The 126,638-nt window shown below is 31.6% G+C and overlaps 6 protein-coding genes across 8 annotated transcripts; 5 read left to right on the forward strand and 1 right to left on the reverse strand.

Annotated features, from left to right (window-relative positions):
• Positions 1–202: 202 nt before the first annotated feature.
• Positions 203–24,848, forward strand: LOC144842324 (myosin light chain kinase, smooth muscle-like). Its single transcript, XM_078698764.1, has 24 exons — positions 203–400; positions 987–1,328; positions 1,826–1,978; positions 2,787–2,910; positions 4,230–4,830; positions 7,722–7,803; positions 9,789–11,401; positions 12,765–12,822; positions 13,459–14,540; positions 14,756–15,070; positions 15,472–15,699; positions 16,339–16,536; positions 17,203–17,545; positions 17,990–18,351; positions 18,739–18,855; positions 19,114–19,614; positions 19,899–20,177; positions 20,339–20,668; positions 20,909–20,999; positions 21,120–21,320; positions 21,813–22,154; positions 22,343–22,495; positions 22,794–22,917; positions 23,084–24,848. Exons 1-24 carry the CDS (start codon positions 318–320, stop codon positions 23,861–23,863), a joined length of 8,502 nt encoding a protein of 2,833 aa, XP_078554890.1. The 5' UTR covers positions 203–317; the 3' UTR covers positions 23,864–24,848.
• Positions 24,849–26,152: 1,304 nt separating this feature from the next.
• Positions 26,153–67,849, forward strand: LOC144842335 (uncharacterized). The gene is made up of 27 exons (XM_078698773.1): positions 26,153–26,205; positions 39,868–39,928; positions 41,179–41,342; positions 42,547–42,747; positions 43,541–43,849; positions 44,261–44,300; positions 45,089–45,201; positions 46,176–46,385; positions 47,649–51,866; positions 52,311–52,462; positions 52,890–53,027; positions 53,515–53,623; positions 53,999–54,105; positions 55,499–55,815; positions 56,074–56,244; positions 57,813–57,882; positions 58,113–58,202; positions 58,403–58,552; positions 59,143–59,220; positions 60,068–60,250; positions 62,776–62,871; positions 63,335–63,443; positions 63,819–63,887; positions 64,531–64,691; positions 65,512–65,734; positions 66,840–66,883; positions 67,646–67,849. Exons 3-27 carry the CDS (start codon positions 41,222–41,224, stop codon positions 67,721–67,723), a joined length of 7,557 nt encoding a protein of 2,518 aa, XP_078554899.1. The 5' UTR covers positions 26,153–26,205; positions 39,868–39,928; positions 41,179–41,221; the 3' UTR covers positions 67,724–67,849.
• A 6,555-nt stretch (positions 67,850–74,404) lies between these two features.
• LOC144842549 (muscle M-line assembly protein unc-89-like) lies at positions 74,405–76,711 on the forward strand. The gene is made up of 2 exons (XM_078699006.1): positions 74,405–74,540; positions 75,588–76,711. Exons 1-2 carry the CDS (start codon positions 74,534–74,536, stop codon positions 75,911–75,913), a joined length of 333 nt encoding a protein of 110 aa, XP_078555132.1. The 5' UTR covers positions 74,405–74,533; the 3' UTR covers positions 75,914–76,711.
• A 4,513-nt stretch (positions 76,712–81,224) lies between these two features.
• LOC144842468 (myosin light chain kinase, smooth muscle-like) lies at positions 81,225–89,348 on the forward strand. Of its 2 annotated transcripts, none has more exons than XM_078698917.1 (12): positions 81,225–81,358; positions 83,134–83,165; positions 83,609–83,911; positions 84,425–84,451; positions 84,782–84,866; positions 85,027–85,126; positions 85,466–85,569; positions 86,007–86,148; positions 86,502–86,695; positions 86,987–87,139; positions 87,598–87,718; positions 88,024–89,348. In XM_078698917.1, the coding sequence occupies exons 2-12, from the start codon at positions 83,156–83,158 to the stop codon at positions 88,072–88,074; spliced, it is 1,290 nt and encodes a 429-aa protein (XP_078555043.1). In that variant the 5' UTR covers positions 81,225–81,358; positions 83,134–83,155; the 3' UTR covers positions 88,075–89,348. The 2 variants fall into 2 exon arrangements, with proteins under 2 accessions (XP_078555043.1, XP_078555051.1); XM_078698925.1 differs by having other exon boundaries at positions 81,250–81,362.
• A 2,160-nt stretch (positions 89,349–91,508) lies between these two features.
• Positions 91,509–110,740, forward strand: LOC144842365 (uncharacterized). 2 transcript variants are annotated; one of them, XM_078698820.1, is made up of 14 exons: positions 91,509–91,664; positions 95,884–96,047; positions 96,364–97,608; positions 98,428–98,487; positions 98,799–99,083; positions 100,218–100,499; positions 100,674–100,746; positions 101,023–101,223; positions 103,964–104,102; positions 105,943–106,142; positions 106,801–106,953; positions 107,238–107,283; positions 107,471–107,561; positions 107,861–110,736. In XM_078698820.1, the coding sequence occupies exons 3-14, from the start codon at positions 96,492–96,494 to the stop codon at positions 110,125–110,127; spliced, it is 4,914 nt and encodes a 1,637-aa protein (XP_078554946.1). In that variant the 5' UTR covers positions 91,509–91,664; positions 95,884–96,047; positions 96,364–96,491; the 3' UTR covers positions 110,128–110,736. The 2 variants fall into 2 exon arrangements, with proteins under 2 accessions (XP_078554946.1, XP_078554952.1); XM_078698826.1 differs by lacking the exon at positions 91,509–91,664 and having other exon boundaries at positions 95,894–96,047; positions 107,861–110,740.
• Positions 110,741–112,891: 2,151 nt separating this feature from the next.
• Positions 112,892–125,943, reverse strand: LOC144842401 (vacuolar protein sorting-associated protein 8 homolog). Its single transcript, XM_078698855.1, has 38 exons — positions 125,845–125,943; positions 125,486–125,579; positions 125,124–125,211; positions 124,816–124,940; positions 124,315–124,469; positions 124,108–124,158; positions 123,420–123,522; positions 123,226–123,282; positions 122,999–123,121; positions 122,823–122,903; positions 122,481–122,651; positions 122,307–122,381; positions 122,161–122,196; positions 121,893–121,983; positions 121,732–121,775; positions 121,555–121,647; positions 121,221–121,267; positions 120,814–121,036; positions 120,138–120,279; positions 119,896–119,938; positions 119,705–119,777; positions 119,404–119,555; positions 119,216–119,294; positions 118,870–118,962; positions 118,544–118,683; positions 118,350–118,434; positions 118,030–118,128; positions 117,711–117,800; positions 117,233–117,439; positions 116,438–116,588; positions 116,247–116,341; positions 115,645–115,726; positions 115,455–115,537; positions 115,250–115,330; positions 114,908–115,071; positions 114,462–114,666; positions 114,257–114,328; positions 112,892–113,965 (listed from the first exon to the last, which is right to left on the reverse strand). The coding sequence occupies exons 2-38, from the start codon at positions 125,522–125,524 to the stop codon at positions 113,825–113,827; spliced, it is 3,879 nt and encodes a 1,292-aa protein (XP_078554981.1). The 5' UTR covers positions 125,525–125,579; positions 125,845–125,943; the 3' UTR covers positions 112,892–113,824.
• Positions 125,944–126,638: the final 695 nt, after the last annotated feature.

A 126,638-nucleotide genomic window follows, 5' to 3' on the forward strand; every position in this document is an offset into this window, starting at 1 on the left:
AAAATTATAGTATACCTAATGATACGATCAATGATGCAGTGATTTTAATTAAGAGTACAATTGTGTTTATGGCAATGATGATGATATCACAAGTATGATGGTATACTGATGATGTGGGCGATGATGCTGATTCGAAGACCAATGCTGGTACCACGTACAAAAAATTAACGCACAAGGATAATTCTGTTACTTTAAGGGGTAGGTTTGGAGTTGTCCATCGATGTGTTGAGAAAGCTACCGGCAAGACATGGGCAGCAAAATGCGTTCGTGCCCTTCGTCGAAAAGATCGGGATGAAATCAAGAGAGAGGTTGAGCTGATGTCAATACTAGAGCACCCAATGCTACTACAATGTGGGGGCGCTTTTGAAGGGCGTTCTTCAATGACCATCATACTTGAACAGTACGTATTCTAATGCAGTTACTCCATGGTATTCTGTATTTAATTAAGTTTTATTTTATTTCTTTCTTATATTGCACAATCAACACCGGTACCACAATTGGGTACACAATGAACAATATAAACAAAGACTGCTGCATATTTGAAAAAGTTGCTATTAATAAAATCTCACAGTTTATACTGAATTTATAATTAGATAATCTGGGATCCACTTTACATAGAATTCAAACAAATTAATCAGATTTGAAAGGCAGAATCACCGTGTGAATTTTTAAAACAATATGGAAGAGAGTTGTTTACCGTTCCACTTGCTTCTAGTTATAAGTTTTAAAAACTATGTATAAATTAGACAATATTGAATTCATGATCTTTTAGAATATAAGATTAATTATGCTTCTAATTCATTTCAAAGGTGGCTACAAATTTGTAATCCTATCACCGTTTTTTATGAATCGATATAATATGAACCAAAAAATCACAAATGTAACTTAATTTTGATGCGAGCAAGTAAAATACGTTTATTCAATTATGTTGATTCAGAATATTCCCTGAATCTTCACGTCCATCTTGATTTATTTGACGTTTTCAGCGTATCTGGTGGGGAGTTATTTGAACGCATCATCTCCGACGACTTCGAGTTCTGTGAGAGCGACGCGGTCATCTTCATGCGGCAGATATGTCTCGGGGTACAACACATGCATAAACTGAACATCGTACACCTTGATCTGAAACCTGAGAATATAATGTGTATGGACAAACGTAGTAATCGAATCAAGATAATAGACTTTGGATTGGCTAGGAAGTTGAAGCCTGGAGAGGCAATGAAAGTGATGTTTGGAACACCAGAGTTCATTGCACCAGAAGTAATCAACTACGACCCTATTGAAACATTAACCGATATGTGGAGTGTCGGGGTTATCTGCTATATTTTGTAAGATTTACCATTCACATGCATATAATTAAATATAATAATATAATATATTACGTAATGCATACTTATGAAGAATTGATTATGTGCCATACAAATATAATGATAAGAATTATTATAAACATTGTTAATGATGGCGCTATTTGTAATGGTCTTTCACACCTGTTCCGGCACGGTTCCGGTCCGGCGAATCGAACATCAATGTTTCGTTTTCACGACGCTCCACGCGGCTATGCGCCAATCGATATGCGTGTAGCCGCGTGAAAACGAAACACTGATGTTCGATTGGAGTTTCCGGCGCCGGACCGGAACCGAGCCGGAACAGGTGTGAAAGACCCTTTTTATATTGTGATATATTTAACATATCGCAACACATATAGCAATTTATGTACATATATATTTAATAACTATTATTAAATACTAATAGTGAAAAGAGACGTAACATATCTAGCAGCACCGTTACTAATCTTATGTAATTTTTATATAAAATGTGTATGTAGGTTGAGCGGCTTTTCGCCATTTCTTGGTGACTCGGATACAGACACTCTGAACAATGTAACTCGAGCGGAATGGGACTTTGACGATCCAGCATTCGACACTATTTCCGAAGATGCTAAAGCATTCATTGAAGCATTGTTGATTAGACTTCCAAGGTAATGTATATGACACAGTACCTCAATGAAAATGAAGTGGTTTTTATCCACCATTTTTAAAACGGTTCGGCTGTTTACTTTGTAAATATTGTGTCTTCAAACAACTACAATATAGAGATGTCGTCATCGTTTTTTTAATTCTCCACTAATACTGATTATTATTACTTTGCAACCCAGTATGTGTGTCCATTGTATGTATTAATGGTAAACAGGTGACGCAAAGGGTTAAATGTTATAGTATATTAATTCATGGTACAGCACATTTCTGCCTTCATGATGAAAGCGACCTTGAAATATGTCGTCGATTTACTCTGGGGACAACCCTTAGGGAGGTAGCTATATAGTTGCTGCTATGTGTACTTATCAAAGGCCCAACTTGACATGCATAAAATAGATAATAGGCCTAATAATAAATGATAATAAACTAACACATCAAGACTCTGTGACGCATTAATACAGAATTATAGATTATGGACGTTTATTAAAACTAGTATTTCTAAAATAAGGGGTTTTATACACACTTTCTTGATGCCAATAACCAAAAACATTTAATTAATTGATTTATTTAGAATAAGAACTTTTTCGTAATTCCAACAATCTTTATCAAGGTAGGCTTCAATAGGCTTATAACGGTCAAAAGTCATGTATTAATTCATGGGTTCGTTGGTAAAGTGAAATGTGTTTTAATATCAAACAAAAAAAGTGAACTAGCGTCATAACTGTACAAATTTGATTTACGATCAAGGGGCTGGCCAGTACTTAACGATGGAAGAGTACATTCAAACAAGTGACTCCTTTTATTTTTCAGGAAGCGTAATTGTGCAGACGAGTGCCTAAGACACGGATGGTTGGCTGGGGACACAAGGCCAAAGGAGACGACTCGACTTTCTACCGAAAAACTAAAAAGATACGTTGCTAAAAGACGGTGGCAGGTAAGTGATTATAAGGATTAGTATAGCTAGTGTAGCTTATATAATTTACCTTTCATTATGGTTTACCGGTGTCGCGCACCATGCAATGGTTTATGATGTAGGGCGAATTGTTGTCATAATTGCATTGACGAGTTTGTTTCCGCTTTAACAAGATACTGTATGCCAAGTAGATGCACAGTACATCACATTCCGAGACTGCTATTACGACTGAGATTACTAGTTTTAAACATTTGAACACGATGATTGTACGATACACCCAATTTTCAACACAGAAATGTATGGACTTATATTTATAGACGAAATCATTATTAGTTATTCATTTTTATAGAGAAGACATTTTGAACATCCAGGTCCCTAATACAATAATATTACAATATTACTCATTGAAATAAATCTGTATATGATTTCCTTTCTGATAAAGTAGAGGATGATCAGGCACAGATTAAGTACATTAAACACCCAATGTACATTTTTTAATAACTCGGATTAGTCAGTGCCACCAAGAGGCATCGGCAATGACCTAAAAAAGTTATTTCGATGTTAGACCTGTTATAATGCAAAGGATTGATGGTTATGATGTGCTTATAGTCTCCCAGGGTTAACAAAGTCTAACCTGTTTTTTACGACAAAAACAACTTCATTTCAAATCTAGAGCTTATTTTAGACATTGCTATTTTCGCTACTAATTATCTTAAAATGAATTAAGAATGGCCTTCCAAACATTACCCCTGTGTGTAATCTGTCTAAACACTATTATACTCCATTGTATATCAGTTGTTTTGTTCTCCAACAAACTCGAATACTGAAGGTACATTATTCCACTTCTTTTTCTCTTGTATTTACATTGATACTGAGTTTGGTTCTTAAGTCAATTAGTAAAGTATTGTTAACCACTCGTGCATTTACTATTCTTCACAAGGGAATGTGTCTCCTAAGTGAGACATTTCGTTGATATGGTATCTCCAATCTAACCTCGAAAAAGAAAATCCCGTTAATGTATAAAAGTAACAACAGCAAACGTTAATACGTATAGGCCTATTGCTTTTATTAGAGAGAAATGTATACTAGTTTTAATTAGTGTAGCAAGTTATTTTGTTTTCATCGGTACGAATAGGCCTAAATGTTATGGATATGTTTGATATTAATAAGAATGGTAAATCATGTGCAATTCAGCATAGCACAGAGTGTTAATTATATGGTTATATCAACATTCGAGAACATATTAAAAGATCATGAAATCAGAAATTCGGTTAGAGTCATTAATAATTATTAATTAATTATTAATTAATATTATTATTATTATAAATTTATAATTACAGAAAACAGCAATTGCATTACGAGCGATCCATCGAATGAACGTCTTAACGATGTTTGGAGGAAAGTCTGAATCTAATTCTGCTGGAAAATCAACCACACTGGAGAAACCAGACGAACTTAGTTTGACCGAAGAACAGAAACCACCCACAAAACGTGTATCGCGATTAAAACGACGAAACAGCATTGTTGATGAAGTCAGACAAAAGTTTGAACCGAATAACAACGACACTGGCATTGATGTTTTCAAAGAAACGATGTTTACAAAGGACAAAACAAGAACCATAATGGCAGAGAAAACACAAACATTTACAAAGCATCGGATGCCTTCGGCTATACTCGACACTCTGAAAGACCAATGTGTTTGTAACGGAGACACTGTAAAGTTTATCTGCAAAATTAATGGCAATCCAAGGCCTGAAGTTTGCTGGTTTAAAAACGGTGACGTCATCGATGAAAATAATCATTTTAAATTCGAGTTTGATGATATATGTCGATATTCTTTGATAATCAACCATGTGACTGAAGATGATTTTGGTCGGTATTCAATCAAAGTAAGCAATACACTAGGTGAATGTGGATCTTCAGCTAACCTGTGTAAAAAGGGTGAGTTATTTTCAATTTATTTAAACGAAATGTATTCTTTTTAATAGCGCCCCCTATTTACACTACTTTTATGATTTCCGGGTTCAATCAATAGATCAGTGGATTGTAATTATCTACAAAATAAATACTAAACATATCTATTAGTTATTTTGCATTAGGCCTACAATTGACAAAAGAATTAACGTTTATTTGCATAGTTATTGTCATAGATTCGAAAACACTAATTAAAATTAGTCTGAAACATTGTATGTGAACTTTAGTAGTTCATGGAAATTAAATAATTGTTCAAATGCATTGAGACACTTTTGAAATAATACATTGAGACCCTTTTGATACTAATCGATTCAGGATTAGGTTTGTAATGTGACCCGACAGCAAGTGGTATAAAGGAACAAAGTGTTTTTGTTTACGCTTTATTATCAATATAGTTTTTTTTTCCATAGTAATAGTCACATTCATGTTTAGAAAGTACATACGAGCTCATTGTAGAAATAACATTTGCATGCTGAATTTTAGGAATAATAAAGAGCAGGGGAAATTTACTGATGACAATAAATCAAAGTGTATTGAAGAAAACACACAAAGTTAGGATTAAAATTATTTTATCGGTTTCTTTGAAATAATTCACATAACAATACAATTATAAAACTTCTGCATTGCTATTGGTCCTAAAATTCAATACTCTCTGTTCTTATAAAGTGATTTCTAGGATTTATGGCAAAACAAATGTGTAGTAAAACTATTGGACCTTTCACATTTCTAGGCCTAATAGTAAACTATATAACTTTGATTATTTTATGAGATAAACTTTTGTATTAATGATGTCATGGAACATATTTCAAATTTTACCCGAAGGAACCATTTTACTGTTGTACTAGATTGATAGACATTAACATAACATTGTTCACCTTTCTTCGTGATTTTGTCTCTAAATCACTCAACTTTAGAACTTACAATATACAATTGTATGTTAGAACTCCTTAACATATTTCATTTCAATAAGCCTTGTCGTAAATCTGGGTGTTAAAGAGTGTTGTTGGTAGCGTGTATATATTATTCATTTGTGTTTCAAGTTTGATCTTTGATTTAATCACGTAGAATCTGTAACAATACCCAGTCTGTAACCATGGACCTAATGAATAAAGAAATTTAAAACTTGCTGAGCATTTATAACTATTGTACTGAGACTACCACGGTGCCACTTTTCTTTATATCATCAACATTTAATAGTTTGGCATCAGTAATTAATTTACGTGGTAATTCCCTTTCGATCTCAATATTATTATAACAATATTCAACAATATTTTTAAAACACATCCGGGTTAATAAATAGTAGTGTAAAAACAAATAAAAACCATTCGGCAAGCCAGCCAAATAAACTAGAGGTATACTATCATTACACCTTGCTTATTAAACCAGTGTTACACTCGTGCTCTATAATCTTCTTCCTTTCCAATACCGATTAACGTCTACCACATACAATAACAACATTAATGGGCAATTAAAACGAGATGAAAGAATGTACATAGTAAACTCAATGGTTTTAAAGTATAGGGGTATAATAGTTAAGTGTATTCCAATACTATGACGATATCCCTACCGTCTTGCTGTGCTTAAATTTATTCTATCATGGCCCCGGCGTGTTACTTTCCAAAAGCGGTGTATAACACTACTAAATGTATTTTATATACCGTAATTGAACAACATCAGAAAACTTTATCAGCCTATACAATGTTCGCAATAAACGCATGGTTCTATGATGCAATGATTACCCATGGAGAAAATAAAAATAAAAATTAGGCCTACTACAGTATATGTAATATAGGTCTAATTTATTTCATTGGGCGTAGAGACTGTTGACGATAGAAAAGATTATATCATAATGTTATTTTGATCAGATGTATTTACTTGTTAATTAGTTCAAATCTGTATGATTTATTGTTTCACCTGTTGAATAAAATGTGACGTATTCGTTGAAAGCACATTCCAGCTCCAACCGAGAAATCAATGGAGCCACATCGTGATAAAAAACATCGGCAATATCTAAATTATTTAAGCAAACAACTGTTACCATGGCACCTACAGAAACTATGAATCCATCTATTGAGATTTATAGAATCGGATAAAGAAATACGGAATGGATTTCAGATTTTGACAGGTTGTTCAGAGGGCATATAAAGAGAGGGCATGATGATATTGTAGCTTTGTAGACGTCTGATCTAAAAACAAGATTTCAAATTCTAATTAATCTCAAGCAATGCCTCAACATCATGCGTTGAACAAAATACAGATTTAAAAGGATTATGTCTACTATGTGTATGACTATTTATGATGATATACAAAAAACATGTGGAAAAAACTATATTTTTATATTAATATTATTATTATTTAGCAACATAATAATTAGGCTTATAATAATAATATATTTTAAACTATTTCTTAATGATACTGTAATAGAATAATGTTACTAAAAGAGCAATGGACCGTTGTAACTATACACAAGAATACGTATTTAAATCAAACATTAACTTTAATATAAATACTGTACTGTGTTGGTGTAAATAATGTTAATATACACTGATTAAGGAAAAAAAGAATACAGTACTTTATACATACTTTCCTTTTATTGAAAAAAAAACCTATTATCGTTTTTTAAAACTACATCTTTACCCTTAAATGAAAATAGAATCGTCCATGTTATCAAGTTACGCTTCATGGGAGTAGCTACTTGTATGAAATTAAGAAGCTCATAACACCATTCCATTCTGTTAGCAGTGAACTCAAACTTGTTTTGGCTCCTGTATCTAATATAGGGGATACAGTGAGTTGCTGCGGCTTACTTGGATGTTTCATGCATCAATTTATAATACTTTTTATTGATCATTGATTAGAATTGTCAGAGGATACAAGAAAGGAGTTTTCTGAAGAGTCCCAAACAAGCTCACAGGAACATTCACCAGATAAACAAAAAAGGTAAGCAGTTAAAAATGGCTATATTTTGTATAAAAATATGTGTATGTTATTCTCAATTAATTATTAGTATTATTATATTATTTGAACAAACATTTCGCATGAATTTAGGTAAATTAAATACATAAGTTGTGTAAATGTGAATGGTGTTGACACTTGATACGGTAAACACGATCGTGCCATGCGATTATTTGAAGGACCGGGTTCAGATCGTGGAACGTTCTATTCTAATCTGACAGGCTATGAGTAGAAAACTGCAATATATTAAGAGTTTTAACGACGGTAAAAAAGTGCTCACTTGTCCTTGGTAATGCAGCCATTATTAAAAAGTAGAAAAGAGAGCAGGTTCACGAATATTTTGTAAATGATGGCCAGTTAAAATATGTTTGTCATTTCGATCAAACTTTTATTTATTTCGTATCTTCAAAATCTGGTTTTGATTAAAATCAAGTTCTAGATCGCCACACCTTAACACTGATAATGCCATATCGGTAGAAAAATTCACAGCAGTGGTCCACATAAACTGATTCTAAAATAGGATGGAATAATTCTGGAAAAATTTGTTTCGACTGATTTGTCTGCGTCATCGCAATACGAGGGATCGCATTGTCAGTTAATACACTCTTCAAGGGTGGTGGGTGTCTTGGATTGTGTTTCATTTCGACTCGGATACCTACTGCTTATATATTAGTAACATAATGCGACTTCGAATCAAAATTTAACCTGTTAAATCGGCATACCATTCGGAGCTTTAACAATAAATAAAATCACGAAATATATTATATAAAATATATTACTTTTTTAATGAATTGTTTGGTAAGATGATATGCATTCGAATCAAAAAAATGATACCCATGTATATAGCATATAGCATACCATTCTGAAGTTGTAATAACAAATAAAGTATATAAAATTAATTTATCTATCTTTCATGACGTACCGTACCGGGTAGTATCTATACTCTGTGTAACTTGACACGCATTGAAATAAATAATAAAGCTATGAAGAAATTGGACTTTTTACTACTGTATATATCCAACACAAGAAGTTATTTTGTTAGTTTCATTCTTTGGTTATTTATGAGTTTTGCGGGACTTTTCAGAATAAAAGAAAGGATCGAAACATTAAAAAGAAAAACTAAACGCATACTAATTATAAACGTTATAGATAAATAATTGAAATGTTCTTTCTAAATGCTATCTTAGGAATGTGAAGAATAAGGAAACCACTAGGGACCATCTTAACACTTTTACCGATTTTTAGGCCGAAATTTAGACACTTCATGGCCTTGGCATTACCACGACTGTCACTGACATTACATATTCTATCTCCACACAGTTCAATAACATGTGGAGAACTATTTTGGCCTCAAAATACATGTACTACAGTAAAGATTCCTACTCGATCCGAAATACCGGATGCCATGCAATTCTGATCCATATTTGGTCATAGGGTAAACTGAGGCGCTTGTGTTTACATTGTGGTTGTAATTCTGCCTTACGGTCTTGTGCGCGAAACGAACATTACTGTTTTACTCGTCAAAATCACAGTGTAGTATTCACAAACCAAACATACTAGTGAATTCTGTACTTCGAAACACAGTTTACAGGGAATTTCAATGGAGTTATCGGCTAATTTAGTCTTTGAGCATATTGCCCTAGTAAAGTACCATGCTATTTGAAAAGACGTAAATCTTTTATTTTAAAAGGTTTGGAATTCTCATCGGTGTAAATGTATACAGTTGATGATTAATGGATGTCGAAAAATATTAACTGTCAATCTTTACCTAGAATAAGAAGTAATAAATCAGTTATTTTCTTGTTTCTTTTAAAATATATATTCTTATTTATTTCCTATTTTGTATGAAAATAATAATCAGGTCTATAACGGTCACGTCATTTTATATTATAGTTATTAATCATTGTCGTTTTAAAGCTATTCATTTAGCATATAATATTTTAAAGAATATTTTCTTATTTATTTATCAGTTTCTGCAAAATAACCAGGGATTTTACTAAAGAACCGGTCTTACCAAAATCTGAATCTGAACAGTCTTCACATTGTGACGTCACCGATCGTGCTGCGCCACCCAGCATTTCAAAGACACCACCGTCGATACTTATATCACGGAATTTAGTCCCGTCTAGTACTATAAAAGCCCTCGTATCACGTTGGAAAGAAACTGCTAAATCACGATCATCAACACGAGCAGTAGTTTCTCTAGGCGCTCGGACACCTGGAAAATTATCCACTAACATAGTCCAACGCTTTTCTAATACAGAAATACAAGGTGCGAATACAGTAGATAGTGTTATTACTGAGAAAAAACAAGTTAATGAAGAAGAAAACAATTCACACAAAGAGCAACACATTCCTGAAGATTTAAAAAATACATCAAACAAATCACCGCGTGTTATTCCAAAACGATCAATACCAGTTCGACATACATATTCAGCTCCTACAGCTTCTAGAAAAACAACAGACAAGGAACAGACCAAACCACAAACTAGTAGGAATAAAAATTCATCAATTAAAAGTCCCAGCAAAAGGGTACCGTTTGGTCAGGTTGGTGTTATTTCTTCGAAACTCGAAGCAAAGCCAAATAAGGAAGCTTCTGCCACCACATTTCAAAGAAAGATAATCAAAACCAATAAAGACATATCGGAGATATCAAAACGATTTTCATTAACAGTACCTGGGAATCAAAGTAAAATTCCTGGACATCTGAAGCCTAAAGAACACGTCAATACATCAAAATCAAAAGACATAAATAAGCCAAAACCTACGCGTATACAGAGCCCTCGATCAGAAATTGTTAAAACTAAAACCGAAAAGTTAAGCCCAAAAAGACGGGGATCGAATCAAAGCTCTACCGGTTTGATTAAACCTACCCAGAACGGAGCCTCATTTAAGGAAATATCTAAGAACAAGGAAGCCGAACCGTCTTTGAAAAAGAAAAAGGAACACCGACTATCATTAAAAGAACCCCCAGGACCAACGAAAACAGAAAACAATCACAAATCAAGGGTTCCAGTGTCTCCTAGATCAAGTTTAGCATATGCAAAACAAAAACTGCAAGAACCGAAGAAAATGTCTGTTAGAAAAACCGTTGAGTTATCCCCAGGACGCACTAAAGGCATCGGAGCACTTGCTGCAAAGTTTGAAACTAAAAATAAAATTGAAACTTCACCTACTACTAAATCAATAAAAGCAGAACCGTCGTTTGCCTCAAGATTCCAAAAGGTTAATGATAACATCACTACAAATGGAAAAGCAAAAGATGTTGGTAATTTTAATCACTCTCCAGTGAAGAAGCCAACTAAACCTCCGGCATTTGGGTTGAAACCAAAACGGGAGTCTTGTCGAGCTGGTGGTAGGGCCTCGTTTCACTGTACTGCTTTTGGAATGAGCAAACCAGACGTGACTTGGAGTTTTAATGGCACAACGTTGGAGAATTCAAAGAGACACAAGATTCACATTGACAAAGGAATCTACTACCTGGAGATAATTGATCTTGTTCTCGAAGATGCTGGGACATATATTTGCAAGATGGAGAATGCTGCTGGGAGTGTGGAGTCACCGGTGGAGTTGACCGTTAGAGGTGAGTAAAGATAACCCTTTAAGTCATAAAACACGACAGGATAGTGTCATAGGTAAATTGGATTAGGTTATACCTTGTTAAATATCTGTACGGTTGTAGTACTGGGTCATTTATATTATTATAAATAATTATATTTAGCAAATGTCATATCTGATGGTTATTTATGTGCCTAAACATAGTTCCTTATAAATAATGCACTAATCTCCATTGTGCTATTAAATATCAAATACTGTACTCGCTTTTCTACTAAAATAGTAAATACCATACAAATACCACAAAGTCAATTATATACCACATATTACACACAGTATATTTCGTTGTAGTAATAATAATGTATTTTTGCTATATTTCCAAGAAAGTGATTCTTACTGACCTAGCTAGAATAAAGTAATATTGTCTAAAGCTTGAAATACACCAATACTACCTATGTCTTTAGCTTTACAATTAAACTTCTCATTTTCAAGGTGCTTTGCTTTTATAGCACACAATGTCAGGTGTCAAATATTCGTTGTACGTGATGAAATTGGACTGTGTAATAATTATATTGAAGACCAGCCGATGTGACTCCAACATGTTGTCACGTAACACTGCGGTCGCTTTAGCTTAACCTATAGATTCTTAAAACAAAATTAAACTAACTATAAAAACAATATTCAGTTCGGTAGTACACATAAAGAGCATAAAAATATGAGACTATATAAAGAGAACATATTATAAAATGTCAAATCGCGAGATTTTTACAATGTTAAACTATCTAGTGCGTATAAATGAAATACGATATTTACATTAATTTGCAAAAACGAAACATTTGTAAGCATACCTAAAATGAGAATAATTTAAAAATGTGAAAATAACGACATTCATTACTAAGGAAAATTACAATAATAAAGAATTATTATAAACTTTTCATAAGTCACAGTATAAATTAAAGAACAAAAATAAATCAGTTGCCTGTATCTTCCTTAAACAATTAATATAATTCAAAGATGAATGAACCATAGATGATACCGGTTACAACGAACCAATGACATAAATTCACAATTTAATATACTAATGCACTTAACATTTTATTACCCCCTAGTGCCAATCAATCATGTAACATTGTACATTACAATCACATTAATACCCCGGTGAGCATGCCTAGTGTGCGTCAAAAACCAAATGCATTATTAAACGGTTTCGTCTACTACAAGTATGTAGCCGGCCTACTCATTAGTAAAGGCATATAGATATAATTTGCAAGTTCAAGGATACACCATCGTTAAGTGATATACTTGTTATAGGTTTAATGTACATAATAATGTACAGCATATAATATCCAAGTGTTTAATTTTATTTAATTAATATATTTTAACAATTTTAGATAATCAAAAACGTTTTCAAAATGGACTAACGCCGACCTCATCTCCAGTAGCTAATTCGTAAGTTTTTAATTTTTGTTTGCAATAGTTTTTTATGTCATCATAAGATAGTAAATATGTCATGTATAATTATCAGTTTCGTATTAAACAATACAATATATTGATCAAAATATCACAGTACAGTTTATAAAATGAGTGTTGTCATACAATGTTCATTATCAACTGTATTGGGTTAAATGACAAACAAACGTTCCAACGCTATTAGTGATTCTACTATTAGTGATAACCTTGTTATAATAATTAATTAGTATTAACCTTGTAAAAACCTATTTAATGAGGTTTAAATACCATGGATTAAAATAAGATTATACCCATGATTCAAATAGAAATCTGTTAAATCGTTCATCAAATTGTTTTTCGTGATTTAATACACGAAGTAATTGAAAACGACCGGCATGCGCCGAGTGATTTCCTGAAAAGTGCAAATTCAACTTTAAAAAAACAAAAGAACAATTTTAACTGTTCGCGTATTGTGCTTGTATATTTGTTTGTTTTGTTGCTTGTCTTCTTGATGTTAATTTTATAAAATATCTTTTAAAGCATTAATACAATAGTGATTGATTGATTATTTGTGATTTAAGTAAAGTTATCTATATTATTTAAATATCATTCTGAATTAATAATGTTTGCCTTTAGAAACAGCAAGAGTCTGTCTGTCTCTTCGTCAACAAAATTAAACGCCTTCCAGAAGTTCAACGACCTTTGTAAAACAAATGGGAGCCCTTCTAGTAATGGGGTGAACAAATCACCAATTGAAGTCTCTACAAAAAGAGAGAAGACATCAACGACAATTAAACTGTCTAGCACCGTAAAACAAAATGATGAACCAAAGAAGTTACAAACAAAAACTTTAAAATTCGAATTAAAAAGAGGTCAGCCGAGCGTGAAGCCTAAATCAGACGACAATGTTGACTCACCAGTAACACCACAAACAATCACCAAGACTAACGTAACGAAAGACGAAGCCTCACCAAAGCAAGCATTATTGACCAGAGATTCTACAGATACAACAGAATCAACTTCCATAAAGAGGACGTCTTTATTGACACCGACAAAGTTTTTTACCGACTCGGACGTAGCTTCACCTAAGAGGACCTCGTATTCAAACCCCACGTCGACAACAAAGGTCCCAGTGGTGGTTGATTTGACATCTCCTGCTACGACGAACAAATCTTCAGAGGTAGGTGAATCAAATTCACCTAATCAAACATCGATAACTACAACGTCAAAAGTCAAAGCAGTAGCGGAACCAACCTCACCAAAACAAACAGTGTCATCGACGTCAAAAACAACGGTTACACTGTCGAGTGGTGTAGAACAAACCTCACCAAAACGAACAGTACCGACAACAGCTTCTAACGTTCCCATTAGTGTCGAAGCAACGACACCCACACGGACATTAATTCCGAAGACACAAAAAGTGACGCTCAAAGTCCAGCAACCACCACAATTTACATCTCGCCCAAAGTCGCAGACAACCAAAGAATCTAAGTTAGTCAAGTTCACCTGCACTATAACTGGTGACCCCATTCCCGATGTGAAATGGATGAAAGACGGTAAAGCTATACCAGAAGAAACAAGAATAAAGATATTAGAAAACGAGACAGAACATATCATAGAAATAAGTGATGTTATTCAAAGTGATGCAGGTCGATATTCATGCGTTTTGAGCAACCCTGCAGGAAAGACAACTGCAAGTTGTCAGTTATCTGTACAAGGTATTCAATGATTAATTATTCTTTTTCTTCTAAATGTATGTATTTATTGTGATAATTGTGTCCTGACTATTACCAAAGGGAGGTACTCAATTGATATAGAATTAAGAATTCATATTTTGAAATTCTCAAATATGGGGAATATTTTAAGTACCATACCTCCTTCAGAATATAACTTTGTCTAGACACAATGTAATGATTTTAATTTTTTTTTCCAGCCAATCCATCAACGTCACCAAAAGCAGAACATCAGTTTCCTCCAACCTTTCTACGAAAACTTTCAGATCTAAAATGTAAAGATGCAGAATCTGTGAGCTTTGAATGTCGTGTGTCTGGTACACCTAAACCAAATGTCAGTTGGTTTTTTGAAGGAAAGCCCATTACCCAGGATGATGTATACCAAATATCGTTCGATGAACTGGTAGCTAAGTTAACCATTGCTGAAGTTTTCCCAGAGGATGGCGGCAATTACACATGTACGCTTACTAACCCAGCCGGAACTATTTCATCTACTGCTAGATTGGAAGTTGAAGGTACTTTTAGTTAGTATTTATTGAGTGAATTTCAACTTGTTAGTAGGCCTTCAAGTGCAGTTTTACGATGATAAAAAATATGCCGATTTACAATAAACTCCAGCTGGTTCCATTAAAAACCACATTGTTTGACAATCCCTTCTATTGAACATTTACTATTGCAAATCTATAATAATAATAAGACTTATACAGCGCACATATCCACAAAAGTGCTCATGCTCATGACAATTTGAATTTATTAAAAGCGTTTTAAACAAACAAATTCTGGTTTATGTTGATTAGCCCATGGACCTTAGCCAAGTATTTCTTTTTTTCGTTTACTCAGCTTAATTTAGTTTAATCGTTGTTAAATCTAATTTATTGAGTTACATGATATAAAATATATTATTCTAATTGTTTAGAAGCAATTGAGATAAATGGAAGTGAATCAAATGGACCCATGTCGAACAGTATCGACCTAGCAACCATTCCAGAAAAAACATCAACTCCAGTAAAAAGTACTTCAGCGAAAATCGTTACCAAACCGTTAAGTCCAATTGTAATGACAACTGCGCCCGAGTTTCTAAAGAAACTCACAGATGTTACGGTTGATGATGGATCTTCATTGACACTGAAGGTTGAGGTCAAAGGTAAAGCATTAAACTCTCACAATTTACGTAGAAATGGAGGTTGAAGTAAATCCCATCGTTAAAATAAATACATGTTAATTATGTGATGTCTTCGCTTAAATCTTTCCCTCATTTTATTAACATTGAGCTTGCTGATTCGAATTGTGATTATGATTGATTTTATCAACTTTTTTTAGAAAATAATTTCCATATCATAATACAATCGATCAATCAAAACAAACTCTTCAAGAATATATTTTATACATTAAACACTGCTTTGCTAGTAATATTTAAATTAAAGAAACCACTATGGTTAAGTTTGACGTAAACAACATTTTTAAAAAGACATTTTTCATGGAATATCTAAGTAAATAGCACCGGTATATATCCAGTGGTAAACACCTCATTCAATCAGATTATTGTGATATTAATTTGACGTTAAACCGCAGGTATTAATTTGTTACGAAACATATTTTGATTCTCCCTAGGATTGTTGCTATAGGCCGTATGATTTGGTTATTAAGCCCCGAGTAAAATAATTTGACATTGACAGGATACAGTTTGTATTTTTGTGTAAAGTTGGCATTTTCAAATCAACTGATTCTCTTCCGAAAATGGAATCTATATAAAACATGATAAACACAATTGTACTAATTTTAGGATCTCCTGCACCAACGGCTCTCTGGTTCTTCAAAGATGAAGAGATTATAGAAGAAGAGGATTTTAAGTTTGTATCTGAAGGAAACACCCTGTCACTGGTGATAGCAGAGGTCTATCCTGAAGATGCAGGGATGTACACCTGCGTTGTTACAAACTCGGAAGGAAAAGCTTCGACATCGTGCAAGGTTCTTGTAGATGGTATGTAGCAATAGAAGAAAACCAATTAGTTAAAACAAAATAACAAATAACATTAGGCCTATCTATAATCACAAACCATTGTATTTAATGTTTGTAACATACGGATATAAGTTACTGTTACTTAGTCTATATTAAAGTAAATCCACTCCATTGATATTATTATGGTATTAAGGCAGGCTGCTATTTTCTTTTTCTGTGTTCTTATTATTTCAATCTGTCGTCTTCTTACTCAATTTCAGATCTTGTTTGTTTCTCTACTATTAGGGATACTATGGTAATATCTTATACTGTAGTTTAAGAATATTGCTGTGTTTATGCATGTATATGTTATCTAGATGGTGTGTTTTACGGGTTGTTTTTACTAATGTCAATAATTGGTATTACAAATAGGTGAAGTGAAGTGTTTTAGTTTGTTACTTTACTTTATTATCAATTTGACAAACCTACTGCTTTCAAGATTCGTTGAAGGTGACACTTACCTAATCACTACGTCTTACTGGCAATCACATTAAAGATGTTATTGTTTGCATGGTATTTTATGTCTAAGTTAATTACTTAGATACTTACTTACTTAAATAAATGTTGTTTTATGCATGTTGATGTTTTGATAAAGACAGTAAGTGTGTTTCAATTGAAAGACATGAACAATGTATTGTTCGTTTACAGAATCTGGTGACGTCGGAATTCCTCCAAGTTTCATGCAAAAACCTCACCAGATGAATATTGACGAAGGGACTATAATAACACTGACTTGTAAAGTGGATGGGGATCCCGAACCAAATGTATTCTGGTATAAAGAAAGCCGAATCATCCAGCCTAGTGATCGAGTGCAGCTCGTATCTAAAGGTTTCTCTCACAGTCTGCGTATTCCAGCCGCCATTGTTACGGATACTGGGAGTTACACGTGTATTGCTAAGAATGAGGTTGGAGAAGAAAAATGCACCGTGTCTGTAATGGTTCACCAGATAGAAGAGGAGCATACCGATTTTAGATCACTTTTAAAATCAAGGTATCTAATATAAATAGGCCTATATTTAGTTGGTATGGTTTTTGTTTTTGGAAAACAGAGCGGAGGATCCAAAAATATGTATTCGCTCGTAAACGCCTGAATTATAGGATAATTCGGTCATAATGCTTCTTTTCTAGACATAACCTAAAAACATTGTATGAGTCGGCGTATAAAGGTAGACACATACACTAATGTTCAATATGTTTCCTGTAATTTGAAGATAATTAAACTCTATTGGTTTTTGTATTGTTGTTTGACATGGCACTTCCTAGTAGTATCATATCCCTAACTAAAAAAAAGAATAGCCTATCACATAAAGTAGAAAATAATGAAAATAAACAGGCGGGAACTAAAGACACAAATATCCCGACTCTCTCCTTTTTTATCTGAAATTATTAAGGTTGGATCCTCTTGTAACTAAAACTATTTATATTGTTTTTAAAGGCCGAAACTACAGAAGATGGACAACATTAACCAAAGCGAAGAAGAGAACGAAGCAGGGCAGTTAGACTTCCGTCATGTTTTAAATAAATCAAAATCCGAAGAAGAAGAATCACAAGCGGCGACTGATGCTGCTATCAAAGATTCGGAAGCAGAACAACTCGACTTTCGTCATCTCCTTACCCGTCATGTACAAACTAAACAACATCCTAAATTTACCAATGAATTATCGGATGCTATGGTAGATGAGGGTAGTTCAGCCGTACTGGTTTGCAGTGTGGTAGGAACACCAGTACCTACTATCATCTGGAAATTTAAAGGGAAGGAAATTAAAGAATCTAAATATTTTAGAATGAAGTACGAAGGTATGATATGATTAATTGGAACACCAACAACGAAACAGTTATAAAATAATTTATAATAAGTAATTTAAATATGTTCTTTTTGCAAATTTACAAATCTAAAAGTAATGCACACGTGTTGCTAAAATTAGATTAATTTGTGTTGGTCGGTGTCGGCTTGCATTGCAGCTTGCACTACAGAAGCTGTACCATAGTAATTCATTAAATGTTGTGAATTAATTTAAATTAAATCGATGGTTAATAGGCTTCCATTGTCTCTCGTGGCTTTCTACATATTGATATGAATAATACAAATTAATTATATCAATTACATTGTCTATAATTTAAATAACTAATTACTGTTTCATTTGTTCCATTTTTAATTATGTAGTTTTATGGATTTCTACTTAGATAATGTAGCACAGCTTTCCATCTCTGAAACATTTGCTGAAGACGAAGGCGAATATGTGTGTTTAGCCACAAACAGTGCAGGTACAGCAAAATCAGTCGCTGATCTTCGAGTCAAAGGTGAGAATTTGAAACTGAAACCTACTATTAAGCACCTTAGAGTTCCCTTTCCGATGCTTATGTTTCTAAACAAAGGAGGCTTCACAGGCTATTGGAAAATGTACATAATAGGATGAATACACGATCATATACGAAGATAAGGCCAAGTGTTTTGTGTATTCATTTAATCAATAAAATTGCACTCTAAAGGAACGTTCACAGAAATCAATCTAAGTTGTTCGATGTTTGTTACAACAAAATTATTTTCATTATATTTAGCATGTGATGAAGACGAACTGGAATACGTGAAGGACAACAGTACCGACAACATTGTAACTACAAAGCCTAATGATGACGTTGATAGCACTTTTCACAGTCCAATTTCTGCAAAGTTAAAGACACCTGTCGCGAACGCTGTTGGTCACAAAGTTGCCTCCTTTACCATGAACGCCACAGCAAAACCATTCGGAGATTCAAGTTCAAAGATGCCTGACGTCTCTCCACCAGAATTCATTGAAGAACTCTGTGATGAACCGATTATTGAAGGAAGTGCTGCCAGGTTGGAGTGTCGTTTAATAGGTGACCCCGAACCGGTGGTATACTGGTACAAAGATGGCAAAGAATTGAAAGAGGGAAGAAAGTATAGTTTTGAGTTTGATGATGACGATATCGTTGCACTGGTTATAAAAGAAACAACTATGCGAGACCTGGGTAAATACGCATGTAAAGCCGTCAACTCGCTTGGAACAGTAGAATGTTCAGCACAACTTATTATTGAAGGTAAGGTATCCACCTGTTAGTAATGCTTTTGTCTATATATGCTAGAAAGGACAAACGCCTTCTCAATATTGTGATTACACATCCAATATAAGTCACATATCGTTTGTATTTGTTTTAGTTACCTTTGAATACACAGTAATTAATTCCATTTAACCCAGGCAATGCTGCCTGCCTTTATTTTATATTTAGGCCACTTTTATTCCCAACACAAAAGTATATAATCCACATTTGTATTTGCAAAAAAATAATGAAGATGTTTTTCAAATTTAATCATTTTCCTATAGCACCACCAAAAATTGAGAAGTATCCTCGTAACTTGATTACATGTGCGGGGAAAGACATTTGTATCACCTGTAAAATATCCGGGACACCAGAGCCTGACTTAGAATGGTACAGAGGCAAAAAGGAGATTACCGAAGGAGGAAGAATAGAGATGGAAGATGTTGATGACGATACGATGCTGTACATACGTAACGCTAAACAGGACGATAGTGGTATTTACAAGTTGGTTTTGACCAGTGATTTAGGGACGGACAGTTGTACTATTTCCGTTAGCGTTGTGGGTAAGTTTGTCGTTACATTGTAAACATGCGTTCAATGGAACTATATTCTAATAATATGAATCTATTATAAAAAATAGAGAGTTTGTACTTTTTTTGTCCTGGAGTCGAGGAGGGGGTGGTTAGTAGTATATTACTGGAATTGATTATTAATTTTATTTCAGACAAACCGGACCCTCCTTCAGGGAAACCGGTGTCATCAAACGTTAGTCGGACATCATTAACACTCTCTTGGAGTGGCTCACCATACGATGGTGGTAGTATTATCACTGGCTACGTGGTTGAGATGAGCAAGGTCAATGAAGATAACTGGACTAAGCTTACCACGGCTAAAAGTACATCGTATGTTGTTCGCGGTCTGGTTCCTGAAAAGATGTATTGTTTCAGAATAAGGTCTGAGAATGCTTATGGAGTAAGTGACCCAGGGATGACATCTGACCCTGTTCGGACAACTGAAACCAAAGTACAAAAGGAATCTAAAGCAGATTCGGGAGGCAAGTGATAATTGTAATAATTGTTGACAACTCGATTTGTTTAATATCGCGAATAAGTGTCAACGTATATACTTTTATCTCATTATTATTTGTATCATTTTACACAGTTTTTGTATTTAAAAAAAATAAAAGTCCTTGCAAACTCATACATTCTTTACGCTTTGGTGCCAAATTTTAAGTAACATGGAAATAATTAAATCATATTAAACCATTAACTTACCTAATTTTATATGGTTTTAGACGAAGGCGAATGTCCATTTGAGGCAAGACACGTGGTGATAAAATCTGAAGATATTAAGAATTCGTACGACATTCAAGAGCAGGTCGGAAAGTAAGTATTATGCACGTTCTGTGGACACCTTGCCAACACTTTCCTCCATTCATCGCTGAGATCGAATATTCTATAGATATAAAATGTGTTACCGGTATTGTTTAATGTGATTTATTTTAGGGGTCGATTTGGCATTGTTCATAAATGCATGGAGAAAGCAACCGGCAAGATGTGGGCTGCAAAATTCATAAAGACCAAAGCATCAGAGAAAGAATCGGTAAAAGCTGAAATCGAAATAATGAACCAATTACAACATCCAAAGCTTATTCAATGTGTTGACGCATTCGAAACGACACGTGAAATAATTATGGTTTTAGAATTGTAAGTTGTTATCATTTTATATATAAGATGGATTCGATGATTATGATAATAGCGATCATGATAATGACGATCATGATAATGATGATCAAAATAAACATATTTACGTAAATTAATTATGATTTTACAAGATGCTTGTTGTTTGAGGTCATAAGGTAGGATAAATTCCATAATAAAGATGTCGATGATTATGTGTGTGAAATAATGTTGTGGCAGCGAAATGTGTCTGTGGAATGGTAATAAAGCTATAATAGTTTACTTACTTCCTTATCTAAAACACACAGGTTATTTTATGACTAACAAGCAATAGTAAAAACGCCCTCTACTGCACTACTGACATACATATTCTGTTGGAATGTTTTATATAGCATAATTATATCAGCGTCACGTTACCAATTAAATCATTATTATACCTTCAGGCATATTATAACATATGAATTTCATCAACATTGTAATATAGGCCCAATTATAACATGCATACATCTTGTTTTACAGTGTACGTGGCGGAGAATTATTCGAACGGGTAATCGATGACGACTTCGTTCTAACTGAAAAAGATGTAATCATGTTTATGCGTCAAATATGCTCTGGAGTGAAACACATGCATTCTCAAAATATTCTACATCTGGATCTAAAACCAGAAAACATCCTGTGTACAGACACCACTGGAAATTCCATCAAACTCATTGACTTCGGGTTGGCGCGAAAGTTTGACCCGAAACAGTCTGTAAAAGTCATGTTCGGAACCCCTGAATTTGTGGCCCCGGAAGTTGTTAATTATGAGAAAATTGGTTATAAAACAGATATGTGGAGTGTTGGCGTTATCTGTTACATTCTGTAAGTTTTAAATTCACGTTGGCATTCTTGGTCTAAAAAAATTAATATTGGCATGTATGAACATTATTTTTAAAAAAGTGTCGAAAAGAAAATACTACACGTAATAAACATACTGTTTTGTGTACAGTATTTAATATAGCTCAGCGCTTACTGGTTTTAAATTGATTGATATTTATTTATTTGTTTAGCTTAAGTGGGCTTTCTCCATTTATGGGAGACAATGACGCAGAGACACTGAGTGCAGTTACCATGGCAGAATGGGATTTCGAAGACGAATCATTCGATGAAATATCAGACGAAGCCAAAGATTTCATCGAAAAGCTCTTGTTGAAAAGCAAAGAGTAAGTTGACAGATTGACCGATATAAACTAACTAACTTACTGACGAATTTGCTGAATATCACACGTGCAGATGACAAATATTGACCACTTCACAGAAAATATCTTAATCTTAACTATCCACTATAACAAATAACTCAAAATAGATTTGTCTAAACGATAGAATTTGGAATTGGTTCCCATTTATCAAACTATTTATGTTGGCAAATAGAAATTTTCAATTCAAAACTATACTACTGAATTTAACTATGTATTACAAAATAAAATAAATATATTTTCATTACTTTTTGTCTGTGAACAGTACACGGATGTCTGCAGGTGATGGTCTTGAACATATGTGGCTTACCAAAGACACCAAAACTATGAAGACCACAAAGATTTCCACTGATAAACTGAAAAAGTTCGTCGCTAGAAGACGATGGCAGGTGAGCATAAAATACTCTCTCTAACAATCGTTAATTTAAGTATTCATACACAGATACTTCAATAGATAATGTCAAAAGTAGGGTCTACTAGATTTAAACCCACTGTGTTCTCAAACGTTACATTATGGGCCATTATTTTAAAATAATAATTTTTTACTATTTTTAGAAAACGGCAAACGCGGTTAGAGCTATTTCACGTATGGCTTCACTATCCATGTTCGGTGTTCGCAACCGTTCCTTGAGTCAAGATGACGGTACGAGCGGTGGATTGACACCATTCTCAAGCATACTAAAAGCAAAACGTGAAGAAGCCAAAAATGTAAACAACATAACCAAAACTAAGGAACCAGAAGTCGATATCAACTTGAATGAGACCGGTACGACTAAATTATCAAGTAGACGAAATCGGAAATTTACAGAAGAAAAACGTTCATCTATTGATAGTGACGAAAGTCCAATCAAAAAACGATCTTCTTCTGATGGGTCCGTAAAGAAGTTATCTACCGACTCTTTCTCAAGGTTTGGAAGTAAATCATCACTACCATCACCAAATATCGAAATTAAAACTGAGTCAAGTAGTAGAGCATCGGGGGAGCAGAAAATATGGCCACCTTCAGGACAAAAAGCTACGAGAGACGCCGTCATCAACAAGGAAGCTAAGCCTAAGTTTTTGAAAAAAATACGCAGTACAACTGTCTTAGAAGGCCAGAAAGCACAATTTAATTGTATTGTGATTGGTGATCCTCTCCCAGATGTAACATGGTACCAAGACGGACTAGAACTGCCAGAAAATGGGCGATTTACAGTTGAAAAATCCAGTGATGGCACGTGTTCTTTACGCATAACGAATGTGGTGGAAGACGATGACGCAGAGTACACCGTGAAAGCTATCAACGTAAATGGTGACGTCACGTGCACAGCTGAGCTCGTAGTTGACCTTAAATAAAACCACAATTTAAATGCCTTGCCAAGTGATAATAATGAATGATTGTATAGCATGTGAGTGTATTGATAAATACAAAAAAATTATATAATAATAATATATATTCAAAAACGTGACTAGGTCAGTGGCGGCGTTAGATATATAATAATATATTACGGTATTGTTTATTATAGGTTATACAATAACAAACTTCCTTTATATTACATATAATTATTTCTTGCTATTTGATAAATAATATTAAACAGAAAATACGCCTAATGAAATCGATGACGTCAGATGTTGACGTATAATTTTAATCAATGTGATAATCTTACTTTTAAATTAGGACCAAAATGCAACAATTATTCTAACTGTACTAGATATAATTAATTATACTGTAAATAGATTTCTATATAGTGTTGTAGTTTATTTTAAGATGATTTGAATTGCCCTAGTTAAGTGTCTTGATTGAAATTGTATGTTTTAAGATCATCAGTTAAGCCTACTGGTTATTCTGATTGGCACTTAAGTGTCAATTCACGGATGGGTAACAAACACGGCTGTGTTTGGTACGCTACCATTCTGTGGTACCACCCAGGCATACACTAATATTCATATTGTACTTGAATACTGCACAATGTAAACATATTATATTACCAGGTAGATATTTATTATCGATATCAAAGGAATAATTGCATATTTACAGTAAGTTTATATCTTGATTTTAATTAGCATAATTATTGTAAATAGTATTCATTCGTTCCAACGAACTATAATATCATGGCTATACAATATTTCAAAGGAAATTAATTTAGAGTTTATTCCTTTACTTTGTATGGGATATTTTATATTATAATTCTTATTATGTAGCTGATTTAGCTTTATATTCTTTTGCTAAAGATTTATTACGTATTAAAGTTCATTAGATTAAAATTTTGTAAGATAACACATAGATTTACGTATTAAAATGCAGCCAAAGAAAGTGTTAATGTTGTTACACGAATTATAAACCCAGAGACAATGGAAAGATTAAGGGGTACTACAGTAAAATCTCTCATTTGTAACACTCCTCATACTTTGGAAATGTATGTCTTAACAGTACGGTCAACCCTATTCAATTTAGATACCGAAGGTTCTATAGTATTACCTCGCTGTTTCCAGTAGTACATATTCATTTTTTCTATTCCCCCACTCTTCATAACCTTCCCAAAGTGCAGCAGCTAAAAACTATTAAACTGCCTGGATAAATCCTATGCAATAAGTGGTACACATGTAACATCGTCTTTAGGGAAGGGTTTTCAAAGTTTGAATGACAGTATTGCACGCCTAGATATAAATACACTAGTACATTAAAATAGATCAACTCGTATTAATGGTTCCGAGATCTTCCTGACACGGGAGCCCGTCGATCAAGGGCTCTACTGTGGTGACAAATTAATGGAATAAGTTTACATTTTGTTATTTCGTTTTCCATTCACTGGGGTAACATTATGGGGACACTTCTTCACTTGAGACATTATGGAAGCACGACACTGTGTTAGGCCTATGTTTTTATTTATTTAACATATTAAGCTTGGTTCCCGCTAGCGACGCAACGCAACGTTGCGCGTAAGTCCTTGCGTTGCGTCTCAATTAATACGTCAAAATACGTACACAAATCAGAGCAATCATTGCATTCGTCCTTTCTATCCTCAAATGGAATTAACGTATATGAAAGCATATTCATGGCGTTTAAAACTTTTTCTTTTACAGACAATAATTTTCTGTAACACATTTAATTTCCTTAAGTTGGGGTACACCTCCCATCCATTATCTCGTGACCCATTCAGCCTCATTTTCATTCATTTAAGACTTCACCTTCCACTTCCTTTTCCTCTGTGTCAAGTATTGCGGTCACTTTCGCTGACCATGTACACTAGTTATTATACTCACTGGCCTAGTCTGATAATAATGGGACTACTACAGTACTAGAAAGTAGTTGCATAACCGTGAGATTCTATTCCCCGATTGAACGATGGTTTCATGTGCGTGTGTGTTTACTCATGACACTGAACGCGTAACGCGTTTTGATAAGTCTGTTTAAAGAGAATCGTCGTGAAAATAGCGATAGTTATGTATCTAAACCGTCATCAGGAAATTAAATTAGCTTAGTCACATGAACTTCTTGTCACTTTTATCAAACTTGCAAATCCACACACAAGTTTAGAGACGGACAACTGAAAGCGGGATCTCTACGCGCAGAACGTAATCTACCCAGACTTGCAATTTTGGTGGACGTTGCACTTGTTACAGAAGAACAACTTTACATGCCAAGTTAACTTTGAATCAAAGAGGGTTGTACCGGTTTGTGTATACTGTGAAAAGTGGTATGTTACCTTACCGTCAATTGCATTATATTTAGTCTAATGAGCAGGTGAAATTTGTTTTAAATATTTCTTCATATCCTTTCTTGCATGAAATTACAAGATAGCTCTATGTATTTAAAACAATAATGAAAATATGGCAATTTCAAAAGCTGTATACCGTAGTCCTATAGATGTGTTTTTAAAAGGTTATACTGATAAATTTAATAAAGGAAACAGTTGAATTAAAACACTATTAGCAGGGTAATTGGTGATCTACTGAAAGCGGCATAGATAAACACCAACCGGTAGCATATACCAATCGAATGCAATAAAATAAGCAATAATAATAGTACGGTAGTGCTGCTAATCCTCCATATAATACTACTATGTACTAGCATTTTACTATTAACTTTTTTTGATCAATCAAGTGCATAGTATTATACCTCATGCACTGCATAAATACATACCTGGAGTAAAATTAATTTCAATAATAATAGGGCGCAAACATCAAATAGTTTACATTATCTGGGCATGACGTATAACGCAAAACCGAGCACATACATTATTACGTAATTTATATTTCGCATCAAAATGCAGGAGCGCTGAAATAAGGTCAGCATCATCTTTGTTAATGATGCTATGCAATCTGCCTGTTCATTTATTATACAACCTTACTACAGCACTCATGTATTCTATTCAAGCTTTTCAAACACTCAACATTAAATGGTTTTTTGTTTCAGTTTATAGTACTATAATTAAATTTCCTTTTCCAATCTTACCATAGGTCTACAATTGCTTTATGGCATATATGCCTAGGCAGCTGATGTATTTGCGAATATGCTTTGTGCTAAAGAATGTGTGTATATAATATTATCATCATATACAGTGTATATAAAAATAAATATTACGTGTTATGTTTAATTTAAATAACATTTATGTCATTATCATAGGACGTTCAGTACAAAAACTGTATTTTACCAAATTCTTTCACAAATTAAATTAAAAAGATATATAGGATGTACTCTTTATGTCATAAATTACCAGTATTCAATATACATTCTTCCTGGTCTTATATATCATTATTATGTATATTAGGCCTTCATATCCTGTTTTCAGTAAATATTGCATATGTTTATTATGGAACTGTGATGCTACTGTAAACCATATACGATTATGTTTTACTTGGGATACGTTTTATATTTTTAAGCATAATATTATGATCAAAGGAAATAATAATCTAATAATAATCGTAATTAACAAACTTGAAACGGGTAGTGTGACAATATCGACAGGTGACCTTGTCGATACGAACGAACCAAAACCTCGTGAACCAATTTCTGTGACCTTCATTGACTTAACCCCTCATCAAAATGTATTGATCAAAAACAAGTCAAGTTAAAAACAGTGTATTTCATCCACGTTCCTAAACATTATAGTGTGCAAGTTGACTTCATGCATTGTTACAAGGATTAGAGTTTAGACCCATGGAGAGTGAAACTCGACCAAACAGTTGATGCCTATTCATATCCTAGCAAAAACACACAATTAGAAACATATAAACTTTCAATAAAAAGTAACACTTACATAGACTAACTTGAAAGCAATTAAATAATATGTCAAATGCAACTTACATGAATAAGATTTTGGAAATACTATCTAATTACTCTGACTAGGCCTACAATTAACACTTTTAACATTATCTTGATATACTACAAACTGTACTGGAGAACTATTAAATATATATTTATTATTACTTAAAAGAATACAGTAATTTCACTTAAAATATCGAGACTGTTAGATAGGGCAGTTATATTATTATTATTACATTTTTTGTAGAAATACAACGAGATTAAGGATCTACATGTGTGAAAAGTCTATGAGACATGTAAATCACTCTCCAGCGACTGCATCGCCAAAAAATATATACAAAATCGGTAAACAAAAGAAACACTGAAATGTAATCGATTTGATTCTTTATAGGTCTAGATATGCACGCACATGATAGTATCAATATCTCTTTACTAAGCTAATTATTGTCGTAAAATGACAAGTCAGGCGCCGCGGAACTTATAACGATTTTATAGTATTTTAGAAAATCATTGGAATTTCGTTTTACTATTCAACATTATAGGTCTATACTATACTTTTTTGTGGTTAAAGCACGATTTTAACATATACTTTAACACCTCATAAGCTCAGCTCATTCGGCCGGCCGAGTTGCGTTTTATTTTTTTGTGGGCAACAACTAAAGTATGTTCGAATCATGACGAATTGCACATTCACATTTTAATTTGTTTACAGGCATAAAAATACCTTCAACAACTTTACTGAAAGACCATTTCCGCAAAGTAGATCAAAATTAACTTGCATTGTCAAAATTAAGTTGCTAAATCATATAAACATAGCGATGACATTAGGCTAATTAAATCTATAATAAATAATTTGTTCAACTTTGAAAGAAATATAGAAAGTGTAACTAAACACTATATTAATTTACCGTACCTGGGCCTATTCGTATTGAAAGAGAAAATTATAATCTGTTTAGTGGTTGTAGGCTAATTAGGTTTGGGGTAAGTGTAAATGTAGGCCTAATGATTTTCGCTACGCCTCCTACAAATAAAACATCGGCAAAAACTGATACAATAGCCTAGTTAGGGACTATAATTATATTGAAGAACACGCGAGCCCATTAACTTTGTATTCGTCTATATTTAGTATTTTTGACAAATTATGATTCACCTTCCTGAATACACTGAAGATAAGGCATTACCCAATCCAGGCTAGAAACCTAGACCTATTATGCACATTATATTAATGACCCCCTCTTAGCACAATCAATGTTTAACACGTTAACCGAAGGACATGTTCGAATGATTTGCAAATTTGAATTTTAAATTTTGTTTAAATATCAAGTTTTAAACAAATCGTGATATTTCGTAATTTAAATAATTCCACCCTACCTCAGAGAATTAAAATTTATATGTTAGTTTCGAAAGATATATAATCAAATTAGGTTGAGAACGGTATAGGGTGTTTCGATTTTTCTGAAAGACCAATGCAACAAAAACATCTTTAGCAGCGTGTAAAGCATTTTGTTTTGCCAATTACCTCTCTCTTTGCCCTGTTTCTCATTGTAAAAATGTCAGCATGGAGTTTATGTCTGACAAATAAAATGAAGAGTTGGGCATACACATGTGACATGAAGCGCATGCTTTCTTACTAATACGATACAGCACTCGTAATTATACGCCTATACTAACAGAAAGAACAGGAACCTTCACGTAATATAATTTAAAACTGCAAAATACTACGGATGTTCTTGACAAAAATTAAATTATAAAACGAATTTAATAGCGTGTTGTAAATAAATAATCGACAAACTTAATAGGGCATGAAATCTAATAAATTCGAATTGAACAAAGCCATGAACATAAGGAGAATTGAAATAAATATCCATTAAACCATAGTAAGGCGTGGTGTGACGTCCACTTCTGGTTCTGATGACTTATCTCGTGGAGTAAAACACACTCGTGGACTTGACTTGTTATCTGTCGGTCAAGCAAATCACTTTCCAGTAGTCATGCATGGGTAGGGGTCAGTGTCAGCCTATACCTGGGGCTAGACATGTGATTCAACTTCGAATCTACCGATTATATGCCATTCTAATTCTAAAATCAAATTAATATAATAAAATAAAGCTGATGAAGATTTGTAGTATTTTTTTTATACATAGGCCTACCATTCGATTCGCTCTTTATTTCCTAAACTAATGATTTATTAGAACATGGCGATGTTATTTATATATTTATTCATTTATTCAGGTATAAAACAAATATTGCAAGTTGCCATAGCTGAAATGAAATGAGTTGCATTACAAAGTTTACAAAAAAAAACATGCTAAAATGAGTGCTAATGATAAAAAAAACTTATAAAAAGAAACTTGACCGTACTATGAAAACTGCTAGTAAAATAATAGGTTATCGACGCAGTTTACAGGCGCGATGTTATTAGCCAAGTTAAGAAAATAATGGAAGATAACTCACACCCATTGAATGATAAATATGGTGTTAATAAATCAGGTAGAATTCGTCCTTCAATGTGCAATACCACTCGATGTAGGAAATCATTTGTCCACAACTCTATTCATGTTTCCAACACAACATTCCAAAGATAGTTTGTTTACTTGTTTACTACTGTATATAGTTTTAATGTATTGTATTGATATTTTTAATGTTTTATATATTGTATGTGTTTTTAAGCATCAAGAAAAACCAATTTCATGTTCGCCTTGTTGTGTTCATGACAATAAAGATTTATCTTATCTTATCTTAAATCTGATAAAAAAAAATATAGGAATTAATGATATTAAATATACATACGGTCACCGTAGGATTTGATATATCGTATTTAGTAGTTATCAAGGATTATATAATAATATATAATATTTTCCCTGGTTACTTTATTTATGATCATGTAAATTAGTAGACAACACTGATTACTGACGAAAGTGTGCCTTTTATGTCATGCCTGTTTTGTAGTTTTAAATAACGTATATATTTATTAGTCAATATGACAACATAGCAAATGTCTATACAATAGGTATATAACCTAATTTCCTCGGCTGGGAATATTAGCTTTATTTTTAAATTCACTGCCCCCTTTAAACCGGAAAGGTACAGTATAACTATGACTAAATACAGTATTACTCATTGTATTGAAAGATAGTATATGCATAAATCGATGTATCCCATTGTCATACAGTTATTATTACGGTCGCCAATGAGACTAGATAGACAAAAGTCATTAATTTTGAAATTTAACGTCATGGTATCTTATTATCGACATATTTTAGTTTGATTTCCAATAGGAAGGATGCGGTGTCTAAATTAGTTAATTATTTCATTAAATCATAATGCAGATAATTTGAAAATATCATATTTCTTATAAATCAGAACTTATAGGTATTTTCATGTTGCATCTAACTGGAATGTAGGTCGTATTGAACATAATAGTTCCCTATTCAATTCTATTATTTTTCTGTTGAACTGTTAGTCTCATCGATGTGCTTTTGATTCGGTTTTAAGTTTTATTAGTTATACATAATGTTATGATTATAATATATGCAGATATTATTGCCAATAAATCAGTTTCTATATACGCCTGGGAATTGTACTCAAGTTTTGGTTGTATTTTCATTTTTGTATTACGTTTGGACAAGAAATTAAACAGTTATAATGGACATTAAGATATCCGACTAACATCGAACACGCCTTTTAATATAAAGCAGACGACCGACCAACAGATAACGAAATTCGTTTCATTTCTGTTTTGACATATTTTAGTAGATGCCGGTGAAATGTTGTTGAGTTATACCAAACTTTTATAGTAGCCTACCGTATAGTGACTGAAAATTAATAACATAATTACAGCACATTATCCGGCCCATTAGCCAGGAACACAAAGCTAGGTAAATTGAAGAAAAATAAAACAAAGGGACCGGAGTAAGGACAACAGCTGCCGCAGACATTCAATGATTTTGGTGGAGCAGAACAGATAGGCCTAGGTATTTCCCAACAATTAGGTAAATTGTCTCTATTGTGGAAACGGGAACAATGATACTGTATTTGTAACACGTTAACAACAGATCGACCATTTAGAGGAAACACGACCAATCTGAATTTGTTCATCAACTGTGTTTACATTTTTGGATAAATATCGACCGAGAAAAACGTATGTAGTTTTTATTATCGGGAGTAAATATTAATCTATATTAATATAATATTTCTAATTAGTTGTATTATAATGTTTATTATACCGGCCATTACTAGGGATGGATGTTTCAATTTATATCAACATTACCGTGTGGTAAAATTATAAGGTTACATCTTAAGACCTCGATAACATTTGAGAACATCTACAAGATTAAAATATCATTTATATTAAGCGAACCGTGTCTTACAATATACAAAAGCAAATAATTTTAGCCATTGTTGCCATGACAATAATAGGGAATTGGTAGGCTATTGTACGCATGCGATGAATGCAAGTGGATGAATGATTCACAAAGGGCATAGTATTCTCGTAAACATTAGTGTATTAGAGCGTCTCTGCTTTAAAACGATGAGTTTATAGGGTTACTATTGAACATACTGATGTTTGGATAAGCAAGAAATACAATAAGAACTACTGTAAACATTATACACGTATGAAGTCGGTCAACAGTACATCTGAAGCTATTGTTAGGAAGATCGATGATGTCAGTCTTATTATGATGGGCCGTATTGAAAAGGATGCATCGCGTCAGTCACTATTCAAACGAGCTGTGTGCTATTTACACGCATTGTAGGTTATACAGCCTATACACAGAACCTATTCCTACTGTTGCTCTCATGAAGGATCTTTATACTGCCACGGTGACTACTAATAACTTCTAATTAATAATCCAAGATGTAGGAAATTAACTGGACGGAATGTAAAGGAAGACAGCGTCTAATATGATACTCTCCTCTGGATGTTTACGTACGATATAGTTCTCCTGAAAAATAGCGATTAAATATTTCCTCCACTCGTTGAGCTGTACAGTTTTAAAGTTGCAAATGGTTCATTCACTACAGTCGCCCAAGAACACTGGTGAGTACGAGTGGGTACATCAGAAGACGCACTAACTTGTTGCTATTTCACTAAAGTCGTCTGATTTCACTAAGCAGGCAATACGCGTATGCTGGCGACTTCGGCCTATAATTTATTATATTAACCGAATAGAAACATGTTGGGCCTACTAATTACACTGCTGATGGATAATACACACATTCATATTATAATGTTATGTTAAGGATTACAAATACCACTAGCAGTTTCTAAAGCCTAAGGAAGTGGATTGACTTTAGCAAAATCAATACATGGCTGAATTGTCAAAGGTGAAACGAAGGCTATTCTAGTTATCACGACACTGGTCTCTTAATCGCAATCGACATGGAAGAAAGCACGATTGATTAGCCATGAATTGTTTTAAATCGATTTTGTATATTACCTTAACGAAGTTATACATAAAAAGTACCGAAATGTGGTGGGAACGCGTCGCAATGTTTCTCGACGACAAGACAATTACAGTTGTGTGATGTTATACTTTATTGTAAATTGCATCCATGGCTATTGGTATGTTTTCTAACAATTCACGATGGCCTCTAGCAACAATGGTTTGCCAGCATATCAGGATAGTTCTGGATTTCAAAAGTTTGAAGCGAGCAGGACCGAGAAATTTGACAGAAAGCGTCAGTATCTCACTGGATCGTCGGTGGAACGAGTTGGCAACCCTTGTTCAACACAGAATCAACGTACTCAGGAGGTGACAAAACGTTCGCCTTCATCCTTAAACAAAGACTTACAATGGAAGAAAAGACAATCAAACAGAAAACATCATGAATGTACACAAAATACCGAAAAACGGCGTAGAAAATCCTTTCGAAAAATGCCTGATGAAAATAATGATGTGGATGTATATGCCTTAAACACGAATGACACGCACGGATTTGGCCAACGAGATTTAAATTCTCAAATGCGTTCTGCTTCGTACAAACCCACCAAGTTTTATTCAAGTATGGATTATGATATGTCTGTACCTTCTAAATACCTAAATGGGAAACAAGTTCCATCGAATGGAGAAATAGACATCGAAGTATGTGTAAAACCGACTACCAAGTATGTCGATCACACGACACATACACAATGTAGATTTAAAAAGCGTCCGTACCGATCGGAACTCGTTGTTCAATTAGGGACCAAAAAGGGAACAGTATATCAATCAATTAATAACAGCAATAGTGACGTCACTGAAGATTGTGATAGTGACATCACCGAACAGAAAACTTTAGGAATTACGTGTCTAAGGGTTGAGCATGATATACATATTCCAGTTGATGTAGTCATTGTCAATGATTCAGACCAGAACATTGAAAACATAAAACCGGTAGCTGATAGTGATTCATGTTATGTTAAACCCACGACCTGCCTTCCGAGGACAAATGGTTGTATTAAGAATGTTATCCCGGTACATACTTCTCCAGGGTCTGATAATGTGCCAGCTAGAACTAAGTCACTGGCGACTACAGGCCAACCTGAATTATCCCAAAAAATAACGACTACATCGATGAGTAACACAATAATAGACAGGCGGGGTATAGGGCTTATATCAAACGATACAGTAGTCAATTTTGACAGAACAAGTAGAGATAATCAGGATTCGATCCATTATATTAATGCCAGTTTAAAGCACAACAATCAGTACTTGCTCCATTGTGCCAAAGATAGTAGGCCTAGTGATACTTCATTCAGTGAGAATAATCCACTCGCTTGTTCAGACCTGTCAGATTTGGATGCTGATGAATATAGTTATAAGAACTCCTTAGAAGAAATACATAGTGTACTAAAGGAAGCAACATTAATGGAAAATATACAGTTTAAAACAGAAGTTATAAATAACGGGATAGATAACTGTAGTAAAACCGATATGCAACCATCATTAACCAACTGTTCAGGAGTTGTAGCATGTGACACCATACCCGAAGATGACCAATGTTCAACCGATAATAATCGTAGTAAAACTGATGATAACCAATGGTTAATTGATTATTTTCGAGTTTCATGTGAGGAAAATCGATCCACAATCGGTAATGCACTATTGTTAGAGAATAATCGTAGTAAAACGAAGGATGATGAACCTTGTTTAACTGGTTATTCTCAAATTGAATTTGATGATAACCCTACCATAAATGAGCGAAGTGCAACCATTAATGATAATCGTTGTTTAACCAATAACGAATATAGTTTAACTGATTATTCGCGAGTTCCAAAACCAAGTGATAACCGAAGTTTAACCGATGAGGAGTGCTATCCAACCAAGAGTGATCGTAGTTTAACTGATAAACCAGATTTAACTGATCATTCGCAAGTTACAACACCAGGTGATAACCTAAGTTTTACCGACGGGAAGTGCTATCCAACCAAGAGTGATCGTAGTTTATCTGATAAACCAAGTTTAACTGATCATTCGCTAGTTACAACACTAGATGATAACCTAAGTTTCACCAACGAGGAGTGCTATCCAATCAAGTGTGATCGTAGTTTAACTGATAAACCAGGTTTAACTGATCATTCGCGAGTTACAACACTAGATGCTAACCTAAGTTTAACCAACGAGGAGTGCTATCTAATCAAGTGTGATCGTAGTTTAACTGATAAACCAGGTTTAACTGATTATTCGAGAGTTGCAAATGATAATGAAATATGTTTAACCGGTAAGAATAACGATAACATTTTCTCTGAACATTCAGAAACGTCATCAGATGACAATCAAAGCTTAATCAATTATGAACTATCGCGGGATGCAACTAGTGTAAGGGAATATGAAAAAGTAAGGGATCGAGAAGAGACTCAACAGTCGTCTGTTGCATTGTGCGCTTATGAATCTGATCAAGACGAAGATTGGACATGTGTACACAATTTGTCTGAAAATGGCTCTGACGTTACATCGTCAACCAACGAATTACCGGGTGCTGATTGTCACGTAACTGATTTTGTCAATTCAGATATAAAATGTTCCAATAATAGTATCGAGTTGTGTACAGATGATAATTACGTCATGAGTAAACCCGATAAGGGGGACAAGTCAGCAGAAAATATTCAAATGTTTGCTGCGTGTTGGCATACAAAGAATGAAATGCCAAATTCACTACGTCATTCAACAAGACAAACCGACAAGAACAAAGTTTTACTGACTAAAGAGGTCGCACTTGGTAATTGTTGCACCCCTGGATCTGAAAACAAGGACGAACTTTTACATCAACTAAACAGTTTTTCAAATAATAATCTTCCACGTGAATTGGACATTTCTGAAACAGACAACATATGTACAAGAGGTTGTCCTATGACGGCATTCTCGGTAAAATCAACGGAAAACGATTCTACGACGGATACTGAATTTGAAAGCTCACAGGAATACGAAGATACAACAGAAGGTAAAGTGTAACAAATATTATAGTATTTAAAAAAGTAACAATGTTAATCTATATAATTAGGTATATTACAATTATTACTGGTGTATACAGTGATACTATTGTACTGGCTTGCTTGTATTGGCTGATATGTCATGCCACATGATATAGGTAAAGATAGGTTTGATAATGATGATTATTAAAATAACGATGATAACGATAACTATTTTATTAAGCTGAAAAAAAAAAATTACTAATGGAAGATGATAATGATTGTTTATGATGGTATTGGTGATGATGATAATGATGATGCTGATGATGGTTGTGATGATGATATTTATGCTGCTGCTGCTGATGATGATGATGATGATGATGATGATAATGATGGTAATGATGAAAATGGTAATGATAATGATGGTAATGATGAGGATGGTAATGGTAATGATGATGGTAATGATAATGATGGTAATGGTAATAATGGTATTGATAATGATGATGATGGTAATGATAATGATGGTAATGATATTGATGGTAATGATGAGGATGGTAATGATGATGGTAATGGTAATGATGATGATGGTAAATGATAATGATGGTAATGGTAATAATGGTAATGATGATGATGGTGATGATAATAATGAATAATAATTGACAAAGATAGTTATGGGGATGGATTATTGCCGAGGAGCTTAGATGATTATTAAATATGTTAATGACAGGCGCTTTGAATAATTACTTTTTTCAATTTTAGCCTGACTGTAAATCGATATCGCTTTCTAAAAAAATACATCCTTGATCGCTTTTAACAGAATACAAAGTACAATAGTTTCCATGGCAATGGGAAACATCAAACTAATTAAGCTTTTTTCTACTCTAAGAAAATTTAATTATATAAAACTACCAACATTTAGTACTATATAATATATTTACAATATACCCTTAAACGGATCTATCTAGATCTATACTACACAGTAAATTGTAAATCGTCTTACTGTGTAATAATATTATATTTTAATAACAATCCATATAAACGCTATAATAACAACGTTCTCTGTTTAATTTGTATATCTTATTTACGTCATTAACATTGCCACTGTACGATAAATTCGACCTATGTAAATTTACACTGTGCTAAGTGGAGGTTGTTATTTAAATTATCCAACACTACGGGTTATAGAATGAATAGTGCATGCCAGATAATAAGATAATATTAAGTGTACACAACATCTATCGATGATCTCGATTAAAAATATATATTATATATTATACATGTACAGGAACTTAAATTACAGTATATGACAAAATAACATATAATGACGAAATAATAATTGTAATCTTCTCTTAAACAATGCATAGGCCTATGGCTAGGACCTTGTTATATACAAGAAGCAATAACACTTGGACTGTAGGTGAATTACATGGAGGAATTAACAATTTCTCGATGGTTGTACTGAATTTTGTAAAGTATTGAGTTCAAAACAAACCATGGTTGAGTCTGGTACATACTAAAGCAAACACGAAAAATATATATTATTGTACTGGAAACAATCGGTATCTAGGCCAATAGGTGACAGATTCATGTAGGCCTAAATCACCATTTTTTTCAACAATTGTAGTAATTCTATTATGTTCTACAATTACTGAGTGGGTTTTTAAAAATGTTTCTGTAGGCCTATAAATGTTTATTTACTTTTGCATTTTCTGGATGAAGGATTTCGTCCCCTGGGTCAATATAGATTATCCATACAAACTCTATATAGCGTATTTATTTTCTTTTGGCAGAAGGCGGTTAAGATTATTGATCGGCTATTGTGTGTATTTGTACGCCTCTATTATGATGATAGATTAAAGGAACTCAATACTAGCTTCATTAGAATTATTCGAAGATCTGTGTTTTCTTAACACCAATGTTAGACATAATATTAGGTCGCAATTAATATACTAAGAAGATGGATGTGATTCTTAATATTAGAATGTAATTATGTGTTTTTTTGGACATAGTAGATCTTACATACAGGTAATATATGCGTGACTGTTTCTGATAGTTTATTCGTACAAATAATGTACTAATGTTACTATATGATAATGTTTGCAATAAACATAGGACTACCTCCAGGCCATGGCGTTTTGTGCTTCAGTGGCCGCGTATTGACCAGTTTTGTGGTTCTGGTACTTTTCTGTGACATCTTATATTAGCTTATCAGGGTACCCCTGGATAGGCTCACTCTATTATAGGCCTACTGACCGACATATTTTCCACAAGCCTAATAGGCCTATTGATACCTACCAGGATATTACTTTTGCTGTACGAAGCTCAATGATATGTAGAGCCTAGTATAATTATGGAGGTAATTTTACCTCCATGGTATTATAAAACGGAGAGCATAGGCCTATATAATGTATCTCCTAAACATACACGTGGTGCATATTATGCATGACGTCATAATGTCGTCTAGGCTTCTGTCATAAAGATTGTCTACTGCAAAAGTAAAATAAGTAATGGCCAATTAGTTCAGGGCTCTAGCGCATCTAAGTCCAAAGCAAACAACAAATTATGCCCGTTATCAAATATTGTAAGGGCGTAACTACAGGGTCACTTTGAAATATTAGTGGACAGCGAATAGTTTGATGTAGATCACAAAAGGCCTACACAAAGTATGTTGCTTTTTATATTTCGTTTACATACAAAAGTGTCGTCTTAGGCAATTATATGATTAAACAGTTCTTTGTGTAAGTATTGTTGCTAGACTTTCTCATTAGTTTAGTACGTAGTTTTTTTTATTTAACTTTGATGGTAGGCCTAAGGCCTATCAGTATGTAGTTTGTTTACATACGTTTGTCCAGTAGAACAACACTGACGCAACGCCAAATGGGCCCCTAAATTAGAATAAAGGTAAGGTAGCATAGTGATTATTTTTTGTTTAGCTAGTTTGACAGGATGTACAGATAAATAGGTCTGCGGGATTTCCCGGTACAATATAAATAATAATCGAAAGCCTAAACTAAATAGAGAATTGCTGGTCGGTCTCATGGTTGTCACTTTATTTGGAGTTTAAAGTTATAATACGTACTCGTTATAATACTATTGTGAAATATGAAATTCAGTACACAATGCTAGACACACTCCATTTAAAAACAATAAAAATATGCACATCGCAGTATTCCTAGATCTTTTATCGATCAACAGTTGTTTAACTCATTGTTGTAGAATGAAAAATATTGAGGCACTTTGATACAGCAGGCAACAAACGCTTTGATTCACATCTGGGCTTGCTTCCTGTCATCTGTACACGATAGTTTAGCATCCTGTTATTATATCACGTGACTTAAAAATTGATTCAAAACGGTTGTGATTTATCTCAAAACATTCATTATATATCTAGATGTTGTTCTGATACCACTCTATAGTAATATTTTGGTTTTAGTCTTGTTTTGACACAATTGCGTTTTGTTGATTGTACGGACATCATTGAAGGAGGTAGAGTAATTCTGCATTTCTAGTATTTAATTTAATTAGATTACTACGGTATTATATATCTACTACTAGCTAAATCAATCATTTGCAACAGGATTTCGTTAATACAACAAATCGAAATATTAACCACCTTAATTAAAAATTATTGAAGAAACATCATGAATTGAATATACTATTATATTGAATACGATCGAATAATTACTATCGTTATTTTTTCAGATATCAATGATTCATCAGAATCAGAATACGAAACAGCATCGTCAAACTTCAACAAGTGCAGGTACGTATGATATTTTCTCAATAAACAATCGTTCATAAATATTTTATAATAAATTCAATTTGTCAGAATCGCACGAATTAACACCTGTTAAAACTAGCTATCACAGTATTCAAACTATTACAATAGTCATAATAAATGCGCATTAGGCCAATTCAATTATTTTATCAACAAAAAGTAACACTCAGAGATTGAAATTGGCAGGCAATATACGAAGACATCTAAGTGAGCCTGGGAACAAAATTACAGGCTCTTACCAAAAAAAAAACTGTATGTGACATTACATCAACCTCTTCTTGTACACTATGTTGTATTGCTGTTATGTCATTAATGTTAAATCAAATCACTCGAAACACTGATTAGTTATGAGGACATAATTGGTCATGCATGAGAAAACACAGATTTTTGTAAACGAATCAATTAAAGACTCTCGACAAGATTATACGTATACTGTTCAATGTGGTCGTGCATGTAAAACACAACAAAAACAAAGTCTAGAATAATGGGAACATGGGAATTCATCTAGCCTGAACCTCGTACACACAGTCTATACATACTAATGCATATAATTTAGTGTAGAATAACGACACTACTTTAACATGAACTTTGAAAATTGCGAACAGTGTATTTGGGAGTTGTGTCTAGAGTCTCGGAGAAGCAAAGTTTCCGCAATTTCCACGTTGTGATTTCAGGCACGTATGATTTTAATTGAGGGCCTCTTAATTCATGATTTTTTTTTATCTGGGACTGCTTTTAATAACCATGAAAAAAGCAACATCATTCCTCTGATTTGTTGACCTCGTCATGTAGTTTTCCAGATAAACTATAAACGTCAATGCAGTTTGAATGAAAACTTTAATAATAAATAGGTAAATTATATACAATATCGTTATATTACTTACCATCTTGCAGTAATGTTCATCTGTGTATAATAGCACTTGTTAGTCGCGTGGACGCGACTCTATAGTTCACTATGTCGGTCTGTCGGTCTGTCTGTCGGTCCGGTATCACTATGCGTTTTAGCACGCGACTTATGGCTGTTGGCCTTGTTAGGTATTAGGCCTACTCTCGTAATTATTTAGAGTATGTTATAACCTGCAAGAAACTAATATTAACAATAATAAGTACCATTTAAATTGTATATCAGAGGTACAAATTTATCGCTAGATTATAACTATACAGTTTATAAATGCATACAAAAAATATATATAAAATGGCATGATGCATTTTAAATTAATTTAATCTATATACAGTGACGTGTCTGAGTATGAATACGATGTAGATGAAGACCTCAAGATGCCCCGTCCAGTTGTGACCATTGACGTGGAGATGGTCACACCACCAGAGTTCGCGTTTCGTCCGCAAAGCCGTGTCGTGGAACAAGGCAACACCGCTAAATTTATATGTGTACTAAAAGGTAACTACGATTTTATTTTATCTACGTTATACAATTTATAATAAAAGTGTACGGTAATAATGTCATATTATCATATAACTGATATAATATATTGAATTAAATGTATGTGTCATAATACTATTCAAATATATCTGTTGACTCCATGGGTCTTTGTCGTTTCCTATCTTCAATTATGATATAAATATGTAACGATTTGTTGAGTGTGTTTACGATAACAACAACTGTCCTATATAATGCCAATAAGAGTATTAATATTGTAATAAACACAATACGACCTATGTCAAAAGATATCAAAGATGACGTGGGATGTTACGCAACAATTTGATATTGACATTACGCGCGCGAAGGACATTAGCCAATAGCAATGTACTTTCTGAAGGAATGACAGTTCTTGACCATGTCATTATTATAATATTAAAGACTTTGTAGTATACGGTGCCTATTTCAATATAAAACAGATATTATATGAACGATTAAATCACCTGCTAAAGTTATTCGTACTGATCATGACTTAGCTAAATAATTAGACAGCAAAATATCATAGTAATGAATCTAAAAGACTTGACGAAAGCATTTTCACATTTTTATTATAATTCTAAAGCTATGTCTACACAATCAAACTTTATGTGACAAAAATGTGAAGTGCCCATGTATGAACATGATGGTATCATATCACTACCATATTTGGGTATATCACTACCATATTTGGGCACATCAAACTTTTTCTGTCAAACTAGTTTGATAGTGTAGAAAGGGTTAAGACCTTTACATTAAAATAGATCATTGAACAAACATTTGATAATATGTAAAGTCAACTATAACCTTTTGCTTGTAGTGTGACATATTTAGTAAATGTTGGCAAGTATGGAAATGACAAAAATAAATTAAATAAAAATAGTCCTACGTGTATGCTGACTCATTCTACGTATACTTCTAAAATGATTAGAAATGTAGGCGTCAGACATTGATTTAACAGTCTTTGAACATGTATCTGAAGTTGAAGTTATTTTAAGTAGGTACAGAGATACCTCTAATAAAAACTAGGACTATTACTTTTTTATTAAAGAATCGATTACTTTACAATTATTATTATACCTATCTCGTTTACATCGGCACATTAGTAGTAGCTAGATAATTACAAACTGTAAGTTCTGCATGCATTATTATTATCTTCAATTATAATCTATTAACATCTCTATTTCAGGTTGTCCAAAACCAGAAGTTACTTGGTTCAAAAATGGAATTATACTTCGAAGTTCAAAGAAGTACAGGAGTTATGAAGGAATCGAAAATATGTTTGTGCTCGAAGTAACCGACGTTGACCCATCGGATACTGGAGAGTACGTCTGCACAGCGTCGAACGCTGAAGGCCGGATCTACGCATCTGCCGAGCTCACGATTGAAGGTAATAATAAGGAAAAACAGGTGAAATTAATATCGATTCTGAATTTACAATTCAATAGACATTGAGACATGTATTTTCCTTACCATTTATTTATGTGTTGAAGCATTAAATCTGCAACATGTCAATCAAGTTAAATATATAAAACCTGAAATTCTATGAATTATTTGGATAGGATGCGGGTATAGTTTGTATATCTTTTCGTTTCCTTGCAAAAGTTACTGGGTTAAATACTACTACGTCGTTTGCTTGCGGTAACCCTTAGGGGAAGTTTGGTCTACCCGATCAATCTTACGTCACTAAAAATAATAATGAATGTGCAGACTGTTTTTAATTACCGTAAACAGCATAATATATTGAGAATATTATTATTATTACATTTTATATAGGCCTAAGGGAATTTGTTTGGTATCAATGTATGATTGCACTTACAGTCTTAACTGAATTCGGTTACACAGCTCATAGAAAGATTAAACAATGCACCGAAATCTTAGTAGGCCTACTGCGAGTTCACAAAAAAGAGCAAAAAGTACATTCCAGATAAAAGTCGATATCATTAAAAAATAATCTAAAAAATTAGCCTACAATCAAATTAGATATTGATATAAATACAGTATCCGTATCCTTCACATGGTCCTAGGAAGATATATTGTCAGTTTAACCGATAGGAATTTCCATATTGTCTACATTTCCAAGTATTGTCTTATCATCATACTATCAATGTGGCTTTTGGGCTTTGATACAAACTCGTGGTCGGTCTGCTTATATATGTTTGTTTTATGTGGATCTTCTTCAGACCCGCCATTACCAATCCCGCAGCAACAAGAACCGTTTTTTATGGATCGTCTGGAAGATATTACAGTTTCTGTAGGCTCAGATGTACAGTTCAGTTGTCAAGTTGGAGGTAACCCGGCCCCACAGATATTATGGTTCCATAATGGTGTTGGACTTAAAAGACTCCAGCGGTTTACGTTTAGCCGGTCTGATACTGGTCAATGTACACTCAGTATGCCTGATGTTAGGCATGATGATGAAGGCGAGGTAGCATGCATTGCTAGCAACATACTTGGAAGAGCAACTTGTTGTGCTTATTTAAACGTTAAAGGTACGTGTTTTCATTATATAAATATGTTTAATAACGAGAAAATAGAGAAAATAAAAGTATGTTTTCTTAGAATATCTTAACAATATTGAAATAAAAACAACTTTATACAATATTAAGCAAGATAGTGCCCATAAAAACAAGTTTGTTCTTCTTTCATTCTCATAAAATCGTTGCTATGATAAATAATGTTTGTTTTATGATTGTAATTACAGCATTATTAATGTTCTTGTTTATCTTTGTTTCGTATCGTAGATTCACTTGACAATATACAGGAAATAAGAGTGATATAATAAATGACAGAAAATAGCTCAAGTCTGTCCTTGCAAAATACGGGCTGTAGCATTGTCACGTCTATGGAATAGACGTTTATACAAGTTACAATGTTTAACATTAGACTTTTACATATTTCAGATTCTCCCAAATCCAGAAATGGGGATCATATCGATAAAAAGTAAGTGAAAGTTTATTATGCACACTACAAAGTATCCCTATAACAAAATGGGTACTGTCCACAGTATATATTGCATTAATTTATAATTAAAACATGTTGAAGTAAGTAATAAGGATTTTTTAAACTTATTTCTATTGCTATTTGTATGTACACTGCTTCCTAATTATATTCAAATGTCATAAATACAGTAAATCAGTTCACAGTAATTAATATCATTCATACTGCCTTCTACTAACATTAGTTAAAATCAAACGTGCAGTATTCGATAATGATAACACTTGAGGGTCATCTCCCGACATATATACTTATTAGAGTGGCAAACAACAATAGATCTGTTATTGGTAGAATAAACAATGCTTCTGTTTGTGTTTCAGCCCACTATTATGCAGTGTATATACGTTGAAGATTATATAATCTAAAACAGAAATACACTTGACCTTAAATTCATCCAAAGTAGTTGAAACAAATCGTTTAGGTTTTCTTTTAACGCAGATTAAGTTCTTGTTCACCTGTTGTTTTTCATTATTCGATAAAAGAGAAAACACTTAAAAAAACATCGAATAATACACGTATTACTTAAATACTTACTACTAAAATTGCAAATAAACTTCAAATCAACGGCAACGTTTTGCGACATATGTAGCTTTGATCTGCAATTATACAAATTTATTTAATATGAACAATAACTGTTGACTGGTTGTCAATAATTGCAGATGTTAAAAGGTTACAGTACAAGTTTCAACATAACTTATATATGTCTGATAATGAAATGTGCTTTTTGTTGACAGTAGTAATTCTGTTGATCAGAATGTTATAGCATCTACTCACCATACACAACCAAATGTACAAAATATAGTTGCAATAGAAGGAACAACTACCAAATTCAAATGCTCTGTAATTGGTAAGTGTTTTAAGTTATTTATTTCAACTGTTTTAGTTTCATTGTCACATTAAGTATGAGTATAATTTATTAACCAACGTTTAGCAAATATTCAGTCACACCTATTGCCAGTAATAGAAAAAATATTAAATAAAATTCATAAAAATAAACCTTATAAAATATGATATAAACCTCTATACTACTGCATATTGTTTTCTAGTAGTGTTCACTATATAGCACTGCACACACTATGTGATATATTATACTGCATGATGTTATTTTATTGTTTTAATAGGATATTGTTTACTAATTACTGTTTTATTATGTTATCTCATTATTTTGTTTACATAACCTGTGTAATCAACATCTGCACGCAAATCTACACTAACATAAAAAAAAACTAAAAACTAACTATCTAAGAACCTAAATATATTTTCACTGAATAGTACTGTTTTATGTTCAGTAAGATCCAAATGAAATTTTTTTTCATGAATAAAATCTTTAAAAGCTATATTTCAAATTTACTCAAAAAAAGTTTGTTATTATGAATGAAAAATTACTAAATTTATGATGTAGTTCAAAAATAATTTGATTAAATATTGTTCCTGATGTTAGTTAACTGAATGTCACACCAACTGTGAAACACATCAAATTAAACTACTATATATCTGAAAACTTGTTATGTAGTGTTATAGATATTATATTATATATTATATGACACTTAACAAAAACAAAAGTAGTAGTAGTATGTTAAACTACTCTACTATTAAACTTGTCAATTATTTCGACTGGTTAGAAGTAAAGTTAAATTTGTTTCAAATATAAATTCAACATGTCTGACCTCAGTGGACATTGATATGACTAATTCAAAAATTAATTCAATTTTAAACTATATCTTTATTTTTAGCAAGCCATATAATTTTTAATAAAAAATTGTATCAATAAATTTCACTTGTATCCTTTGCATGATTTATCTGTTTTAATATGCACCTTAGGCAATCCTAAACCTAGCGTCACATGGTACAAAGATGGTCTTGCCATAAACACATCCATGCATGCAGATGGCCACTATCGCATAGTAGAGGAGGGCTTTACACATTCATTGGAAATAACCAGAACAGAGGACTCTGATGCTGGTCATTACTATTGTACTGTTAGTAACAGCACTGGTGCTATAATGTGCTCATGTTTTCTTTTAGTTAATGGTGTGTATTCTTTTAATATTTTCTTATCTTCACCTTTTAATAAATTTTACTCTGTATCTATTTCATAACAAGGTAACAGTTACGTTAATATTGCATGCCTAACTATTTATTAATATTCACATAAATAAACTTTTTACGTCACCTAGGAAAACTCTGGAGTGTACACACCCGAGCACCCACCATACAAAACATAGGTGTTCACTCCAGAGTTTTGCTACAAAATGTGAAAGGGGTATAAGTTTAGAGTCGCCTGTATCTATTTCTAATGAGTATTACCTGCACTGTTGGTTTGTAGACTTGCATGTACAATCTTAAAGATAAAGCCATCCTTACTTCGGCTGTATTTAGTCATCTGAGGTCTGTCTATATACAGTAAGATAAACATAGAATATGTCAAAACATGTTAACTTATGAAATATAAAAGCTAAAAATAAAAGAAAGCAGCAACAGAGACAGCTGTAGTACTGTTGATGTATTTACTACTTTACTCTAATATCACTATGATTCTGTAACTTCCCAATTTAAACGATTTAATTATAGAAATAATCTTAGATTAACTTATCATAGGAATGTCCATTCATACTTGAAATAAACTAATTGAAAGAAATGTATTAAATAAATTAGAAATTAATGTTGGGAGGAAATCTCAGAAATCTAATGAAATCTGTTGTTTTATTCAACAGGTTTCAACAAAATCAATTCAATAAATCAATCAATTCCAATCTTATTTGATTGAAAAAGAAACACAAATATTGCCCAACTTCCTCCTTCAGAAATACAAGCTTGCATTCTAACAGACTTATTTAAGATTTTATTAAGGGTAAATGAATAGTAGTGTAATAATGAAACCTCAGAAGACGTGTGATCAAATGCATAGTACAGATAATATTCTCAGGGGATACACCTTAATAAGGGCTGGGTACAACTACTAGTAACAACATCACATCTGTGATTTACACTGTGAAAGACTATGTTGGACTACAGTAAACATAAGGCTCTGTCTACACATTAAAACTAATTTGACAACAAAGTGTGATGTGCCCAAATATTGTAGTGATATGCCCAAATATGGTAGTGATATGACATCATCGTATCTATTACGGATATATTTTTGCAATGTCAAATATCATAATTCATTGATGACAGAAATGTTTAAGTTGTTCTGTTTAAACACATGGATATATTTTAATATTTTTCAATATTACTATTTGAGTTTAATATTAAATATATTTTTAATAATGTACTTTTTGTTTCATTTTTCAGATCGCAAGGAAAACAGTTTTATTGTAGATTCTGTAATTTCTCCAATGACAATTTCTACAAAAACTGAAAGTATTACTAGAACTATTCAAAGAGAAATACCTGTGGTGACCACAGTTGAACCAAAAATGACTCTTGATAATTCAGATAAAAGTACTGAAAACAATGATCTAGAATCGTCTAATACAACACATGAGTCAACTGTTTTACTACTAAATTTACAAAGAGACGATAACATTAATAATGTGCATTCTGGAGAGGTACTAGAAACAACAAGTATTGAACATAATGGTGCTATTCCAAAAGAAATTAATGGACATGCTCAAAGTGAAGATTTAAGCCATATTAAACTTAGTGACAATATCACTCTGCAATGCATATCTCCTGGAATGAATATCAATATAGAAGGAAACAGTTCTAAAAAAGAAACATGTGAGGAAACAATAAAAGACAATTGTCAATCGATAGATACTAAAGAAGTGAGTGATGAACCATCCACTCATTCATTTTGTGTGGAAAAGAAATTTACCATGAATAATGAACCAATACAGAGAAAAATTGATATCAAATTTACTCCAATAAAATTGGCAAGACATATGGAATTGGATAAAAAATCGCAAAGATCCTATGATCTTGATAATGGAAATGCTACAGATGATTCTTCTGATAGCACAGATCAACTTCTTCATTCCTTACAGTTGGCACAGAATTCTGTGGAATTAGATTCAGACGATGATATAATGAATATCAGAAGTTATCAGTACTCAACTACCAGAACTTATAACCACCCACAAAACTCTGAAGATGACATGGAAAGGGCAAGTAGACTTTCTGAAAAAGTTGACTCTTGTATGGACATTGTAAATACTGTTCTTAATCTTGCATCTTTAAATAGTGAGGGTGAGAAAGAATTGAGGATGCGTTTAGAAGAGCTGAGGTCAGGCCTTTCAAGTTCAGGATCTTCTGTAATTGATGATCAGGAATTGTCTATAAGAACACTCAGTGTGACTGGATCAAGTTGCAATACACCACTTTCTATAGAAGATAATACTTTATCAGTTGATTTAAAAGAAACAGGCCATGCAGATCAACCTGAAGTATCATTAGACGATGACATTTCAGACATTGAAAGTCTTAATCGATCATCTTCTTCAGTAAACCTAGAACATGTTTCAAGTCCACGACAAGATCAGAAAATACGGTTAAAACGGCATGATCCCAAATTTCCTGAAATGGCAGCTAATTTATTAGATATTAGTAATCCTTATGAAATGATCAAGGAAGCAGAGTCAAAGAACAAAGACTCATCAGTAGAAATGATGGCTGATGTTTTATCAAGCCAAATTGTTATTGAAGGACTCTATGACTATTCTACTAGTAAAATAAACGCAAATAATGTTTCTACTCAGAACTCAACTAAAGAAAAAGTTGCTACAATTGGAAACGCAGCAAAGAACAATACACATTATTTGAAAAATGTGAGCTCTTTTGCAGACAATGTTGTAGCTGAGATATTAATTGATGCAGCTCTTCGAATAAAAGATGTCACAAAATCTATGAACAGATATAAAACTAAAGAAATGCTTGATACAAATGTTCACCACGGAAGTAATCTATCGCATAAAGTTCTGAATGAAATTATCAAAGTAGCATCAGAGAATGCTTCCCAGACAAACAATATAGACCTGGAGATATTTGATGATGTACTACATGAAATAATTCTGGAGGAATCAGCAGACTTTTTGAATCCCATTGTTTCTAAAGAAGTGAGGTGCTGTAGTCCTGTAGAAAACTGTTTAGAAAATACATCAGAAGACACTTTAGAATTAAGACCAACATCTGACCAGAAGAATGATGTAGTTGTAGAAGAATTCCATTCTGAAATTAGAATACCCATACATCAACCAGTACTTTCAATTTCTTCCGCTAATACACTTTTGTTTTCTACTAAGGACAACCTACAGAAGACTGCAGAAACACAACAACAAGAGATTACTGTAAATTCAAAGATTCTTGACACACATCAAGAAATAATAATACCCATACAATTACCTTCACCAACTGTTCCTACTGTTGTAGTTAATGAGGAACCAAAAGAAGAAAAAGAAGCTTCAACAACTTTAAAGAAAGTTAAAGCAAGAAATATACTCTCTGGCTTTCTTGGTAATGCAATGCTTCTTGAACAACAAAAACTAAAACCAACTGTAAAGCTATCAAGAAGTCAGTCTGATCGAATTCAGAGACCAGTGCAAACATCACATGACAAACTGAAAAGGAATTCAACAGATCCAGATGTATTACTGAAAAGATGTTTGTCAGAAAGAAGAAAGCAGGCTAAAGAGTCAAACCAATCAAATGAACTGAAACAAATAGTTTCAAATTTCATACCTTCTTCAAATGAACCTGAAATTGTTACTCTGCTTCAAATGGATTTACATAACACAGAACAAGTAACAGATGAAAATGACATTCAACACGAGGACAATTATTCAACAATAGAACCAAGAAAAGTTGTTCAGTCACTTACAATTGACTTGTGTAATGTTAAACAAACAACTGATGACAGTACTGAAAGTACATCTCAAGATGACGCTAATGTCCTAGATAAAAAAGATGATCTAGAACAGATTGGAACCAATGAACACATAAATGATGAGAATGAATTATCTATAGAACCAGAAAATGTACTATTGTCTCAAACAATTGACAAAAACAACTCACATGATAATGAATCAATGGAAAAACAAAATGTGATTTCTTCTGAAGAACCAATTACTGCGTCAAATGAACACATTTTGGAAGCAATAAAGGAAATCAAAGATGAAAATGTTATATCTGAAAAACAGGAAGATACGGTAAAAAGCTCACTTTCCAGAAGTATGTCTGCAAGAATTCCTATTAGACGAAAGTCACATTCATTTATTAGTAAAGATCCTAGGTATTTAAGTTGGCAGGCTCAAAGGGTAAATCACAAGAAAAGTGCAGGTGAACCTAGGACAGTACCAAGCCGTACTCAGAGCTTGATATTACCTAGAACACAATTTAGTGATCAGCAGATAGTTGAAGAGAAGGAGATTAAACAAAGTGTAATTGATACTATTTGCAATGAACAAAAAGGTGATGGATATGATCAGGCAATTGTCGTAGATAAAGATGAATCCGACAGCAAGAAAACTGAAGAGGAGAAAGATTCTATTGAGAAGCAATTTGTTGAAAATCCAATTGAACCAACACAAGAAAATGAAAATAATTTGAACAATCATGTACCCACTAGTGAACAAATAAATGAATACAAAACAACAGTCAGTGATCAAGAAAACCGAGATGAATGTATGTCTGAAAATAAACTGTCTGTACAGAGACCAGAAAAGATGAATCAACGTGAACGACCAATATCTTCACTTATAAGTATGTTTGAGACAACAATTCAATCAAGTCCAAGAAATTCAAAGGTACATGAATTTGGATTAACATTTAAACATGATGAAAAAGAAAAGAAGTCAAAACCAGTGAATAGAAGTCAATCAATGATGTGCAGAAGGACAGAAACTATCATTCCTAGAAAACCTGATAACAGACTAAGTATGGATGGTAGTGTGCATTTGAACCAGCTAGAAAGATTGAATGTTTCTATAGATATTACTAAACCAGAAGAGACAGGCAATGAAAAGATTGAAGTTGAAACACAAAACCGTTCACTTAGTTTATCAGATGTATCTAAAAAATCTGTTAACAGTAGTGTTGAGGATGTTACTTTTGAAACTAGAGCTGAACGACTGAATTTATCAGACCATGAAGATGATGATGTCTTTAGTTTACCAATCATGGAAGACTCTTCATGTGATGAAGAGCTTTTAGATTCTAAATCTAAAAGTACTTCACGTTCAGAACAGAGTCTTATATCAACACAGTCAAGTTCAGAATCAGCATCTTTTGAAAGTGCCCCAACCTTCATACAACCACTCTCACCTGTTGAAGTTCAAGATGGCGAGTCTGTGAGGTTAGAGGTGAAAGTGGTTGGAAATCCAGAGCCAGAGATCAAATGGTTTAGAGATGGTAATGAGCTACAAGAAGATCAGCATTATCAGTATGTTCTTGATGAAGATGACACCTGGTCATTAATTTTGGCGGAAGCTACACCGGCTGATGCTGGAGAGTTTACTTGTCAAGCAGAGAACTGTCATGGTTCTGTTTCCTGTACAGCATACCTCAACGTAGAAGGTGAGAAACTCTTGACCTCATTTAATATACTCCCAAAGGTGAAAGGAAATTTAATTATACTGTGTTTTCAAATCAGCTAGTTTCTTTGTAGGCCATTTCTATGCAAAACAACTTTTTCAACAGAAAATAGAGAGAAATTCCAAAAAAATATTATGTCTACTCACTTGTTAATTTGGTTATTGTTTTCACTTGTCCATAACTTAAAATATAATATAAATCCAAAGGCAAATTACTGAAATTACAGTGGCTGAATTTCAGTCCGCAAAAAAAAAGCGAAAAGCTAAATCAAAACGTTAAAGTAACACAGCCAGAAAAGTTTAGCAGAGCTTCATCGATGCAAGTGACAAAATATAATATAGAAATATTATATTATGATTTACTGGTGTTGTACAAAACTTTTTAAAATTAAAAGTCCTTTTAAAACTCAACCTCTACTTTTATTAGAAGACCCTGCAACTGTAACAGAAGATGAGATTTCTTCAGAGCTAGGGGACTCAAGAACAAATAAAGATACAGAGACTGTTGCCAGACTTCTGAAAGAACATAAAGAAAAGAGATTAAGAAATGGTTCCTTATCAACATCAGGAGCAGAGGAGGTAACATTTCTAAATAAGTGAAATATTATTTAAAGTGTTCACTTGGTTACTTACATTAGCATGTAATATGCAATCAAACTTTGAAAAGCCAACTGAAGTCTACCATAGAGGAATTAGTTTACTAATACATAATCCGTATGAACCACATACATTTTGAAGTTGTTTTTATTGTATCCTTGTTATTGCCAAGTTTTTAAATAAAGGATTAAATGAATTAAATGTATTGGAATGTTAGTCAAACAACAGATCAATATGTATACATATCTAAAGTTGTTAGGATTGGGGCAAGTTCTGAAATATGTTTAAAAAGAAAAGCATAGTATTAAAAGCATTATACTTCTGAAATCTGAACAAAATACATTGATATTAAAATGTAAGCAGTTTCATTGTACACACTATTGACAGATGATTATATGATTTTTGATAGGAAATGTTTTGTCGATATATTGTTTTGGAAAACTACCAAAGTGATAAACTGAACATCCAACAAGGAGAAGAAGTAGAGGTTTTAGAATCACAATCTGAGGAGAGATGGTTAATTAAACACACTGAAGATTCATCTATGGTATGTAATAGATTATGTCATTTTAATTATCCAACAACCTTCTATTTCCTATTGTAAATTTGTAATCCTTGAAGATTAAGATATATTTAATTTAGGATGTCATTAAGGCTAAATAGTGGGATGAATAACATTTTATATTTTAATTCTTATTATTTTAAAGTGATTGTAGTTTGTATAAAACCATTATAATTAATTTTCTTATAATATATGATATCCATTTATCTACTTTAAAGTTTCTTACAGTTTTAAAACACATTGACGGAAAACAATAAACTCAATTTGGTATCTTGTTTTAATATTGTAAATGTTTATTTGTTTTAATTCTTTATTCTAAATTCCCAACACCAACGAGTCATATTGGTTTGTGTTGATATCAAGGCGATACTATATTCATATCATAACTACTACTAATTTTTCTATTGTTAATATCAATGTAATCCATGTTATTGTTTTGTCAATATTATCACAATTGTTATTTTTTGTTTAGATTGGTTATATTCCTGCCTCTCTGTTGGAAAAGCTTGATGAAGATGATAGTGGCCAATCCAAAAGGAACAGTGTTAAACTTGCCATTCAAGAACTCTTCCCGGAAATTGGTAACTTAACGCCTGATTCATAAAATAATTATTAATTGTATAACTTTTTTACGGAAGGAAAAATACTGTCATTAATTTCTTTTAAGAAGGACACAGTAACGAGTCATAATGATTAGGTTAAATTGTTTGTTTAATTGAGGCAAGTTTATAATGGGTTTTCTAATGAACAAAAAACAATTGGGGCCTTATGGTAGCATTAAATGAATGCATATTTGTTGTTGGCTAAATGAAATTCTAAATGGTATGTTTTGCACAAATTTGACTTTCATTGCCAATATATTATCTGGTTTCCACGCCTATATTTGATATCAATAAATTATCCCACATTGGATACAATTGTATAAGTTATTAAGTTTATATTTTTCTTAAATATAGTACCAACTGCTGAATCTATGCAGGAAAACAAACTTAAAAGAAAGCTGAGTGCTAAAGAAAGGTTGTTGACAATGAGGCAATACTCTGACCAAGATGATGTAAAGGATGTAAGTGTGTTTTTGTATTTAAAAACCACAAACAATTAATAGGCGTTTATATGTTTGCATTAACTATTGATCCAGTGTGCTAATGGTAGGATTTCTGCATATGAGAAGAGAAAATTCTGGGTTTGAATCTTGGTTGAGGTGGCATTTTCTCATACATATTTCCACATTTCACTGTTTTTTAAATAATACTAATTAATTTTCATGATATCACCAGTTTACACAAATACACCTGTAAACTTCCTAAAATTATTGTTTTATTATTTTATTTTATTTACATTTATAATTAATATGTGATGTTTATTAAGGCTAGGAAAATAGGTTATGTTCCATAAAGGACAATTTTTGCTTTATAAAAAAAATCCGAAAGAAATATTATACAGTCTAGTTTTGTTCATGTTGTCCACTGATCAGTTTGAGAAAGGCAAACATTCACAATATCACCTTTTGAGAAGGTTGTTATTGCAAAGTTGACCAAGTTTTGACTTTACTACTTTATCAGGAGTGAAACTGCAATTCCTTTGAGGAATATGTATAACCAAATTACTCTACTGCATATAAGAGTAGATCAAGGGGGAAAAGTAATATTGCCATCTTAAGCTCTGTCTACACTATCAAACTAGGTGTGATGTCCCCAAATATGGTAGTGATATGCTCAAATATGGTAGTGGTATGACATCATCATGTCCATATATAGGCACATCACATTTGTCACCACATCACATAAAGTTTGATAGCTTTTTAGCAATGATGTTCATTGAATCAAACCAGCAAAATTATGTTAATATCTAATATTGTTTGACCCACTATTTCAAAATCCTGGATCCGCTACTATAATTTATCATCTAATTTGATTAAAAAGTCATGAGTTTTAAAAGTCATTAGGTCAGGATTGAACCCTGGACCTTGTTATTAGAAGGCAATCAGTTAACCACCAGCTTCTCTAGTGATACCAAATGCTTATTAGAGTTGTTCTATGAATCAAACCAGCAAAATTTGGTAATATCTAATATACATTAGATTTATGTTTATATGGAAATTTAATTATCCAGTTTGTCTAAAATGTTATACAATACTTGCTTTAATTTTAGTAGTATGAAAATGTATTTTCAGAACTTAGCTCATTTTTTTAATGGTGGAAATGATAAAGTTATTATAACTAGGCATGGAAATGAGTCATCAGTCTTGGTTTCAATTTATTAAGTTATTTCTTCATATTTAACAACAAGTTTGCAACTTTTTCTGCAATTTTAAATGATGTTTATCAATATTAATTTCTTTGATGGCTATGAACAATCATAATATAACTGTCATGCTATTTATAAATTACATTACAACATATTAATAGAGAAATAGTATTATACATACCAGTAAAATTCTGATTTTATTTATACAGAGTTTTGATATGTGCGTGGCAATAGCGTCCTATATTCCAGTTGAAGAAGATGTTGATCACATTCCATTAGTCGAAGGACAATATGTAGAGATCTTAGACTCAGATGGTGCAATTGAATGGCTTGTGCAAACTAAACCAACAAAGGTCAACCCTCCAAGGCGAGGATGGGTTCCTGCCAGCCACCTCATGAAAGACCGTGCTACCATGGTTCCTGGACAGACCGAGTCGTTAAACCGGATGATATCAAGAGTAATATTGGATGAAAGTGATTCTGACTTAGCTGGAACTAAAAAACAAGAAGCTCTCATCAAAAGAAGGTTAGTATATCTATAATAAAATAATGTTTAACAATTCAAATTCTTTGCTATGAACAATCATAATATAACTGTCATGCTATTTATATTACAACAGGGAAAAATCGGATGTAATGTTAACAGTCTTAAACCTGATGTAACTCCGATAGACCACAATTTACCTCCAATAGGCAAAAGAGTGTATAAACATAGCTGTTAAAAGTTAGAACCTCCAAGCTTATAATTCATCCATTAAAAATTAATATTGTTTTTATTCTTTAGGTATGTTCTAGAAGAATTGCTGCAGACGGAAAGAGCTTTTGTAAAGAATATGATGTTTTGTTTAGAAACATACCTTCCATTGGTTGAGGACCAGAATGCACCACCAGCTGTTAAAGGAAAAAAAGATGTGCTCTTCTTAAATTTTGAGAAAATCTGTGACTTTCATAAAAAGTAAGTTGTTTACAATAAATCTATGACTGCGACAAACACCTGTCCATACTGTATATAGCAAAAATACATTTCCGCGTTTTAAAAAACATTGTTTTTTAAAACATGCATAATATTTTTCTATAGTTATAATGCATACATAAACTAAGATTTTTAAAATGTTGTACAAAAATTTAGGTTACTTCATTGTAAACATTTTATCATTATAGTTTTAGGCCTTTTTGTGTTTCTGTAAAATACAAAAATATTTCTATCAAGTCTACAATTGAAAACAATTGCTGCAATCAAGAAATATTCATATTATAATGTTAAAATTTCAGTTTAATAAACGCATGCAGATAAATATCGGGACTACATCTTTGCAATTGCTAAAGCTGTCAAACTTTATGTGACAAATAATGTGGACATGATGATGTCATATCACTACCAGATTTGGGTATATCTCTACCATATTTGGGCACATCACACTTTTTTGTCAACTAGTTTGATAGTATAGACAGAGTTTAAGATTGCCGTCAAAGCACTTATTAAACAAAAGAATAGAAAAACAGAAAAAAAAGTTCTTTTTATAAAATTGTCAGCAGATTGCATTGATTATAACGAATGGCCTTTAATTTCCTGTTGCTAAGAGAGTTGTATTAACATTTTCATCTACCACTTAACAAAGCCAAGCAATTTTCTTTGCAATAATATATGCGAAGAGAATTCTTGAAACTAGGAAGAAATAGGTCATGTGTCAATTTACCAACTTCCTTTAAACACGGCTTGCTGTTTCGTCTGTCATATTATCATTGACTTTAAACTTTCCCTTAATCTATCCCATAGGCCATATTATGATAGACAAAATTTCCTGTTTTTCACATTATTTTATTTGACAGATTCAGATTACATTCCCTTGATCTTACCTATATTTTTGTCTTCAAATTTTTACCTGATAATTATAATTATGAATAGTTTATATGTTTTGTGTAGACATTGTTATACGAAATAAAAAGGCAAGTTAATATACTAAGCACTAAGTGAAAATGAGACAATTTACTAAAAATGTATCAGATATTATTTTTTCATGTCTGTACAATTATGTAATCTGTTATGATTTTTTTTACATATGTTAAAGATATATTCCCCCCCCCCCCCCCCCCCACCCGAAAATAATTGTTTTGTTGAATATGCCATTTTAATGTCACATAATAGTTCTTCACTTTGACCAAAAATTGGATTGAAAAAAAACCCCATTATTTTTATTGACTGGAAGTCAATGGGTTTTTGGCTGAATTTAACTGTTTATTTTGTCTTTTTCATAAGTGAAAACGTTTTTTTTTCTACGCAAGTAATTAACTTATTAAAACTGCGAAATGGCATATTCAAAGTCTTTTTTTATTTTTCTTTATTTTTCATGTTTTTGGGGGACAATGCATCTTTAAAGCTTTATATGTTAAATGCACTAAATAAATATAATAATCTAATACACAGCCGGCTATAAAAGTAATACAGACACAGTATGTTTATGCAATTTAATGATAAAGTATATTTTCACGTTCTCATTATTTATTATTCACAAATTTTTACAGCACCTTTGTAAAAGAGTTAGAAGAGTGTGGAAATGACGCTTACAGTGTAGGTAGAGCTTTCATTAAATGGGTAAGAATACATTTTCAAATCATTCACTCATTTATGAGTATCTATTTAAATTTATGAGTATTTATTTAAAGTTATAGTAGTCTAATATATAATAATTTGAAGAGATATATTTCCTATATCATTTAACATCTATAGGAAATATTTATCCTAATTATTATATTCAAAAGAATAATATACAGTAATACATTAAGACATTTGAAATTTAATATTATTAATTTTTTTTTCTGTAGCAATGCAATTTTGAATATCACGTGCAATACTGCAAAAACAAACCGAGGTCAGAGAACTGTCTAACACCTACTGTCAAAGCCTGCTTTGATGTGAGTATGATTGAATAGGCCTACATTTTAATTTCATAAAAGGCTACACCATACCAAACCCAATTACCTTATAAATTAACAGGGAGATCAATTTAGAAAACAATGGTCATAGAAAGTTAATACAATCAACACAATTTAGATATTATTGAACAAACTGATTTAATTTGCTCAAATGTATTGCTTGTTTTACTTTATATTAGGAATATCTTCGTAGTAAAGGCATAGTGGATAAATTTAGTTTATCAGATTATCTGATTAAACCAGTGCAACGGCTTACTAAGTACCAGCTTCTACTTAAGGAGGTTGTGAAGTATACATCAAGAGCTAAAGAAGACTGTATTGAACTAGAGGTAAAAATGAACAATAATGTTAAAGATGAATTGTCCCTCAAAAACATGAAAAATGAAGATGAATAAATTCATGAATTAAATCCTATAAATTACAGTTTTTTCAGGTAAATCATTTTTTTCTGATCCAATTTTCGGTCAAAGTGAATAACTATTGTGTGACATTAAAATGGCATACTAAAAAAAATGTTTTTTCAGGGGGACAATACATCTTTAAACTGCATATCCATGTAAAGTAGGCATGTTGGGTGCAGGACTCGGCAGCAAATACCTACTTTGTATATTAATTTTTTGTTTACATTTATGGTCTTGAAATAATTTCATCTGGATCATAATGTTCTTTTTTTGTAAACATAGATGATAATGATAGGGTATAGATTTATTTATTGATAACAATGATAGTAATAATGTTAATAGAATAATTATGATGACGGTAGAGTATCAAACATTATATATTCTATAATCAATTAATATATTGACTGAAAGTCTACACCTGGCCTACCACGAATCTCTCCAATATAATTATTAATAATGACTGCCTGATCATAAGTTGATTGACACATATATTGACCTTGTATTTCTTAATTTTCTAGATGGCATTGAATGTAATGATGCAAGTACCTAAAAGGGCTAATGACCTAATGCATATTAGTCTCATCGAAGGCTTCCAGGTAAAACTAATGTGCTCTTTATGATTGGTACTCAGGTTAAGACATTAATCTATGACAAATTACTGTTTCCTTCTCCTATATCTGCGATAGAATTCTATAGAGACATGAATACTAGTAATTTGGTAATATATAATGTTAATCTAATTTTTAAAACACATATGTCACTAAATCAAGAACATTTATTATGATCTATTTATCAATTACTGATCACACAATCTGACCTACTTTACAAAATTTGGTTATAACTATTTAATTGATTATCCTTTTTTTAATGAATGTACATTGAAATTTTAATTTTTATTTAACTGTAAGTACATATACAAATAAAACGAACCTGAAATATACTAATAACATATTTGGGATAAGAGTATACTAATGATGAATTTCTAAGACACAAAAGTCATTCCTCATAACTAGTACAGACAGAAAATTAAAAGGCGATATAACCCAGTAGGCCTAATAGTAAACTCAATATTGCTTTATGATGATAATAGTAGTTTTTACATTTCCTCTCACTAATGGCTTTAAGTTCAAATAATGAGGTATTTGTCCCATATGTATGACTGGCTATACATTTTTAGAGGCAAATACAGGTCACAGTATTATAGTTCACACTAGCTACTACTACACTGAGGTTTACTAAACTCTGTACTATAATAAGAATAGTTATGTGTAAGGCAACACACAGATTAATGCTATATTAAATCATAGCACATAAAGTAGTTAATATCAAATATAGGTTATGATTTGATTTGAACAAAGAAACAACTAAAAACAAATTGCCTAGAACTAGGACACAACATTGTGGATTAAATTGTCAATTATATGCTTTCACCTTTCTTTCAAGGGCAACATTAATGATCTTGGGAAGCTGTATCGCCAGGAGGACTACACAGTGTGGACAGGAAAGCAGAAAGGGAGGGGAAAAGAAAGGCATGTGTTTCTATTTAAAGATCTTATAATGCTTACTAAGATCAAGAAAGATCCCCGCTCTGAAGGGTTTACATATGCTTACAAGAACCACATGACAGTAAGTATCTGCAGCTCAGACTTATACATCCTTACCTCGCAAAGTGGGTCTGGGGGAACTCACACCAAATATTACAACCAGTACCAAACTGAGAGAGGCAATAGGGGTGTCACTTGAATAACAGTTTTGGTAGTGTTAAACATATATTGTCCATTTAATGGGAAAGTTTCCCCTTAATATAGGTCCCCTGAATAGGAATACATCTATTAGATAGCTTTAGTGGGATCATCAATTTTTTCTCAATTCTTAATAGAAACATAATAACAATCATAACAGAATCAATTCATTCACATTCACCCTATCAGAACATGAATAAAGCTAAAAAAAGTTGTTTTTTTTATTTGGCAAACTCAACTGTGTTATTGTTATTGTTGTGATACAGCACATTTTAAAACCAACATTTGTGCCAACTACATCAATGTGATTTCAATTATATTATGACATTATTTTGAAAGATAGAACACTTTTATGTTTGAATGTTTTGAAATAGCAATAATCAAATTATGAATGTATTATATCAATGATCCTGGTTAATAAATTTGATATTGTTTTGAACACAAAACATTGTATGACCTTCAGAAAAATGAAAGTGTGCTTTTAGAGCAGACACATTTAAACAAAATGTATCTAGAGACCTAGATTGCTCCTTTTTCATTGTATGAATTGTATGAAGTATCCAGTCAGGTAATAGACAAATTAGTTGAAAATTAGAATTTCATTATCCTTCGTCAACAATGTGATCTAATATAGACAGAAGTTATGTATGTCAGTATAAAGGCTGTCTTTTAACAGTTTATACTTTGAATGCAGATCTCACCGAGCCAGTGGCATAACACAAGTGGCAAAGGCTCCTGGTTTAGGGGCCTGTTACAACCGTTAATGTAGAAAACGCCAGCTAATGTCGAAACAACCGTTAATGTAGAACAACCCACCGCTTATGTAGTAAAACCTCCAGCTTATGTAGAAACACCAACAGCTTATGTAGTAAATAAAAATCAACACCAGCTAATGTAGAAACAGTCAACAGCTTATGTAGTAACGAAAATTGCCTCCCAGCTTATGTAGTTACTATCGCCAGCTAATGTAGAAAATGTTATATATTTTCACAAAAATGTCTCATTCATGTGCAACTGCATCGATCTTTATTTAGCTATCAGTCTTTCCACCTCTCGTAAGCAACCAACTTTCTAAAACGACCACACATCGTAAGCAACCATCTCTGTTAAGGGACCGCTTCTCATAATCGACCACCTCTCGTAAGGGATCACCTCCTATCATAAGGGACCACTTCTCATAATCGACCACCTCTCGTAAGCGACCACCTCTCTTAAGGACCACACCTCTCGTAAGTGACGACCTCTTTTAAATAACCACCACCTCTATTAAGGGACTGCTTCTCATAATCGACCATCTTCCATCACAATGACCTCTCGAAAGTGACCACCTCTATTGCGACGACCACTGTCTCTGTTAAGGGACCGCTTCTTATCATTGACCACTTCCGAGAAGTCGTCTTAAAAGAGACGGTGGTCGTTCAATAGAGGTGGTCACTTACCAGAGGTCGTAGTCGATTATGAGAAGCGGTTCTTTAATAGAGGTTGTGGCTTCTTAAAAGAGGTGGTCACTTACGAGAGGTGTGGTCGTTAAGAGAGGTGGTCGCTTACGAGAGGTGATCGATTATGAAAAGCGGTTCCTTGGTTCCTTATGAGAGGAGGTGATTACTTACGAGAGGTGGTCTATAAAAGCAGTGGTCCCTTAATAGAAACGGTGGACGTTCAATAGAGGTGGTCACTTACCAGAGGTCGTTGTGACGGGAGATAGTCGATTATGAGAAGCGGTCATTTAATAGAGAGAAAGAGGTCGTGGTCCCTTAAAAGAGGTGGTCATTTACGAGAGGTGTGGTCGTTAATAGAGGTGGTCGCTTACGAGAGGTGGAAAGACTGATAGCTAAGTAAAGATCGATGCTTGCACATTAATTATAGACATTTTTGTAAAATATATAACATTTTCTACATTAGCTGGCGATAGTAACTACATAAGCTGGGAGGCAATTTTCGTTACTACATAAGCTGTTGACTGTTTCTACATTAGCTGGTGTTGATTTTTATTTACTACATAAGCTGTTGGTGTTTCTACATAAGCTGGAGGTTTTACTACATAAGCGGTGGATTGTTCTACATTAACGGTTGTTTCGACATTAGCTGGCGTTTTCTACATTAGCGGTTGTAACAGGGCCCTCCAATGCTGGCTAGTTGCATTGGGCTGCTTATGCTCTGGGGCCTTTAGCTTTAGCCGGAGAACAGTCAGGGCCGTTACGCCATTGCACCGAGCATTGGTATTTACTACTACAATACAACTGTAGATATAAACTTACAACGGAAAGAATGTATTGTGGCATTTTGACTGGACTAGGTGCAATTCCGCTTCTGATACCCTCATCAAACTTCAATAGAACTTAGTTTAGAAGCACTGTACTTGAACAAATTAAATAATGTTATTAATTAATTCATTTAATTTAATTGTAGATACCTGGCATAGGAATGACAGAAGAATCTAGAGATGAGAGATGTTTTGAATTGTGGTATGGCAAAGCATCATCTTCCCTTAGCATGACATTACAGGTAAGAGTAAATATAATGATACAATCTTACAAAAAGATTGATTGATTGATTGATTGAATTTATTTAATACTCAACATTAAAATTACATACAGACAAAAGACAAAATAACGAGCATCAGGAACACCCATTAGGCCGGAAAAAATTAGCCCATTTCCAATGGGGTCCAAATTGCACATAAACAATAAAAAATACAACATTTATAAAAAAATACATATAAAATTATATATACATTAAAAATAAAGCCCAGCAAAACAGAAAAATATAAAGAGATAGCAAAAAAGTAATGAGTAAGATTGCACGTTGTCAAGACTATTATAGTTATCATAATTATTATTAATATTAAATATTGTTTATTAAGGTTGTACACTTAAACAAACACAGTTAAATACACTATTATATTATACAATTAAGTAAGTCTTTATAATGAAAAATGATTCATCTATGAAATGATTATGTTTTATAGGCAAAAACAAAGTATGTAAAAGAGGCTTGGGTAAAAGAAATAAGAAGTCTACTTGAACAGAAACAAATGGAAATGTTAGAAGCAAAAGCCAGTGTGGAGAGAATTTATGGTAAGTTTATGATATAATATTAATGTTTATTGACATAGTAATATTTATAGTAGGCCTATTGAAGATAATGACAAAAGTGACAAAATGTCATTACAGTATAAATAAGAAAGTAACATAATAAATATTAAAAAGAATAGTAAAAATACCTAAAATCTTCATAAATTTGTAATATGATGGTTTCACTTTTGTAAAGCCTGCCCTCTTTAAAATAAGAAAGTAACAGAAAGCTAATAAAATTATGCCCTCTATTACAAATTGTTAGCTATACTTTTCCAGTTAATGAACACCAAATCGTAATGGAAAATGTAAAAATATCAAAACGGAAAATCAGTAAACTCTAAACATCCATCTTTTGATATTACCTATTATGAACAGGTGCATTACATCAAACAAGAAGTTCTATACGATCAGCCAGTTCTATTTCATCACTCAATTCCGAGCCAGGTAGTGCGCCCTCTCCATTGATGTTGCATGTCTGTCTATCTGGTTTAAATATGTTTACTAATTCTCTAATATCTTATATCTTTTTTTTAATTACTTTTGTCTAAATATTACTAATAAACATATTACTTTTGTAACATGACATTTTCTGACAATTACAGTTTCTACTTCCTAATTAGGTAATTTAATTTAGTTGGTTAACCACATCTACTTTATACGGACATTTCTATATTTTCTTTTTTTAGTAATTCTTTTATTTGTGCATGTTAAACTATCAATTATGTATAGCTTTGTACTGTGTTATTGATTGTACAGCTATGAATAGCTATTTATTCACAGTGTAAAAAGGAACACTGTACATCAGTAGATAAATACAGTACATTACATTAGATTCCTCCCTCTTCAACACTTTCCCATTCCTGCACCTCCATCTTTAACACTTTGATTTGGATTCATTGAAAATACCAGCAGAAAACCACATTTTGGATGATGGTGTATAGCGAGTTCAGAATCTGTTTGAGCTTCAGCTTATTCTCACTCCTGGTGTTATTAAATCAAACCAATTCGCTTTTTCTGTACACTTTCCTTTACTACACACTTAGCATTTACAATGAATAAAAAATATTTAATATTATTTTTTGTATAGGAACACTCAGTAATTCCAGTTTATTAAGTAAGTCCAGTGAATCCCTTACATTCAATGAAACTTCCACATCAAGTTTAGGTGCCACATCATCGTTATCCGTACCAGCTCGTCTCCATGGTGACAGTTTCACAAGCCTCGACAGCGATTCCCCACCACGGGATGTAAGTAAAAAGGCTATGCTAGATTAACTTGCACATTTACAAGCACTTGCATGATACTGACTGATATTTGTCTATGCTACAAAATGGTAAAATTAGGTAACAGAGCTGGTGGGAGTAAGAAATTTGAAACGGATTGGATTTATGTCTGCTCTCTGCCAAGATGAGCATTTATAAATGATTACTCATGGCTTATAACAATATCACATTAATATTATTATTACATACCAGTACATTAAGTTCCTCTAAATTCCCTTTGGAACATGTTTGAAGACTCATTTTTTTCCATCCATTACATTTTCTCACCAGCTCACCCTATGCCATTATGCTTTTGTAACAGAAATGTTATGAGTTTGCTTTTAATATGAAGAAATGTATACTGTAGTTTGCTTTTTTTCTCTCTCTAAAAATATGGCCAACAAACTGTATACAATAATAATTTTGCTTGTCAACCAAATAATTATGAAAGACAGAGAAAATGTATGAAACAACTACAGTACCTTATTTCGATATGATAGAATAAATTATCAAATATCAGAAAAATTTTTGTTACATGAAATCAACTACTATTTTCCAAATTAAAGCTAAATTGTTAGGCATTTTGAGTAGAAGTTGTAGTATCGGATACAGATGAGTTATAGTCGCTTAGGCTAGAGTTGTCCCAGCAATTTTGTTTTATTTTTCTGTACATCAAACAATATCAATTATTCTGGTTGTAATAATTCTGTACTTATATTTTGCTCTATTGTATGTAAAAATAGTGCCACTCTTAATTGGCTATTAATTGTAGCTTTGCTTATATGCAATACATGTCTTAATCCAGAATTGTGAAGATCTTGAAATCGGTGGGTTATACGAAATATCTGATGACTTTATCGCCGGAGGAATGTGTGGGCTAGAACTGAGCAAAGGCGAGCTAGTCAAGCTTGTAGAGGCTGAGAATAACAATGTATGCATTGTTCAGTCCATGCCTAGCCCAGGATGTTGCACTGGTGAGGAGGGCAGTGTACCACCTTACTTACTACGGAGAAGAAAGTCCCTTGAAGGTAACATGCTCAATATTTTGCTGTCGTAGATGAAGTAGTGTTGTTGCTTAGCTTGGCATTTCTCTTTTTTTAACTTTTACATATTTTGATCTTTCACACATGTTCATCCTCTTTTGTACATTACTTTGTTTGATTTATGGAAAATAAATAATAAACAGACTCAATTTCAAATTTGTTTATAATTCGTTGTATTAAAGTATATAATACCCCTTTTACACCACCAGTAAAAATGCGGAGTTGATCCGGAATTGTATAACCCGAGTCGTACCCGGGACGCAAAAATGCGGAAATGTAGGCCGGTGTAAACGACGTAAAAAGTTACCCGGGTCGCTGAACGACCCGGGTAAGTGATGCGGAATGTATTCAGCATCAAGTCAACCCGGGACGCACCCGGGATGAACCTGTGTTTGCGGTGTAAAACGCTCAGCGTATCTTTACCCGTTTGTTTACTATCCTCGCTCACTATAGTATTTAATTTACATAGAAATAAGATAAGATTGATTTTGTTTATTCGCTCATTTATTAAATAAAACTTATGGTTATTTATTATTCATTTTTTATTTCAAGATATTATTCTTCACGAGTAGACTCAATTTTTGTGTGTATTGCCATAAAACAAAATTGTAGGAGGTATAATGAGCAGAACGTTACTAGGGTCTCTCTTCGTGCGTGAGAGGGCGATATTTCGAATGATCTAGAACATTTACACGGGTTGGTATTTTGCAGTGTAAATACACGAAACCCGTGTCATTCCCGGGTTAATGAATCAGGTGTGAAATGGAAATTTATCCGGACACGACCCGGGTTTGTTATAAGCTCGGCGGTGTAAAAGGGGTATAAGATATCATTCTTGACAATTACACTACCATACTGTATCTGCTTATAATATGGACATGTGCAGTATGTGTTTATCTTGAAATTTATCCATAACATAAACAAATATTTATATAATGAATTATTAAATAATAATTTATTATAATATACTGCTGATAAACTTTGATATTAATTTTGAATGTTGCATTTTGAGTAGTAAAATACTTAGATAATAAGTAAATAAAATTATTATTAATAATAAAATTAACAACTACATTAACTATTTTTACAGCACCTGTCAGCATAGTAGAAAAACCAGAAACTGTTTCTGTAAATGTAGGTGATAACGCAACTTTCACTTGCACGTTCACCGGCATGCCAACACCAACTACTGATTGGTACTTTAAAGGTCATGTGATCAAAGGTCAAAGTAGCATGAATGCCGATGAGGGATTATGGATATCAACCATCACAATACTGAATGTGAACATAGAGGATAGTGGGAAATACAGATGCGTTATAAATAACGCATTTAGTACAAAGTCTTGCACGGCTCATTTGCATGTAGCATGTAGGTTGACAAATGAATCATCTCATTATTTATTCATTAATTATAAATGAATATTCATTTAATTTGAAGTTAATCATTACATTTTTCATTTATACAATTATTCTTTCATCATTCATTAATCTGTTAACTTTATTCATTCATAGCTAAAGCAAGTTTGAATCAAATCTCTCAATCAACTAATGGCAATCAATAAATATTCGATCTATTAATGAATAACCAATTAGTTCAAAGAACTTACATCCAGTGGCTTCAAACAAAAACTGAACTGAAAAAAAAACAATCCTGTCAACCAAGCCACTTCTGCCAGCCAAACACTACACAATAATAAAGTACAGTGTTAACGAACATCTCAAACAACATCTGTAAAAGTAGCAAAAATGTTTTGTGTACATAATCAAAACTAAAAACTAACCTACTGAAGGTTCAGAACTTGAACATATATTGAAATTATGCGGATTCAAAACTTCTATTAATTAGAAACAGAAACCACATTAATTGATTTGATGTTCATCTTTTTTCTGATACAGATGTTTGGGGATCTCCGTCCATCACTACCATTGAAAGCTCCGATGATGCCATACTTGAATTTGATGACGACACTATAATGTCTCTACCAGATAATTCTCCGTCCATAGCAACAGATCACCTGAAAACAAACATCTTTGAAATTAACTCAACAATAACCAATATTCACAATAACAATGTAAATACAAGTGAGACATCTATTGAACATATAGGTAAGTTTTATCATTTGTATATCAAAACCATTGATTACATTATCATTATATTGTACAATTTACTATAGTAATGGAACAAGAAACTATTGGTTCATCCTGAAAGTAAGTATTTAGATGAATAATAAACTCTAAAAAAATTAATAAGATTTACACAATCATCTGTTTATTTTTAAAATTTTTTTTTTTTGCAGTAGAAAAAGATATAATAATTGAAGACTAACCGAGATGAAAAAGAAATTTGCAGGTAATTTTATAGCAAATTTATACACTTTTTTCTTTTCAATAAAGAATATACTATTCACATGTTGACATTTGAGCATAGAATTAAAGATGCTTCTTTGATACCCAAAATATGAAATTTACGCATCTTTGTATAAAAATACCTTTTATCTCAATATAACCTGTGAAATTTTGCACCTTCTGTAACCCCATAAATATACTACTGATGTTTTGGTTCTTTTTTTTTGATTTACAGTGGACGTAATGAATAAATTAATGATAGACGGTTTAATTGTTGCAAAGAAATTCTGCTGCAAATATAATTTAAGCTAATTGAGTGATTTGAATATTGAATTGTTTTGCTGAGCATTCACGGATTGTGCAATAAATATAAACATTCCAAATTAGAGGGAGTCGACAAATCATTCTTAAAAAGTAAGATTTTTACTTCATTAGTTGAAATACAATTATTTTCAATTTAGTTGACAATAATTACAATACTATATAACATCACAACATTAAGAATTTAATATTATTTGTGTCCCTATGACAGCAACAAGGACCAACAATCTGAATAACACTCAAACACACTCATACAGGCTACAATACACTAGCAAAACTGTGTAAACTCTGGAATTTTGCTAGGCAATGTGTAAAGCTCTGTCTACACTATCAAACTAGTTTGACAAAAAAGTTTGATGTGCCCAAATATGGTAGTGATATGCCCAAATATGGTAGTGATATGACATCATCATGTCCATATATGGGCACATTACATTTTTTTGTCACATAAAGTTTGATAGTGTAGACAAAGCTTTACAATAATGATAACTCAATTCATATTAATTATAGGTTGTTATCATTTTTAGGTTAATTTGAGGAATGCTGGTTCTTTTTCGTTCCTGAGAATGTCGACTCACAGCTGCAGTACTGTCATGTATTTGTACATCAAATACTACAAAGATTAAAATATGCATGATAAGCAATTTTGTTTGATCTTGATTGAAAGGTAGGAATGTTTAAATAATAATTATCTATATATAACATATAAATAAATCAATGGGCAAATTGCTTTAAAAATGACAATGCAGTGGGTATTAGTGACTGAATTTGGAGATACTGTACATATAAAATAAGCAAATAATGAATAAAATAAAATAGCCAGAAAGAAATTGCAGAGCTTTTGGGTAACACTTACGTTATGTAAATATGTAATAGTCAATATTTAAATGTAAATAAATATTTCAAAATACTAAATTACAGAATAAACGTTCATCAAATAATACTTGGATTTAGAATAAAACAAAATATAAAATATTTCTTTTTTTTTTTTTTCATTTTAGCCTGGAAATATATTTTTCTGCACATTGACTTTGGGAGAATAATCGTTTCATCATTTGTAAATTACATCAACCAATCACAGCCAGGATAGATGGTAGTCATACTCTCCTCCTGAAGTGCGATTGTTGGGGTTGTCCCTTATATTGCTTTAAATATATTGTTGATCTTTTAATATTTAGGAGACTCTTTATTCTTGCAATATTCATATTAAACATTTTGATATTTTAACATCTAATAATAACTGTAAAGATAATCTATTTTAATTGTTGGATAACAAAAGCTTTTATTGAAAGATTTTCTATAAAACAAAATTGCAATAAATGTAAATAGTTATAATAGAATAAGCATGTGTCTTATTAATTTCAGAGGTCAGACAAAAACAAAGTACTTCATTTGTAAATTAGACATCACATCTACAAACATGGTAAACACACAAAAAAACCCTTTTGAATACCAACCATCAATTATTTCTTTAATTTGAAAAGAATCATAAACTTAAACATAATCATCACAAAATGCTATAGTAACATATTAAGTAAAAATCTGTTCTAAACCTAAACTATTACCACCTATATTAAGTAACCTGTACATCAGAAGTATTTTATTTACAAATGTTAATGTTGTCGATTGTGTACATATCAGCATGTATTATGAATTCCTGTTGTTTCGTACTATCTACATAATATTGGCGAAACAGAGGCACCTAGGTCAACTCCCTGTTTGAGTGCGTGTCATACCTATTACAAACTATGACAGACAGATAAGATGATGAAGAATTATTTCTGTTTTATTATTTTGGGCGGTAGATATATAGAAAATAAACGATTAAAACATCTAATGGATGGGGTGTTTAAATGTCAAAAAATGATTATTTCTATGTAATTTTTAGCTACAGCATAAAATGATGACCTTTGTTATTGGTAATATTTACATTCAAAACAGATTCAGTCACAGAATAACCAATTACTGTATATAATTATTTTCAGTTTTCCAGTACAAACACATGCATAAAGATTTGCAAACCTTTGTGCATTAAATTAAAACATCTGCACAAAGTAAAACTATTTAGTAAACGTACCAATCTGATTTCAATTTGTATGTTATTGTAGTGCAAGCTGAACTGGTTTTATGTATCTACACTGGCGCGTGTGCCATGTCAATATCAATTAAAATGACAAGACGTAGGAATTTCTAACAAAAAACTCTGCAAGACTGAATGTGTGAAAAGGATGTACATCTTTGGCATAGCAGTACTTAATCTCAAGGGAAGCTTTTATTTTAAATTATGTATTTATGTTAAAAGGCACATGTTCATCGAAACTCCTTCTAAAAATGGTACATCCAACTATGAATCTACTGCACTATTGATACTGTGAGAAAAACACTACTAATAAAAAACAATATAATCGTTATAACTAATAATAATTTTCTTTTAACAAACCAATAAGAAAAACTTAAATTGTAAAAAGTTACCTGGACAGTTTTTTATTTTTTACACAAACAGTTCTTCAAAAGAATGAATAACTGTAATTAAACAAATTCAATAAACAAAATAAATAATAATAAATACAAATTTAAATAAAATCTGATGTTAATTACAAGAAAGCTTTCTGGGAGAGCACAATCAGAACACAGTCCCTATTATCCTTTCCTCTTCCCAATATTATGAATAGCTCTCTTGTTTTAATAAGATAGCATTGAAACATTATGGCACTTTCATCTATGGGACAACAAAGAAAACATAAATAAATACATAATATTTATTTATTATAAATAAAATAAAAATGTTAAATTAATGGATACATAATATACTGATTTATATATAAATTAATTAAACAACGTTGAAATAAAGAATGGTATTCTGTATTTCTGTAAATCTTTTTATAGCATTTTAACACTTGTTTATTTTTTAATATGTATTGAATATCATATTCTAGTTGCCTAAGTAGTCCCTCAAGGTAATAACTGTATAGTATTCTGTGGCCAATGTGACATTTCCCTTTTTGATATAATGATTTACTGGTAGTATAGGTGGCAGTGCAACAAGACAAACCAGTGAATATATAGAAATATTTACTTTCAATACAATTTTACTGATTTCCAAAACGCACTACATCTTAATTACTATGAAAAAGTTTTAAAAGAAAATATGATATAATATATATATATATATATATATATATAATAAAAATTAACTTCCATCCAAACAGAATATTACACAAATACTCATCACACTGGACTTATTATTATCTACAAACAAGAAACTACTAAGACATCCTTGGAATACTATCTATAATTTGTTGCTATCCAGTTTCAACAGCCTCATTCATTCAATAGGCCTTAGATTTAAAATCGTCAATGATAAAATAATACCAAAGTCAATAGCCAGAAGAGCAAGCTATGCTTTTCCATATATGGGCATGAGAATTGGCAGCAACTCAAAGTTGACAAGCCTGCATGCAACACAATTTGAAATACCAAGGCACCGATATTAATTATTCTACAGCATGTAATTAAAGCCAAAGCTATGATTGCAAATTAACTGCCCTGTCTGCTACTAAGCTTACCACCGACACAGTGACAGACTGTGTATGTTGTAAGATTGTGGCGTTGGCTTGTATGTTGATGTAACGTGAACCTGGTCTGTATGTGTCCTGTGTGATATTTTTATCTTCGGCCAAATGTTCGTGTGTATGTTTGTATGTGAATGATATCACTGACATTTAATTTTGCTTTGGAATGTTTAAGTTTATAAGTTTAATGTTTAATTATTATAGAGAAATTACTTACATTATTGTATTTAAGTAAGAAAAATGTAAAAATAATAACTTATTTTACCTTAAGTCTAACAAATAAATAACATGTTGCATTGCAGCAAAAAGTTGCAAAGTTATAACTAGTTAAATAGCATTCTAACAAAACAAATCTATCAAATAGTTTTAACTGTTATTTTAACCACCATTCAAATGATCAATTAAAATTTATCCCATTTCCATTTTCAAGAAAATGGAGGTAATTTATTCACACTGAATTTAAGCAGTTTGATCTCGGCAGAAACAAGGCTCTATTTATGATGTACTGTGTTATGAATGTAATGCACATTCATCAATACATCTTATAAATGAAATACACTCTTTTTTATAGTCTAGACACTCTAACATGCCTAACATAAATCAGACATTTGAATAATAATTAAGAATGGCCATGTGTTAATCTTCTTCCAACATTTCATGCAGATCCGTCTTCCAAAAAAAACCACAATTTTAACTTTTTAACTTAACAATTCCACCACATAGACCATCCAATTTTATTTTAATATTTTACATCTTGGTGTAGGTGCCATTAACTGTGAATTTATTTTTTTAAAGTTAAACATCAGATAGCTTCATATTCCGGTAATGAAGTCAGTAGATAGAATAACACAAATCATAGCTATACTCACTAAAATCGACACAAAAACTAATTGAGGCTTTAGTTTGTAAATTTGTCATATAAAAAAAACAAAAGTATTTTTGTGAATAGAAACTATATTATGGAAAATTATGAAATGCTTATTAAAAAAGTATAATTGTGAATAAACAAATATTGAAACATATTTGAATTCCACCGGATGTCTGACAAAATTTACAAAATTACTAAATTGTGCCTACTTTGATTATTCCCAGTATAATAAGTTATATTTTAATATTTAACATGTTATTTTAATATAATATAATAAACTTAAAAGGGTCATGGGTGGTTCAGCAAACAAAACTGACTGCTTTATTTAGTAAATAACTGTAAAAAAAGTACAATATTATACACTTTAATGATTCAACATCACCTAAAGCATTCTTTTAAATCAGAAAGTAAGACAGGGAATATTTTAAGGCGTGATATATTGCTTAACGGCATTTGAGGCTTAATGGGTGGTGTGGAACATTTATGAGGCATTATATCAGGATTGAACCCTGGACCTTGGAATACATGCACATTAACCACCAAGTTACAGCTCCAATTTTTTACATATTATTAAAGGCATAATACACTCACTATTAGTTATTATCTATATACTTTAGTCTTATAAAATTAACCAAAGAACCTGCAGTGATTTCTCCATTAGCAATAATTCCACAAAATTATGATATAATGATCTAACAATGGACACCATGAAGTGTCCAGTTAGCCTAAATTGTAATGCTAGTTCAATTATGCATCAATTCCATAAAATTAAAAAAAATAATTTATAAATATTTATTAAGATAAACAAATTAATAACTGATTTGACAAATTTGTATTAATTAGTATGTCAGACACTGTAGTCATATCTTAAAATTAGACTTTTATTTTTAATTAATAATTAATGGTAAACTAGACAAGGCATATACCATTTATTAAAAATTAATCAAACTAACAATTAAAAGTTAAGGCCAATATGTGTTTTAACGCTAGGTCAACACCTAATAAGGGGACACCTTTGGAACACAATAAAGGGGTGTTTCAAAGGAGTGGTTTCTACTGTACGGTATTGCCAAATTGGTGTTGAATTTACTTTTTTCTTAGTGTGAACATTCTTTTCTTAGTGCTACTGTGTGGAACTATTATATAATTTTATATAACTGTGCAAGTGTTTTGTAGCTTTGCCATGAAAGTACAGTATTTAGTTCATTCAACTTTTTACCAATTACAGTGTAATGAAATGGGTTTTTAGGATAATGAAAAAGATTATTTTTTGATTAACTTAAAATCAAAATTTAATTGGAAAGTAAATAGATAAATGAATAACGTGGTCAACCGTTGATCATATTTGGCCAAACTGGTCAATCCCATCTGTATATCAAACGTATTTACTCAAACGTATTAATGTAGTGTAATCACTTATCATAGATTGGCCAATCATATTGGTCGTTACTAAATTTAATCATCCCAACCATTGACATTATGTCACTTGTGATTGGTTAAGACATTCTATTGGCAAACATTTTTATCATACCAAGCATAGTTGTGAAGTGTAGAAACCAAGATCTTGTAGTCAGTACTACTTGAGCAGAACACAATATACCCTGAACTTGTTACTCTCTACTGGTTAACTTGCAGGCTCCCAGGCAATAGCTAACAAGCTCTATCAACAATTTCAATATGTCTGGTAAGTTTACTTTTATTCATAATATTAACTGTCACAACTTTTTAAAGCCATGTCTAACATAGTTTTCCAGCTGGGTTTATTTGTTCCTAATATAGGGACTATGTCATACCTTAGGTAATACCATATCTAAATATAAAATGTATTAATTAAAAATCTGTAATAAACAGCTAAAATAGTATAATTCTTTCCAATAAAATTTAAATTATATAATGTGATGTATAAAATTCAAATGAAGAGAAAAACAGATAAATAAAAACGTTTTTAATATACCCATATTGTTGTAGAACATTAAACAAATAAATATGCAAAGTACATTAAAAGAATTGCCTGCTTAAAAAAAAAGTTATTTTTCAATTAAAAAGTTCTTTTATTTCATATCTGTAAAATGTATGTAAAATGTTACCTTTTGAGATACCATTGGCAGCATCTTGTACCCCCACATTTTACTTATTTGTTACTTAATGTGTTTAGTGTTAATGTATTAGTGTTAATGTATTATGATGCCCCAGATGGAGTTCCATAGCATGGCATTTAATACTTAAGCACTTAAGGATTGCATTCCCTGGTAATACCCAGCTAATTCTAGTATTTTATATACTAATACAGAACTAGATGATGTCTAAGGTGGTCAGGTTAACCCCCTGTCCTTAATATAGTAACTGCTATCTATTGTTCATAATCTATTTAAAGCTTGGTTCCCACTTATACAGAACACAATGATAAAAGCAAGTTGACCAATCGCAGGCGTCAGTATGGATGATACATCGCATCGTAATTGGTACTTGCGTTGCACTTACATCCCTGCATTGCATGTTAGTCTGAACCAAGCTTAAGCCCCATTTTTTTTTTCTTTGAAATGGAAGAAAAAGTGTGCTGTCCAAAAAGATTAGGGGCCTAAGCCTGATTCACCATCATATAAGTTATACTTGACGTGTAATAATCACACTTCAATTCAACTCAACTAAAAGATAAAACAAAAACTGATTCTTGCTATGCTCTGGATTGATTTTTTTAGTCCATTATTTTCCAATTTATTATATTTTCTAGGTCCAATCTTTGAAAAACTTCTGGAGGAAGAGATGCAAGTAGTTGCTGGTAGTGGGGCCATCTTTGAAGTCAAAGTAACAGGAGAAGCACCTTTAAGTGTTAAATGGTATGTAGATGATGAAGAAGTGAAAGATGACGACAACAAATACATTCTTGATGAAGATGATGGTGGCGTCTACAGGTTTCAAATCCGTGAGGTCCAGGTCGTAGACGACGAAAATGAGTTCACAATCAAATGTGAAGCATCCAACAATGCAGACACAATTATCACAGAATGCTGCTTAGTGGTTGAGGACCTACCAGAGGAGCTGAAAGGAATCTTGTAAGGATTCGCACACAATCATTCTGCTAACACATTTCATTATATAAGACACAGAACACTATCAGGGATCAGCTGTACAAGGCTTTGACTGTTTGGAAAATGGGAAAAAGATTTTCAATAATTCTCTTTGAACTGCTTATGATTAAAAGTATTGAAAGTGTTTATTACCGTAATTGAAGATTAATAGGTAAATAAAATAATCTATTGATGTCAATGACAAATGGTATATATGCAAATAATAGAAAGAAAGCTTATATGAAGAACTGTCAATGCAAAAACAAAAAACAAACAAAACAAACGCCAAATTTCAGGACGAGAATTAAGAGAAGTGATAGCTGATCCAAAATAAAAATAAAAACCACAGAAAAAAAATCATTGATATATAACACTTTTTGACAGAAGTATGAAGGACATTTTCTAATTCAGGATCTCTATACCTTTTTTTAATGATAGCTTGCTGTAGATTTTGAAAGTTTACAAATTTGTTATGCTATCTGCCTGGCTAATGTTTGTTTTAGACAACACAGAGATGGCTCCAAATTTAATACATCCATAAATTAAATAATAGAAGTAGTTTGAATGAGTAGTTATCACAGTTTGTATTTTATATATTTCTTGTTTGTAAAAAGATAATTCATCATTGAAATCTTGAAATGGAATCTAGTCTTTCCAACATCTTTCAATAAATCATCAAATTTCCAAGATATTCTAGATTCTTTTATTCAAATGGTGGATTTTTTCACAACAAGCTTCAATTAATCTTGTATAACCAACAGCTATTAAATATTATTTCTTAAACAAATTAATTGTGTTATGTTTCTGCTGTTTAGCATGCTTATATTACCGACCAATCTTGCAGGCAAGACAAATATTTAAACTTTAAAAATTGGTGTTGTCGACTGGGAACATACACTTGCAAAACCTTTTAGATTTGTCTTATAGCAAGTTGTCGGTAGTCTAAGCAGATGTTGATTTTTAGCTATTAAGCAATCAAGAGGAATGATGGATGGAAACGCAGTTATATTTTATATTTCTCCAGATAATTGGAAATTCTCTAATGGGAGGGTGTTTAATTAAAATCATTGCTCTAAATACCACATATCTGTTGAATTATATAGCATCTAATACACATGATCTTTCTCGCATACACTTTTTACACCAAAGGGTAATGCTGTGTCTAGTCTGGAAAGCACAAAGGTCAAGTCTGCGGGGTATAAATTAATATTGCATACAAAATATATATAGATATAAAGTATCACACTTTTCTATTCTTTAAAGTGTACATATCGCAGCATTTTATGCCTATGTTTTACAAATAATTAATAAACAAAACTCAAAAATTAATGTATAATTATGTTTAAGATGATTATTACCCTTCCTCTGAAACATATCACACTAAAATGTTACACTTTGGCTAAATTGACATTAAATAATAATCTAAAAATGGGGATCCTTTTATCTACATGTCAATTTGTCTTTTTATTCTTTAAAATCTACTGGATGTACTGACAAACACTAAAAAAATATACTTTAAAAAGGGATGTACACAATTATCTAACATAGGCCATATACTGTGGAAAGAATTAAATAGAAAATCATTCAATGCCATGATTTGCTATTGTGGATACATTTCCTTCATAAAAAAAAACAGCTGAACATTGTAGGTCCATTTATGGTAAAGGGTTATGTATTATGACCCTGTTATACTAGATATTACAGCATCTATCAATTAAACCAAAAATGTCATTGAAAACCAGACTCATTGTTTAAAGCACAGAATGGTTTACTGTGATTGGCCTGCCAAATATGGCTACATCAAGGTCTGCTAAATGATGATTGGTTGAAACTTTAAGGAACCCTACATTATTGGACAGGTAAGTGTGGTTTAAACCACTCTGTAAAAAGTTGAGTAATAATTTCAATTTCCACATTACCTTTTATCTTGGCTTGGCATGCTTCATTATAAGTAATATAAGATTAAAGCTGACAATAAAAAATGGAAATAATTATATAAAAATTTAAAAAATTCAACCTAACTATTTAAGCCAACCCACACCAAAGTTAAAATTCAATTAAAGTAAAAACTATTAAATATACATTAGTTACTTAAATACCAATAGAATAAGGTAACTGTGTATATCACACAAATATATTTAATTATTTAAAATCAATAATTTAATAATAGATATATAGGAATTGATTCAATTATAAGACGGATGAATAAACATAAAGTATGACTGTATGGGGTTAGTATAACTAAAAGGTCACAGGTCACTATAATAACATCTAGCTATTAAAACAACTAGACTAATCTATTTAGTTCATTTAACTTCCTCTACCTCCTAACACCTCCTAGGTACAAAACAATAAAATACTAGTAATATTACTACTGCAATAATTTAATTGAAAACTCATAAATAAATAATTTTGAAAAGACACTAACCATCAATTTTATATCATTAACACCATTATGCATTATTGACTTAACTTTTTTAAAGGTGCTCATATTTCTATAAAAATCTGAAGTCAAGAGAATTCCGACAATTATCTATTGTAAATTGGAGATCTTCAATACATTTATTTCATAATTAATTTTATTTTGGCTATAATTGACCCATAGAAAACCTGATCACTGAACTGACTGAGGGACACTTTTGACCTACATTATGATTGAAAATGTCATCTGGTGACCTAATAATCACTGTAGTAAATTACTACTACTCACTCAAGCAAGCCAGCTTATTAATCATAGGTTTCTGATATGATTTCGTTCTAGCACATTGTTTGTACAGAAAATAGTATAACATACTACAGTATTTCCATGATATATTTTAATTCACACTATAATTTAAATGGATTAATAAAATTGTATATAAAATTGTTCAAAAGTGAAATGCAAAATGAAATTTAAAAAAATGATAGGAGAGAAATTGTGTGAAACGTAATTATACCAGAAAAAGAGAGATTACACTCTTTCCTGCTAATATTATTAATAATAAAAAAGTAAACAAACATATAAATTGATAAAAATAAAATTAATTATGTGAAAAATGTTTAATAAATTAAGAATATTAATGATAATCTCTATCAATATTATAATACTACACATCAAATATTTGTCAAACAATTTAAATGATCTTTTTTGACTTTAATTAGTTTTGCAGACAAACGATACCATGATCTGACTATACATATATAGTAATATAGGTAGACCATTATGATATAAATAAACACCCAAGACATATGTTGTTTGGGGTTTAGACAGATGTATATCCTAGAATGCAGAGAAAATGTATAATAAGTATTTGAACAGTACATACCCCAAGGCATACTACCACAGAAGAGTTCTGCTAATAGCATTAATGTTAATCTATGAATGGAAAAAAAACAACTTTAAAGTGAAAACAATTAAAAATAATCACTAACCATAATGCATTGTTTGATATACAAAAAAATGATTGAACCAGTACTCAACTTCAATAATTTGTATTAGTGTTATATTCATTCATTCATTTTCTTTATTTCGGATAGTACATCCATATACAAAACAAGAAGAGAAAATATTTCATCAGGAAATTAACAATTGCATCTTCCACAAAAACAACCTAAAATAATATGCTAAAATATCAATTTGCACCAACACTGATGCAGGTAGGATTGTGGAAGTGCATTGACTATGGTTATATTTGTATTTAAAGTGAAATTGAAAAATATTTAATATGTATCCATAAATATGCATTTCTGTATATGGTAATGGACAGAAGGCTTCCTTGTCATGTCCTACACAAAGAAATGGTAGGGAGGAGGTTATTAATATGTAATCTAATTCAAATTTAATTGGCACCTAAGTAGCAGATCTCTGTTCCAACATCATCATCTGTGCTCAATTCAAATTTCAATTTAGTTATATGTTTATCCATTCATTCATTTCAATCAATGGTATTATTATATTATTTGTATTCGGTAAACATTACTCTCTATCATGTTTCGGTCATAAGGTCAAAATATCCAAGTACAACTTGCTAATTGCCTTGTTCAATTTTAACTCTTTTTAAGCGCAGCAATATACATATACTTAAAACTATTGAAACACAATTATTTATATATTTATGGTTCATAGTTTATAATTATATACTATTAATATTAATTAACCTTTTTTAAATGGATTTAATTTACAAAAATGTATCAAAATAAAAGATAACTATTAATGAAATGGATCTAGTCATATTATTAACATTAAAAATGTACATTATCCATTAAAATTTAAAAAGTCATTCTGTAATGATGTTGAACAGTTTTTAAATATGCAGTTAGGTTGAATAAATTGACAGAATATGATTTACATCGTCATATCAGGTAAGAATGCAATTAATTTCACAATTAATTTCATTTATTATTCAATAAATCAATCATACCAAGAAATAAAAATAATGGAAAAAAATTTCAATGAATGCTTTTATTGGGTCCAGCTAATTTATTTTAGGGATGAGTTTAAGAAACATTAAGAAGACTAAAACTATGTACAAAGAAATATCAATAACAAAACAAACACAAAATTATAGACAGGAACAATGATGTAGGCAAATCAATTGAATTACAAAAATCAAGTGAATCAAGTGAGCCATGGAGGGAGAAATTTCAAGTTTTCAAAAAATGACATAATTATATAAACATCTCAAATAATAATAATAACACTCAGTTAAAAAAAAATTTTAACAAATTATTATTTATTGTATGAGCTAATATAATGTTAATATGTTTAGGCTTATACATTCACTTTATTTCACTAGGATTCTGGTTACCAATTTGGATTTGATTAAAAGATTCTTGAAAAGAGTCAATTAAAAATTCCTTATTGCAGATAGCTTCATCCGGCTATTAATTCTAAATTTCTTTACAGCTGATTTTATGAACTTCTTTTTGTTTATACTATAATCACTACTGCGTTCTAGTGCAACTTGGCTGAAGCCTGCCAAATACGGATATGAATTCCATACATTCCATCAAACCTTCCTATGCATTCCAAAGGTTATGAAGGCTAGTGTCGGACTGACAATTTAAAAAAACATAATCAGTGGTTATTGCAGCTGTACCTCATTTGCATATCATTAGCATATCACTTAGTCAGGGATTTTAATATCCTTATTACCTCTGTAAAAGTGTGTTTATTATTTACTAAGCTTGTGTATTAATTACTGCGTAGGTGATATTAGCAGAGCTCATTTGCATATCAGGCTATCGGAAAATGTGCAGTGGCTTGTAGAACTCACGCTGATCGGTTTTCAACTCATTATGAATATTAATTTCTTAGATATCAGGAAGCTGGGTTACCAGGGAGTGCAGTCCCATAATGCATTGGGACTTGAAACATTGTTGTCATACCTTTTGTGTGCATTGCTACTACCGTCAGTTTGGTAACCCCAGTAGCCAGGCCCTTATCATAATCAAGGTAGGTAAGTTATTTTCTTTCTAAAAACTTTTTAGAAACTATCAATCTACAATAAATTATTTTCTTCAAATAATTTAAACTACATAGTAAGTTAAGCGAAGCAGTAGATTGATTAAAGTATTTTATAATGTCTACAAAAGAATGCAGCTACTCTTCTTGGGATGTGAACCTGAATACTTGGATATAATTCCAAAAGTGCAAATAACATATGGACATACTTTTTTCTACATAAAGTAATGTTTTCATTTAGAATGTATTTTTAAATACACACATTATTATCAATATTATTCTTGAATTTCTGAGTCAAAATAGTATTGTAAGTGTAACATTTTTTTCTTAAACATGGGGTAGGCCTAGGTCTATTTAGTATTACATAAAACTATGTTTATGTATAAAACATATTTATGTATTATATGTGGAAATCATGATAATTAAAGTAATTTCAATTGTATATTTAGATATAACTTAATGAAGTACCATATTTGTTATTTTATATTACAACTAGATCATGATTGTCTGGAAAAACATTCAGAAAATATAGACATCTAGTATTTTAGTATGTTGTCATGTGTAAACAAATGTCTAACAAGAGATGGACTAATTCAATAAATATATTGTCAGTTAAAGATTAGTATTTATATTTTGACTGAATGTTTTTGCTACAATCAGTATAGCTTGTATACAAAATTAACAAATAGAAATAGAATCATTAATTTTATTTAATTCATTTATTTTTTATTATTAAACTAATTAGATTATGAAATTATGATATTCAATAATTTTTAAGGTTAGATAGAAATGCTAACTATATTTAGCACAAACAATTTTTCACCTTTTATTAAATGTAACATTAATCTGATGTTTATAAAACAGTGAAAAGTTTTGACATCGTTAGGTATTACGTTTGATCACAGAGGACTTGAAAAAACAAGGTTGGATCTTAATCACAGCTATTAATAAATGAAATATGATCTTAGAAATGAAACTCAGGAAGTAATTATAAGCCTGGCATACCACTCATTGTAGATTGTTCACAGGCAAGACCAATTAGACGTTATCGTCAAAGTAATAAGAAGTATTTTATCTTAAGAACTATGTCTTCATAAACCTCTCAACACACATTTCTAAACAATCTTGTCTCTTTAAAAAAGTTTTTTTTATTTTCAAACATAGAGGGCAGTATTCATATTTTTTATATCAACAAGCATCCAATTAATAATTATCGATTATTCTATTTTGTTTCAAAAACACTGTTGCTAATGTAATAATTACACCATTTCGGCTATGAGAAAATTCCTGGTATTGAGATACACAATCAGTTTTGTTACTTTTATATCATATTATCTACTACAGAAGTATTTTATTTTATGAACTATGTCTTCATAAACCTCTCAATGAACATTTCAACAATTTAGTCTCCTTAAAAAAGTTTGCATTTTTCAACATAGAGGGCAGTATTCCCATTTTTTAAATCAACATACATAATATTATTATCAATTATATTATTAAAAAATACATTAAACAGTTAGTGTTTGCCATGAGAACATTTTTATTTAAAATTATATTCATGTCATATTATTTGCTACAATACTAATTTTATTCTTTCACCTATAAATAAAAAAAACCAGCTTTTTTAATCTATTTCAATTAAAATAAATAGACATATTTTTGAAAAACTGTTAAGTAACTAAATTATTATCATCCCATAATAAGCATAAACAATTTTCTAGATAGTTGTTAATTGAAATGAATAACATTCTTTTGTTATTTTGCAGTAACAGGAAAACAACAAGAAAGATGCCAGCAGGTTTGTTTTTTGTTGTTTATACTTTTGTATACACTAGTTAGCCAATACCCAGAGGGACTGGGTACAAAACTTTATGAAAACTTTATGAAAAATTAGGTGGTGTAGGTATACTCAGCCAAAGTCTTGTGTGTGGAGGGTTATTAATATACACAAGCATGGAATTATACTGGTTCATATAAAATACTATTTACACCACAGGTAATCCAAAAATGTAGTTTCAATTTTCTAATTTGAGATATTCAGTCTTTAATCAATTTTTTTTTCTTTAATAAATTGTATATGTCTTTGAATGATGAAAACATTCTGTTTTTGAAAAGTTAAAACCTTATTCTCAGTAATCATAATAAATAAGACTAATTGTCTTATTTATTATGTAAAAAATATGTTATACTATTTTTTATTCAACTAATTAAAGATATATATAAACTAATTTTCCCATACAGAAGTACCAGAGCCCCCAGCAGATACGCCCTTTGCTTCTAAGGTTACCAAAGACTCCATCACTTTAGTATGGGCTGGTACAACCTATGATGGAGGTGCCGCTGTAACTGGCTACCATGTAGAAATGGCATCAGCCGGAACCACAAGCTGGAAGACGGTTACCAAGGATGTGTTCAGTACTAACTATACCGTCAAAAACCTTAAAGAAAATGACAAGCTGATCTTCCGAGTCAGCTGTCTTAACAGTGTTGGTAGTAGCAAACCAAGTGATGTATCTGAGCCAATCACAGTTGTTGAATCTGGAGGTAACATCAACTTATTATGTAAAATTTAATTAAATTTCTAGCATTTTTAAAGATGAAAAATGAAAATTAATAAAAAAGACTTTGAATAGGCCATTTCGAAGTTTTAATCAAGTTAATCACTTCAGTAGAAATAAAACTGTAAAAAATATTTTCATAAAAAGAAAAAAATAAACAGTTAAATTCAAAGAAAACCCCATTGACTTCCATGGCAGTTTGTTGCTTAAAATTACATTTTTTCAGGTAAATGATTTTTTTTTATGTTCAAAGTGAATAACTATTATGGAAAATAAAATTATTTTTTTCAGAGGGACAATATATCTTGAATGTTAAGCGCATTGAGGCTATAACGCACTATATAAGCCTACATTATTATTCATCATTACAGTATGAATGCTCAAACTATAAATATGTAATATGTATCTATAAAAATCTGTGACAAAATAATTATTATAATTTTCAAAACTTCAAGATTTTGTAATAATACCTGTACACTTAATCTGTTTCTTATTTCAGGGGGTGAAGATGAACTAGAAGAACCAGGTAAGTTTATAATCATTTATTTTTCATCGGAAATTCTATGAATGCCACTCTCGGTAATGAAATAACAAACACCAATTAATAAGTTAGGTTCATAGAATTGTTGAGGCAGAATGTGTATGTACATTATATAAATCCAAAGGTAAAATACTGAAACACGACAATTCTGTGGGTATCAGTGGTTGGCTTTCAATGGAGATACAAATATAATAATTAGAAAGCTAAATCAAAACGATAAATTAAAACAGCAAGGAAGAAAGTGCAATGCTTTTGGAAAACACAATTCCTTCGTCAAATGAAATACAATTACTAATACTTACTGTTATATTTCAGACGAGATGGCATTCCAGCCCAGACAGATTGAATTCAAAACAACAAACGTCAAACAGTTTTATGAAATCAAAGATGAGTTGGGAAGGTTAGTACAGATGATTCTTTAAATTACTATTAATTGCTATATTCAATCTGAGACTGTATTAGAGAATGTAATGTCATATATCTTATTGTTATATCTTTTCGTAATTTTCTTATTTGATAGATGGTATGATTCAATATATGTAAATGTATTTTGATTGCAGAGGTAAATTCGGTACAGTAAACAAATGTTTGGAAAAGAGTAGCAAACGGGTATTTGCAGCAAAGTTTATAAAAGCTGAACAACCAGCTGACAAAAAAGAGGTAATGCTTTTCAAATAATTTTAAATACCATAATAAAATTGCCAACTCAAAATTAATCATCACACTTATCAGAGGTTAATTTGAAATTTTATATATACTATGCTTATACTTACCAATACTACTGTAGCATTGTGGATTAAGATTCTGGTTTGCCAATATATATCCCTTGACAGTTTCACTACTCAAGCTTCATAACAACACAACAGAAAAAGCATGTGTTTATGGCATCCTGCAATGGATGAATTCTATAAACCTTTACTATATGTATACTAAACGGCTATTGAAGAAAAAAAACACAAATCGATTAAGCATAAAAAATATTTGTATGTATTTTATCAGGTTGAACATGAGATAGACATTATGAAGAAGTTACAGCATCCTAAGCTATTGCAGTTGTACGATTGTTTTGGAGCTGGAAATAATATGGTTATCATACTTGAACTGTAAGTTATTGTTCCTTTATATTATATTTAATCATTCATGTATTTGAAAGAGTTATTATTACAGTATTTGCTAAACCCCTGTCTTCAATATATATTCCATTTATTCTTTTACCTTTACTGTTGCATTGAGTAAGATCACCATCGCTGCCTTGAATGTGCTGTCTTGTCCCATGGAGACATATTATGTCTCTATGCTTGTCCTTAATAACCTCACTGCCGGCATCCTTTGGGGGATGATTAAGCAGTTGGTTGCGATTGTCTCCTGGTGTGATGACCATGGTATGCTGGCCTATGGCTCGCTTGGACCCAGAAAGCATACTCCAAATATCTCCACCTATGGAGACAATATAGATATCTCATCACATACATTTACAAATAAACAAGAATGGTAAATTGTATATTTGAAATTAGTAACAAACACATTTCTTTTTTTGTAGTGTATCTGGAGGAGAATTGTTTGAAAGGGTAATTGATGAGGAGTTCGATCTGACTGAGAAGGATTGTGTCATGTTTATGACACAAATATGCGAAGGCATGCAATTTATGCATGACAAGAAAATTATCCACTTAGATATGAAGGTAATGGAAATTAATTTAAAGTTAATACAGTGCTTTCTGAAACAAGGCTGAGCAGAAAACTACTAAATAGTATAAGAAGTGGGGTGGTTGCTCGGTGGAATGGAATCCTCGGTTACTGATACCTAGTTTCAAGTGTGAAAAGATGTCAGGATTTTTTCTTATGACATGTTAAACTCCACTACAAAGACTTGGTAGAGCATCTGTTGTTTGTCTTGTGAAATGGATTGATAATGTCACCTGTCTTGAGGACACTTATTTTCACTCTGGGCAGTCCTTGGCTGTGTGCCTAAAAATAAAAAAGTATCAAATAAGCAGTACAACATAATAATATTGTTTTCATTTTGCTCTTGCAGCCAGAAAATATCCTTTGTGTCCGTAAAAATAGTAACAAAATCAAGATTATTGATTTTGGTTTGGCTCAAGAGTTCAAAGATGGCTTGAAAGTGTCTTGTGGTACACCAGAGTTTCTAGCACCAGAAGTAGTTACATTTGATCCTGTCAATGTTAACACTGATATGTGGAGTGTAGGAGTCATTGCATACGTTTTGTAAGTTTTTGTGGGTTTGTTTTACTTTTACTTAATCAGCGCACACATCTATATTCACATACTGTAATTATATCAGTGTGTTGTGTTTACCATTATAAGAACTTTCCCTAAAATGTATGAACCTCCTGCATTTATACATTTATGCCTATAATTTAAGTTTTATCTAAAAAATACTCTTCTTTAAACTTGGTTCCTATTTTATTGGGAAAATCACACTGTTTACTTTACTTACAGGAAGCGAGTGATACATCTTATTTTATTTCAATTTAATTATTAAAAATTGTATTTCAGATTGAGTGGATTGTCACCATTCATGGGTGACTCAGAGGGTGAAACAATGACAAACATCTTGAAGGTTGAATGGGATTGGGATGATGAGTGTTTTGATGATATCTCAGATGCTTCTAAGAACTTCATTGAAAGTTTACTGAAGAAAGAAAAAGAGTAAGAAACATATTTGCTGGACCTATAAGTTATTATCAATTTAGCTCCAATGTTAAATTTGGAAACCTTAAGAGGCTGTAATGTTTCATATCAATGATGCAACAACTATTATCTCAAACAGTAGGGACAGTTGCAACTACCAAATGTTGCGATTAAATAAATGCCTTCTTCTACAAAAACTATGTTTTCAGACATCAATTTCCAAGAGAGTGAGAGTAATGCAATGTTCCTAAAGCTCTGTCTACACTATCATACTAGTTCGTCACAAAAAGTATGATGTGCCCAAATATGGTAGTGATATGCTTAAATATGGTAGTGATACTATAACATCATCATGTCCATATTTGGGCACATCACATTTTTTTGTCACATAATGTTTGATATTGTAGGCAAATATTCTATCCAATGAATGGCAATATTTTCATACCATAACCTATGATATATTAATAATATTTTAGGGACAGGAATAGTGCCTCACAATGCTTGCAGCACGATTGGCTGATTAAGGCTGGTGCCGCCTCCTCCAAAGCCATCTCAAAGGCTAAGTTGAAGAAATACGTTATCAGGAGGAAATGGCAGGTAAGCTAAAGAGACACTGCCTTGAACTTGAATACATGGGTAGACAATTTAAATAAATTAATTTAATGAATCCTACAATTAACAGATCAAACTAGTCAATTTCTATTCTTTGGACTTCATATCCATAGTACAAACAGTACAAACTAATAATCTAAAAACCATAATCCACAAATACATGAGTTTAAATTGATTTACACGGCAAACAAAAGCTCTTTCCATTATTAATATCTAAAAATATGATTTTTACCGACATAAATATAAAATTCAGAAATATTATTATTTTTCTTTTTCTTTTCAAATTGCAGAAAGGCATCAACGCAGTGCGTGCGATGATTCGTGTAAAGTCAATTGTCTAGAAACGCATCATTATCCTAATCATCTTCAAATGGCTATTTCTATTGCCGGTAGAATGTTGATGATCCCGGTCTGGTGTAGGGTTTGCCATTTTGTGCTTTGTCAATCAGTATATGTTGCCAAATTGTCCAATCAAAGGACAGAATTTATATAAATCGTCCAATCATTGGATATTGATCAATAAAACTGTCTAATCATGAGGCATTGATAATCATGATTGTGTAATATTGGGATATCAATCAACAATTTATTTCTTTATGCCGAGATAATGAGAGTTATACACAATGGTATTTTTAAATAACTTTTTCTTTCAGTACATCATTGTGTATTGAATATTTAAATCAGTTTAAATAATATTAATTAATTAATTTATATAATTAATTAAACTTACTTAGTTATGTATCTGCTTTTATGCTAGCATTTAATCTTCTTAAGGCGATCTGCTAATAAAACCATGTACATAACATATGATTTTTTTATATTTCATATAGTTATCCCTTTTTTGATCTTGTGCAAAAAAATATGTCATTTTCTCATCTTTTGTGGAATATGTCTGTACATCTGTTATATCTTTTATAATAGTTAGAATGTAAAGCTTTAAATCAAAATAGAAAGTCAGTAAATACAGCTCCATCGATAAATAAATATTAAATGCAGAACTAGTTTCATCAAAGCAGAATCAGATTCTACAGTTAGAGGCTGTCAAAATTATTTTTTTTTTAAAAACAAGGTTTTTTTTGCAAATCTCCTTGATCCAGAAATGCTTTAAATTACAACCTTCCAACATTCCCAGCTGCTTGTATAGCATTTCTAGATTTTGTTTTTTTGCAGATGAAGTTTAAGAGCCCATCTGTAGGTTAGACGGCAACTGTATATTATCTACTCGCCGTCTTCAAATAGGCCTACTTTTAAAAGAGGTATGAATATGTGGTTGATAAAAAAAGTATGTATTGTGCACACAATTGTAAAAAATAAGGAGTTCGTTTTACAGAAAACTTTTTTGATTTTGTTGCTGAAACATAAGATTCAAAATCTCTTGGTTATAGTTTAGGAGTGCAGTTTTGATATTTATTACAATAATAGAAAAAAAAATCAGGAAAACCAGCCGTTTATATTGTGGTTGATTACAAACTTAATCTAAAGGAGTTTTTTTTTTCTTCTTCTATTTAATTGAAATAAGTTGTAAAGCTAATTGCGTGATTTGTTGTGGACAAATTCTTAGCTGTTTAAAGCTGTTCCTCTACACTTTGACATTAAAAGGAAATATGGTTTGGAATATGGATTGATTTAATAATTTATTTTTGCTTGAATTAATATTTCTTTAGTTATTAAAATTAAGTTTATGTAACTCAGTATATACTTAAATATTAACAGCTGTGTTTTTCTTTTTTAATACTTTTAATTAATTAACAGTTAAACTATTAATTTTCAATCAACCAAACTCATCTTTATAAACGTGAATAAATATACATTAAATCTAAATAAATATTTTACCTGTCCAAGTCAATGATTTGTTGTAAACTTTGACCTTAGACATTTGGAGTTTGTTGAATTCATACCTTGCACAACCCGGCAGTTTTACCTGGCTGGCCATGTTTCTCCCAAATTAAAATAAAATAACATTCTCAACTACGTTCCAGGTAGAAATACACAAATTAATTTAATAACTTGAAAAGGGAAAAATTGAAAATAAACACAAGTGAACTATCGGATAGTAGAATAATAAAAAAATTAAAATAAACATAAAAAACAATCAAGTATTTATGGTGTTGGTTAAAATACAGTACATCAATGAGGTTTGTATCATACAGTAGCTACATGAAAGTGAAGAGCTGGTGATGTTATTGTTTACTATAATCAATAACCAACAAAACATAAATCATGTGGAATGTGTACAACAGAGCCTAACATGCTTCCTGAAGTGGGTGTATAAGCCTTTAATGACCCACTTCACAAACTTCATCTTCCCATCAAGACAATGAAACTCTAGATACAGTCGTGGTAAAGAATACTGGGCAAAGGTAAGACAATGAGTAGTCAATTCAGGTTGGGGTGTTGGATGCCAGCGGCGCGGGAATGATTTTTGAAGTGTGGGGTCAAGGGTGTATCCTTTTAAATAGGGATGTGGGTGTAGGCACCAACAAATTGAGCCATGCTCCCTTTGCACATCATTGTACGGAGCAGCTAGGCTTTAACATTTGTTGAAACGCTATATTTGACCCCCCATGATTTATTTTGGGAGGTCAGTTGCCCTTCCTCCCATTCCCGCGCAATTAGATGCGAACACATTTTTGTTGTTGGTTTTTATTCAAATGCATTATACTTTAGCATTAAAATATATGCATCATTCCTCTCTTCGTTCATTGCTTTATTAAAATACTTTTAAACTTAAATTTATGTGATTAAATATACCCCAAATGTAGGCTCATATACCCTCTAATAAATTCGCAAGGCACAGCAGTAAACAGTATTCATATTCTATATACCGTTGATTACGCAGCTGTGACAAAGATCTACCTACCAAGATTGTAATAAACTTTGGTGTTAATGTCTAATGATGACGCAATTAATCCCACAACTACAATCAATCAACCCTAAGAATTTAATATTAAACCAATCAAAACTCATTTTGCATGCTTCATTTGAACCAAATGTCAAGCTAGAAAATGCTATGATGTTATACTACAGAACTAGATTTTAGAATTTATAATTTAGTAGACATAAAATGATCATTAGAATTGTTTACATTTTTGTATCAGTTGTAGGGTCTTCCACTATGAAATACAATTTACGCCTTATTATGCTTTGGATATTTGTTACAGAACTAAAAGAATTTGTTGGTCAATTTCAACTAAAGTCAACCAATTTATACCCTTATACAAAAACATCGCATCGCATCGGAGGTGACATCTGCAACCATGACACCAACCCATACTGGTATTTTAGCCCCACCAAATCTCACAATGAGCAAAGAAAATTAACCTATGTTTTTATATACAGTAATATAGTGTGTCCAGTTATGACTGATGGGCACTCACTAGAAGTGTAAACTTGTTTGGGACACCAACAATACAATACAGATAACACTGCCATTCACATATAGTTATGAAAATATGGTTTTTACTAGAATTTTAATAAATTTAAGTACTGAAAACTGTATTAAAGTCATATACCATAGTGGCAAACCAGTGACCCTCTTCATTACAGGGTTGTATCACCCCATTAATCTACTATTAATAAATTGTTTTAAAAAATGAAGAGACAGACAGGAAGAAATGTGATCTAAAACTAATTAGAAGAGTAAAAGAATACCATTAAACATATAGCCAGATCTCATTTCCTATTTGTTGAGCCAATGAAATCAATGCGGCTATGACATCATTGTAATTCTGTCAACGTTTGGTACTTCTTACCCTAGTTAACTATAAAGGCAGATGGTTGCTTTTATATCTATACCTACAACTATTTTGTCAAAATACATGAATCATGATGCTGGGCTGATGGATGTTCACTTGAAACTAATTGAAGTCATAACAACAATAATAGTACGAAAACTATTTTGGAATATTATGATTTAGTATTTTCAGTACAGGTAAGTAATTTGAACAAATTGTCTGGTGAAATTCACAATTTAAATTAGGTTCTTTTAAGAGTACACTTACTTAATTATTTTGATACTTATTTTAAAACATTTTTTTCAATGTTGAAAGTTCGTAGTTGGTCAATTTCTTGTAGTTTTAATTGGTCATAATTAATTTGTCTGTTTTGTGTTGACCAACACCTGTTTGGTTTTTGCCTTGCCTTTTATACTCTGTTTTGTATATGGCATAAATTTGTTTTGTTTTTATTACGGTATAAAAAAAAATTAAAGTAAATTAAAAAAAATAATAATATACATGATTATAAATTTAGTAGCTCTAATAACAACAGTAATAATGGAGGAGAAAGAGGAGAGGAGGATGAATGAGAAGGATTGGAGGGGAAAGAGTGGTTCATTGGTAACTAGGATGAAATTTCTTGTTTCATTTGTTTTTATATTTATTATCAATGGCTGATTTGAAATACTCTTGGTTGAATCTGGTGTATCATAAAGTGTTAATATGTTTTTTAATTGTTTCTTACTATATGTCGATGATATCATTTTATTGTATTACTTTTAATCCATTATTTGCTACTTGAAATATGGTTAGGTAACTGTTACTGCTTTAAATATTTTGGTTACCTTTAAATGTCTAAACATTCATATTAGTTATTACATTGCGATTTTTATACATACTTTCAGGAAACAATAGAGTATTAAAAGGAACACCCTTTTGCATACAATACAACTTAGTATCTTTTAACGATTGCTTCCTTGTATAAGTACACTACAATTTAGGAACATTAGGGTTAGATTTACCAAAATTGTTGAGCAAAAAATCCTCATATCATGTTTTAAGTAAATTATTTTTCAAAAAATCTAAGCAAATATTTTTCACATATTTTTAGTCTATAGTTCACTATGTCGGTCTGTCTGTCTGTCTGTCGGTCCGGTATCACTATGCGTTTTAGCACGCGACTTATGGCTGTTGGCCTTGTTTTCATAATACTGAGATTCTATAAGATGAAAAGAACTGCTTGGAAAAGTACTTCTTAAATATCAAAACTATAAATGCTATCCTGGTCTTCCATTTCATCACATTGAAAAAAAGTTATTTTTTAGAATCGAGCATGGCAATCTCTCATTTACAGTGAGAGTTCCATATGTTTATAAAAAACTAACAATATTACAATTTTAAAATCATCTAGCTCTTGTTGCAGTGTCAAGACTTCATATATATTAGTAGGCCTATGTATTTGTACTATAAAATAAATAAATCTAAATTGTATTAAAGAATTAACAAGTTTTCAATCTGAAAGAAGCATGATAGAATAGAAATAGAAAACTGCAATTTATCATATAAAAGTATTTATGAAACAGAATATAGTGTCATAATATTTTCATGGCAGTAATAGCAGCAGCACGCAAGGTTAAATTCTTCACTCTTTTTCAAGATAATTCCAGACACGTGGCTATGAAATTGAAGCCGATTTTTCAAGCTGAGTTACCAACTGTTTTGATAGAGCCGACTTTATCTCAGGCCATAAAAAAAGCACCTAGGGGGACCGCCAAGTACAATTCATCATGACATGAGTCCTAGAAACTATTTAATTTGCAGAATCTGCTAATTTAGCATAGCACAGATCCTTATTAAAATATTTCATCCATTAAAACACTGGAATTTAATTTTTGTAGTTCTTGACACTATTGAATTAACTGATTTAGGAATCAAGAATGGATGTAATTCCAAATTATAATATGGTTTATTAATTTTACTTAACAGTTATAAAGCCTATTTTCCCAACGAATCCAGTACATATTAATAAATGCATCATAAAACAATTAAAAAACATCACCCATAACACAACACAGTGTTAATACATTATTAATATCTGTGTGGTCCTAACATTAGTAAAGTATGTTAATGTAAACACTTGAAACAGAATGAGGAAGATAATGTGTCTGTTTACATCATTTAATTAATATAATGGGAAATAAAGATAAAAACATTGACATACCAATAACAACATTTTCTTTTCCATTTTTTTTTTCTGAATGGAAGCATGATACTACTGACATCCTAACATAAGGGACACATGTAAAATTCGTATTAGAAACATATTATAAGTACTTAAAATGGAGTCTTGTATAGGTAAAAAGAAACAATGAACAACATACAAATTATGATACTGTAAATGACTGTCTATTTACATAGATATATTAAATGTGACATACCTTACACAGAGATGTATACATTGCAAAAGATACCTTAGTATTAGTGTTGGAATTTGCAATAAATCAGGACCAAGTGCATTGTTGAGTAGAATAGTTATTGTTAAACATTATTCTGCAACACAAAAGTTATACATTTGATTTAACAGCAAAAGTTATACACTCTTGCATATTTTGAAAATAGATTTAATAAATTAATATTATGTTTGTGTTTAATTGATTAAATCAGTGGTGGTCATTTCAAGATCACCTCTCTATATTTACACTTACACAATTTAGTATTTACATTTATAATGATATTTGCACAAGGGTAACCTGTTTTAACTGACTTTGCCCTTTTGTACACAACACAAATTAACACTATACCAGTGTGGAATAACATTGTTAGAGGTGCATACAATCCGTAGTGTAGTAAAGTCATTAGTCTACTAGATTCCCCCACATTCTTGGTGCCATTAAATGAATACAAATCAGTTTTCCCAGATGACAGAAACTGTCTGTATCAGTGAAACTCACAACTCATCAAACATTATATCAGGAAGTGTTACAAAGTTCAGATATTTTGCCGTTTCAATGTGATTACAAAAGCATAATAGCTACATATTCTGGTGCCTGGATTATATTTGAGGAAGTTTTTAAATTAATTATTATTGACATGGATGTACTATCGCTTATATGCCAAACAAAACCTGATATTGTTATAAGAATATTTGGTGGCAAAAGATATAGGTAAGACAAGCATGTATTTTCCATACACATCCAGGCTATTGAAAACTCTTAGCAGAGTGATTATACTGTATACATAGTAAAAAGTATTACTGAGTTGCTTATCATATGACTTCAATATGAGTAAAAATAAGTAAGATATGAATACATTCAATAATGGCAATTTTAATGTTTGCAGAGATTGTTCGAAGAAAATGTAGCATGTAAACAATTTAATTACTAACATTTTTTTTTTATTATTATTATTATTTTTTTAACCTTTTGTCATAGACCACCATATTCAACAGAGCGCAACTCGCTTATCTGTGATCGATTTTCTTTTAATTTTTAATACATTCTACCTCAACCAATTATGTTACTTATGAGTTGCCAATATTTTCTTTTGGATGACGTCATCACGTCTTAAAATTTAAATAACGGTGGTTACGTAATTTTACCTACAACGTATATTTGAATACCTTACAGCTCTTCTGAATTAAAGTTGACCTTGATAATTATAAATTATTATGAGAGCTGGTTAAATGTAGATATGAATTCATATAAAAATTAAGCCTATCGAATCTTGTGATGTTATCATATGGCCAGTTGAAGTTAAAAAGCAATTTTTTCATCTCTTTCGTCAAAGTTACTACAAATTTTTAAAGAGTGCGCACCACGCTTCTACGTACCAAATTTTCTTCAAATTGTTATATTTTATTGCTCAATTCATTATCTTTCGATATTGGTATCCACAAGTTTATTTTGATAATGTCATCAGTGCCAAAAAATTAGATCATGATGTGTGTCCGTAATTTCACTAATGCTACACTGTATATAGATATACAGTATCTGTTCATAATGTATATGGCATATAATAGGCACAACTCAGCACTATAAGGGTATAATAGGATGGCATACATCAACATTTTCCGATCGTATGTTAACGTACGTGCATGTTTAAAAAATATTAATGTCAATAAAATGATAAAAATGATCACCTATAATTCGTCAAAGTGACGAATTAAATTCTAGTTATAAATTAACTTTTTACTGAAGACATGAATGTATTTAACATCATGTGTAGTTTAATTTATAACCTGAACAATTGTTTCCAAAACGATTTTGGAATTTGTCTTACAAAAACAAATTTTGAAAAAACGTCAACTAATAAGTAATTAACTAATAACAGCAATTGTATAAAGGGCGCCACTGACATATCATTTCATTGAACAAACTCATATGTTTCAACCCACAAACTTATTTTTAATTGACACGTGTCTTTCATTAATTAAAGGTCTAATGATTGTAGGAGGCTAGCTTCAGAAGGTAACTTGGCTTTGCTTTCACACAGTGCCACAGAAGGTCGGAGAAATGTAAGGAAAACAGCACTAGGAGTCGATACAGATGTAGGCCTATGTAGGCTCACAGAATTCAGTGGACGACAAATTTGTAAAACAGGTATGATTTCATTAATTGATATTACTTTAAACTTTATTTTATATAATAAAAATGTGCCAGTACAGTACAGCTATGAATTACTACTACTACTCCTTCCCACACATAACCCTTCATAGCCTAAGTGTGGGGCATTTTTTTAAAGTCATTTTTAGCGATACTGTACATGTTAACAAAAAAACTAGTGTATTGCAATATAAAGTAAAATGAATGACAAATTAATCGACAATAAATTTTTATCAATCTCAAACATATTTGAAATTAATAAGAGAACAGTTTTTTTATATATTAATTTTAACATTCTCAATCACTTCTACAGATGATATTGGCTTAAATGGGACTGAATTAAAAGAGAAGGAATATCCCACAACTGAACAGTGTCATTGTCCTATTAATAGTGTTATTGACTCCCAGACAGAGTCTTCTGAGATATGTCATAATCGTTGGATGCCAAACAGCGTGACTGACAATGAAAATATCCCAACTGCTCATTCTAACACAAAAGCAGAAATTAACAGAGAGTGCAAGAGTACGAAAGCAGTGAAGCGTGGATCAGGCCTAAGCAATGAAACATGCATAAATGCAGATACAAAAATGCAAAAAGATGAGGAGGCGTATTCAAATTCCATTAAACCTGATCTACATATAGCAATGAACAGCGAATGTTACGAGGATTTAGAAAGTAAAAAAATTATGGATGCAATAACAATAAAAGATGAGGCACCATCATCTTTATCTAAACTGCCTACTGGTATCAAAGTTACAGAAAAATCTCTTGCACCTATAGGAACGAAAATGGATGAGTGCAAGAAGGATCACGGAACAATTACCAGTCCTCCAAAGTGTGAAAAAAACAGTGAAAAAACTCAAGATGCAATATTAGGAAGCGCACATAAGAATAGTGTAACAGAAACAGGGTTCTTATATACTGAACCTAATGGTTACTCAAATTCAATGCCAAATGTGAGTGACCATTTTATTACAGAAACAAATTTGAAGGAAGTTGAAGTTCGCGAGAAATGCCAAACAGAATCTAATGTTATTGCAAGCAATGACAAACATATAGGAAATTCAAAACTACCTAGGAATAACTCTAGCATAGAAGATATTAAAAGTGTTGGAATTTCCGATCAAAGGAGTAAAATTAAGGCAACAGATGATGCAAATGCTATGAAACAAAGTATAGGCTTTCATGGCAACACGAAAGAAAATGAGGACGTAGGAGAAGGAAAAAAATGTAATATGGATGAAGAAAATAACAACTTAACAGAAACAATTCCTCTATGTATATATAAGCTTTCAGATTGTATAAAAATTTGTGAACATGAACCTGTTATGTTGAATTGTAAGTTTACAGGACATCCGCAGCCTAGGGTCAGATGGTTACGTGAAGGAAATGAAATACGTAACGACGGCGAGTATATTCTTGATGAAAGTGATGATGGAAATTATTTGTTGATAATATCACAACCTACCGTTCATCATTCTGGAAATTATGTATGTATTGCTGAAAATACTGTAGGGTCAGCACAGACGATATGTTCATTAACAGTATCCAAACAAGGTGAGTATATTTGTCGTTATGTCATCATTAGACAGGATATCTACAAAGAAGGACAAAAATAATACAACTATTAGGTGGGCTGCTTAATAATACGGAGTTGATTAAGGGATTTTATGTCATTGGAGTCAACCAAAACTGTGGTGAGAAATCAAGTGAAGAAACTCATTCCAATGTTTCTGCATAATGAATTAACATGACGTAATAGTAGGTTTTAGGTCTTATGTCGGCACAAATTGAACGCTCCCTAATTTCATAGAAAGCATACATGAGGAAACAAGAAATATCTCATTATTTCACGTATACAAATTGATATATTACATAATTATTTTTAAATCAACAATATTATACTGAAAATTCATGCATTTTTGTAAACCATAATTTGTGAGCAATTTTCACAATAATAATAATAATAATAATAATAATAATAATAATAATAATAATAACAATTAAAAATAATAATATATTATGTTTGGTAATAATTATCTGTAGCTTTCACTATAATACTTTTGGGTTATGTCCTCTAAATCCTGTTACTGTAAAACAACTGCACAAAAAAGACCTATACTTGTCTAATGATTTGAAAAACTTAAAATAATAAATAAGCTTTAAAATATCATCAACAACTTAACACTTTGAATAGCTCTTTGTGCAATAACTTAAAAGACAATTTAGAATATGAAATCAGGCAAAGTCTAATCTCATAAAAGATGTTATGAATATGAAACTGTTGCAAAATTGTTGTGTTATTGGTTGTCAGACAACCATTAAATTATAAATATTACATTGTTGTTAATACTGATTTCTATTCATTTTCTTTAGCAACTTTCTCCACTCCAGACATGGAGGAACAGAAGGAATGCCGAAGGGCTGAAGAGAATTGTAAGTTATACATATTTTTAATTATTCCTTTTCAAAATATTTATTTATCAATTATGTGTGTTTAACTACTAATTTTAATGTTTCTTATTAAAATGTAAATGAGCATAAAAATATGTATTTTTACATATATGTGGGGTATTTACCAATTACACTTAAGTAAGATATTTCACTTAAATAAATATTTAAGAATTTCCTTTAAGTAGTATTTACTTACTAACATTTTTAAATTTTAAAGGTAAGTGTTACCCTTAACAATATGTATGTAACTATAAATAGTCTCTATATATGAAAACATCTGTTTTATATCTCAGGTGACACACCAGCCTTTGAAAGTACCCCAGAAGATGTTTACGTTTTGCAAGGAGAGAGTGCCACTCTTACATGTAAGGTCTTAAACAAACATCTGCCTCTTATCACATGGCTCCGGGATCATGATGTTATTGCAAACGGTGGACGATTTCAAACGTATACAACCGTAGATGGGACATGTTGCCTGCAGATAGATGATGTTGATTACGACGATATTGGGGAGTACAAATGCTTGGCTGTTAATTCTGGAGGCGTTAAACAAATTACAGCATATTTAGAAATTGCAGGTTAGTGCAAATTATACATACCATACCATTACGATATTTACAAAAATTGTTAAACTTTATAGGTATAGGTCAGAACACAACTGTGTAGACTACTGGCTGCAACATTAATGAGTATGTTTCCAGACGTGTTTGATCCAAACATGACCGGAAAATAATGTGAAGCACTATAAAAGACATATATGACACTTGACTCTCATACAGAAACGATAAGGAGGCGTGGAAAGGAACCACATAATACCAAGGCTTAGTACAATGAGCTCCTAACAGCTCATTCCCCTATGTGCAATCACCTTTATCATACTAAGCTATCCGTCTACTACTCGATCTATCTCCCACTACACATCTCTCTCCTCATCACTTTTCCAGTGCTAAGACTCTCCCCTTCCATGAACGATACCTCTTTCAGCTTGCTTGTCTATCTTTCAAAGCTCTACATCACTCTGCTTCTCTTACTATCTGTCAGCTTTTAACTAAAGTAACTTCCAATGGCCGTATGAACACTAGGCAAATTACTAAAGGAGATCTTCTTATCCCTCATCCTTACCTTGAAATCTTTAAACTTTCTTTTAGTTTCAATGCTCCTTCTTTCTTTAATTCTCTACCTTTAAGCATTCGTAACTCTTACAATTTCTCCTCCTTTAAATCTCTTTTGAAAAAACACCTGTTTCTCTCTCTCTGATTTTATTTCTTTTTTTCCTTCTTTCATTGTTGGCATTCTGTTTATTTATATATATATATATATATATATATTTATTTTTTATATCTTTGTTAATTTTGTGTTTTTATAGTTTATTTTGTATTTACTGTTTGTTTGAGGGTCCCTAATGATCAGCTGATGCTGGATGGACCACCCTCATAAAATATTGTTGAAATAAAAAATAAAAATAAATAAAAAATGGCAAATATGATATTGATAGATAATAATATGTATGTATATATGTATGTATAATATAAATAGTAATATTAACTAGATGATAATAGATAATAATGATGACAATACAATTATGTTGAAGATAATAATAGTAGTGGTGACGATGATGACATTGATGACAACCATATTAGCACTAACTTAAAATTATATTATGAGCTTAAATATTAAGACAGTTAATGATAATATCAATATCTACTTTAAAGAAACACCAATGATAAATCAAGCATTGGCAACCCAGTACACACTTGAAGGGCAAAAAGTACAACTTGACTGCGAAATTGAAGGAATTCCAGAACCACATATTTCCTGGTACAAAGATGGTGTTTTAATTACTAAATCAGATCGACACAGACAATCTGTAACGAAATATGATGTGTATTCGCTATCAATTTATCATTTTGAACCAAGTGATGTTGGGGAATACAGCATACATGCTAGCAATATGGCAGGGAGAACGTCATGCTCGGCTTTAGTTCAACTAAAAGGTAAATAAAAAAGAACCCCTTCAGAACAAAAATCAATGGTCATGTGAATTCATCTTATAAAACAGAACAAAAATTATGATATAAACCGGAATAAAAATCACGTAGAGACTAAGAATTTAGTTTTTATTAAGACTACTGTATATCATTGACTGGTTTTAAATATTTATGTTACAGATGGAAATAATGTAATTATTAAGAAAAACGAAGATCTCGAAGATCACTACAATGTGTTAGAAGAACTTGGCAGGTTAGTAAAATTACATCAAACAAATAAATAAATATTAATATTTTCGAATGCGAAAATTGTGTATTTTTAACATTTAAATGTAAAAACAATACCATCTGATTTCAATGTAAAATAATATGAAATGAAAATTAGGGGGTAAGATTATACTTGGGTTGGATTGATTTACTAAGTATCTAAATTTAGCTTAAATTAGGGGTGGGATTATATTTTAGCATGGGATTATACTCAGTCATATATGGTATTTATCTTATTGCAAGTTTCCATTACCTTACTTAGAGGAGCATTTGGAATAACAAAACGGTGCATTTCATTTGATGGGAATAAAACGTATGCAGCTAAAATTATCAGGATACGAAATGGGAACAAAGACGATATTTATAGGGAAATCGATATTATGTCATGTCTGGATCATCAGAGACTAATCAAGTTGTATGATGCTTATGAAACTAGAGGTGAAATCACAATGGTAATGGAAATGTATCCTTTAAAACATTCATTTATCTTATGTACAAAATCATTTTGGTTTGAATAAATAAATATTAGATCGTATACATATTTGCATTTGATTAATGAATAACACTTATTACTAAATTAGAATACATATACCATAATTAAACTTACGTCATATCAAAATCTTCTGATATGTCTCCCTCTATAGGTTAAGATAATCTTTAATATGCCTCAAGCTAAAAAGTTTTTTCCTAATTCAAATCATTTAATGTTTTTTATTTGTATTGTAATTTCATAGGATGATGTACATGTCTCATTATAAGTCTATTAATTTAAAATAGCAATAATAATCATTATGTTATGAAAACTACAAATTAATTGAATATAATACAAAAACATGTAAAATTACAGACATAAAATCTAAACTGATCAGTGATGTACTAATTTTTAAATGGAATTTTAAAACAAGGAGAATGATAAAAAGTCGCACCAACCAAGATTCGAACCTGGAATTTTCTGCTTGATATGCAAACATCCTACTATTAGACCACTTTTCATGATATTGTTCAAAACAGTAGCAAATGTTTTATTTTCAAGTTTACACTACTATAAGCAATCATAAACTAACCCTGCCGGAAGACATAATCCTTATTGATAGGAATAAAACATGTTCTGGCTTCTAGAACAATAGGCCTAGCCTACAGGTCATGAGAATGTGTAAATCTCACCAAACTAGGATATGATTTTCAACTTAAAAACATTTAAATCAAAATGCAATAGCTGTAATTAAGTAATATTGACAATATTATTCATAATGTTTACTTCTATTATTAAATGATACTGTTTTTTTTGTTTGGTAGACCTAATTCCTACAGGGGTTGTATTCTCCTAATACAATAATAATTATTATAATTCATTACTTCCATTCTAATCCTATATTACTGTAAATATAATGAATAAATATAAAATCTATGTCATAGCATCATAACCAATATTCATACAGATTTGTTATTATAATACTCTATTGTGCTTGTAAGTAAGGACAGCATGATTCTACAGTGTTGTATAACAATATAGATTAAGCTCATATCCTGTACTGTTTACATACAGGATACTTGAAACACACCCACTGATAACACCCCTTCATAACGAATGGTACAGTCTGGTCGTCAGATCAAAAAACCATTTGATAATCTGTATGGTGGTAATCAAAGGCAAAGTTAAACTTTTTTCGACTGATTGGAATCAGAGAATGGTGATTTAATAGGCATAATATTTATATATTGTTGGTGTGCATATGGCATGCTTGTTCTCAATGGATTGTCTGTCACATTTATTATAGGATTTTAATGAAGGGTTACGTGTTTTCAAAAACATGGAAGATTTAGAAAGGTACGTAAACTTCACAGTTCATACAAAGGTGGGACTTACTGATTTAAATAAAGATTAGATTTGATTTGGATTGTTTTAATCAGGTATAACTCTGCTTATAGAATTGTTTCATTTCATACCAAATTTTCACCACATTATTCATAATATTATTCATAATAATACTCTATAGGCCTACAGCAGAGAAGTATTCTTTTAAATTAAAATAAGTTTTGTTATGTGGTCTTTTTTTCATTTCATTACAACTGGGGCAATTATACTACTATTAGAAGAGAAGTTTTGTTTTTACTTTCAAGAATAATTCCACATATTTGTATGTAGTTGATAGTAGCACAATTTAGTGTGCATCTCATAGTGTTCCTTCCTGTTGTTTTTAGAGAACAAATATTACATCTTTTTTCTGTTCAAGACCATATGCAATTTAGTAAAAGCTTGTCTGCAAAATTGCTCTATAAAACAGAATTAAACAACGAGATGTGTGACAATAGACAGGCACCAGTGAATGTTTCGTGCCAAGTCTAAATTTTATAGTCCTATTCAACCTATGAGTCATGAGCTAACAACCACCTGATCATGCTACATTTGTAACCCCACCAAACAAACAGTAGCCTAAAAGACCTCCATGTTCTAATTAAACAGTAACCTACAAACACAGTTTACCTGGTCGACATAACAATCGTAAACAATGAAGCCCTATAACAATGAACACTTTTTGGAATTTGTTAAGCCTCCCTAGTGGGATCTTGGGTCTTTTGTACCCCACTACAGAATACCTTTAAAACACATTGGAAATGAACAAGTAAATATTAGCACAGTACAGTATACAAATAAAACCAATAAACACAATTGTATACTCCTATACCTAATATGTACAATTTAGTACATGCCTAAAAAATGCATTACTTTGATCAGAGTGTTGTTTACATATGTATGTTTATAATGCATAAACTATAATAAATATAAGTACAATATATCTTATTAGTCTTGAACCAGGTCAATATACAGGTAAAAGTGCTGAATGAAAGTTCAGAGCAAAATAGAATAAATTGACTAAAACTTTTTTATTTTAATTCACTATGGGCTGTTTCATGAGGGTTTGCGGGTGCATAGCTCAGAATGTTGAGTTCTGTATGTTCAATCTCTATCAGTATATATTCTGTTACACGAGACTCACTAGGGTGAGGAGATCATATTTTACGAGACATGTACACTTCAAATATTATTAGTGTCAAGGTGGAAATGCTATATTTTTTTTATTACTGAATCCAATGTATAGTGTCTGCCCTTGAAATTGGAAAAAAAAAACAAGCAATACACAAAATCATGAACAAATAATAACAGAATATTCATTAAAATTTTCTTGACCTGCAATTAACAGTGTGACTGGTGGTGAATTATTTGAGAGAATCATAGACCAGGAATCATTCACCGAAGACAGAGCAGCCTTCTTTATACGACAAGTTCTTGAAGGTCTACAGTACATGCACAAGAAAGGTGTTGTCCATCTCGATCTGAAGGTAAGAATCCAGGATGAAATGAGAAATAGAACATTTAAATTGGGACACCCCTATTCAGGGGACACTTTCTCACAAAACAAACAAGGAATATTAAAACTACAGTAAACACCTTTTTAAGGGACACACCTTTTGAGAGGACACTTTGTCCAAAAAGTGTCCTGTAACGGTGGTGTTTTAGGTGTATACGTTACTATAGTCTCAGCGGCAGGAGGTTGTCACACAGTCACAGAATGTAAATTCAAAATACAATCAGTAACTACTATACTTCTATAAAAAGACTACCAGCTTTTCTCTCATTTACAAAATCAAATAGAGAGTAAGAATAGGAACAAAAGAAAATATCAAAGAATAACCAAAGATCATAAAGGCTTCAACTTCCACTTTCATATGATTCAGCATTTTTGTTTTTTAATTGTCTATAAAAATATTTTGGCTCCCCAGTATAAAGAATAAAGAAATACAAATCCTCAAAATCAGTATAATACAAAATTATACTAATTTCTAAAGACAATGTATTGCTCTACTAGTTTCCTTTATTGTAAAGTATAAGTATATTTGTCTTAGATGAAATGATTAAAACTGATAGATTAAAATAATACAAAGGAAAGTATAATGAATCATCAAGAAATGATGCTCTTTTGGTCTACCTTTCATTCACGCTTCATTTTGTGAAAAACAGTAAATGAAAAAAATTAATAAAAGATGCATTTAAAAATGTTTACAAATTTACAACAATTTGAACTAGTTGAACACAATGAAAAAGAATATCCTTCAAAATAAAAAATAATGTGTTTATCATATTATTGCTCAAAACAAAACTAAAATGATTATGGTTCTATGATAAGGGATTTTATTATTGTCTTATTTTGTCCTTGACTGAATATCAGTGAATCAATTACTAATTTCTGGTATTGTTTGACCGATTTAGGTTAATTACCTATTTTATTACTTATTTTTCCTTTCTGTTTATATCATATTGTACACTCATTCAAGCTTGAATGATTGTAAAGGTGAGTCTCGTATTCATTTTGAACATAATATGAGAATGAGCTGTTTGTACTAAGGCTCAGCGTTATGTAGTAGGGTGGCCTCCTTTCCTTTTCCAGCTTATCCTCCCTACTATTTTCAACCAGGTACTCATTTTACAGTTTACTTGTTTACTTGTTTACTTGTTTCCCGTACACTTTCGTCTACGGGATCGAGGCGAAGCACTCAGTGCTTAAAAGCCCCTCTTAGCAATAAAATCATATTCTATATAGGGTGAAAACTTCAGCGGGTGGTTAGACCATGCGACGTTAAGTTTTGCTTTGAACGAGTTCACCGTAGCACATGAAACTACATCCGTAGGCAGAGCATTCCATAAGAGAATAACTCTCCTGGAGAACGTGTCCCTCCTAATATTAAGACGAGAGCTTTTAAACTTGAGTTTATATGTGTGTCCACGGGTCCGAGATTCTAGATCAAATTCAAAAAATGTGTTGATCGAGATACGATCGAAACCCTTAACAATCCTAAAAACTTGGATAATATCCGCTCTCTGCCTTCGATATCTCATAGTAGGAGTGGACTGGGAGTGGACTGGGAGTTGTCGGAAATTGAACCCGGGTTTCTCTGTAAGACAATCAAGTATCCTAACCACTCGGCTGCCCAAAATGTTTCTACGAGGTTAATACACCAAAAAACATTCACCAACTTTTGACCTGTTCAATGCACAATATTATTAAATAACGTTGTAGGTATTTACACTTCCTGTAAATCCAATTACAAACAAATGATAACAACCAATGAACACTTGATATATAATTCCATGCATGATTATTTTTCTATTATTATATTTCAGCCGGAAAATATTCTTCTAGAGTCCGGAAACCGAGATGACATTAAGTTGATAGATTTTGGATTAGCACAGAAATTACTTCCAGGGAAAAATATCACATGCAAAAAAGGAACCCCGGAATTCGTTGCACCAGAGCTTGTGAAGCAGCAACCAGTTACAAAAGAGAGTGACGTGTGGAGTGTTGGAGTTATTGCATATATATTGTAAGTATGCAAGTAGAATACGAATATTACTAAAATAGAAATTATAGTAAGATACTATTAGTAAAGTCAGGTTGGTTTTTATGTTTTCAAAAGAAAATTGAGTATGTCTGAGAGCTACACATTTACTACAGTATTCATCAAATAAACCTTTAAATAATATTGTTAAAATAAAATAAAATTATTATGTAAATAATTATAGTGGAAATATAACTAATATAAAAGGTGGTAGCATATTTAAAAAAAAATATGCTTACACTTACAGTACCTACTATTAACCATTACTAACATGCCCAATGAAAGGGATAAATATAATCTGTTTTCAATGATTCCAGATTACTTATTAATAGTACATTTTCAGTTTATCCTATGAAACATTAGTTTAAAAGGTTATAAGATTAAATTAGTAAGCCTAGATTATTGAAACTTACACACTTACACACAATACTATTTTGCTTCTGGCATAAACAGCGTTTTAAAAAGATATTTTGTTATGTTATTTTTTGATAAAAAAATTACGCTGAGGAGGACTGAAATAAAAAGGATAATTTAGAAGATAAGCAGCTATATTGGGGTTTAATTATTATTTATTATGACCATGCTTATTGGCATAATGTCTTAATAATATAATAATTTACTACTGTGTCTTAATTTTCTTTAGGCTTAGTGGATTATCACCATTTCTTGGAGATACAGATAGAGACACATTGTTGAAAGTTAAAAGTAGTGAATGGGATTTCGATGATGAAGTATGGGATACCATCTCAGACGATGCCAAAGAGTTTATATCTAAACTTCTAAAAGAAGAACCAAGGTAAATAAATTTTTATTGTGATGATGAGAACTTAATTTCAAAAGTAAATATTATGAGCAAAATAAGTCAAAGTTTGTTCTTGTTTCTATTTGCATTCATTTTTTCTTGTTTATAATAGAATTAAAGCTCTAGGTCAATCTCTATAAGCCACAATAAATTTACAACAAGCAACAATGTTGTTATAAGACCCTTTTACAGCCCACATGGTACTTAAAAGATTCATTCAAATACAAAAGATCAATAAGTAATTCCATTACCATTGAATTATTAATTCATATTTTCAGTGACAGACTGGCTACCGAAAAGTGTCTGCAACACAAATGGCTTAAGGTAAATTTGTTTAATTATTTTTTCTGAAGAAATGACCAAAAATCAATAAAATAGTCTAAATATTGCTTTATTTCATAAATATATAGCTTACCACTGTGAGGTGGCTCATATTAAAGTCTGCAAGCTAATGATTTTGAAAATGGTGTTTAGATAGCTTTGTACATTGTTTTGTTCAATTATTTCCAAGGTTGAAGAATTGAAATATGCAGAAAAAGAAAGAGCCAGGCTAAGCACGATTAGATTAAAAACTTTCAACTCTCGAAGAAAATGGCAGGCAAGTAATTTATATATTTACTTTATGTCCAAAGAGGTATCATAGCATGCATACTAAATCTGAAGATTAAAATATATACAATAAAATATATACAATAAAATATATACAATAAAATATATACAATAAAATATACTGTATAAGTCACACAACCCATAAAGAAAACAAAAGAAGATTGACAGAAATATTTCTTGTTATTGTATGTTTTAAAGAGTTATTAAGCCTAAAAATTCTTTTAATTCAACTGACCCACCTTTATCCTTTATATCAATACTATTCGTTTATCTCTTTTCAATATACAGAGAGCGTTGACAGCTGTAAAATCTGCTATTAGAATATGTCGTCTATCATCGCTAACAAGTATAAAAAATGGATCGGGAAAAAGTGCAAATACTACAGTAACCTGTACAGAAGAACCAATATTGGAAGGAGGAACAATTTCAAAATCAATTAATCAAACAGCAAAAACAGCGACAGAAGATGAAGATGTACCAAATAAGTCTACAACAAATCAAGAGAATTTGAAGACCGGAAAAGTTGCAGGAGTAATACGAGATATGGAAAGACGAATCTCTGAAACAGACCGTGGAGATTTTACAAATAACACTAAAGGTATTGATGAATACAGTAATGTTGCATGTCTAGAAAATGACTGCAGTGATGGGATACAAACAGATAACCGTTTGGAAAGTAGCAATTTACAAACAATTAACAAGGACATTCCTTCTGGTGATCTGAATGCATGCAACTGTAATGTTGAAAAAACTAACAAAGAGAGTACACTAGGTGAAGACACAAATTGTGTGCATGTGAAAAATGAAATTTTAGAGAATGAAAGTTGTGTCTCGCATGTGGACCATGTAGCAATAGAGGACACACAGTTTGTCTTGCATGGAAATTCAACAGAATCTAATAATGTAGAAAACTGTAATACACAACATAAAGAAGAAATTTCACAAATACCACTAACAATAAATGCTGAACCCAATACAGTTGTCATTAATGCATCAAATGACATAGGACGAACATTGTCATTAAAATTAGAATCTTCCCATATGGTGTCTGGTCTTACAATTGAATCTCCAGCTGTAATTTCCTCGGTCTCATCAGACACATTTGCATCAAATTGTGATGCTGTGACAACTCTTGTAGGGTTCTTTTCGGAGAATTCATCAGATTCTATAACAGAAGCACTTCCAAAGGCAGCAGCTGATTTGCAATATGGTTTATTAAACCAAGAGAAGGAACCAACTTTAAGTTACATTGATAGAAATGGAAATACAGGTAGACGAAATGGAGAGGGCAATTCTGTTGACAATCAAACAAGTAAAAGTAATGGAGAGAGCAGTGCTTTTGCCAGTCAAACGAGTAAAAGTAATGGAGAGAGCAGTGCTTTTGCCAGTCAAACAAGTAAAAGTAATGGAGAGAGCAGCGCTTTTGCCAGTCAAACGAGTAAAAGTAATGGAGAGAGCAGTGCTTTTGCCAGCCAAACGAGTAAAAGTAATGGAGAGAGAAATGTTTTGGCGAGCTATAGACATAAAAGTAGTGAAGAAATCAGTACAATTGCTAGTAGTAACAGTAGTGATAAGAGCACTGCTTTAGCCAGTCAAAGAAGTAAAAGTAATGGAGATATCAATGCTTTTGTTGATCAAGGTAATACCAATATGAGAAGACGTCGACTCATTAAGTCTTTGACAATTGATCAGCCAAATCTTGATAAACAAACATCCTGTGCTACACGTAGAAGGATTTACTCAGCCAATGATGAAATTGAACCAAATTCACAAGAAAGTCTTGATAGTGTTTTCACTGATACTCTTGATGATGCAACAACATCGAGGTCATCATCATCTTCAGATTCAACTTCACGTCAACTTCCTTCAACAAGACGAACATCAAAACTTTTCAGCATATCTGAAAATGAGGACAGTAAAAAAAAAGAGAATCCTAGCGAGGCAAATAGCCCACCATCGACAACAAATAAGTTAATAAAGCGGAGGTCGACATACCAGAAATGGTCACAAGAATCACAAGATTCAATTGATGTACCAATTAATAAAAAATCTGAAGAATTTTTTTCACAAATGAATACGGATATTATGGCTGCTGATGCTGATCGTCAATCAAAGTCAAAGAAACGTAGAACAGGTTTTGCATTTCAACCGGGGCAAGATTCAATCCCAGCAAACGCTTTCTTAAACACAAGTGAAGAAGAATCACCTAAAATGCTGTCAGTTGCTGCAGTGATGATGAAGTTGCATATGAACAGACAAACATCAAGGACACCGACAACAACCGATGAAACAGATAAAACAAAATCTACTGAAAGACCTAGTTCGAAAAAAATTACGCTTACTGGTCAACAAAGAGAGCTTTCTCCACAAGATATTGAAAACAATCTAGACTTTCTTACAATATCGGATGATGAAAATTTAAACTTTCCCACCATATACAAAATGTGGCAATTACAAAATAATAAATATGTCAATATGGTTGTTGGTGGTTTATTTGGACTTTTTCTTGGACTTTTATTTAGGTTTATAATATCTATTATAACTGACATTATCCTCTGAGGCTAAACCAGTTGATTCAAATCATTGATCAAGAGGAATTCAAGAAACATATTGAAGGCTTAACAGTTCAGCTTCAACCAAATATAAAATCAATGTAAAATATAGTTAGTACCTGTTGTTCTGTTCTTTTTTACAAATGGAAATCTACAAATCCCAACTTAATGCTTCTTTTAGTGGTAGTTTTTTATATTTTAAACAAGTGCATTTGTAACTGGACACTGTGGGCCAACTGAAGCGCCATCACAATATAAATACTTTTTATTATTAGAATAATATGATGAAATACTTTTCATCTAATATATTTAGAAAATAACAATTTGTTAGTTGTCAAAATTATTAAACATAATAAATTTATTAATCAGATATTTAAAACAATATATTTGTAATACTGTTGTAATTATATTATTTTGTAATATAAGACTACATAAATTCAATTAAATTGAAATATGTATTTTCATACACACTATGTTGCACTTACAAATTGATTTCTGATGATATATTATTTTAAATGCAATAATTTTGTTTTTAAATTTAAACTAAAAGGAGTATTAATACAAATTTGATTACACTTTTAAGCATTCCAATAATGTATACAGTTAATTAGTAATAGCTGTAGATAACTGCTAAATGCTCATTTTTGTTCATTTGTAAATTCAGTGTTTTTACTGCAAAATCACAATGTTTTTATTAATAAACCAGATTTATAAAATGCTTAGTAGGCATTATCAATAATTAATAATTAGAATATGGTATTCAATAATCAATTCACTTTTCTATTTTCATTATATTTTCATATCTTAAAGGCTACTATTAAAAATAGTATATCTACTGTACACAAAATACTGTTTACTATAACATTGTCATTCCACATATTGTATTTCTACTTCAGTGATAGTTGACAAACAGGATTATGAAAATAAAGCACGGTAAAGCCGCTTTTGTAGTGACACAAGTGATATGTCTACCTTCTTTTAATTGGTTTGGTCAAAGTTTAAGGTCAAAGTTCAAGGTCAAAATATGGAAGTGCTTTAAATGGCAACATCTGTTACACAACCATTGGGTTCAGTATTAGGTCATTATTAGTATTATTGTGTACTTACTTTAGATACAGATCTCATGATGATGAAACTTGTTGAGAAAAAAGATGATCATTTCAAGCAGTGTGCTAGGCGGCACCACATAACCACTCCATTGTGATGACATCTAAATATCAAAATGGCATCTATACCAATAAGATACATTCAGGATGTTTTCTAGAATGTCCAATCTAATAATTATGTTTTTAGGCTAAACTAATGAAAATACAACATACTATATACAGTAGATATTTCAATGTCATCATGTCTGTATGATGGCTGTAGCTACTACAAATATTTACAGTACTATTAAATGCAATGTCTTCATGTCATTTCAAGGAATGATTCACAAAGTCAGGAAATATGGAATGCAAAGCATTTTAATAAATGAACGAAAATAGCCAACTTTTCCAAACCACTTGCTTATAAAACTTGCTGCCTGTTATGTACAGTACTGTAGAGTATCATCAGATCAGATCCATCTATACAATTTAGCATGTTTTAAAAATTTAGTGTGGCATGCTGTATAATTACTAACTATACCCTCAATAGGATGTCCCTTGTTCACAGTAAAAAATCCTCTTAACAGTTGAAGAGCCGCGTTGGTAACGCATCACTGATTTCATGCATTGTGAGGGCGCTGTTTGTAAACAAGTCATGATTTTGTGCGAATTTAATATGGTGGTAAAAATTCAAATGTGGCTCTCTGACTGTTAATAGGGTTTAATATTGTAATTAAAATATTAATTACAGTGTGATAAATCTTTACTTGCAATTCTATCTACATACTTGGATAAGAAAGTCTATAGATCACCGGGCCTATAAAGGTCTTGTAGAACAATCAACGAATCTGAGCATATTACGCCAGAAATAAGAAATACAGTATAATTTTTATTCTAGCTTTCAACAGCATTGTAACTTACTTCCAAAAAACTCAACTAACTAATTTTGAAATTGTTACCTTAAATCTCTTTAGCAGTCAGACTTCCTATAATAGTGCCTCTTTTTGATGGTGGATAATCTATAGACTATTTGGTAAACTTGAAAAAATGTCTCTGCAATTGGTAAAGAAACTCAATTGTTGAAGGGTATTAAAATATGAACATAATGCATGGATAACTAATTTATTTTAAAGTCTGATTTAATAACACTGAATACACAACATGGTATCTTTTCAGATCACAAGGCACAGAATAAATGGGGCCAAGAGGGTATATGACTACTATTAATAAGAGAAACTGGTATACAGATTGTGTATTTTTAAATTGAAAAATGCTGTACATTACTGTAATTGCTGAACAGTAAATGGCAGTTGAGAATACTTGAAGAAAAGCTGAAACAACACATGTTAAGCAGCAAAAGGTAGGTTATCTACAAGTGGGCACATGTACATGTACATTTTCGATGTTAAAAACAACCTCCCTATTTTTTTAAAAACCATATTAGAGCATGGAGGTATAAATAATGCTTGATAATGTATTATGTGAAAATGTATATAGTAATGTATTATGTGAAAATGTATATAGTAATGTATTATGTGAAAATGTATATAGTAATGTATACTTTCTGAAAATTATTCTATTACTTCAAATAATCTACATTTTGTATGCTTAACAAAACAATTTTATTGTGACCAAAATCTGTTATTGCTATATGAAGGCATAAAAACATCATTTTCCTGTCACATATTATTGTCAACATATATTTTACTTTTTTATTTATTCAAAACTCTGAATAGAGCTCAAAGACATGCTAATATACATTTTAGCACTCAGCTAGAAACAATGCCAAATCAATATATGTAAGAAACTGTAACCTTTAAGAAATAAAAGCCTATGCTTAGAGGACAACTAGATTCTAAAAATATATTGCTGGTGACTGCTTAGTCTTAGATGTACGTCCACAACTAAGTGTTACCAAAACATCTCGATCATCACTTAACTTTGGATTAATTAATTAAATTTTCATTGTTTAAACTGAAACTATTTACTTAAATGATTACTATATCTTTTACATTAATTAAAAAAACAAGACAATTATAATATACCATATATTATATTAGCTATATTCATATATATATGTTAAATGCACTTAGCTTGTTGTCTATTTTTGTTGTGCTATTACTGTATTAGACTTAGATAAATATTATTATTTTCCTAAATAAAAATATTAAAATGATGTTATTCTTTTTCTTTGTTTCATATTGTTAAATTTCTACATACCCTTGGATTTATTATTTGTCAAAATTAGGTTTACAAAGAATTTTCGGGTGATACAGGGCATCTCGACTGAACATGTAACATCATTTTTACTTCTACAGTATATCAATTAATCTTGTGGTCCGTTTTGAAAACAAATTTAAATGTAATATACATTCTTGGCATGTCACTAAATGCAGATCAGTTTTAACCAATGATTGCAATAAATGTTTAAAAAACATTTAATATACAGTAAGAAAATTCAAAGTATGCTATATATAAAATAAAATATATTCTGATGCAATTTTCAAAAAGATTGTCCTAAAAATCTTGTTGGATAACGCCTAATATGGAGATTTAAAAAATCATCAGATCAACAAAAAACCTAATATGGAAACTAAAGATACCTATTTCTAGACGAGTTTAGTCTTGTTGCATTGGTGGTGCAGCCAGCCGAAGTTGGAAACTTTCTTTCTTTAGAAAACTATTATCCCTGACAAGGTCTACACCTGAACTTTGACCTGAGCTACGACTGTCCCTGATGACATCGCATAGAATGCCCATCTAATAAAAGATAAAGAAATTATTTAATGTTTACATTCATAAGCAACATATATATATTATAATAATATTCAAAGGCAAATTACTAAAACAAATGACAATGCTATCAGTGGCTGGATCTCAATGAAGATAGAAAATAAAATAAGCAAATAGCTAATTCAAACGATGATAAAAAAAACAGCCACAAAAATTGGCATAATAATATTGATAGATTTATTCGTCATGTACTCGGTAGACTGTGTTTGGTTTGTCTTTGCAGTCGTGTAATGTATGTAATGCAATATAACATCTTACCCTTGATGGACCTTCTGCTTCTTTTTTAAGTAACTTCAATGCTGCTGTTTGCTCTGGATCTAAGGTGTCAAGCTGAAAATAAATTTGTTGCGTGCTATTTGTTTATACGTCTAATTTATCTATATTTTATACTCTTGAAAAAATATAATAAAATAGGTTTATAGTTAAAAAAAAAAAGAAACTGGGAGTAGCTCCTTATCTATACCTTATTTGAATAACTCTTTGTTGGTTTTCTAACTTCTGATGAAGCTCTATCTTCAGAAAAACTTAATCTTGTTGCCTTTTTTTGGTTTGGGTTCTTCCATCGCCTAGATGTATTGCACAATAAACAACTCCAATGGAGCTTCCCTTCGATGAGAGTGGAACAGCCCGCGGACTGAAGACAACTTGCATGATAACCATGGATACAACTGCAGAGAAAAATATACTTTATTACAAGCTACTTATTTCATTTTCAGATGTATTATCAACAGATATGAGTACATGGGGAAGTCTGATCTACAACCAACTTCAATCTAAGAGTTTCATTTCTTATGTATTTTAGTTACTTCAAAACTAAGCAAATGAATGTTGGCTTAACACTATACATGTTATGATCAATGTTTTGTTAAATGTGTTGATGTTGATGCTAATCAAATCATTCATTATTACCTGAAAATAATCACATCAGCAGAAGATGAAGAAGAAAAACGTTGTGTACAGATTGGACAGTGCTCTGCTCGTGAAACAATACCTTTATTTGCAGTACTTGTCAGGTTGGTAAGTGACCAGTACAAATCCTGCGCAAGCAGTTGGTTTGTAGTGTTTAGCAAAGTCTACAATTATACAGAATGAAATGGACGATGAACAATTTCAACGACCTCTAATCAGAGACAATTTTGTGGCCTTTAAAAAGCTATATATGAATCATAAAAATGTAAATATAAATCTTTTTCAAACATCTTACTAAATCAGTTACAACAAAAGTGATTTGGTTTCTAAAAAAATAATGACCTGTTCATAGTTGTACGTATCCAGCATGCCCAATATAAGTTCCTTTATTTCACCAAAGTTACCAGAACTATATGTGGGATCCTGGAAAAAACAATATTATATTATTAAATACATTCCGATGTTTAGTACATCAGAGCGCTATCGAAATACAAGAAAGCTATAGACAAAAATGTATTTCTTTTTTATGCAACAGAATCAAAATTACCTGCATTATTTTCTGCAAGATTGATGGTAAAGCTATGTAACCCAGCATACTGTTTAAAACATGAGTTGTTAACATTTTAAAATCTAAAAGTAAAACAAATTTTAAAACAGGTTAACAATAACAATCTATTTGCAGTTTACTAACTTACTAACAGTCACTACTACTACAAGTAATGAATTAATTATTCTACCATTAAAATGTGTTTCCATTTCAGTGCCTTTAAGTTTTCTTTGGGTCATCATCATAAGGTCAAGTAGTGGAAACCAAATAGACTGAAATGTAGAACAACAAAAAATAATAGTTAATAGTTAAAAGTGTGTATAGTACATAAAACAAGTCTCTATGTGCTGTGGACTCAGATGTTACACTTTTCAACTACATGCTTCTCCCCCAAGGGTCACGTCATGTCAGTGCAGCCACTATAAGGCGCTCTCTCAGTTGTCCACGACACAGTGGTTGAATGTGAAGTAGTACACCGGGGTAACCCCCTACTCGTCTCAAAGATATACTAGGTTCTTTATAGTGTACTTCTTTATATTTACATATATTATAATAATTCACTCAGGATTTTTTTACATAAACCCAAACAGTGTTATATTTGTTTCTATGAATTAATGAGTTTAAGTCTATATAGGTTTTTAGAGTGAATTCAGACAACAGCACACACTTGTACTATGCTTTATGAGTAAACTTTTTAGGTATTCTTCCTTAAACAGGAAATGAAATAAGCTGTTTACTTGCTCCTTGTTAAAACTGATTATTTTGTTTATGTACTGTTTGTGCCTGAAATACCTGACGCTGTGGCTCATCCATCACAGAAGAACTTCTCTGACAGAGTTGAACAATCACCATTAATACAGCTTGAACATTTGAGATACTTAAACTAACTAAAAAAAAGAAAGAGCAAAGCAATTATTAGATCTTTATATATACAATCAATGAATTACTTGATCACGTTCTGTTATAGACTTTTTGACACCTACTTTTTGCCTTATCTTTGGTATCAACAATGTCTGTATACAGGCAAACTTTAACCTGAAGAGCCTCAATCAGAATTCCAAATGCACCTTGAATATCACCTGCTTTCTCAAGCAAGTAAGCTGTTGCATCAGATACCTTGTAATATCGAACAATCTTAAACAAAAATAAAATACATAATATACTGAATGATGGGTTATATAGTGGACAATAAGAAAATTACAAAAATTGTAATAACGTTGGTGAATTTTTTTCGAATAGCAAATATATTTTATTATATTACATAGCCTATGAAAATATGTGAACGTGATTGGTTGAAACTGCATCACATGACTACCGCTGCGAGGATCGTAAATCATATATATCCTCAGATATCGCCTTTTATATCGATAAAATATAAGATTTGACAACCCCTTGTGAATGATATTATGTTCTCGAGAAATATATTCCCCTCAGCTAGCGCTTCGAGAAATATATATTCCCTCGAACAAAATATCATTCCCTCAGGGATGTTAAATCTTATATTTAACCTCTAAGCAGGCAATATCTGTATAATATAAAATAGTACTAGATTACTTCAGAATTATTAGAAAAACTAAAAATTAATCATGTTAATTTCACAGGTTAGAAAAGTACAGAAGCTGCAGTTAAGAAACAAACACACACATTCACACAAATGCAGTTTGGACAATTTAAGTGAACATGTTATAATAATCTGAAAATATTTCGCTTAAAAACATCAGATTCCTATAAGCATGGCTAATACAATGCTAATACTGTAATTAAACTATATAATTTACCTTCAATGTTTCTTCCAACCTGTAGCCATCAGCCACTTGTAGGTAATTCAGTACTACATTGGTCTCAAACTGGCACATCAGTTCAATATACATCTCAAAGATGTATGGCTCAATATGTGCTTGGTCCTTTTGATTTATTGCTGTGGTCATGTGATCACGCATCTCGATTAAACCTTTCAGAAACTGATACTGTGTCCTGGGTTCACTCTGGAGATCAACAATATAGTAATGATTATAATTGAAAAAAATACATATAAAAATAATGCAAGTTCATGATCTCTGAAATAAAAAACTAATAACTTTATCAGATTGTATTTACTAATATGTTTGCTGATGTGCTATTCAACCATGGAGAAGTACTGTATCAACTTATTTCTCAATGCTCCAACAAAAACATGAGGCAGACAGTGACATACATCTGATCATCAAAGTAATTAACCTATGACCTCCTAAATTACAGCACCCTAGCTATACATACCTTTATCAAATTGATGATTGTATTAACTGAGTCAGCAAAATCAGACAGAACTAAACACGCCGTTTCTTTACTATCAATCATAATTAGATCCTATAGCAACAAAAACATTAAGTTTGAATAAATGATTATGTGAAAATAATTTCTTCTGGTTTCAGTGTAGTATTAGATAATTATATAGTTGTTCAATACAATAAACAAAAAAAAAACATACTTTGAAGACAATTTCATTCAGTAGAAGTAGAAGAATTGTTATAACAAAAACAGGTTTAAAATACTTTTTATTGATAAAATATTCACTAGTATTAAAAAGAAAACATACCTGTAGATGCTCAATGGCTATCGTTCGTACAGAGTTTTGTTGATCTTCTGTGTATTTTGACAAAGATAAGATTCCATGCACATATGAAAATATTTCCTCCTAAAAGTTATTATTTATATTTAGTAATGTTCACAATTTCCAACACATATTGAAGCATTTCGCAGACGAATGTGATGTGTTTGGTATGGCGATTCAATAGTATATGCAATAGACGTTCCCAATATTATGTAATCAGCTGTAAGATTTTGGTTATTTTACAGAAATTTAAATTTAATACATTACATTTTTTTTGCATTTCTAAAAATGTTTTTATATTATACCTTGCGAGATGGATCTTGAAGATAACACAGAAATATCTTGTCATACTGGGAAGTATTCTGATACAAAAGTTCACAAACTTGAAAACTAGAAAAGAAAAATATACCAAAATAAGTAACATCTTTATTCTTGTAAGAAAATAGATAGATAAGAAGAATATATGAATGTTATTAATAAAGATATTGGTATGGCTTACAATTGAGCTTTCTCTGCAAGTTGAAGTAACTTTTCATTATCGACTTGTTGTAGGCCACCAGCATTTAGAAGTTCTAACAGGGCTTGTTGTCTTTCAGCATGCCGTATACTAACCTCTACACTGCATAAGTATTCTAGCACCTAATGTTTAATATAAAGAAATTACTCATACATAACACAGTGGTTACGTCAATGGTAATTATACTAACATTTACAATACCTCACATTTATAATACTTATATCTTCATTTGATAAGGCATATATTGATTGTGATAAATATAATAATGACAATTTAAAGAAGCAATACACCCCTTGTACAAAACTAACCTGTTCAAATAATAGCCTATTGACTACTATTGTGTTTTCATGTTTTGCCATTTGTCTTGCAAGAAATGTAAATAAAAACCCAACTTGACTCGGCTGTCAAAAAAAAAAGTCAATTTCATATGAATATCCATATCATCTAATTTCTATTATTTTATAAACAATTATATACTGTCCTTAAAAAAAGTAAAAAGAATTAATTGTAGACAAATTAGTGCTTAAAGCTCTGTCTACAATATCATCTAAATGTGATGTGTCCATATATGGACATGATAAAGTCATATAACTACCATATTTGGGTATATCACTTTTTTGTCTGTGTAGACAGAGCTTTACATTATATACTTACATCAAATCCTGTACTCTCCACCATTATCTGTAACAATATATCTACAATTTTCTGCCTTGATTGCACACCATATGGAATACTAACAAAAAAACAAGCACAGATGCTGGTGAATAAGACTTTACTAAAGCTATACAGTGAGAAGTGAGTGTGAACACAGATGTTAAAAAAGATTATTTCTCTTTACTTACTCTTGCACTTTAAATTCAGGCTCTTCGAACGCAAGAGCCAAGACATTAAGGAACTCTCTGGTGTCAAACCCTAGTAATGTCCTCAGGTGTGGGTACACATGCTCATCTGCTGGATGTTGTTCTGTGTGTAAACTTGTTAAACATTTCCACACCTGTATGCAAAGTATATTTAATTAATATGCACAAATATATCAATTTGTTTACAAAATACAGTATTAAAACTGCAGTTAATAATTTTTATTTTTTAATCAAACTGTGTCTGTTCTGAATATTTGCATAGTGGAAAAAATATGATACATACCCCATCTTTAACTTGATTTACAAGAAAATGTGGAATATCTCCTAATGGGTATGCTCTACCAGCAAGGCAACAGCTGAAAATAAAAACAAATCATAATTTTAAAAAATCAATTTAATACTACTAAAATCATAAAGCATACCAGTGAGGTGCTTTTTGATTATACTGTTGAAACAATGAAGCAAACGTCTTACCTTATGTAGACTAACAGCTTATTTCCAAGTCTTACTTGTAGGTCTACAAACAAAAGATAAAAAGCTTCTTTTAAAAAAAGTTTTAATTTATTTAATAATCATCACTCAAATTAAAGAACCTCAAATTTAAGATACTACACCTCCAATTAAAGACCAAGACATCAGTTTTATGACGATGAGAATAAACAATTTACAACTAATTATTCTATTAGTGACCCAAAGAAAACCCTGTATAAACTTACCAGTGAGTTGTTTTCCAGCTTCTACAGCAACTTTCAGTTTCTTTAATAGGTCCTCTAGTGGAGTAATATAGTCTTGCATTCCTTTATTATACACATATATTATGGCATCATATAGACCATGTGACCAGCACAGACTCACAACCTAATAATATATAATTGATGAATATATTAAAATGTGTACTGCAAGTGTGATACAGTATGTTAAACTTCTTATATACTGTATAACTTTCACTGGGTGTTACATATTACTGTTCAAAAGTTTCAGTTAACTATTCCTTTTGTAAGATTAACAAGTTCTTCCCACTTTATTTATGTTTCTGGACCTTCAATATGGAATTGATTAGATACCAGTATTGTTAACTCTTCCTCTCTCTAAACTTTTTCGTAAACAAAAATTAAAAATCCTCTATTATCATTTTATTCGAACTAGACCTCTAAACTGTTTTTGTCATGACCTTATTTTCATTTATATATATAATTATATACAAATGCATGTTTTCTTTTCGTTTTTGGGTCTTGCGTGACAAGAAACTTCTTCTTGCAAGATCCTCTATTAATGGTATTGTTGTATTTCATTATTATATATTACCATTTTTTGTATTGTATTGTTTACCATTGATAGAAATTAAAAAATGTTGAATTACTATTATTAAGTTATATGTATAATAATACTAACCTGGTGAATGTCTAGACTAGCAACATCCATGTGTACTATACAAGCTTCTACATTCTGTACCATGCCCTTCATCTGGTAGTGATCAACAAATTCTTTCATAACACCTGGGGTAATGGATGTTAAGCGGTCATTCAGAATGTATGGCTCCAAACACTCTAAAAACACACCATTAGCTGTTATATCTTGGTTAAAGCGTTCGTAGATTGTTCCAAATAGCACATCACTGTATCAAATGAATCAAGAGATATATAGATATTATAATTCAACTGAGCAACAATAAAATAGAAATGATGTACAAATGGACAAACTAGTGTCAAATTGATTTAAATATATTTTCTCTAGAAAGAAGGACTACAGTAATTTAAAAATCGAAAAAATATTAATCATTTTTTATAAAACAAACTTACATCTTCCCAAGCTTCAGACAATGTTCCACACACACAGGAACAACGGCCTATGATAAAAGATAACACTATATTAGCTTTAACCTACTACCAAATGAAACTGTATCAGTATACAGTTACAAAATGAATTCAAAACATTCACACACAAAAATATTGCCCAATTATGGTAGTGATATGATGTCATTGTGTCCATATATGGACATATCACATTGTTTTGTCACATAAGGTTTGATAGTGTAGATAGAGCTTTAGAATGGTCAGACACAGTTGGATAAAATTTAATCTATAATTAAATTTATATTATAATAATTAGTATATAATTAAATTTGCTACTAACCTGAAAATGTTCTGTCAAAAGAAATGTGCCACCACTCTGTGGACAGTTATGGGTCATCGAAATGTCTACAAAGTTGTACAAAACATCCATTATCTGTTGGGAAAAGAACACATATGATTAAAAATCAACCAATGCATAAAGTTTTTGAGGACTACATATTGTATTATGGTTACTTACTTTGTCTACTAGAATTGTTTTTCGCTTTTGTTTTCCAACCAAACCTCAAAAAAAAAACAACAACATGCAATTTGATTATGAATATAAAACATATGTTGAATTGAATTTACATATTGAATTAAAAGTTTTGTGTAAACAAAATACATTAAAAATCAACATACCAACCACAGCCTTAGCCTTTCCTTCGTAGAATGACATTGCAAGTGCCAACGCCTCTTGGAACTTATTCTGACGAACTAACAGATCAATTCTCTGGCAAAAAAAAACATTTCTGCTTTATGTACAGGTTTTTAAAATCCTATGATTTATACCAACTGTTAATAATTAAAATATTAAGTATATGCTATATATTTTAGAAAAAATAATGTGTAGGTTTATTATAGCACATTAAATGATTACATAATATTATTAAATAATAAATAAACTTACATCGTTCCATTGTCTGATTGTCATCACATGAATAGACTGTTGATAAAAAATAAAAAGACTGGTTACCATGATTGAGAAATACAGGCAACAGAGAAACTTATATATATATATTTGTGTATTGAATTAAATTATTTCAATTACAGCACCTTTGTTCCGAGCAGAATCAACTGGCCGTTGAATGTGTCCAATGACTGGAAACATGCCCGCTCTCCTGCTAATGCCTAAAACAAATCAGTAAAAATAAGAATGTAATATTTTGTCCTACAATGTCCCCTATGCAATAGGCAATGCCATTACTACCCTACCTCCGCCCAACTCACCAATGCTTTGCTAACGTTTCCTCCTGTCGCTAGTGATTTGAAGTGACTACTACCATACACAAGCTGTACATCTACAAGGTCAATGACCTCAAGTTCTTCATCTGACCTCACATCAATCACATGAAGTTTCTCCAATGTGTCCACAGTAACCAATGTCCGGGGATTCAACCACTAAAGATTAAATAAAATATATGCCTTTTAATTTACATATTCCTGAAAAACATATTTTTCAATAACAATAAGTAAAATGTTTATTTTCCATATTTGATGCTTGGAATATCTACTCATTCACACTATAAGTAGACACATGGCAAATGATAAATGTATGAATAAAAAACAAACCTTAAAATTAAGAAGAGTATATGGTACTTTCATTGTTTGCAACAAACCAAATTGTACTGTTCCATCGGTCTGATATATGAGCTGCAGAGGAATAACAAATAACAACATTCCTTAACTTTTAATTAAACACAACATTTGTAAGTCATTATAATGTTTTACTTGCTTTAAAGCCTTACCTGGAAGAAGTAGATTGTACTGTCCCTAGCAAAGGCAAGAACGGGTTCAATAGAACTTGGACTTTGAGATTTCTGAATGACCACAAACTGCCAGGCTAGCAGAGGTAGTGTGTTTAAATCACCCTTAAAAAGAACATAAAACAAATATCAATCAAACTGATTGTGTTAAGCATCATGAAAATGAAACAATAATATATAGATAAATACAAGTAGTATAGCTTACTTACCTTCAATGGTTTTGTAAACATAACAGTCAGTTTCGGCCTCATAGAAACAATGAATACCTACGGATACATAAATGCATATATTAATATACAGCAATTGTTTTAGAAATACCATAACAACTTCATAAATTTCAAAATACAGAAAACAAAATAATAACCATACTTAATACTAATTTATTAAAATTTGCAAATATTACCTTTGAAAGTGTTGCCATGGCAAGTATAGACATATCTTGGAGAGGATGATGTTTAACAGAATTTGTGACATAGAGCGGTGCAAGTGTACAAACCTCTCCACGACTGAAATCACAATTAATAATGTATTCATTTAATAAAAGCTTGTATATCAGAGAAGATGATAATACAGAGAATGCATCTGGTGTATTAAACAATACCAACACAAACAATAATAACAGAATTACAAAATAAAAATAAAAGCAACCCCAATAAAAGGAAATCATTAAAGATGTATTGTCCCCCAAAAATATGAAAAATGAAGATTAATTAAATCAGACTTTGAATGTTATTTTGTAGTTAATCACTTCCGTAGAAAAAAAAATGAAAAAAAATAATGTTTTCACTTATAAAATGACAAAATAAATGGTTAAATTTCACCAAAAACCATTGGCTGGCAGACAATTTGACCATTTTTTTGCTATAAATTCCAGTTTTTTCAGGTAAATACATTTTTTTTTAATCCAATTTTTGGTCAAAGTGGATAATTATTATGTGACATTAAAATGGCATATTCAACAAAAAAATGTAAAAAAAAAATTTTTCAGGGGGACAATAGATCTTTAATATCTATAACTAGGTCTTCACTACTGATAGGAAGAGAATATTTGAAAATAATGCAAATATATTCTGGAAAAACTGAATTCATACCTGCCAGAAAAGAGGCATCTTGATTCACATGTTCTCATACCCATTACCCTCCTGTTAGAGAAATACCAAATAAACTGTGACTTCATACAATAGATACATACATCCATAAGTACTCTATTCAAATACATTTCTATTATAGTATCTTTACATTGTTCTTTTACACGTTTGCAAAATACAAGAAGTTACTGATGGATGGATATTACATACTTAAAGCTAAGTTCAAACACAGATCCTCCACTATCACTGCAGATAGCAAGTGTTGGGTCGTCAGTAAATTTTATGTGAAGGACAGCTGACCCGGCTGGATGGGCATCGGTGATAGTTCGAAGCAGTTTACCAGAGGTCAAGTCCCACATTGTCATCTGAAAATAAAAACAAAGTTGTTATTATTATTAAAAAACACATAATACATACCATATACTATGTCATATTAGCTTTTCCTTTTATATCTGAAGCAAAATAGAAGCAGTTTAGCTTTAATGCATGAATGCTTTGATCCATGAAGATACATGAGTATGAGTCAAATGTGAATCCCTCTCCAATATCTAATGCTTATTCTACTGAGGCAGACCAGAGGGAAATACTGTTCAGTGATATAAATCAATGCTTTATTACTATTCTAAGAATTCAGATTATTGCCTTTGATGTGTGTCATTCTCATAATTCTCAAAATATAGGGATGTGTGAGATTAAGTAAAGACGTCATACTTGTCCTTTAGCAAATCCAGCAAGCAATCTAGTGCAATCCATATTGATACTAAGAGCAGTAACAGCACCATACTGAGCACCAACTGCCTTGCTTCCCAGGCACCAATTCAGTACCTGCTTGGGATCTACAGCAGGATATAAAAAGTTATACCTGAATCATTTAATTTAATATGCAGCCAAGATTTGACAAGGTAGGGAAAGCCAATAAACCTTTTAGACATATTGTGATACAAAAAATATGATACAAAATTAGCATGAAGTCATTGATTATATAAATAATAATAAAATAAAGTTATATATTTACTCACCAAATACAAGAATCAGTCCATGAGAAGTACCAATAGAGATGAACTTAGAAACAGCCATAGCAGTTGGCTTTCCTGCATCAACACGGTCCTACAATATCATATGTAAAAAGAATTATAACATTTGTTGAACAAAATCCAATGCTAGATATGTACAATTATGCTGCCTATTCTGCCTTGAATAAAAACAGTGTCATGTCCACCCCTATAAATTTACCATTAAAAATGAGCTTAAAGGCTGCAAGCACTTACAAGGGGGACCTGGGAAACCATGCAAGGATTGCTCACTTTCTCACAAGTTTACTTTTTGTCGCAACCACATTGTACCAACACATAATAAACTCTTAATAAGAAATTAAACTTACAGCTGCAGATACAACTTGAGATGACATTCCACGTAACATGACATGACGCAAGATTGAACCATGTGCTTCATAGTGAATGCTACTTTTTGTTTTTCTTTAAAAATAGATTCAATTCATTTATATTTAATTGGAACCCTTTTTTAATAAAAGAATGTTACCTATCTACACAAACAATATATATTGATTGGGTTACCATGATGCCGACAGCTCAAATTCGATATTTAGGAGCATAGCACTAGATCCAATACTGATCTACATACATAATGTACAATTACAGTACCAATAATAATTGAAATTTGGAATGCAAATCAGTTTAAATTTTATAACTCCATGGTTTATACTAGCTAATATTAACTCACTGATTTTTTGCTTTAGATTCTTTGTTGTCATAATTAGAGGTGGCTTCATCAAAACTTAGTTCACCATTTTTAGTATTCAGTTCACTGTAAAATTCATAATTGTCATCAGGCTGTGAATAAAATAATATAGAGTAACGACATTAAAATGAAATACAAAATGGAAAACAGCATTATTGAATGACTAAAAATACTGAATTATTATTTCAGTTCGGGTTTCAATTACCTCATTTAAAATACTGTCCAATGTTGGTGTTTTCTCCAGTTCAGGAATGTCAAATTCATCATCATCTATCTATTTAAGAAAAAAAATGTAGAAGCATCCCATGACACCCATATCAATTAATTAGGGCCTACCTAGGCCTACATCATATGAATTACAAAAAAAGGCAACAACAAAGCAGCTTGATCATCCTAAATCAATGCATTTGATATTTACTATGCTAGACTTCCCTAACACACATCATTAATGGGTAGGAATTTCGACAAAATACTAGGCCTAGGATAAAATAAATAGGTCTAGGCCTAGGTCGTCAATCATAAAAACGTCAAGGGCAGTCGCCGGTCGGTCAGCACTTTATTGGGCGGATCCACCTCGGCGATCGAGACAAGTGAAACGGGACAGGCTTAGCAAAACGATGTTTAGTTGTTCAATATAATGTGTTGACGTTTCACTTAAATAGTAATATTCCAACTGTAAAACAGTTACACTGCTGCCTGCAATCTAGGCCTAAATGTACTTACTTGAACTGAATCTAGAGCTAAATCAATCTCTAAATTACCCGTAGCCTGCAAAG

Source organism: Antedon bifida, chromosome 1, assembly GCF_963402885.1.
Source record: "Antedon bifida chromosome 1, ecAntBifi1.1, whole genome shotgun sequence".
NCBI lineage: Eukaryota > Metazoa > Echinodermata > Crinoidea > Comatulida > Antedonidae > Antedon > Antedon bifida.

What these genes read in the sequence shown, in the direction of transcription:
- LOC144842324 (XM_078698764.1), top strand. Translation starts at nt 318, where the DNA reads ATGTCAATACTAGAGCACCCAATGCTACTACAATGTGGGGGCGCTTTT. An exon ending in GGGGTTATCTGCTATATTTT is followed by an intron (nt 1,329 to 1,825) that starts GTAAGATTTACC and finishes ATGTGTATGTAG; the next exon opens with GTTGAGCGGCTTTTCGCCAT. An exon ending in GGCGTTATCTGTTACATTCT is followed by an intron (nt 22,155 to 22,342) that starts GTAAGTTTTAAA and finishes TTATTTGTTTAG; the next exon opens with CTTAAGTGGGCTTTCTCCAT.
- LOC144842335 (XM_078698773.1), top strand. Translation starts at nt 41,222, where the DNA reads ATGCCCCGTCCAGTTGTGACCATTGACGTGGAGATGGTCACACCACCA. An exon ending in TGCTTATTTAAACGTTAAAG is followed by an intron (nt 43,850 to 44,260) that starts GTACGTGTTTTC and finishes TACATATTTCAG; the next exon opens with ATTCTCCCAAATCCAGAAAT. An exon ending in GAAGCTCTCATCAAAAGAAG is followed by an intron (nt 55,816 to 56,073) that starts GTTAGTATATCT and finishes TTTATTCTTTAG; the next exon opens with GTATGTTCTAGAAGAATTGC.
- LOC144842468 (XM_078698917.1), top strand. An exon ending in AGATGAACTAGAAGAACCAG is followed by an intron (nt 84,452 to 84,781) that starts GTAAGTTTATAA and finishes GTTATATTTCAG; the next exon opens with ACGAGATGGCATTCCAGCCC. An exon ending in GGAGTCATTGCATACGTTTT is followed by an intron (nt 86,696 to 86,986) that starts GTAAGTTTTTGT and finishes ATTGTATTTCAG; the next exon opens with ATTGAGTGGATTGTCACCAT.
- LOC144842365 (XM_078698820.1), top strand. Translation starts at nt 96,492, where the DNA reads ATGCCAAACAGCGTGACTGACAATGAAAATATCCCAACTGCTCATTCT. An exon ending in GTGTTAGAAGAACTTGGCAG is followed by an intron (nt 100,747 to 101,022) that starts GTTAGTAAAATT and finishes TACCTTACTTAG; the next exon opens with AGGAGCATTTGGAATAACAA. An exon ending in ATCACAATGGTAATGGAAAT is followed by an intron (nt 101,224 to 103,963) that starts GTATCCTTTAAA and finishes TGCAATTAACAG; the next exon opens with TGTGACTGGTGGTGAATTAT.
- LOC144842401 (XM_078698855.1), bottom strand. Translation starts at nt 125,524, where the DNA reads ATGTTACGTGGAATGTCATCTCAAGTTGTATCTGCAGCT. An exon ending in ATACTCTTCTTAATTTTAAG is followed by an intron (nt 122,652 to 122,822) that starts GTTTGTTTTTTA and finishes TTTAATCTTTAG; the next exon opens with TGGTTGAATCCCCGGACATT. An exon ending in CTTGCAGAGAAAGCTCAATT is followed by an intron (nt 118,435 to 118,543) that starts GTAAGCCATACC and finishes TTTCTTTTCTAG; the next exon opens with TTTTCAAGTTTGTGAACTTT.